The sequence below is a fragment of the Acipenser ruthenus genome, chromosome 6 (genome assembly GCF_902713425.1).
Source record: "Acipenser ruthenus chromosome 6, fAciRut3.2 maternal haplotype, whole genome shotgun sequence".
NCBI classification, from domain to species: domain Eukaryota; kingdom Metazoa; phylum Chordata; class Actinopteri; order Acipenseriformes; family Acipenseridae; genus Acipenser; species Acipenser ruthenus.
The window spans coordinates 43,670,322-43,791,657 of NC_081194.1; the positions used below are offsets into that span (position 1 = coordinate 43,670,322).

General features: G+C 38.6%; 2 protein-coding genes across 3 annotated transcripts; both read left to right on the forward strand.

Annotated features, from left to right (window-relative positions):
* The first annotated feature begins 8,350 nt into the window (after nucleotides 1-8,350).
* LOC117411229 (cation channel sperm-associated auxiliary subunit epsilon-like) lies at nucleotides 8,351-39,418 on the forward strand. The gene is made up of 15 exons (XM_059025954.1): nucleotides 8,351-8,483; nucleotides 11,136-11,584; nucleotides 12,254-12,746; nucleotides 14,419-14,849; nucleotides 15,047-15,105; nucleotides 15,748-15,826; nucleotides 22,512-22,564; nucleotides 22,811-22,864; nucleotides 22,917-22,986; nucleotides 25,889-25,968; nucleotides 27,247-27,346; nucleotides 28,120-28,215; nucleotides 28,577-28,734; nucleotides 35,232-35,285; nucleotides 39,145-39,418. Exons 1-15 carry the CDS (start codon nucleotides 8,351-8,353, stop codon nucleotides 39,293-39,295), a joined length of 2,460 nt encoding a protein of 819 aa, XP_058881937.1. The 3' UTR covers nucleotides 39,296-39,418.
* A 5,286-nt stretch (nucleotides 39,419-44,704) lies between these two features.
* LOC117410609 (deubiquitinase DESI2) lies at nucleotides 44,705-117,439 on the forward strand. 2 transcript variants are annotated; one of them, XM_059025415.1, is made up of 6 exons: nucleotides 44,705-45,212; nucleotides 55,911-55,964; nucleotides 84,571-84,643; nucleotides 89,983-90,076; nucleotides 103,137-103,278; nucleotides 112,793-117,439. In XM_059025415.1, exons 2-6 carry the CDS (start codon nucleotides 55,959-55,961, stop codon nucleotides 113,045-113,047), a joined length of 570 nt encoding a protein of 189 aa, XP_058881398.1. In that variant the 5' UTR covers nucleotides 44,705-45,212; nucleotides 55,911-55,958; the 3' UTR covers nucleotides 113,048-117,439. The 2 variants fall into 2 exon arrangements, with proteins under 2 accessions (XP_058881398.1, XP_033873169.1); XM_034017278.3 differs by lacking the exon at nucleotides 55,911-55,964 and having other exon boundaries at nucleotides 44,715-45,212.
* Nucleotides 117,440-121,336: the final 3,897 nt, after the last annotated feature.

Below are 121,336 nucleotides of genomic sequence, written 5' to 3' on the forward strand. Positions count from 1 at the left end.
ATTCTTCCAGAACAGGTCAGGGATCTTGTCAACGCTCAGAGATCCCAGAGTTGATGTACAGGCTTTCCCCAGTTTGGAAGTTGAACTCTTAGAACCACTGTCAATATACATCATATTATTTAACCTCACCTGATCCAGGATAGCAGTCTTGACTTGGCTGTAGTCTTCTGCATTGGACTGTGCTTTTTTGTACAAATGCTTAATTTTCGCTATTTCAGCAAACACCAACGAAGGGAAAAATGAATCCCCACAAAAAAGGTCACCTGCATAAGTTATCCAGTTCACAGTTAGACAATTATCAACGTAAGGAAGGAATTAGATATCCCTGAAGTTTCCTAGAATAGAGTCTGTTTTCCCTGTTAACCCTCAAACTGCTTGTCTTTATAAATCTGACAAAATAAAGAACACTTATAGTACCTAGAACGTCTGTTTCACCGGGTAAGGTATATACACCCTATCCCAATCTGTAAAAACTATTTATGTTAAGATTGATACAAAGATATGTTGTGCTTCTAGAAACTACAAACTTTATGGTATTTACATTGATTCAAAGACAGAAAACTGTTGTTACTGTATGTTGTAACTACTGCATTAAACCAAACTAACTTTCTGTTTTTGTGATTTATGCAGAGACATATGCTTGAAAACTATGCTGGTTTAGATTACATATACTGTAACTGCTTAAATGAATGGCTTTTATTTTAGAAGTTCTGAAACTAGGTTTTTAATATTTTAGTTCCCATATACCTGTATGCTACATTAATGTTAGTAAAGAGACTAAGGCCTTTTTTGTTATACCTGTAAAGAAAAAAAAAAATCATTTTTATTTTAGTTTTCTCTCCATTGTCTTCTTTCTATTCCTCAAAAGTTCCTACTTTTTATTGTGTGTTTAACACCTTGTGCCACCGTTTGCACTAAGACCTACTCAGATATGGTCTGTGTCTGGCCTTCACCAACCAGAAGTAAAACCCTTTCACAGGGTAAAGTTTTATTTCATCCTTAACACCCAGTTAGCACCCTATACTTAGTTTAATTTAGTTAGTTTCAACCCTGTTTTACTGAATTGCCTGCAATATTTTGAAAAGACAGAAAAATACTTACCAGTATGTTATATATTTTGCCTTATATAAATCCACTTTCATAAAAGGGTGTAAGGATTTCTGTTTTCAGATATATGAACCTGTATCGTAAATCATCAAAACAGTACAATATGAACAAAAAAGCAACATTTCTGAACCCTTCCTCCAAGCTGCAGTTTTGTCAACTCAAGGTCATTCAAATCTGATATTTTTTATTAAGGTTATACGAGTGTGGGCAATGGATCCAGAAAATGCAGACCCCAGAGAGAGGAATAACACTGCATTACATCCTTCCAGGGTAAGCTAAATAGACATTTAGGAAACAGGACATTCTTTCAACAATTTATTTGGATATCAATGGGCCATATGCATAAAATGTACTCTCCTTTATCGTGCCTGAAATAGTGTTTAACATCAGTAATTTACCATCAAAAAACATCTCATCGTGGGGCTCCCGAGTGGCGCAATCAGTAAAGGCGCTCCGCGTGGAGCGCAGGATGGGCCCCATAGCCAGTACTTCACCGGTTCAAATCCAGGCTATTCCACTGCTGACCGTGGACGGGAGCTCCCAGGGGGTGGCTCACAATTAGCCAAGCACCACCCAGGGTGGGGGAGGGCTTAGGTTGGCCAGGGTGTCTTTGGCTCACCGCAAACCAGCGACCCCTGTGGTCTGGCAAACGAGCGACCCCTGTGGCCAGGCACCTGCGGGCTTGCCTGTAAGCTGCCCAGAGCTGCGTTGTCCTCCAACACTGTAGCTCTGAGGTGGCTGCATGGTGGGCCTGCAGCGTCTGCCGTTGACGGTCAGCTGACGGCACACGCTTCAGAGGACAGCATGTGTTCTTCTTTGCCGCTCCCGAGTCAGCACGGGGGTGGTGGCAGTGAGCTGAGCCTAAAAATAATTGGCTATTCCAAATTGGGAGAAAATGATAAAAATAATTGGCAACTACTAAATTTATAAACAAACAAACAAAAAAAAAAAAACTCATTGCAATATTAGAATTAAAGACCAACTTTTGCATTAACATATTATTCATCTGATTCATAAAGCTGTAGTAAACTGAGCACTATAAATGTGTATGTGTGATTTTTTTCTTTATTTTTTTTTTAAACCTGACATCTCGATATTTTGGACAACCTGTCTGTCTCCCGACATGTCCGGTTTAGAGAGGGACTACTGTAGCCATAATGTGATGGTGTAACAGACGGTGTAACAGGCAGTGTGTGCCACCGATGTCTTAAGTAGGGGATACAGCTCATTTGCATACCTCTGACAATTGGTTAGATACAATCTCTCGGTAACAATCCATGACGGCAAATCACATCTAAAACCATTACTTGCAGGTAAAATAACAAAGCTGTACTTTTATAAATCATGAGTTAAATACCGCCCAGTAATTTTTTTTAATGGCTGGAAATCACTGCATACCACTGATTTATGGCGATGCATGTTCGTACATACAAATTTATCTTGTGATCTTGAGTTAAGAATTTAAAATGTTGAGATCCTGGAATAATTTATATTGTGATTTCAACATACAATAATAACACTGTGTAACAATTTTTTTTTTTTTTTTTTTGGTTCCTGGGTAGTAAGTGTTATTTCCTAATTGCTTATGCCTCAAAAGTATAGAAAATGGCTATTATTCCCCACAAACTTTGCTTTTGTGACCAGGACAGTGATATTTTGAAATTTACCTATTTTCCAGAACATTCCAGATAGATTCAGTGCTGAGTAAACTTGGAGTAACTTCTAGAACTTTCTAGAACTTTCCAGTAATATAAATAGTAGTATAAATACAGGGGCCTTAAGCCCACCAGTTCAGTTTAGTTCCAGCTGCCTGAGTGGATACATATCTGCATTTTTCTGAGATGGCATCAAGGTCATAGGAGACTTCAAAATGGTGGCATTCCTGATGGGTCTCCAAGGTGGTTTTACCAAGTTTCCCTGCTATCTTTGCCTTTGGGACAGCAGGGACACCAAGGTGCACTACCACAGGCGGGACTGGCCACAGTGGACCGAGTTCTCTGTGGGGAGGAACAACGTCAAGTGGGAGCCACTGGTGGACCCCCGGAAGGTGCTGATGCCACCACTGCACATCAAATTGGGCCTTATGAAACAATTTGTCAGAGCTCTAGGTAAGGAGTCGGCAGCCTTCAAGTACCTTCAAGACTTCTTCCCTAAGCTGTCTGAGGCAAAGGTCAAAGCCGGTGTCTTCGTCGGACCACAGATAAAGAAGATCCTGGAGTGCAATGAATTCCCCAAGAAGCTCAATAGTAAGGAGAAAGCGGCTTGGAACAGCTTTGTCGCAGTGGTTCGGGGCTTCCTGGGCAATCACAAGGCCGAAAACTATGTGGAGCTGGTTGAGACTCTGGTGAAGAACTACGGCACAATGGGCTGTAGGATGTCCCTCAAAGTCCATATCCTTGATGCTCATCTTGATAAATTCAAGGAGAACATGGGAGCGTACTCGGAGGAGCAAGGCGAGCGCTTCCACCAGGATATACTGGACTTTGAACGCCGCTACCAAGGACAGTATAACGAGAACATGATGGGAGACTACATTTGGGGGCTGATTCGTGAAAGTGATTTACAGTATAATCGTAAATCTCGAAAAACTACTCACTTCTAAATCTTTTGTAGTCATTTTTGTATTACTTTAGTATAAATACATGTTAATTTGGATTCATATGTTGTTTTTTTCTGACTTTATGTGAACGAAAAGACACAAATTCACCCGTTTTCTCATTGGAAATAGGTAAATTTCAAAATATCACTGTCCTGGTCACAAAAGCAAAGTTTGTGGGGAATAATAGCCATTTTCTATACTTTTGAGGCATAAGTAATTAGGAAATAACACTTACTACCCAGGAACAAAAATTGTGTTACATAGTGTAATTTGAAATGCAGGGATAATTTATCTTGTGATTTTGACATAGGAATTTGAAATGTTGTGCTCCTGTGATAATTTAAAACAAATCTCTTTTTATTACATAAAGCAAACAAAACAATTCAAGTAAATTGTACCTGAAATGTATTGCCATCAGTTTAAACATCTGCCAATTTTCTATAAAAAAGACAAACACATTATAGTAAATGTATAGTTTATTATTTTAAAATGATAATTTAATGATCATTCCTTACTAATGTTTCAATGCTGCACTTCTGCTGTGACCACACATTCAATTTCACAAGGTCAGATGAAGAATGCATGAAATGCTAATAAGTGACTCATTGAAAAAGATTTGGCTCTCAATACAATAATTGCAGATTTTCCTGTGACTTTAATGTTTTCAGTGTCACTGCTTTCCTCCATGTAACCTTTTCAATTTGAACAAAGGAACACACAGGTGTAGAATTGTAACATCTGCAAGAATCTATATGCACATTTTTTAAATGTTGTTAAATAGTAAAAAATGCAGTGTGTACCAACTGTATTCTATGATTCTCTCTGAAGTTCCATTCCATGAGGTATCAAGCAGAAATTAACCAATAACCATTAAATTATAAAGATATTTTTCACATATCCATTTAACTTCATTGTTTACAAACCATTCAATCTTACATGACATTCCCTTTGCCTCCGGGTAGTCATTGTTTTTGATAACAAAATCTAATTTTTCTGTTAGCTGTACTGTATGTACTGAGCCACTGTGTGTTACCGATATGTCCATATTCAGTATAAAGGGGTTAATGTTGCTGTGAGATAAATTTCTTCCAGTTTTAAAGTGTGATGTATACTACATACATTGTAAATATGACAGTATCCTACAGTTGCAGGTAGTATAGGTTATTCTAGGTCATTTACTCAGTTTAAAAATAATATTGGCTCCTATTTATACCTGAAGAGTCAACATTGTTTTTATTTATTACAAGCTAAGGTCAAGTTTATTATCAGCACTTAACTTTATATAAAAGGAAATAATTTGAATAAGCCCAAAAAAGTACAGTGCTACCTCGTTATAATTTAATATTGTAGCGTACGATGGGAAATGAATAAAGAAGACACACACAATTTTCAGGTACTCAAATCCATGGTTTATTGGGACGATTATTCCCGACGCCTGCACATTCACACAGCAGCTTGTCTCACGCTTCAGCGCATCACATTTATTTCCTAGAGCAGGCCTCTGGAGTAAGTCTTGTAGTGTTTTAGCCATCCACGCTAAATGTAGATTCTGCAACATGTATATCTTTTGAAACTGCTACTTGAGTGTCACCTTTTCTTACTCTGTCCACAGCATTGAGTTTCATTTTAACAGAGAAATATTTTAGTTTTTTGCTGTCTGCCATGCTTTGTACTGTATATCTGGAACGTTCACCCAATGTTTGCGAGTCAAATTACATTATGGAGGAAATGGGAGTCACAACCTTACTGTATTATAACTGATTCTGCACTATAACAGGTTGCTTTATAGCGGGTTAGCACTGTATATTGTTTACTATTTGTGTACTGCAATAACATTAATATACTGCTACCATCTGATGATAATGTTTATATAAAATAACATTAATATACTGCTACCATCTGATGATAATGTTTATATAAAATAACATTAATATACTGCTACCATCTGATAATAATGTTTATATAAAATAACATTAATATACTGCTACCATCTGATGATAATGTTTATATAAAATGTTTCTTTTCATGCCATATTTTTGTGATGATGGTATAGTTTGTGACGTGTGCTCTTCTGTTGCAGAATTCTATGTTTATTAGCAGGCAGTTCTTCTCAATGGGACAGGACCCTATTGTTGAAATAAACGATACTTGGACAATTCACTTTTCTTTCAATTTTGCTGAAGGGTACGTTACAACGGCTTGTTTGTTTCTGTATCACAGACACTTTACAAATATTTAAAAGTTGGAGTTTAACTTCTCCTGTAGACATAATGTATTTTTCAATGCTGTAAGCTCATTTTGTTGCAATAGATTCTCCGAAATGTAGTCTTAAGAAGACATGGGTTCAATTGCAGTGCACCAAATTTAGTCCACTTACTGCGCCCAACATAGGGATTAAGTGAGTTTGACCCTCTTGTTTGGACTAAAGTTAGTACTGTTGCTAATCCCAATTTCAGCGTTCACATCTGTCACAAACAATCACTGACATCTGCCAACTGCTTCAGGCAGAGAGCACACTGTTTGCCTTTAGCACCAAGGGTACCCGCTGCACTAACATTTTATGCCACTGGCTCGTTCCAACGTACTGTGGGTTACTGTAAAGCCATAAATATTTGCGACCAACATACTGGTCGTAAATCAAACACATAAAACCTATTTTGCTCCAGAAATGTTGGCAATATACGAAGTATATATTGTTAGTGGAATTTGATTTTGTGTCAAAAATGTTTGCATTTTTTTTTTCAAACGAAAAACGCATAACAAAAGGCTCACAAATATTTATGGCTTTACAGTATACTACAGACATGTGCCAGTCGGCTGTGCAGTGTAAGTTGTACCTGCAGCTTTAGTAAAGGGGGCATGTGATAGGGAGCCAGGTTGTTGGTTCCTGCGCAAGTGTGTGTGCCTGTGAGAAATCAGCTGCAATGCGCAGCCGGAGACGTGTTACAAGCAACCAGCTGAGCGGGATGCTGCGCAGAGCTCAAAAAGCGGCTGCGCTACAGCTCGGATCTGCTGCAAGGCCATTGCTGTACAGACGGGCGCTGAGTGAGAGTGTTTGTTTACATCCAGGAGGGAAGCGTCCGCTCTGCAGGAACTACTACCATGGAGCCCTTTAACTGCAAGACGGGGCCTGTAAAGGCGTTTGCCCAGCCAAGACCATCGGAAACGCCTGGAGTCGCTGGGAGGCCAGGACTTGGGTTACTGTAGTAAGTTCCTGGAGTTGACGTCCGCGAGGAGCAGCTACTGTTCCATAAAGGAGGAACTGCCGTCCAGAGGGCTAAAGGAGGAGCTACTGTCTTGATCACCAGTGAGGAGGAGACTGCCTCCACCTCAGCCCCAACCACCACCCCTGGGCAAGAGCCCTTGACCCATGCTCCCAGACATCCGACCTTGGTGTCTGGACCTCCCATCGCTGAGCCTGGTTCCCAGGTCGCAGCATCAGCAGGCACGATTGTTCGCCCAGACTCCTGTTTCGCTCCCCCTGGTGAACCAGATGTCGCTACACTGTCGCCGAGGCTCGCACATCTGTCAGCAGCTGTAGCCGCCCGGTCACCTTCCTGCGCTCCGGTCGCCCTGTCCACGCAAGTCGGTTCTCCTGTTGCTGTGTTTCGGTCCCTTTGGAGGTGGCGCAGGGGACGACAGCAACCCACCCACTGACCCCCCCAAACCGAAGAGGAACCAGTCGGAGATATCGAACGGACCGGTGGTGCCGTTCTGAGGGGTAGGATATGTGACAGGGAGTCGGGTCGCTGGTTTGTGCGCAAGTGTGTGTGCCTGTGAGAAATCAGCTGCGACGCGCAGCTGGAGACGTGTTGCTAAGCAACCAGCTGAGCGGGAGGCTCGCCCTGAGCTAAGATGATCGGGAGGTCCAGATTGGCTTGGGGGCGTGCCTGGGGATGCTGCACAGAGCTCAAAAAGCCACTGCGCTACAGCTCAGGGCTGCTCCAAGGCCATTGCTGTACAGATGGGCGCTGAGTGAGGGAGTGTTTTTTACATCCAGGAGGGAAGCGTCCACTCTGCGGGAACTACTACCACGGAGCCCTTTAACTGCAAGACGGGGCATGTGAAGGCAATTGCCCAGCCAAAACCATCGAAATGGCCCGGAGTCGCCGGGAGGCTAGGACTTGAGAAGCAACAGAACAGAAGTAAGTCAGCTTAGGGGATGTGGATCCCGAAACAGTATAGACAGGGTTACCGTAGAGTAGTAGGTTCCTGGAGGGGGACGTTCCTTTTATGGGACTAGCGCTCGTCATTTTGTGTGGCAAACTTATTTTTAGCTTTTGTTTTTGTTTTTATTTCTTTATTAAATGTGACACTAGATCTACCACTGCTGGTACCCTAGTGTCAGCACTGTGTTTAAATTAAATCTGCGTGCCTGAGCAGCGTATCAACACCAATGCTCTGTGTTTGTCAATATTTTCCAGTGACTACCCACACATGTAACACATCACCCTGTTACAGGGCAGGATAATTCATCCATTTCCCTGTCTCTCACGAGCTGCAACAAAATACAGACAGGGTTTTCTTGGGAGGTTTGGGTTTCCTGGTGTCCTGGGAGGCATCGATTGCACACATGTGCAGCTACGAGCACCAACACAGAATAGGCACCTCTACTTAAATCATAAGGGGACCTATTATGTCAACATGCAAGAAGTGTGTGATGCCAACAACTACATCACAGATGTGTATGCAAACCATCCTGGCTCCCCTCATGACTCGCTTATCCTCGCTAATTCTCAGATGGCAGCTGCGTTTCAGCGGGATGACAGTCTGAGAGGCTAGTTGATAGTGGACAATGGGTATCCACTGAAGTGGTGGCTACTGACACTGCTGCTTAACCCCATGACCCCTGCCGAACACAGGTATAACCGTACCTTTAAATGTGCTCATACTGTAATTGAGCGAACATTTGGAATCCCCAAAATGCGATTCTGATGTTTGGATGTCTCTGGGGGAACACTACAGGCCAATCCTCTGAAGGTTAGCAATATCATGCTGGCTTGTTGTGTTTTACATAGCATAGCTCTCCGTAATGGATGTTGAACTTACAAAGGAAAGATTACAGGGTTTGAGGGAAGCAGATGCTGAACTTGAATCCCCAGCGGTGGAGGTTGCAGATGGTGCAAGTGCCAGGCAGGTCACACACAGCTTTAATAATAATTTTTTTTTATTTCGTAAGTATTCACTCTCCACCTAAAAAATTTGTAGCCTTGCTTGAGGGGCTTGGTCACCCTCTTCATTTGGGCTGCTGGACATTTTTTAATTTTTTTTGCTCTTTTGTCTCCTTTTTTTAGGTTTCAAAATGCCATCCATTCGCTATCGTAGATGCACAGGTGCTCTTAAAGGGAAAGTTAAATCCTTATTGGTTGTAACCTTAACCCCCCCACCACTGTGTTTTGATTGGCTGGGTGCATGATTCGCTATTTGATATGTGTTAGCTCACGCATGAGACCCGACTTCAAAAACACGTTTTTGTGTGCTATTGCGGCAGTTCTCTAATGCTGTCATTTTTGCTCTAGAGAAAGCCGCTGCGCACATATTTGCTAAATAGGGCCTGTGGAAGGGTGTGGGTATTCACTGACATGGGAGACAGAAGAGTGTATTTGACAACGCCGCACAGGTTTATTTATGACTTTTGTTTTTCTTTTGTCAGTGCGTTAGTTTAGCCCGCAGAGGGCGCTGTTGTCCGTGGCCTGAATACCAGCGATGGTAGTCAGGACCACAGAAATACCCACAGGAAAACAGACCCGCTGACGCACTCACAGGCACTCTCAAATAATAATAACAAAAGGCGAAATCAAAAATAGAAAATAAAACACAGTAATCAAAAACTACAAAGGAAAGGTGCTGCACTCGGCAGCGTTACCCCGACCGTCGCTACCCGCATGGCCCGGGTCCCCGTCCTACACTTTACCGCTCCCTCAGCCTGCTTCCTATACACTCTGCCCAAGGTTTCCCTGCTATCAACATATTTATTTTTCTTCTCTTTGGGATTCTTTTAGTTTTCTTTTCCGGCCGTTCTTGGTCCTGGAGCAAAGCTTCCGCTAGCTCATTGTTTCGTCGTACCTGGGCAGAGATTATTTGTTTATTTAGCAGACACCTTTATCCAAGGCGACTTACAGAGACTAGGGCACGTGAACTATGCACCAGCTGCAGAGTCACTTACAACTACGTCTCACCCGAAAGACGGAGCACAAGGAGGTTAAGTGACTTGCTCAGGGTCACACAATGAGTCAGTGGCTGAGGTGAGATTTGAACCGGGAACCTCCTGGTTACAAGCCCTTTTCTTTAACCACTGGACCACACAGCCTCCTGTTATTTTATAGGGCCAGCAATCCCCCCAATGCCCGCCTCTCAGCCACTCAGAGAGAGAGAAAGCCCACACACCCTCTTCCCCACCTCTCTGTGTCACTGCCATGACCGACCGGCGGATATTGCAAGGCTGCTGCCCTCTTCCTGCAGCACTATGAACGCACCAGAAGAGTCAGCACAGATCTCCCGCCTGGGCCCTATGAATATTGTTTCAGCTTTGTACCTTTATAATACAGTTAATCTATAACGATAAACCATGTTGAGTCTATAGATATAAAAAAGTAAGAAATTGTGAATTTTTACTAAAATATATATGTTCTTTTATTCATGAAATTCCTCATGCAAATTATGCATATTATTAATTTCAGTTTGGATGGGATTTTTTGCATATTAAAATGCCACACAAACCTACAATGAATATTGAAAGTACCTATACCAAACTGCCTTCATCAAGCAGGCTATGAATATTACACGAAGCCCACGATGGAGATGTGTAGATTGTACTGCAAATGTATACTGTTTTACAGCATATGGTACAGATTGTGTAGATCGGTGGATTCCACTTATCTTTTATGTGACAGATAATATTAGTTTAAGGCCTGTCAATGTTAAAAAGTAATACAGGGGAAAAAACAATGAGATAATGTAAATCTATATTAAAGAGGGGGGAAATAATTTGGTTGAATTATATTTGCACTGCAGCGCAAATGTTTCTGATCACATCAGCTAAACTAATCAACTGGATCTTCTGATTAGTACGCTGCAATTGGGACTAGTTTATTTAGTTCCTGGGGATTTTCTAGTCCCGAAGTTAGTCTGCTTGAACTAAAGTAAAGTACTGGTATGCTGCAATTGACCCAGGGAGATTTAAAAACAGAATGACAGTAGTCTAACCTAAATGTGTCAGGTATAGGGAACGTGTAGATTACACAAGGAAGATGTTTCCTCAAGGAAAATCCTGTCAAATGTAGCATCCAACATATTTAGCAATCCAAGAAACCTATTATAAATACTAAAATACTATTGAAATCTTATAAAAAACATAATTATATTTTTTGTAGGCATTGGCAATACTTACCCACCAGTTTGGGAATTATTCCCAAATTATGGATTTCAGGAAAGCCGATAAATTTCCAAGACTGCTTCATCATGTCCAGGTCTTGGTCTATCTCTACCTATTATGAAGAAGGTCAGCCTAATGATTCTGAATTTCCACTAATCCTGCCCAGAGGAAGTAGCCTGTTGCTGACGTGGTACACTTGCTTTTTTGACAAAGCGATTCTCTTCACCGACTCTGGCACTTTTATAACACACAATGGATTTTTGAAAATAGAGGAGATAAGAGTTGTTCTTGTTGGCATACCCCCCCCTGCATCAGGCTCCTTCACAGTAACTGATGCAGCATTCTTAGAAACTGGTATTCTTTTCCTGATAGAGGACCGTATCTACAAAAGGGAAAGTACTAGAGAGCTCTGGCAAGTCGGGGAAGCACAAAATATTCCAGCCAGCGGAGTGCAGGGTCTACAGTCCCGAACATCGTGCTCAACAAATAACTACCCAAGTATTGTGAGTCTCTCATACTCTAGACCAGGATATTTTTGTGTTGGGGGTCATTGTTAGTAGTTAATGAGAAAAGTTTCATCATGGTAATTAATTGTATAATTAAGCATTGAGAGGCCTTTAACCCTTTAGGGGTGTGATTATGTCATGTAAATACTTTGATGCGACATTTTAAATGTTTTTTAAATATTATTTTGTTGTTTTGTTTTATTTTCTTAGTGTGAATATGTGCCTCAATGTTGTTGAGAAAGTAGTTACTTTAAAATCATAAGACCTTTCGTTGCCTGTGCTGTGGTGGAGAAACTCGGGCTGCTACCATCAGAAATTTACTTTCAGTCTTTTTTGCACATGTACAGGACTAAAAATAATATCTGTGCATAAAATAGTTGAGACGTTGTTATACTAAAACAATAAATACTGCTGTGAGCAGAGAAATTTCAAAATCTAGTGTAACCAGCTGTACTGTTTTTTCTAGATCCAAATAAATGCTGGTTACTGTCCCACTGTAGCAGTTGTAGATATGTACATGTATTCAATGTAATTAGAATATATTTAGTTGTATGTGCATTTTTAATGATATTTGTAGAAGTCTTATGTATGAGTTATGGATGTATAGTTTTAGACATTTACGTTATAAATATAAAGATGTCCATCTTTTTCTCTCTTTTGTGTTAGAATGTTGAATTCAGCAAAGTGGCCGTGTGGACAGCAAATGAATTGTACCTGGGGAATGATAAAAATAAAACTAAGTTTGTGAAGAAGGCAGACTTGGCCCTGTTTACAAAGATTTTACGCTTACCATCAAACTATTCTGTAACAATAACTGCAGTAGCTTACGGGTCTCGTCCTCCAGAGTTGGGGGTTTTAGTTGAGGCCTGCTACGTTTGTGACTCTACTGACAAGAGACTGTTTCTAATCATTTATAACGAGGAGACAGATACTTGGATCCGGAGTGCCTTTTTAGCCAAGCTCAAACCTCACTCTGTGCCACAGGGCCCCTTTAAGATGAAGTTTATCCTGTCAGCGTGGCCTTCCCTATTGCTCTGGAACGATGAGCTCATGTTCTACAGCTACAAAAACAACAGTGAATATGGCAACCTACATATGTCGGGCTCCTCAAACCTCAGACTGTTATCTGGAGGCAGCAGGATCCACCAAGTCATTTTAGGTTGAGTATCTATTGTCTTGCAATTCTAGTTAATTTCAGCTTGTTGCATGAGACAAGTGAGACACAGTCCTCTGGTAATCCCCCCTGAAACAGTGAGATTTTCTGCTACAAATCTTTTTTTTTATTTTGAACAATTTGAATTTTCTTAATGTGTACATGTCACAAAGACGGCCGGAGTGGGTGGTGTCAGACCAGAAGCAGGGAATAAACAGACAGAGAGGTGTGGTTTGGTGGAGCTGAGCGAATGGTTTCGCTCAGCATTTAATAAACAGCACAGAAAATAAAAGGTTTTAACACAAAACACAGGACACGGCACTTACGCCAAAATAAAGAGACAAACAAAACGTACTAAACAGTGAACAGACAAACGAACAAACACGGTGAGTGAAAACAACTATCAATTTAATTTACTTTACTTTACTTTCTCCTTCTCTCTCTCCCGTTCTCCACTCACCGAACACCCAACCCCGAGTGAAAGAAATGTGCATCTATATATACTGTTGTGCTGGGATTCAATTACTAATTAATTATTCACTTGAATCCCAGCACGTGAATTAATTCTGTGCAACCCCATGCTCACATACTATACTTTAAATGCACGTGAAGTGATTTGTGCCCTCCTCGTGCCTAAATACAAATCTACATTTTTAAATACACGTGAAACACAGACCCGTTTATATCCCGTGTACCAATGACTATACACCAACATTAACACACGCACCATACATACAACACATAACAAACAAAATACACACAGGGGCGGGGCACATTGCCACAGTACAACATAAATAAATACAGTTATATTAACTATTTACAAAAAAGCAAAAGGGAATATTTATGTCAGAATAAAGTCCTAGTAGCAGTGGCAGTGGCTGACCAAGTGTAAGCACTGGTATTGCGCAACCTGGCTGTTGTTCGGTCCAGAAGAACATTGATTCAGAAGGAATGCAATCTAATGCAGCTCTGAGCTTGCTCAGGATTATCCCGACCTGAGATCTGAGAGAATAGAAACTATATATTTTAAGAATCTGCTTATCATAAGACAACTGTTGCAAACCTTTACTCAAACACACAGTATTGGGGGTAATGAAATTACCAGTGGGCACATACTGTAGGTTTATATTTTATTCATTGCAGAAATTCTACAATGCTCAGAGGCTTACCACATTTTAAGGTGGAAAAAACTAAAAACAATGATTTGCTAAATTGTGATAAAGTGTTTTAAACCAAAAAAAAGTTCTACTACAGTCAACAAAGTCCCACAAAAATGAATTTACACATAATGTATGATAATGTGTTTAAAAATATATGTAGACAATATTGAAATTAATCTCACTTTTTAGAATAAAACCCATTGTTTTCACACATACGTTAAAAACATTATAGGGTTGATGTCTGCTTAATTAGAGTCTGGGTTTTTAAACTCAAAAGGATGTCTCATGAATAAATATAGTTAATGGAGTACAGTAATAATAATATATCACGTTTTAGTGCATGCTCATTCGGGCCAGGAATGTCCTCTTAGTGCCGATTAGCACTACAATGCCCTCCAAAAGTGATGTTATTGCTTTAGTCTGAGAATTACTTTCCTTAGACCGTTTTCATATATATATACATATATATATATATATATCCCATATCTAGTAATGAATGTTTTTTTCCCTTATTGCAGACGATTCTTGGAATGTAGTGGTGAAGATGGCGAACAATGTTTTTTTTTACTGCAAGGCTGGCATGGATGAGCTCATCAGACTTCACAGTTGGGAAGAGAAAAGCACAAACATGATCTTTTACTTAAATAACAATGGACATCTGTTAGTCCTTAAGTTTAATGGGTCTAAACTTGAGCCACACAGATATCCTCTCGACATGGAGGTTAAGAGTTCCATATCCACAGTCTGCACCTACTTGACCTTCCAGCACAGCATGAACAAGCCCTGGTATTTCATTGATAAGGGAGAACAACTGGAATTTTGGGCTTTGATCATTTACCCAGAAAATATGGGTATGAATCTGCAGACATTCGGCTACAGACTAGACTTGCTTCAAATGAAAACCAGGACACAGTTTGAAAATGCTTACCAAATTTGTTCTAAAAACATGGTAAATATTATTGAAATTAAAAACACAATGTCCACTGACTTTAATTAAAATTGATTCTTAATTGGGCTTCAAAGGTTTACATAAATTAAGAATTGTGATATGGAGATTTGTGACGCATTGAGCATTTTGCCTAGGACTCAAATTCCTGTTTTTGGTTTTAACTACAAACACAGCTTAATTTATTTTTTCTTTCTCAGACAATAGCATTCCACCATGATCGTGACTACATCAACGCAGAGAAGTACACAGAACTCATGTAAGCCCAGGCTGCTTGTTTTACCCCACTCAAGCTGCTTTTTTACAAAATACCAATATATTGGTATCCCTGAATAAGACACCTTTAGATTTGCAAAATATCAGATGATGAGCATTGTTTTGCAGTGTGAAAATATTGCTGAAAGTAGAAGTGTGTTCTTAATATTTTCATTGTGACTGGCAAGACTGGTAAAATATGCTATATTCTACCTGTCATAAGCGTAATGGTTGCAGGAAAACATGTTGTCAAATTGTCAGTTGTAAATCAACTATAAACAATCAATCTGAATTGAAGTATGAAGGGGTTCTCTTTAATATCCTAGTGCATAAAACTGCTCTGACAAGACTACCCCTACACATCACAAATGTACAATTAAACAGTAATTACATTTAACTCTGAATGATTCTCCTACAGAGAGACTGCACTTCCCTTATATGTTTTACTTTAAGCAATGGAAATGTATATAAAGTAATTTATTTGTTAATTCAGAATGTGTTTTAATCATATATTTCCCTGCTTCTTCTGTTTTATCTCTTAATGCTTATGGAAATAATTCTACCTTTTGAGTTTTTGATAATGTTTAAAGCATTATGTCTAAAACTAATACAGTACTGCTAACTGTTCATGTTGTTTAACATTTAGCAGCCAAACAAGTGGCATTGCCACTTTTGAGATGGTGCCCAATGTACCTGGGAATACTTGCGACCTGCCAGCCGACAGGGTAAGTGCTATAGATAGAGAATGCATTTAACCCACTCCCTGCTAAGTCAATAGAATAAAATAGCAGACGGCTTTCATCCGCCTGCATACATTTAAACAAAATAATAATAATAATAATAATAATAATAATAATAATAATAATAATAATAATAATAATACAAAACATACATAAATAAATAATAAACAAAGGGGCAGGGCACTCCGCCACACATGCCCCCCCTTGTGCGCAGCACACATGGCCTTAAAAAGCCACCTCCCCCCTTAGTCCCCAAAATCCCGGTTCACAGTCCTGGCCCAGGAACAGGGGCAGCAACAGGCCAAAGGTGGCGGCCACGGTGGGAGGTCCTCCTCCCACCCCAACAGCTGTAGTAACCAGGCTGACCGTACACAGGCCGGCTCCTCCGGCCAAAGCAATCTTGCGGTCACCCGGCGGCCTGTGGGGGTGGTCTCCTGACCTTCCCCCCCCCACTCTCTGTAGCCGGCAGCTCCCTCTTCTGGGGCTCCGGCCACCGAATTTCCTGCAGCGAAAGTGCTGCGGGGGAAGGTGGTCTCCTGACCTCTCCCCCCATCTTCATAGCCGGCAGCTCTCTCTTCTGGGGATCCGGCCACCCAATTCCCTGCAACGAAACTGCTGCAGGGGGAGCTGGTCTCCTGACCTCCCCCCTCTTCTTCATGGCCGGCAGCTTCCCAGGCGAAGCGGAGCCGGTGACGACCCCAGGCGAAGCAGAGCCGGCAGCGACCCCAAGCAAAGCAGAGCCAACAGCGACCCCAGGCAAAGCAGAGCGGGCAGCGACCCCAGGCGAAGCAGAGCCGGCAGCGACCCCAGGTGAAGCAGAGCCGACAGCGACCCCAGGCGATGACACCAGCGGACCCTCGGGAGGTGACGGCACCAGCGGACCCTCGGGAGGCGACGGCAGCAGCGGACCCTCGGGAGGCGACGGCAGCAGCGGACCCTCGGGAGGCGACGGCAGCAGCGGACCCTCGGGAGGTGACGGCACCAGCGGACCCTCGGGAGGCGACGGCAGCAGCGGACCCTCGGGAGGCGACGGCACCAGCGGACCCTCGGGAGGCGACGGCAGCAGCGGACCCTCGGGAGGCGACGGCAGCAGCGGACCCTCGGGAGGCGACGGCAGCAGCGGACCCTCGGGAGGCGACGGCACCAGCGGACCCTCGGGAGGTGACGGCACCAGCGGACCCTCGGGAGGCGACGGCAGCAGCGGACCATCGGGAGGCGACGGCAGCAGCGGACCCTCGGGAGGCGACGGCAGCAGCGGACCCTCGGGAGGCGACGGCAGCAACGGACCCTCGGGAGGCAAACTCGGGAGGGGAGCCCCTGGCCATAGAGGCGGCAGCGGGAGCTCCACTTCTCCCTCGTACCCTGCAACCGGTGGCTCCACAGCGGAGCAGCAGGCAACCCCAGGCGATGCGGAGCAGCAGGCAACCTCAGGCGATGCATGGCAGGCATCCTTGGGCGGTGCGAGGCAGGCATCCTTGGGCGGAGCGAGGCAGGCATCCTTGGGCGGAGCGAGGCAGGGCAGGAGCAGTCCTTCCCATGGCTGGTGGAGGTGGGAGTGGTAAGCCGTCCTCCCATGTTGGTGGAGGCGGAACAAGGAGGTGTTCACCCTCTGCTGGTGGAGGAGGAAGAGGCAGAGGCAGCTCCTGCTGCTCTGCTCCTAGCGGTGGAAGTGGCGGAGGCAGAGGCAGCTCCTGCTGCTCTGCTCCTGGCGGTGGCAGAGGCAGAGGCAGCTCCTGCTACTCTGCTCCTAGCGGTGGTGGTGGCGGAGGCAGAGGCAGCTCCTGCTGCTCTGCTCCTGGCAGTGGCAGAGGCAGAGGCAGCTCCTGCTGCTCTGCTGGTGGAAGTGGTCGAGGTGGGGACAGCAGGCATTCTTCCTCCGCTGCTGGAGACCTGGGTTTTGGACCTGTTGGCCTCCGCCTCTTGGGCTGTGGCCGCACGAGCTCCCCCCTTCTGGGCGCTGGATGCACGGGCTCCCCCCTTCTGGGCGCTGGATGCACGGGCTCCCCCCTTCTGGGCGCTGGATGCACGGGCTCCCCCCTTCTGGGCGCTGGATGCATGGGCTCCCCCCTTCTGGACGCTGGATGCACGGGCTCCCCCCTTTCTGGGCGCTAGTTCCCTCTCTTCATACTGTGTGGGGCATAGGGCCACCGTGTGCCCACCGCCGGGGCACAACTCCATCGTGAGGTTCTTTAAGAAAACCTCCCAACCGCCATCCCCGACCTGCTCCTGCTGTTGCTGCGGTTGCTGTTGCTGCTGCAGCTTCTTATGCCCCTTTCTTCCCATTTCTTTGTTCTTTTTTTTTTCAAACACAAAAACACTTTTTTTTCGAAAAAAACAAACAAAAAAAACACCCTTTGCTTTCCTGGTCCAGCTCCTGGAGGCGTTGTTTATCTCACGCAGGACACCATATGTGACCGAGTTGTTGAGTGGTGTGTGGGTGGTGACGTCACGGACCAGGAACAGAAACCAAAACAAGGAATGGCGGTGCCAAACTGAAGCTCAACGGCGCTCAGTGTTTTTATTAAATAATAAAACAAACAAAAGATTTAAACAAACACAAAATGAAAATGCACGCAGGCCCAACAAAACCAAGAGTTAACCCACTCCCTGCTAAGTCAATACAATAAAATAGCAGACGGCTTTCATCCGCCTGCATACATTTAAACAACAATAATAATAATAATAATAATAATAATACAAAACATACATAAATAAATAATAAACAAAGGGGCTCCGCCACACCAATTCATGACATTTTTTGTGTTTTCCTGTATTTTCTCTATATTTTTATGACACCACCTGCTTTAAAAAATCATACCTGAGACATCACAATCGCTCCCCTACATCAGTTATTTAACAGTATTCTCTGCATCAACCTTTTTCTTCTTTTTAATGATAAAGGTTGCTGATAAAGGGACATCATGAATGGAAACAAATATTGTTGGATTTTATAAATGTGTATATTAACAATAAAGCAATACCGGTATGTATAGAGATATCCTTCTAAGATGAATAAAAAATGTATACAACGAACAATCATTCAATATTATGTTTATTGCACAAGAATTTTTTTTAAAATAAATAACTGTGAACAGGTGGCTGTAGGGGTGACATCAGGCCAGGAAATGGAAACCAAAACACACAGCAACTGCGGGCGATACTGAGATGCTGCTGCGCTCAGTGTTTTATTAACACACAGAAAATAAAAGGTTGAACTAAACAGCACACAGCACTTCAGGCCAAAATAGACAAACAAAACAGACTAACACTAAACAAACAGTGGACTAACAGACAAACACAGTGAGTCAGAACAAACAAATATCGTGCTGGTCCTTCCAGCACAAAATAGCAATTGTATTAATTATCTTATTTATCCTTTTAATTAATTCTCCTCTCCAAGCCCGTTCTCCACTCACCGAACACACAACCCTGAGTGAGTAAAACGTGCATCTATATATACTGTTGTGCCGGGATTCAATTACTAATTAATTATTCACTTGAATCCCAGGACGTGAACTAATTTGTGCAGTCCCGTGCACACATACTATTGCATACTTTAAATGCACGTGAAGTGTTTGTGCAATCCCCGTACCTAAATACAACATATATTTTAAATCACTCATGCTACACAGACCCATTTATATCCCGTGCACCAATACCTATACACCAACATTAACACACCACACGCAACACAGCACATAACACACACATGAGCACTGCCACAATAGCAAAAACATTTTTTTTTCTATTTTAAATCAATTAATTCAGGGATTATTTTACATAAACCCTGCCGGGGCTCGTGGTTTACTAGGACATCCTCCAGTCAGAAATAAAAACTGTATACCATGAACAATCATTCCATATTCTGTTTATACCACAAGTATATTTTCAAAATAAATAGCAAATCTTTTTTTTTTTTTTTTTTTTTTTTTTTTTTTTTAAATAAAATCAATAAATACAGGGATTATTTTACCTGGCAGATCTTTAATTTTCAACAGACTATGCTTCCATACAGATTCATTTCGAACCCTGTTTATGGCCTTGTGACTTGAGTGGTGTGGTAATGAAGAGAATGTCCAGACAGTACTTGAGTGAAAAACGTTTGTGTTAATTAACAAGACTGTAGCAGGGCGGTAGAGTCCTGTACATTGATTTGTTTATTTATTTTTAGAACAGGGTTTCCCCCTCCGCCCCTTGTGTTATTTTGTATTTGTTTATTATGATTTATTTATTGTATTTGTGACGGCATACCAACGTGTTATTGTGTTTTATATTTGTCGGCGAAGTGCCGTATGTTTTGTTATTGTTTTGTTTATAAATATGACGGCGTAGCCGATTTGTTTTGTTTAGTAGCATGGATGGGTAGCCCCATCCACAGCAGTTTAAAAACCTCGTGCAGAAGGTGGCCATCTCCCGAATTAATTAAGTGATTAATTTGTTGCTAAATCGGGAGATGGTCACCTGCATAAAAGCCTGCAGCTCGCTGCACTCAAGGTTGGTTTATGAGGAGTGAGAGTGGAGAGAGCGAGGAGAGAGAAAACAAACTTTAAAATATACAGGAACAGTGACAGCGACTGCCCAGCCTGACCTGTATTTATATTTTGTGTTCGTGATTTGTGTTATTTAAAATATTTATTTTGCTCCGCGAGCACAGTGTGTTTTTGTTTAAACCTTTTATTTATTTTTGTTATTTAAAAATAAAACGGCAAACGCCGCCTTTAACTGCAGTACTTGGTGTCAGTGTTTTTAGTTCCTGCTTCTGACCTGACGTCACTGCCCAGCCATCCTGTCACAAAGACAAACAATCAAAACAAACAGTGCTTCACCTTGTTATTGTCATTCAGTGTAAGGGGCTGTACTCACGTAGCTGCGTCCCCTTTGTACTACCAAACTCCTCCCTGTGATCAGCCCAGCTCCACGGTCTATCCAATCACTGCATGCCCCATGGCTGACCACAATGGAGTTGTTTAGTAAACTTGCAACTACGCGCTACCTCCAAAAATGTCCGACTTCAGGTTTCCACCTACCATCGAGTCGCCCCGTCTATGGGAAAGCATACCACCAACCTTGCACAGCGCTCTTTCTGGTCGGGAGGAAGATTTGCAGCTCAGATTCCTTCTCTCTCTGTCACAGGCCTCTTCACAACCATCTTTTGAACCAAGCTTGAGCATTTGAAACTAGTCCCTGTAAGCATGTGGAATAACAAAAATGTATCCCACATTAGATATACCCACACTTGTGGTATAAAATAGAGTCATAGGACTACGAGTGAATACTTGCAGCATGTCACCAGACCTAGGCTTTCAGCCTTGATCCGTTCACTTCTACATTTGCCGATATTTACCTCATACACCTCATGAAATCCCCTGTGAGGGGGATATAGTGGAGTCCTGTGCTTTACCATGCTCTCAGTATCCCTTACCATTCTGCACTACACTTTGCTATGCTTTTAGTGTAATACACCACAGCAAACTTTTCTAAATGTAACAGGTAGCCCACAGGGGGAGGGGACGTGCACTCCTAAAATAGCATTTTTGATTAATACCATTAATGGCAGGTGATAGTTGTAATACAGACTAAGCCACTCCTCTTTAGTGATAAATAGAGGTGACAGATTCTGAAACATTGGAATAATACCAAACACTGTACAAGTTAAACCGAAATAAAGTAGTTCAACACACAGATACTTGTGCTTGGAAGATCAGATTGACAATCACCACACGTGCAGGAAGTCTGTCACACCAAAAGTTTGTTTCAAATCGAAGTACTGTGCGTTTTATTGAAAATACAGCTGTAAGAGAACATTTGAAAAGTTGCAACATTTGCAACTTGAAATCTGCATGTCCCATTCTGATCACAAGCATTTGTAAACCACAAAAGAAAGGCGTCAACATCAGGGTATTGTGCAAATCGGAAACATTGGTGATTTGCATCCAGTTCACTTTTTTTAAGCATGTATTATTGAATCCCGTTTTTTTACAATGGTTGACAAAATGTTTGTGGGAATGTTGAAGTCTGTAGCAACATCTGTGTGGAGTAGTGGTTAGGGCTCTGGACTCTTGACCGGAGGGTCATGGGTTCAATCCCAGGTGGGGGACACTGCTGCTGTACCCTTGAGCAAGGTACTTTACCTAGATTGCTCCAGTAAAAACCCAACTGTATAAATGGGTAATTGTATGTAAAAATAATGTGATATCTTGTAACAATTGTAAGTCGCCCTCGATAAGGGCGTCTGCTAATAAATAAATAATAATAATAACATCTTTCTTTTTCTTGTACAGTGATGCATTATCCACCACAACTCTCGTCTGCAACAATAGTGCACGTTTTTGCGTCGAAATGCAGGATTAGTAGTCCACAAATAGCACTAAGATACAGTACAGTAGAAAGTTAATACATTTCCCAATATCCTTTACACAGCTGTTCGAATTAGGGCATTTAGTTTGATTCACATTTTTCTTCCCTAGGTCTCCAAAATAATTTGCACTAACAGGAAATTTGTGTTAAGTGAATTTGTATTATAAGAAGTAATTAGAGTGTTATTGATCAGAAAATATTTTTAAATGGTTTGCAATTCTGGTGTGCCACTTCAGAATTGCAAACCACTACTAAATGTAATGCAATTAATGAATATTAATTAAGCGAATACCTTTTTTGGTTTGATTAACAGGTAGTACATATACATGTTGGTTGTAATCCAAAAAGAAACATCCGTGTTCATAGGTAAGTAGTTTAAGTATTGAGTATTATATCACTGGTATGCATATTTTCTACCTGGGCGTGGCATTGTAAAATGTTTAACAACTTGGACTGGACCCCACTTGTTTAGTTCAATTTGTCTATAATTTGTTTACAAAAACTTAACATATGTACGTGTCAGTCTTCCTCTCTGATTGGCTGAAAAATCCTCAGTAGTCTATTATAATATTATTATAGCATTTTTAGCAGCACTGTGATTCTTTTTTTTAGACCTTGGGGATTGCCTTGCAAAATTATGAATTTTACAAATTATACTATTCCGGGGTAAGTAAGAATTGGAAAATTTTATTCACAATACAAATTATTTCTTAAAAGTATGGAAGCAGAGGAATATTATTCTTATTTCTTTCAGGTCTGTACTCCAGATTCCTACAGAACAAGATTTAGTAAGTCAGTAAAAGTTGTTTTTTTCACTGCAGTTCCTCTAAAAGTTATTATATTTAGTTTATTTTTAAGTATTTACACTATTTTCTCGTTTGCTGTCAGATCTTTAACTCTCCATAAGTGTAATAATTGTGCTGACACGGAAGGCAGAAAGGGGTGCAAATGCATCCCACATACATAAACGCGGTTACCATAATTTTAACCAAAAGGACACAAAACTATTTTATATTATTTAAACAGTTTTGTATTGAATAGACGCTGTTTTAAAGTGCTAGGCATTTTTTAAATATATTTTTTATTTATTAAAAAAAAACATGCTGTTAACAGTAAATGTCTTTTAAAATTGCACAAACATATACTACAAAAATATCTATTATATTGTACTTGGAAACTCAACCTGTACAAAATTTGGTGAAAATGTTTTTTGTCATACTTGTTCTCAATATGTCGCATAAAAAACAACAAAAAACACTGCACAAAGAGTATTTGCATAGGTAACAAAAAAAAAGATTTTAATCCCCTGAAAAAAACCTATCCCCTGAAGAATGCCTATCCAAATAGCACCGATATTGAAGTTTCAAAGTCCTGTAGATAGCCTGTCATGGCAAATTTCACTTAGTTTGTTAATGTATTTTTATAGAGGGGGGATGAAATTAGGCAGGGGGGTGAAATTTGCCTTGACAAGGGCACATTTACTCAGAATTGCCTCTCTCAGGCATTGTTAACAGGGGCCACGTAATAAAATAATATGTTTTCAATAATGCATCAATCAAATACAGTGGTGTACATTAATGTATTGTACACATATAGATGTACATTTTCTTAAAAACGATTAAACAACTAAATATTTAGGGGTAAATCAATCGTTTTAAAACCAATACAGTAGTCTCAACGTATAGGAACACTTCGGCTTATGGAACACCCTTGTGGTGAAACTGAATTTTCCCATTCTAAATGCTCTGCCTAAAGGAACAGGAACTTCGCTTAAAATAATACATTTTTGGCACCATTAGCAATTCGTTGCTAACCGATTTAAAAACTGATACAGTACTGTTTTGTGACCTGTTAACTCATCATCCTCAAACTCAATTTCAAATGGTTTATTCAATCTTTTCAAAACTGACTTGTAATCACAAGAGTAATCTAGAGCTGCTGCTGCTGCATTTTGCGGTGCTGTGTTAATAACCATTGTGCTCAAATTCATTCTCATATTGATAATGACTGTGCGATTTTGTTTATTAACATTAGTTATTCTAGTTTATTAACAAACACTTGCCTATTGCATTTCTCTTAATTATTCTGTTAATAACATATGTTGTTGCATGTGCATCATGACATAAGTAATAAATACATTTGTATTTATACAGTAGATTCATATCGTGATTGGCCTTGGCATATTGTGTCCGTGGTCAACTCTGTCTTAGAGAACACTTAGCCAGAGACTACTGTACACAATTTTTACATCTCCCCCATCTCTCTCAACAATCTATTCTGCCAGTTAGGACGATCTGTGATCAATGCTGCCCAGATAAATTTTCGGGCCCGACACCGGCATAAATATTTCCTCTCATGTGTAAAATAAAAATTACCCCCCCCCCACCCCTTGGAAGGTAAGAGGTGTAAATGCACCCCAAAAATGTACTACATACACCTTGAAGAACGAACTCCCATTTTGTGAATCAGACAAGGACGTGCTTGGTATCAAAATAAAGGTAAGCGATTAGTATTTTAATCACAGTAAGGATATCCTTTGATCTTCAAAGAGTTACAAGATATGTTCATTTGTACATGCTGGGGTGCATTTGTGCCCCTTGTCACAGACGAAGGGTTAAAACTCTTATACAATACTGCACCAATAATATGTACACTGTAATGGTAGTAACCTTAACTGAAGAAATAGGAGCACACTGAAAAAAGCATGTGCAGCAATAGTCACAGGGTGCTAAAGGCTCAAATAAATGTTCAAAATTAAATAATCAAACGCCAAGCACTCACCAAATGTCAGCTATCAAGCTTGTATCTTTATTATTAAAAAATCATTTTTATAGAAACTGTAGAAGAAGAGAATTCAGGCTCATGCAGATGCATTGCAACCACTGGCCTTCGTCAGTGCAATACAAACATTTAAAAAAACACACACACCGGACAGACATTTAAAGTGTCTTAGACACGAATTGTTCAATTAACTTTCAATTATACAATAACATCCATAAATTAAGTATAACAAGCAATTTCAGTCTATGTTGTGCTGTAGGTCCAAAACAGTTACAATATCTATTCAAGCATATTAAAAAACAAACAAAAAAAATAAAACAATATTGTAAAATGTTGAATGACTACAAACTAGCCAATAGATCCATAACAGAAAGCAAGATGTTACTCTCATGGATAAAGAAATTACTTTAAAAATTACAAAAACGGTGAGAACCACAGTTCCTCATTCATACCACCATTCCGTTTGTAAAGTATGTATCCAAGAGGCTTCCCTTTGCAATAAAAGTTTATTACGATCTCCACCCAGACGTGGGGTATTAACAAATTCAGTCCCCATGAATCTGAGTGCAAACACTATGTTGTTGTTCATTAAAATGTCTAGCTACAGGTGATCGTAAGTCCTTATTTCTAATAGCGCTTTTGTGTTCACTTATACGTGTTTTCAATTCCTTAATGGTCTTGCCCACATAGCAAAGACCACAAGGGCATTTCAACAAATAGACTACAAAAAAAATAATAGTCTATTTGTTGAAATAACCTTAACTACCATTACAGCATTTGACTCATCCTGGTCAAAGCCTGGAGCCACTAGATCTGCAATTAGAATGCATCCCTTTAATATACAAAGCTTTATTAATAAAAATGTGGCGTAATCCAGTTTATAAATTATATATGTTTTTACTTTTCTAGGTGGTTGACTATGATTGGGAAAAATATGGCTGTCTGTTTAATATATATTACACTCAGCCTTTTCTGCCTTCCTTAGACTTGTAAGTAAAAACAAACCCATTTTTATGCTAATAATAATAATAATAATAATAATAATAATAATAATAATAATGCAAGTGAACACTGAAGACAACAATTTTGACTTTTGTTTTACCAAAACTTAGTTTATTCTAGTATTACTGAGATATAGGGCCCGATTTTGATGACGGGGCAAACCTCTAAGGCTAGGGCAAAACATGTTTGCCCCTGATTTTGATGAAAAAACTGGAGCAAGCTGCATTTGCTCTGTAATGCGATTTTGGTTACATGCTTTGCCCCATCTTTTTCTGTCTCTGTTAGTGCTGGTGGACCATCTATATTGGTTAATATAGACATGACTGTGCAGTATGATATAGGCTAACTATTGTCCCTATGTGTTCATATAGTGTCAGCATTTGGCTTCGGGTAATATAATCCCTTGTCAGACACTATATTTTTGGTATATCTATATATATATATAGAGATATAGATATAGATATATAGATATATAGATATATGTACAGTATAGCGACCCAAACCGCAATAAACAATCACACAATATGGATAGATTCTGATTCTAATGTCTTTTAAGGTTCAATACAACACACACCAAGTTTGAAATTAGAGACGTTATATGTGACACTGGCTATATCATTCTTAATTACATTTAACATATCATAAAAAATCTAGTTGTGATGTAATGCCCCCTTCTGTGCAGGCGCAGTACGTCAGTTTCAGGATCAATTACGATGCTGGTAAATAATGGAGTAAGAAGTCTCTATTGTAGAGCTAAAACATTAGTGGTGCACTTTTATTTGAGATCACAGTGTTAGGACACTGGCCTTTTTTAGAAAATAAAGAAAACAACAACACTACCTAATAAGCAGGTCCTGCAAAACAAACTCAACCAATATTTGCCCTTTTCAGTATTTAACAGTTTTTAGAAAACCATTTGTATGCCAAAAAAAACCAAGTCCCCTCACCACCTCTTTGTTGAGGCTAATCAACAGGTTTATATACAACGTTGAGGACAGAAAGGCTATGAGTGTTTAACAAACCTGTTAAAGGAATATTCCACATCAATCTAGCCCTCTACTCTCAAAAACTATGGCTTTGATGCCAAAAGCCCCATCTTAATTGTGGGCAGCAGGCCATCTCAAGTCTATTAAGGTCCTAATGCCTGTCTGTATAGTTCTGTATGAAAGTCCATTACATTTGTACAACACAACTTTGACAGGAAGTAATGTTTCTTTACTCTTCCTAAAAAAATCCAATAATTAATTTCTGTGCTGTACATTTAGATATGACGGTGATGTCTTTCTGAAAAGTGTGGATGCAAATTTCATAATTTGGGAACAACATGGTCGGACAGACTTCTCATATAATGCTTCGATGGAGGAGGTATCATTATTTGTTTTGGTCTGTCATTTTTTGTTGAAATATTTCTGCACTTATTATTTGACTGATTCCTTGTTTTATTCATTATTTAAATAGTTGGAATGTTGAATCTGAAGTTTAATTCTATTTATTTGCCTCAATCACCACTCCAGCTTTTCCAATCTCTGGAGAACTAGTTGCTGCCATTCATGAAACAACATCTTAATTCATATTGTAAGGCATCTATTCATTATATTTGACTCACAGTGTTTCATTAAAGAATACACATGACAAGTCGAATCCTTGTCTTGCTGAATTTGCCATTTTAGCTAGAGGCCCACAGGGCAAAGGAGGAAATTTAGCTTGGGGTAGTTCACAGCACTGTTTCAGCAACACCTACTGGCTAGGGGAGACTTTTGATCATGTTCAAGACAGACTAGGACATAAAAATAGAATAACACATAAGAAAAGATCATTCATAACTACCTCTACTGCCTTAAAATATTGATCAATGAAAAAAGTAACACCATCTTAAGATTTTTTATGAATAGGTTGTCAGCTCAGTCATCTCAAAACCTTTTTAATGAGTGAATGGCAGGATGTTTTGGAACTGGGTCCTGTCATATACTGTATCCCACATGACAACATCACAATGACCTTTAGAAAACAGTTACATTGCAAGGATGCACTTCCTATGGTCATTCATAAAGTATATTTTCACAATTACAAATAACAAATTGACTTGCTTTGCTGCTTTATTAATTGTTCAGACCTACTATGTGCTGATTTTTCCACAGGCTTACTGTTTGCGTGAAGCACAAACCTGGAAGTCCATGATTGCAATGAGCAGCAATTTGTCAAAGAAATCGATAGGCGAAGCTTGGGGACCAAATGTAAGGATAAATACTGTTACAAAGCCAGTGCTATATGTAAAACAAGGGGTTTGAGGTGAATTAAGGATTATCCTATTCTGACATCTGAAATGTAGGCTTAAGGTTTGAACTACTATATAAACAACTTGTTCATAACTAATTGGCGTTCCTACCCATCCTAGAATATTTGTAAGTAACTGGGGAAAAAAACAATCAATGTTAACTTGAGTTATGTATCTCACACATGGGTTGCCACCACCTTAATCCAACACCCAAGCCAAACCACTAAAGGTGATGCAAAAACAAACAAAAAATGTATCTGGCTCAATATAAGATCTTTCTGCAAGATCAGCAGGAGATGATTATTGTTTGTGTTTTTCAGAATTACAGAACCTGTTTTGAGGTGACACCTGGAATTTTTGGGGACCTGGGACAGCCCTATGAAATCCTGAACAGAAGCGGCAACAATTTCATTACCTGGTCACAGGAGCAGAGTGGCATTTATGTCTTCAATGTGAAGATTCTGGATCCTAACTTCAGGTTATTTCCCCTTGTATACATAGCCAAAAAGACAGATTTGATAGTTTTGTGAATATCCATTTTATTCATTTAAAAAAGTAAGTAGTTTCAAATAATATTTTAAACAGGTTTTAGAAAGTTGCTGCTATGTGAACCTTGATTTCCATTACACGAGAGTAGATGTTAAAACTTCATGCTGATTTGAACTCGGCTCTCGCCAAGATAAGCACCAAAATTATGTTTCCTAGTACAGTAATTTGTGAGTAAAACTGCGAGTAGAAATGCCTCGGATGAGCTGCTTCCAAAAAGCAAAATGTGTTGTATTTTATTGGGATTCATTAGTTTGGTTCTCAGTCAGATAAGAGAATTACCACTATACTATGAGTTATTAAGGCTTACTGTTATTGTACATGACAAGTGAGTTTTTATACCTTTCGGACAAGTACAAACAAAATTGCCACATGAATGTTTCTAAATAAATGTTTGTCAGCATTGATTAAATTTAAAGCAAGCACTGCTATTGGAATCTGTTGGGTCTGGCAGTACTTTTGTGTTGGATTAAACAACTCATTTCTAGTCATTGCAGTAACACCAGGGGCCCTTTAGATGGTGGACTTTAGCTTAAGTTGAAGTACAGTAGTGTTCTGGTAAACTCAAAATAGAAACCGTGGTCTGGTGGAAAAATGTTGTGGAACCTTATGTATGTTGCTTTTTTAGTTGTTTAGGTAGGTTATCATATGTGCAACGTCTGACTTACGGTTTCACTGCAACACAGAGTTCGGCCATCTCAGAGACGGCGCAATACTAACTTTCTTGGTTGGGAGGCAGATGTACAGCTCGGATTCCTTCTTGCATTTTGGTGATCTTTCCCTGCACAAGTCTTCCGTCTGTCTGCACCTGAACATCGGATATCGTGAGCCAACCGCTTGATCTTGTTTTGAAAATGCTTTGGAACAAGTAATTGCATTACAAGCTGTCCTGTGCCTGAGGCTTGGGCTACCCTATACAGTAGATGCCCGGTTATCACATAATACGGAGGAGGTACTATCAGCCGACTGTCATCACCTTCCCCTCGATAGACCAAACCTGCTCCCAGAGGTTGACGAGGGTGGGGTCATTTTTCTGCTGCCACTTCAAGTCAATCTCCCGGTCCCAGAATTTCGGGATATCGAGCAAGGCTATAGTAGCCTCATCACTGGGAGCCTCTGTAACCTGGCCCGCCAGTCACACTGAATACCAACCGCTTTTCCCTTGCATTTAACAGACAGAGAGGACTGTCCCACCAGAACCCAGCCTTGTCTCATTGAGAGTCCCTCCCATTTATCCGCCCTTTGCTCCTTCTTTGTTTTTCTTGGGTGGAAACGAGTGGGGAATAGATTGGCCTGCAGCAAGAAAATATGACCAATTGCTTTCCCTGCTGCCCCACCTCTTTAGTGACAATATTATTAAAGTGCGGCCAGTCTCAACCCAATACAACTGGATGTGGTAACTTTTTTGCTACCGCTACTGTAGGAACAATTCAATAATTGATAATTTAATGTTTATCTGGGTTGATTAGTTCTCTTACTAACAATATTTCATTGACGTGTTTCAAAGATTGAGGATTTACTATGAACACACATTCACGCGCAGACACAAGGAATGTTCAATTAATAGTAGTATTTTATAAAGCACACAATTAATAAACAGAAATCAGAAAAGTCAGAAAGTACATCTCTTAGTCTAAGCACAAAACACAATTAAAAAATCTCACTGCACCCATGCTGGCTAGCAGGCAATTGAAATATGACACCACCTGTCTCCTCACACACAAACTGCAGCTCTTGAGCAAGCTGTGACATAGTAGCTTGCTCACACACACAAGCCCACATACAATCACAGCTTCAGACTGAAACAATGTAGACAATCTTAGACTATATCACATTAACCTTTTACAGTCCATTTATTAAGTGCGTGTCAGGCGTGTCAGGTCCAGTTTATTTTCACACGGCGCAGTTAATTTTAGACGCGCTGTTTAAAAGTATTTTTTTTCCACAGTCAAACGGGTTTAAAAGGCCCTGCATATCAACAAAGCACTCACTAGGCATCTCCAGCCCCGCCCCACCCTTTCATTCGCTATAGCTTTCACATATGCTAAGAAATAAATAATAATAATAATAATAATAATAATAATAGTCGTACATACCGATCAATCATCTCCTGATCACTCGTTTTATCACCAAACGCCTCAATAATGTGATCCAAGTCATTATTTTATTACTATAACATCTCAAAAAACCTCTGCAAATGTCCGTGATGTTCTCTGAGCGCTGATGCAATATCAGCCAGCCTGTTTCCTTATGACCGCCCATATGGGATGCCAGGGGCAAGTATGATGATTCATGAGATACGCCTTTTTTTCCGGCTTGTCTCGGTTCCTGTCACTCCCACTCGGCCATTGAATGGTTTTCTCGTCTTTTTCCGGAGAAAAAACGACTATAAAAAATGTTTTTGCTTCTTTTTGATGATGTTGGACCAGGTCCGACAGGACCGCAAAGGGTTAAGCTTATTAATGGTGTCTAGATTAAGTATATGGCAAGTTTACTTTTAAAGAAATTCTTCATACAAGAATATGAGGTAGATTACTTATAGTTACTTCATCAAGTTTCACTAAAAGTTATTTCACACACAAAGTGTGCAAACAAAATAATTAACAGCTCAATTCTATGTGAATGTGTTCCTTGGAACGGTTCTTTGAAGTTTAGATTTTTGGTCTGCTGGTTTGGAAACTCAATCTGTTGAAGAGTCCAGTACAAAAACGCTCCTCTCCGCAAAAAAGTCTTCAATCCGACATTGGATCAAACTCAGCAACAATACTTTCAATTCTCGATAGAATCAACAAACAGCTGCCTCGGTATAGGATCCACAACAGCGCCCGTCCGCTCTGTCCTCTTCGCTGAATCTTTTAGCTACACAGGTAGCAGGGCAGTTTCTTTTGGATACTGTGGTTTTAGGTGTACAACAGACCCAGACTGGTTTGTCTGATAACAGTCGCTGTATGTTTTACGGCAGTCCTCCAGCCAGGCCTCAGTCTTGTTGCTTGTGGTCGTTGACTCACTTGCAGCTTGCTTCCTCGTCTTGGGTCTGTTTTCAGGCAGAGTCCCGTCTTGATTCAGTTTTTAGGCAGAGTCCCGGAGTTACAGCTTTGCTTAGCAGAGTGACAGCACCTTGTTTAACATTTGATGTGGAGCGCAAAATGTTTAGTTTTGCTTGGATATGTATAGTCTTTTTCAGTCTGCTAAATAGCAACTTTCATGAAATAATTTGTGTATCTTGCCTTTTTTTTAAAACTCACAGTCCTTTGATGTTTTAATGTCCTTTTCCACTGGGACATCACTAATTTATGTCTTCCTTGGGTCAAAACGATTGTTGTTGCACGTGTGAATTATCTGTACATAATTCAACTGTCCGCTCAGCCTAATCCAGTTCAGGCGTGGTCCTCTAATCAGTAGGTCACATAGTTCAGTATGTCTGCCAGGAACCAAGGGGCCCTTTTTCTTAAGACACAGCAGTTCGCTCTTTTTCCTAAGACACAACAGTTTGCTTTTTTTCTAAAACACAGCAGTTTAATTAATTAGTCCAGTTATATAATTAATACACGTTCATGTATTATCATATTCAGGGAATATGTCCCACACTACGGTTACAGGATACATGGATACAGGAGATGGTTGCAGTTCCCTGGGCCTTCCAAGACATACCTTCCAAGAGAGCAGCTTCAATCAAAGTGAGACCACATCCTGAGTCCACTAATGCTTGGGACTTACCTTGCTCCGGCGGCCAATAGAGGGAGGCCAGGTCCCATTCCATAGCCGCAGGACAGTTGCATTGTGACCAACCTCGTGGCACTGGTAACAGGTTGGGGGGAAGGACGCTCACGGAGCCTGCTTGTCCCGTTGCCTGCTGGGCTGCAGGGAGGGGACCTCTGTTCTGCCCCAGCCGGGGGCCAGCTTCGACCTCCATGAGTGGGAGGAAGGCTACCCATTGGGTCTCTGGGTGGTCGAGGTGCTCTGTACAGTGGGGAGGCGGGTGAGTGTAGCCCGGAAGGCCGGCAGGAAAGAGGCCCTCGGTGGTGGGGCGGCTGGCTTGGTGGCCAGGACGATTGATGGACGCTTGGCAGACGGGATAAGTAGTTGCGCTGGCTGTGAATTCTCAAACGCCTCTGACAGTTTTATAGCCTCCTCCAGCATGGTGGGCCACCTGGTCCCTCAAATATTGCGGCACCACGCGGGGCCTGGTTCTTTGGGGTCGCTGGTAATTACGGAACCAGCGATGGTAGGCGTCCTCCGTTATGTCAAGATGCTGGAGGATGGCCTGCTTGATCAGATGTAGTCCAGGGCGGCCTCATGTGCCATCACCCAGTAGGCTGCTTGGACCTCCCCGATCAAGTTGGGGCCCAGCTAGATGGCCCACAGCTCCCGGGGCCAGCGGGACGCTGCCGCTAGCCGCTCAAAAGCGATCAGGTAGGCCTCGGGTTCGTCCTCCAGCATCATCTTGGTCACCCGCAGTTTGGGAAGGACTACTGCGGGATCTGCCAGTGGTTCCCTCCCAGGTACAGCCAGGAGCAGGGCGCCCAGCCGATCCACCAGGCCTGGGCGTATGTCTCTCGCTGCTCTGCCTGCCATCAGGCCTCCCATTCCGTCTCCCTGGCTTCTCTCCCCCTCTCCTCTTCATCTCGGCGCTGGTCCTGCACTGCCAGGAGCGCCGCTATCATGTTGGGGTACACCATGTGTAAGGAAGTGAGTGGTGACGTGCAGGAAGTGAATGTACACACAATGTTCAAAATAATACAGTCACCCCTGCTACTAACGATGGTATCGGAGGGAAGAAAAAGACAACAGCCTTGAAACAAAACAACCCAATAATGAATCCAGCACATCGGTGCCACCCTGATCCCTCGGTGCACGCAACTCTGCTTTCAATACCGGGGTTGTAGTGCGGAGCTGTGCAGTGCTGTGCTCTTGGTCCTCTTGCAGTCAGTGTAGCTGCAGCTCCCGTTTCAATCCTCTGCAACGAAACAAAAACAAAACCAAAACACAGAGCGTGCCAAACTCCAGCCTGTAATCAGCCTGGCGCCACGCCTTATCTAATCGCTACGTGGTCCCCAGCTGATCACAATGGATTTGTTTAGCAGCACTGCAGCCACGTACCCACCCCAAGATGTCCGACTTCCGGTTTCACCGCAACACAGAGTTCGGCCATCTCGGAGACGGCGCAACACTAACCTTACCAAAGGTCCTTCCTGGTTGGGAAGCAGACTTACAGCTCGGATTCCTTCTCTCTCCATCACAGTCCTGTTTACAATAGAAGTCTAAACATTGAAATATGTACTAAAACTGTAATATACAATGGAACAGTCCATTATTGAACTGGAATGGTCAGTTTATAATGCTATTATAAACTGAAAATTATATTTTTTGTTTATAATTTGTATTATTTGTTTGTATCTGAAGAGATTTTAATGTGATTTGTGCTCAATCACATAAGGGTGATTGAAACTTCGGTGTCTGCATCACATACACGTACATGTATGTGTTGTGCATATATCAATTCACATAAAAAAAATTGTCCAGAGTTTTATGTGAAATAAATCAAATTCAAAATTAAACAATTTAGTATTTGGTACATTTTTGGAAGGTATTATGTCTGTTATTTCAAGACCTATGTTTGAGTATTTCCATTGCGATTAACCTGATGTAGTGATTAGTGTATCTGCGTGATAACTACCGAGCTTATGTGCTACGTTAGGACATATTTCCTAAAGTTTTTTTTTCCCATAGGTTAAGTGTACGAGGTGGATGTAGTTGCTGCTTCAGTAGGTCTCAGCTGAGCTTAGATAGAAACACATAGAAAGAAAAGAATATCACTGCAGCCACTACCTGCCACATGTTTGTCTCTGCAGAAAGACCCCATTTTGGAAAAAATAAAAATAAATAAAATGCCTATAAAAATCCCTGAGGCTACACATTGCACTATATACAATTACAAATGTTGAATTGCAAACACACAAACAGATGCAGGGCTAATACGTTTGAACTTGTATAATTGCAAGAGATGAAACCTGACATTAAAGTTAAATAGTGTTAATAGACTGATACTTAATTTAGAACTGATTGAGCCTATTAAAATACCAGTGACCAGGACCCTTAATAAAAGAGCAAATCAGCTTTGTGGTCAGTGATATTTCACACTAATGACGATGTCAACTTGTGATGTTAATGGTCAAATCCATTACACGGATGGCTGGTAAAAACAAAAGTGAAATGATCCTTTTCTTTATTTGTGGAAATGTAATTCCTACAGACAGAAAGGCAAGCTCCTAAATACCCCCAGATCAAAATGTTGAACAAATAAGAGCTGTGTTTTTTTTTGTTTTTTGTGTTTTGGTTTTTTTTAACAGCAAAATTATAAGTATTGATTACAGTTTATTTATTTTAATAGTTTTTTTTGCATTTCTAACATTGGATTTCTCTTTGTAGTTTCTGTGACCTGAGGACAGTGTTTACTGTACAGACATATGGAGTTCTGACAAGGTAATTTTACTAAAATGGCCATACCACAAAGATTGCAAGAAAAACTTATCGCAGCCTGTGGCAAAGTGGTTCGCAGTGTACAGGTGTAAGAGTGATGCAGTGCGCAAGGAAGAGACAGACAGTGATAATCCAATTAGAAAGGGTGATTTAATTTTATAATCCAGATCTGGTGACCTCCAAACAATAATCCCAGGCAATACACTGCAATGTGTATTGCACTGTTGTAAATAAAGGGTTTGCAGTCCCAAATAATAAACACAGTCTAAGTACAAACACACTATACAAGCAGGGTCACCAGTCCTGGGTGAGTGCTGTAGTGCTTGTGGTGTAAACACAGTTTATCGTGATACAGGTGCAGTGATGTCCGTGTTAGTGCTGGCCCTTGTGACAGCTCCAGAACGTGTTAGCCGTCTACTAATAAAAACAAACAAACAAAACACTCACGGTACGATAAACACAATACAGGTCCTTCCGAGTCGTTTCTTAACCATAATGAAGGAACAGATTGCTAAGCCACATCCCCTTTATACCACCAGTCACGCCCCTTTGGTAGCGAGTGCAATCGCTTTTCCTCCAATCCGCAATTGACACATCGGCGACCATTTTGGGGCATTGACTTGCAGTATTGTGGCTCCACCCCCTTTCTAAGATGTCCGACCTTTAACCCTGGAATAAATTGTCTGGTCATCTGAGTCCAGGGCACCTTTACACAGCGCCCTCACAGGTCGGGAGGGAGATTTACCACCAAGAATCACTGTATTTCTGTCACACAGCCAAATAACTAGCTTTTTAGGAACATTCAAAACGAGAGCAAAGGTAGTGTGTCTCCATTTATTCAAATATGAAGTGAGTTCATTCAGAGCACCTTGATCCTTCCCCCTTTCTTACGAAAACGCTCAAAAGAATTTGGCAGCTCTTATATTCCTAAGCTAAACTTAACCAAAAACAAAGGGAAAGTAAAATAAAAAAAAACATAACATTTGTGTATCAGAAAGATATTTGTTTATGACAAAATTATTATTGAGCACTTCTTTTTTTTCGTAGCCTACTTAGTACACAATTAATACAGTAACTTACATATACTGCACACACTTTACTGAAATACATTATTTTAAAATTTACATAGAAAACTTTACAGTGTACAGGGTGCTGCAAGTAAAACACATAGCTTACCTGCTACTTTTGTTTTGAGTCAAACCCTTTCACAACCGTTCGATCACAGTAAGTTTAGACTCTGTATAGTTTGAGTTATATGCCCTTTTTTAATCATGTTTTTAATTTTAGCGATTTAGTAGGCTACTTGTATCTGCTCTTTGGTTTATTTTCATCCAGTCTCGGTGGTGTCACTGTAACCATTGATTTTTTTTTCAGTGTGTCTCTTTGGATCATACTGTAGCATCACACTAAATTGGTTATTATTGGGGGACATACGTTGTGTCTGGCATATAAGAATGTACAGCATAACAGTGTCTGTATTAGCAAGGGACTAGTATTATACTCAAAAAGTGCTGGACACGAGTTAAGAAGTTCACTCCCCAGGAACTCACTATATTAAAGGAAGAAGTAATTGCCAATGCAGATCAGCTGTTCGGCAATACAATGGGTTTTGTGGCTGTCTGTAAAAAAAAGTATGGCCGAAGATAGTTGATCGGATTAATGTGGTTGATAGCCTACTGTAAAAAGGGAGATCATAGACTGCCAGAAGCACTGGCAAGATGAACGTCAGATTGTAAAATAAAAGAAATCTGTGGGTTCTTCTCACTCTTCTAGGAGAATCCTTTTCCAACAAGATATCTCCCTCCTCACACAAGCACACAAACCCTGCTATTTTCTCCACTTGTTAACCACTATTACTGGCACAATAGTTACATGATCTAGCAAAATTATAAACTGATAATTAATTGGTTGTGAGTTACAATTTACTATATAACGGTCCTTCAATAATTCACTGTCTATATCTACACTCGCAACATGTCAACAAACCTCTTTGATTTGGTTCCTCGATATACGGACCGGCCCCCTAAAAACATGCGACAGAAGATGCAAATGTCCAGTGAAAACCAGAGAACAGGGTACAGAGATATTTAGAAGCACTATAAATTATTATATTAGGTACTGACAAAAATATGTGAACTATCACCTCCTCTTTGCCATTTCTGTATGAAAAATGTAATCCACCCTATTATTACAAATATTCTTAATTGTCTTAACTGGTATACAGCATTTTAGGTTAATGCAAAATAATGTAGGATTGCAACAGCACTGAAAAATGCACCCTGTAGATTTTTGGTATGCTTACATTGTGGTTGCATGACTAGAAAAGGACAACGCATTATTCTGTGGGTCTTCCAACTGTGTCTTTACTACATTTTAAGAGGGTCTGTAATGTCGGATACACATGTCATAGAGTATCTTTCAGTTCCTGCAGAAAGTTAAGCTGTGTGTCACGAAGATCATATGCAACTTTTATGGGATTTATGTCTGGTTTCTCAGGCAGTCCGTCTATTCTGTATGCTTTCATGTATGGCTTTGACAGTTTGCACCATTATCATGCAGAAGGTTTTCAACTATATTCCGGTAAAACAATGTAAGGTCTAATCTTATTTTGATGAATACAAGCTTGGATCTGCCACTATTCTGATTAGTCAATGCATTGAATGCACAGAACGGAACTGGCACATCTATTCTTCCCTGCAAGCCCAATATATTAGTGTTTGTTTCATGCAAAAAAAAAATCTAATTAGTGACTGATCAGTAAAGCAATTGATATTACAGTAAACTTGAGTCTACTAGCACACGTGTGAGACAATACTCAAAAGGGTACCTTCCTTATTTTAAATCTCATTGCATGAAGAAAGGGTTTTTGACTGATTCACCCTGAAATCACTTGGAGATTTTAATGATTAGTCGATCATTAGTTGATGAAAATGTAAGTTAAAAAATAATTTTGCATGAAACAAACATGCTTTAGGGATATTCTCCTGGGGCCAAAGTACAAAAGCATCCTAAATTACATTCTTATCTTATCTTCAAAGATAGACGGTCCAAACTGAAGTTTAGGAGACTTGATATTACAGAAAATGTTCGCCTAACTTATTTTCTTATCTTAATTTAATTTAAATCAAGTTTGGACTTATTAATGTACAAATTATATTACACACTTTCTTTCACACTGGAGACACGAACATCACAGTACTTTATAATGGTGTTTATGACTGAAAATTAATAAGTATTGGTTCATTTCTTTTTAAATAACACTATTTATTTATTGTTGTTAACTAGATGCCTTCTGCTTTGCTTCTAAAGAAATGCTTGTGGAAAAAGTTCCAAATATAATTTTTTGATTTTTCTTCACACCAGCAATCGAAACCTCTTTCTTTTCCTGAGTAAAATGTAGAGCCCTGCGTTTCTTTGCCCCATCTGAATCAAGTTTAACATAACATAACATAAAAACAGGTATATTCTGGTGACAGTTACCTGAAGCTGGAGCTGTAACCTGCTCTATTCAGACTCAATCAATCGTTTACGGATAAGATTGGGGTTAGATAGGATAGGATGAGACACTTAGGAAATTGTAGACACTGCTGACTTAGGAAATGCTTTTGTCATACCAAATTTCGGAAAAATCCTTTCCTAGCCATGAAAGATAAGATAGGAAAGCAAGTTAGGAAATTGTTCTGTAATGCGGCCCCTGGTCATTGCACAAAAAGTGTGGTTCCATACCCAGGTGTCTTCAGGCACTAGACGGAGGTGGTGGACGACCAACCCAAAATTAAGCATATATGTACACTGGTGTTCAAAATAATGTCAGGAATCTGTAAAAAGTTGTTTTTGTAAAATCTGTTTTATGTCATTACAGCGACCATTCCATGCTAATTGCAACTATTGAGACCATCTTTACATTTGTTGTTTTCGGCATACTTATCTACAGCTACTTCCGATATGTGAAGATTTTCAATACAATGTCTGTGATTAACCCAAACCCGGATGAAAAAGACAAGCAGCAGTAAACTTTTAGGACAACACTGAGGGCAATTATTACACTGTTCTGTTCATGGTTATTAGTTGAATTGTTTTAGGTGAACTCTTGTTGTTATATTATGAACTAGAGTAAATCATTCTGTTGTTACCTTCATACTGTTTGTGATTATTTACTAGTTTTAAGAATACAGTAATGAATCATTCACAACAGAAGAAAAACAAGCAATAAGTGGCTTAGAGGAATACTTTATTGCTCAGTGACAGCATCTAACAAGACAATCATTGTTGGCAGGCAATATTTTAGATGTGTTTTTTTGCAATCTAAAAAGCAAACATTTTATTAGATGATTTGAGCAATTGTAAACATGGGTCATTATTCAGAAGGTGGAGGCCAGGGACACAGGCACTACTGCTCCAAACAAGACAAACGAAGCAATCTTGTTTCAAACATTGCCTATCACAAGGCATTCTTAGCAACAGTATTTTGAACCTGCTTTGATTAAACTTGGTTGGCTAGGATACCAGTTCAACTTCCCAACAAGTTTGCAATGGGACGCCATGTGGCCATAGAGGCAAATGCACACTGTTCTAGCATGTATGTTTAATAATACAGTATTTATGATATGACAAGACCTCACTGACACATTAGGAGAGACAGTAAAATGACAGGACAGGCACTAAAAAGGTGTGCCAAGTTAAAGGTTGCTCATATTGAGAAAGCATCCTAGCTCAAACACTCAAGGTTTGTTTCTGAATGTGGCTGTACATTCATTTAAGACCCTGTAGTATGTGAAAGCCCCAAACGGAATACAATTTTCTTACTGAATTCAGTTTTACCCCAGAAGGGTCTAATGAGGTCTTTAAAGAGTAAGTAGTGGGGTTCTGACAAATATAGTGTTACACGTCCCCAGTGTTGCTACAACTGTTTAAATAACATACCTGTAATTGTTCTTTTCATTGTTAACATCCTGACAACTTTTTACACTTATAACTTCTAAAGTGTGTTTCAAAGCTATTTTCAAAATGGCACTAATAGTGCACGGGTTATTGCCCACATTGTCAAACACTGCGGGTCTCAAGCACAAATTTGTATTTATAGTAAGTTGTGTATTTTACATTGATTTAGAAGGACAGATCTCAAACCCCAGTGTTCTAGAGTGGACATTTTGAAAAGAGCTTTGAAACAGGCTTTAAAGTTCTAAGTGTAAAAAGTTGTCAGGATGTTAACAATGAAAATAAAAATTACACGTACGTTATTTAAATAGTTGTAGCAACACATGGTGACATATAACTATATTTCTCTGAACCCCTCTACTTACTCTTTGAGGCTTATATATTTTCAACTTCTTATCTTGGTCCAATAAAAGTCTTTATTTCTTTGTGCAGTAAAACTCAACAAATCCCTGATTGGTTGAACTGATGGTTTGTATTGTTTCGTTGTTGCCAACATAGCCCTTACATCGTAAATGATGGCTTAATTGTGACATCAAAGCACAATTGGTTATATAACTAATGGTGACATTTACCACATACCATTTAATAATTAAAAAAAAAAAAAAAACATGTTAGTGCTTTCTTTCTTTTATTGTTTGTTTTAGGTTTTTTTCAGCTTCACAGAAGACAAGTTGTCAAATTTAGTAATAAATAACTAATTTAAAAAAGAAGTTTGACCAACAAGACCAGGCAAGTCTTTTAATGGTTGTATTGTAATTATTTTTAGTCAGTAAACCAACTGACTTAATAAAAGTAGATCAGACTTACGTTTTGTCTATCATGACTGAAACTGGCTGCATCTTTTATATATTACAAAAAACATGTATTGTACATATATCACAGGTTGTTTTTTTCCAAACCTAGTACAATTTAAATAATATACATCGTTTTATGCTAATCTGCACAATAATAGCTGTTTTTAATTTACTGGTTTTATTCTTAAGCATCATTTCTTTGTAGTGTACAAGGTGATAAACATGAATTTGGAATGTTTATTTACCATTACAAAATAGACTAATATAAAACAAGATTACTCCAACAAGTTATTGCTAAATAAAGGTATCAGCCTACTCTAGTTTACTTGGTAAAAATTATACCAAGCAGAAGTGCAATCCTGGTTACCCAAAGTCACTGACCTGAATAGATCCCTATAATGAACTTCAAGCAGACTGACAACCTAGAGACTCAGAATCTATACCCCTTTAGAAATTCCTTTCTTTCATACAAATAGTATATAGCCTTAGTTTTCACATATATTGATTGGTTTTCATCTGTACAAAAACATGTTAGCTTTAATTGAGAGATAACAGCACCTCAAATGTATTCTGTTCATATACAGAAAAGGACTGGATAACATGTCATTTGTTGTACTTCTGAAAGAACAAGCCTTGATATATCTTTTCTATGGAAACAACTTCTGGCCTGCTTGTAAGGAAAATTAAAACCATTTTTTTAATTCCTGATGTACGACTAACACTTTTTGATTTCATTATTGTCTTGAATAATGCAAATGAGATCAGCTTTCATATGTATCCATGGGTAAAAGTCTATAGACAATTAACACACAATAGGTCATGGTCCTAGATGCTCAGAATGAGCTGGAGGGGCTAGTGGCACATGTGTGCAGTCTATTGCTCCCATGGCGCTGGGAAAACCAGAAATGTCATAGAAATTTGTTTTCAAGGCATATAAATACACCCTGACTTTAGTGAAAATTAGGTACTTGGGTGTTTATCCCAAAAATACATTGAGCACAACTGGCAACACACGAGAAAAAGCGGACTGGGAAATGCCAGCAACAATTGCAACTGTTCATTTCAGGCTAAGTAAAGCGCAAATAAGAACTGCGGCTGCAAAGCATCCGTTAAAATGATGCCAGCAGTGTTGTGTTTGTTTTGTACTTTTCACGCTACACTTCCGACTGGTTTGCATGTGGTTTGCAACGATTGAGACAGACGCAACATTTTAGTACATCTACCCATTAGTGTTTATGTAGCGTACTTTTATTTCAAACGTGTCATTGTTCTTAATTGAAATTAAAACTTGTTTGCTTATATACTTGCCACGTCATCCTGCGATATAAAATAATGTACCCAATCCGAAGCAAGTGCAAAACTTGCCCCAATATTTAAATTAAAACATATACATAAATGTTAAGCTGAAACGCCTGCCCAATTTTGTCAGCTTGCAATTACTAAAACGGAACTTCACAACAGCAAGGTTTGCTTAGTTTCTTAAAGTTTCTTAAATTATTAATTTGCCTCTACGCTGTGCATTTGGTCCTTCAGTCTGCAGTACTGTTCTTGTTATTTTACACATGTATGAACATATCAGAAATTGGGAAAAAGTCTTGTTTGAGCTTTAGTAATTTGAAATAAATATATAGTTGTCTGTTCCAAAATGTGTACTGCTAGTATGGGTTCCGGTTGTAGGCTCATTTATATGACATCCCTAAAGTGCAAAACAGAAACCATTAAAACATTACATGGAACTAGTAACCCCCTCCCAACAAAAAACAGTGATAGTGACAGGGGTCTAAATGACAAGCTAACAACAACAAGAAAAATATATATATATATATTTATTTTTATGGAAGTTCTACATTCAAAACAGATTAATGACAATGAAAAACTACACATAATGAACACATACTTGCCAAAATTGGGAAACTGTTCAGTGGGACGCTCGTCTCATGTGGGGGTCAATACATCATACACATGGGAGGAGTCATACCCTACGCAAAAAAACACTCTTAGACGTACCCCTCCCCCTCCCCTCGCCCAACTCACCACGACACGACCATCATGACACTAGAAATAGACATCATGAAGCGTTCTTACCTTTGTATAAGTTAGTGATCAGCAGATGTGTCAGGCGCAAGAAGAGCACAGCGTGTGGTTTTCACTAACTCTACTGTACAGAATTTTTTTTTTTCTATGTGTAAATATCGGGACTTTCTTCCTATGCATCGGGACGTGGGACATTTGCTAGGAAATCGGGACTGTCCCGTCAATATAGGGACTGTGGCATGTATGTGAACACACAAACCGTCATTTCAACACATAACTGAGACCGTTACCTTCAGGCTTCCATAAACTTACGTACTGGCTTCAAAATATGTACTTTTGTATTCTACTGTATGTTTCTCAAAATTAAAACTTTTGACCAGCAGTACCACCCTTTCAGAACTTAATATCGCAACCGCCTTTGAAATACAGACTTCATATTTACACAGCTATATGATTTAGGACTCCCCCCCATTATAATATGGGCACATTATTATCATCATGTGACCATGTCAAAACAACAAATGTTCCCACCAAAGTTGGTTAATTGACAGTTATTAATTTAATGCTTAATTTAATTGAGAATATTTTCTCTTTAATGTTAATTTAATTAACTAAGTTACCTAGTTAATAGTGAATACATTATTAATAGGACTCAAGTTAATTGATGACGTAATGCTTTAACATTATCTCCAGTATTCTGCATTCAGTTGTTGTCCGTGTTAAAAGTATTTGGCTCACTGAATACAACATGCTTGATGAGACATTTGAATGCCTAATGTTTGTTAAATGCAACAAAGCAACCTGTGTTAATTACTTAAGTCATAATTTTGCATTATTTTGACTATGCACGTTAATTTGCCCAACCCTGGTCCTCACATGACCTTGTCTGATTTCAACCAATTTTTTTTTTACAGTGATAGTGAAATATATTATGTAGCCTCAATTTAACTTATCTTTTAAAAGTTTAGCATGGTAAATTTGCTTGGTAATTTTGCAGTTTTCCAATGCATTTTTCATGGTTTATCATGGTTTTTGTATTCGCTTTACCATACCTCTCTGGACTTTATTTACTATGCTCATCAAGGCTTTACCTTGTTTTCACTATACTTAATTACATGCTTTTACAATGCGAAACGATGCATTCGCTCATACTAGTGTAATCTTCAAATGTATCACTGTGATTGAATGAATGTATCGCAATCCAAAACAAAACCAATCGAGCGTGTTGGTATTTATTATTTGAATACAAAAGAGGTTTCATTATTTGACTTGATACGTGTTCAATAAAAAGCGTGTCGCAACAAGAATGAGACCACATCATCAAGCCCCGTCTGTACCGAACAGGGTTTAAGACCCAGGGGATCCCAGTGACAAGCATGCATTCAGTGTGCGAGGCAAGTTCACATACTTAGCCACGCTCCTGCACACCCATCCGCCGCCGCCGCTCTACAGGGGAAACAGTGAAAAAAGGTATCACGCATTGCACCACCAACACCACCCTCCAGATTTTGTATTTTCAAAAGTTGACATGTTTGGCATCATCACTTTTTTGGCTGTCAATACAGTCAATGTTTGATTTCTCCCTGCTCGCCTCTCATGCCTGAAAGATCTCTGCAGGGGTTAAAATGTCAGGCCTGAGCAGACGATTATCAATAATAAGTGTCGATACAAAGCAGCAGCCAGCAGGCAAAACAAAACGATTACCGATCTTTTTAGTTCTGTGATTCTAAAAAAGCCGCTTCACCACAGAGAGGATCTGTTATCTTTGGTGGAGAGTGCAGTGGGCTAGGTCAGGTACAGCACCGTCCCTTTTCATTTTGGGATTTTCCGGGTCCTGAAGCACTTTACCTCATTCCTGATTCGATGCTGGATGGCAGTGCCGAACGGAAAACCCCTCTTTTTATCCGGAAATCTCAATCTATTTCGCGTGTGTGTTTTTCTACATTGGTTTCTTTTTTTCTTTTTATTTAGTTTAGTTGGTGATTTTATTCTTTCGACCTGAATGTTGGTCCAGCGAACAACTGTTAACTGGGACGGAAAGGACAGAGTAAATAGTAAGGTGGAAATAAAAAAAAAAGACTGATTAATTTTAGAATCTTGAATTCCAAAAGTCAGCGTCCATATGATGGCAAACGAGACGGTTATTCTGAACGTATATGATATGGTAAGTACAACATACAACAACACATTTGTTTGTGGCCAATAAATAACTTTACTGGAATATGCAGATTATAACAAATTTACGAATGTTGTATTATACTGGGATTAACTAATCATAAATTAGGTACATAATTACTGATTTTAGTTACATCTGTTTTTGTTTTTTTGGGGGAAGGGGGGGAGTTCTGTGTGGAACATCTGTTGAATGTATTTCTCGAAGGGAGAAAAGTTTTCACACAATTAATGTGGACCTTTTTTTAATTATTTGAGATTATGGTGGGGATTCGTAAAGCCTTTTCCCTCACAGGACAAGCAAAAAAAACAAACAAATAAAATAAAAATCATTAACGCAGTAAACAGACAACCTGACTGGCTTGTAACATACAGAACTGTGGTGGGACAACTTGCACTAAGTTTGATGCCGAAATAATAAATTAATAATGCAGTCAACCGTATGTTATACTTGGGGCTTCTGGTTTTCGTTTTTTATCGGTTAAAAGCGAAAATCACAAGCCACTGGTATAATATACAGTTGGCTGCAGTTTTCATTTTGTATTTATTTTTTCGGCAAAAGAAACCCGATACTAATATATATATATATATATATATATATATATATATATATATATCTATATCTATATATATCTATATCTATATCTATATATATATATATATCTATATATCTATATATATATATATATATATATCTCTATATCTATATATATATATCCAATAAAACCGAAAAACACCGGAAATGGTTACTCCAATTAACACTGAAAAAAACCAATAAAACTTTGTGCTGTGCAATTGGGCAATGACCCTCCTTCCTGATTTGTAGTACTATCTGGCATTGATTCGTTCTGAATATTTAAACCCACCCCAACTACTGAGTTGCAGCAAATTCATACATTTCTATTGAAGGATTGTAACATGCTCGGAAGGTTTAAAATGAGATTACAAGAAACGGAGGATTGTTCTTGCTCGCGAGATTTAAAATTATATTCTAATTCTAGGGATTGAATTATTTACACACTCGTGGAATTTAAAAAAAGAATTGCAAATTGTGGCGAAATATATAAAACCACCTAAAGGAATATGCCCGTGGCTATAAGGACTTCGTTGTGGAAGACAGCAAAAGAAGGTGCAATTGAAAATGTGTGCAAGTACTGTCGAGTTACTACTATACATTAAAACCGAAAACAATATTTTCATGCAGTATATAAAAAGCGAAAGAAATGGTTTACTTTTAACTCGAAAATAGTTAAATAAGCACCGAAAAAATAAATTCTTACTGTCTGTAATTTCATTTCTGCACAAGTATAGTTATTACATTACTCTGTAGCTATTCGATAATATCAATTTCCGAGACTCTGTTTTACTGCTGATTGCTGCTGCAAATCTAGTCACTTTTCTACCTAAGATAAGAAACGGCATCTTCTCTTTGATACGTTCTACTGTCAAACTGTTACTATTAAAGGTGGTGAAATGTGTTAAATATCTTATCTTTTCCTCTGTGCAGTAAATGAAGCCCACTAATCAGCTTTTTCTGAGTTTTGTTTAGAAGCTTTGCTGATTGCAGAAACAGGAATTTCCTTCTGAAGTAGTTTTTAAGTATGGTAAATAGTAATCGACGTAGGAGTTTATGTTTTTGAGTCAACAGTATAGGCTGAGACATGGATCAATGTGTAATAAGACTACATCGTATTCCTTTTGTGATCAAATGAAATGTTGTCACTTCTTTACTTATGAAAGGAATACTATTTAATCTTCCTTATTATAAGCATTAGCCTATGTGAAACGCGCGAAGTTTTCAGATTGTGAGGAGAAGTTTTCTCTTTTATCATTGATTGGCACTGAAGAACTGCATAGACAGGGCAGGAAATGTGACCATAGAATTAACACGTTTTTAACAGGTTACATTCTGTTTTAAGTGATACCTGTTGGCTTAAAACATGTTAAAGGAAATGTGGAAATAAAACTATTTGGAGAAACTTAAAGGGATTGACCCCAGCCCCCCAGTAATTCGAGCGCTGCCATTTGCCTCTTTTGCTGAAGGAAAAACATGTTTTTATCAATATTGTTTTTCTTCTATAAATGTATAGATGTGATAAAGTAAAATATTTACGTTATATAGGCTAGCTATCAACAGATAACCTTAATCTTAAATATGACTACCGGTACTCCATTGTCTATTTTTTTTTTATAATTAAACTTTGCAGGATAAAAAATACTTCTATGTAATATATTTAACACAGAAATAAAAATAAGGCGTCACCAAATTTTAAAATAATTATCCTGCCTCTAAGTCAGCTTCTTTAGATATTTTCTTTTAAAAAGAAAGGTAAAATGAAACAAGGACGTGATTCATTATTTTTGTAATTGTTTGTTTTAAACTACACCCACCACTCGTTATATCGCCCCTCGCTATACTGCGGATTTGGATATATCGCGGTCCTGGAGTTGGCTCCCCATTTTTACAGTTAACTGCGCATGCCTTAGCTACACTATAGATAGACAATTTCACTAAGAATTACTGTTCGTTTTATTTTGTACTGCACATCACAAACTTACAGAACAATTAAAAACAAAGCATTAATATTGTACTGTTATCATATACACACGCATTGCACAATAACACAAAGCAAATTAAATATCTACTTGCTGAAGCTGTTTTTTAAGCAATGCACTAGCAAAAGTCACAGGACAGTGACGTCGGCTCCCTAGCAACAAGCCTCCTGTGTTGGGAATGGATTCTTTCAATGCAGCGGTTTGGGCATTTGAGGAAGATTCATGAAATTACTTGGAGACAAGTTGATAAGAAGTAATTACCCTCCATGGTACGAATTAAAATGGTGTTGATATGAAAAATGAGAAAAATCGGGTTGCATAGAGGATTTATATTGGACCCTGATGCCCATGATAAAATGAGGGAGTGGTTGTACAGTATTTGTTATTAGCCTATTTGTTTTTCTATGGGTCTCTCGCTATATCGTGGCCCACGATAGCGGATTTGTATCGGTATCATAAGTACTCAACTATCAATGTAAATGTTAAAAAAAATAGGCACCTATTGTATTTCATTATTGCTAAAAAAAACCCCAAAAACTTAATGTATACGTAAAGAAATAAAAAACATTCTGAAACTTTAAAAATAACTAGTTCATATATTTAGTATTATTCAGTAACATAGGTTTCTTAGAGAGTACCTGTGGTAACAAAGTTTATTTCAATAGAAAATGTGTTTCCAAATACTTTTGTCCTGTTTTACAGCTACTCCTGTTGTTGTAATGGGCTATTTTGGTGCACAAAGTGTTCAAACTACGACAAGCTTCAGTGCAGTGCATTGTAAACAACGTTGATTTCCGCAATTGTCGCCTATAGCTACACACGAAACAACGTCGTTTGCACGCAGATATAAAAAAATCTTGGATGAAGAGAATAATCCCAACACAATACAATAGTACCTGTATGAGCCATTAGTGTTAGACTACAGTAGTCTAACCTCTTCTGGCAGCGAGAGTGATGATTCAGATGAGGATAGCCGCCAGTTGGTTTTAGCAACAGATATGGTAGTAACACAGCAGCCTGCATGAAAATACAATATTCTGTTACCAGTGCGACGATGCTCTGGGGAAAATACAGGACGAAATGAGCGCCCCAAGAGAGGTTCTGGGGACACTGGGACCAGTGTTCCAGAAGTGGGACTGCCCCATCCAAAACGGGATGTCTGGTCACCTTAGCCCTAATTACACTCTAGAGATGCCAAGGTTGTACTTGTACTTTTTTGCCTGATGACAACAGTGAGGGTACTGACATGAGCTCCTTATGTTACAATAGGGACAGGTGGTACAACAGCAGTTAATGTACGGTTGAATCCCCAGTATCCGAACCCCCGTTATCCGGGTCTCTATATTAACCGAACCACCCCTTTCCACCTTGATGCCAGCAGCACGCACGCAGAAATGCAGTAAATCTTCCTGTGTACTTCCTTGTAATGGTTTAATTTTGCATTTGAATAACGTTGCGCCTTTTCAGTGCTGCAAAATGCTTCAACTACCTCGGGAAGCAAACGAAAACATGTTGTACTAACTTTACCAAGTAGAGATTTTAGATAAAATAAAAAAGGAGTCACTCCGTAAAATTGCATATGACTATTATGGTCTGGGAAAGAGCACGGTATCTGACGTTAAACGCAATGCTGAGCTGATTATGAAATGTAGTATGACTAACTCAGCGGATTCTGCTAGTGGTCCATCATCACGGAAGACCAGGAAACAAGCCAAGGGTGCTACTCTTGATGAAGCTGTCTATCAGTGGTTTATACAGGCGAGATGGGAAGGTAAACCAATCAGCGACCCTCTTCTCTGTGAGAAGGCTAAGAACTTAAATCAAGCTTTGGGAGGGGACACAGTATCAGTACATAGTTATACTTGCTGGGCTTCCAGTAATAGGCCAGTAAAAGTTTGTTGACCAGCAATTGCTAGAATTTCAAACTTATTCATTTTAAATTTCAAATGTATATTACCATGTTGTGTTTTACAGGTATTGGAAACTTGTACCTTGGTGGGTCCCAAATATAACACGCAGGCTACATACAGTGCCTATAGTAAGTATTCAGCCCCCTTGGACGTTTTCACAGTTTGTTGTATTACAACCTGAAATCTTGATGCATTTAAATGTTTTTTTTTCCTTTGATTTACACAACCTACTCAACACTTTCAATATGTGAAAAATGGGGGTTAAAAAAACAAATCAATTAAAAAGAAAAACCTGAAAAGTCTTCATTAGATAAGTATTCACCCCCTTTGCTATGACACTCCTAAATAAGCTCAGGTGCAACCAATTGCCTTCAGAATTCACACAATAAGTTAAATGGAGTCCATCTGTGTGCAATAAAAGTGGTTCACATGATTTCAGATTAAATACACCTGTCTCTGTAAGGTCCCACAGTTGGGTAGTGCATTCAAAGCAAAGATACTACCATGAAGACCAAGGAGCTTTCAAAACAACTCTGGGATAAAGCTGTGGAAAGGCACAGATCAGGGGAGGGGTATAAAAAGATTTCAAAAGCGTTGAATATCCCTTGGAGCACAGTCAAGTCGATCATTAAGAAGTGGAAGATATACGGCACCACCCAGAATCTGCTTAGAGCAGGCCGTCCTCCCAAACTGAGCAGCCGGGTAAGAAGGGCATTGGTCAGAGAAGCCAGCAAGAGGCCAATGACAACTCTGAAAGACCTACAGCGTTCCATGGCTGAGATGGAAGAAACTGTCCATGTGTCAACAGTAGCTCAGGTACTCCACAAATCTGCCTTTGTAAAATCCCACTTGGAATTTACAAAAAGGCATGTGGGAGTCTGAAAAGATGTGGCAAAAGATTCTGTGGTCTGATGAAACAAAAATTGAACTATTTGGCCTAAATGCAAAGCGTTATATCTGGCGCAAACCCAACACATCATATCACCCAGGTAACAGCATCCCTACTGTGAAGCATGGTGGTGGCAGCATCATGCTATGGAGATGCTTTTCATTGGTAGGGACTGGGAAGCTTGTCAGGGTAGAGGGCAAAATGGATGGAGCTAAATACAGGGAAATCCTTGAGGAAAACCTGCTTCAGTCTGCAAAAGACCTAAGACTGGGACGGAGATTCATCTTTCAGCAGGACAATGACTCCAAGCACACAGCCAAAGCGACACTGGAGTGGCTTAAAAACAAGAAAGTGAATGTCCTAGAGTGGCCCAGTCAAAGCCCGGACTTGAATCCGATTTCGAATCTGTGGCAAGAGTTGAAGATTGCTGTCCACCAACAATCCCAATCCAACTTGACAGAGCTTGAACAATTTTGCCAAGAATGGGCGAATATTGCACGATCCAGATGTGGAAACCTAATAGAGACTTATCCCAAAAGACTCACAGCTGTAATTGCTGCCAAATGTGGTTCTACTAAGTATTTACTCAGGGGTGAATACATATCTAACCAAGACATTTCAGTTTTTTTATTTTTCATTAACTGTTTCACAATAAAAATTCTTGCCTCTTCAAAGTGTTTGAGTAGGTTGTGTAAATCAAAGGGAAAAAATCCCATTTAAATGCATCAAGATTTAAGGTTGTAACACAACAAACTGTGAAAACGTCCAAGGGGGATGAATACTTACTATAGGCACTGTATGCTGATATTGAAACAATATTTAAGAACATAAGTTTTCATATATTTACAGAGTCTTGGTTTGAAAGATCACACAAACTGTTAACACTTTTTTGTGGCAAGATCAGTGGGCCCCAGTTTTTATTTAAAGTGACTATTAGGGAGAGTATAAAGGATGGAATAAAGGGCTAAGTGATGTACCCCTATCCCTCATGGATACTGTTTTTGAGAAAAAGACTGGCACTAGGTACACTTAAATTAAAAAAATGTAGATAGATAGATAGATATAGATATCCTGGCTTTTCTTCAATTCAAATACATAATAATGCAGCTGCCTCACAGGTCTGGAACAATAAATAATGATGATGGATCACTATAAATAATAAACCACGCAGCCTCAAACACGGCAGTAGAACCATTCGCATTACTTGTGAACTATAGTTATTATAGGGAACGGTATAAAATGCTTTGCTGGAGAGAACCTCTATTATGTCATTGGCGCCCCTCTTGCTTGTATTTTTATATAACTTCTGGGATTCACACCACTGAGACTACAAGATAAAATGCACTGAGGACCCAATTACTACACATTTAAATCTATGTTTTTTGTTCATCATTTCTACATTGTAAATACGTTATTTTCAGACATGGGACGAAGGTACTATACATAGTTTTAAAAAGTTAAAGTGCTTATGACACCCTCCAAACCATTTTTAAGAAACATAATGTATGACGAACAAATTTTCTTAAATGAGCTTTAAAATTGTTGGCAGTGATACAGTTTTAATAAAGTGCGAATTTTAATATGATGGGTACGACTTCCTGTCTCTGTTTTGCAGCAACCTCAAGGTACCGGTAGTGACATCACAGAGGGAGAAGGTGGCAGCACGCAGGAATATGAAAGTGTCCTGAGGGCATCAGATGATTGTTAATGGTTAGTTATTGGGTTTGAGGTTAGGTTTTAGGGCAAGGGCTTTTTAAGGTTAGGGTTGGGGTTGGGTTAGTGTCAGGGTGGTTTGATTTTGTAGAGTTGCCGAGCTCTGGAAGTGAAAGGTGGGTGTGCTTAGCACATGCCCTAGAATCATCTGATGCCCTCGCGACACTTGCTAGGGGATATTCCTTCACGCTGCGAGAAGGGGAGCAAAAGACAGATTGATGTTCACAGAAAGGCCTATTTTTAATAATAAAATGCCTCGTATTTGTGTTGTAGCTGGTTGCTCCAATGAGGCAAACGAACAAAAGAATATTGGTATTCACCGTTTTCAGAAAGACACAAAAATGCAGCGCATATGGGGAAACAAAAGTTCAAACAACCCAAGCGAAGTGGTGTGTGTCAAACTGGAAGTCCACCTACATATGTAGTGAGTGTGCATTTTACGCCAGACAGTTTTGAAGAAAGACCGATGATGATGGCAGAGATATGGATGTAAAAAGAAGGCATATTTTAAAACCAACGTGGTTCCAACCATTCTGAAGCAACGGCAAGCTGCTGGCATTGATGTGGTTCCCCAAGCGAAACGACCAAGAAAGGCGTTTGAGAAACGGGAGAAGTCTCTGGTACGTTTTGCATTAAAGGCTACCGGTATACAAGTAATTTGTTTTTAGTTTAAATTTTTTATGAAATATTTTAAGTATCAATCTATGTTAAACGTAAGGGTTTTTTTTTTGTTTTTAATTTAGTAATCACCAATTATTTTATTATTTTTCCCAATTTGGCATATCCAATTATTTTTAGGCTCAGCTCACCGCTACCACCCCCACGCTAAAGGGGCGTTCACACCAGACGCGGCGCGCATGCCGCCTGCTTGCACGCCGCGCTACAGTACTGTTCACACCAAACGTGGCAGGGTAAAGTCAGTGGGCGGTCCGTTGTTACGTCACGGCTGCAGGTACAGTGGCTTTTGGTTACCGAGCAACAAACAGTAAATGCCAGCGGGAAAATAGAACACTGTTGACAGAACTGAAGACACTGACAAAAGACAAAACTGAAGAGCGAAACATTATAAATATTTTTTTATAAAACCTAATTGTAACCCCCACACCACCACAATCACCCCCCCCTCATTTTGTATTAATTTTGTTAAAAACTGTTAAAATTTAATATATGTACACCAAATGAAACATTTTGCTTTATCTTTTAAAAGTCTGCAGTTAATTTATACAAAAAAAAAAGCTTACGTTATGTAGCACCACAATCACCCCGAGCGACGTGACGCGATCCGACCCCCCCCCCCCCCCCCCCCCCCAAGTTGCTTTTAATATATATAGACAGATACACACAATACTTCGAAGAATGCACAGCAAAACAAAGAAGAAAAATTGCGATCGCTCTGCTCTACCGGAGAAAGAAAAAAACTTTCTTTGTAAGATCGTTACCAGTATGATATAAAAAAAATAAAATTATCTGCAGTGGGGCTGCCTGTGTCAGACTGACAGATGTGCATCCCGGGGACGCAGACAACTTTAAACCTGAGAGCCCCGACCAAAGGATGTGGGTACCTGCGTCCCCGAGAGCCTTGGGTTACGTGTTATCCTGGGTCAGCAGGTTTTAAACGTAGAGGGTAACAACAATAACGAGCCAAAGTTGTTTTTGTGTGTGTGGATACAGGCTTAAGGTATAATATGTAAAATTGGATGCGTCGACAGTTTGAAGACCTCTAATGCCTTATGTGGAACTTTGTAGATACTCCAGCTGGCTAGATATTGACTCATTCTTCTGCCAGACTAGGTACTTTGGCAGATACAGGAAACCTTATTCCTCAGTGACAAGGAGTGATGCTGGCTTAAACATATAAGACAAGAAAAATAACACTGTTGTGTGTTGCTGCACAACATGCTTCGTGTTCTAATCCCAGCTTCTGTTTGGTACTGCAGTTGTAACTTATGAATTTGCCAACTGTTTGGTATTTGTCACATGTGGAGAGCCTTAATGAAAATGATAACACACAGTCCCTATTTTGGGTGTTGCTACCCCGGTGCTGGATGGCAGTCTCTTTATTTAGTTGTTGATCTGCTGTATGTTTCGAACAGATAAACGACAACGCCCACTGACCCTGTAGTGCATCGCCTACTAGAAATGAAGGAACAAAACAAACTTAAGGGTGCTATACTGGTTCAGTGGGGCTTGTATAAGGTGTGGTCACATCAAACGCTAATTAAGCATATAAGTTCCTTCTATATTTAATAAATTATCATCCCTATTACTATGCTTTAATATATATATTTTTTAAATGTTTTTTCAGTCTGAATCGAAATACTGAACATCTGTAATACACACTTTTGGGTAAATGGGTATGACCTGATTTTTATAATGCATTTCCCACAAATATATTATGTAATATAAAATGTGCACCCTCCTGTAAATCGTATTTAGACACGATTGGCAAGGCCACACATCTACTGTAACAGACTTGATGGAGGGTTGAAAGGAGGTGCTTGTTTGGCAGTGATGTTTCCCAAGGAAATGTCTCAAAAGTGATTTGTCAATGGGTGATACAGATTTCCAACCCCCCCACTTCCTAAAGTAACTGGAGACATCTTGCAGACTTGTCATGTCGAATCAGGCCCAGATCATTTTTGACAGTTCTATACCCCGTTTACACTAGCTACTTTTTTGGGGGTAGTGTAAATGTCCCTGTGTAGCAGACAAAGTTATATTTTATATGTTTTGCGATTGATAACTGGGATAATCTTACATCGATTTCGTGCTGGGTGGGTATTTACAATTGTTTTTTTAATGTCTCTGAGACAGCTCAGTAGCAGCATTTGTGTGTGAAAGGGGTTATGGATTGTTAAGCCAGCTGATCGAATTACAAAATAGCTTACAGCACCTTCAATGGTCTTTCAAAAGTAGTAACATGGTGATGGTTTAGTCCAATGTGTTCCACTATTTTGGAATTATTTCTGTCCAAACAATAAGACTGCTTCTCAACCAAAACCATTGGTATAGTTTCCTTTTTTAGCACATTGGTAAAGCAAAAAAAAATTAACAGATCACCTGAATTCACAGTACATGCACTGTATACAAGTTTTAAGTAAGAAGAATTAATTTGGTACCTGAAATAAATGTGTGAAAAGGTGACACTCCCTGTGCCGATGAGCTTTTTTTGTAGTTTATACAAAGACCTGTGAAAATGATCTTCTACCGGTAATGACACTAGAAGTGACTGTTTAAAAGTAAAAGAAAAAAATAGTAGCACATAATCATACAAATTATATTATGCATTTTATTTTTTATTGTGTCTTAACTAAAAACAATCCTGAATCTCAAAATGTACACACATTTTGCACCATTTCAATAAAATGTAACTTTACCAACTTTTTGTGCAAATGTCATATAAAAGTAAGTTCCCAGTGTCATTAACCTATACATAAAGTAATGTAAGAAAGTCTGAGAGTAGGATATTTTCAGTAGGATTCTGTGCCCTAAAGTGGATTACAATTATAAAATTGCAAGGGCGAAATGGACCAGGCCAGATATTGTTCTTATATTTTATTATGAAAATCTTAGATGGGCCTTAATGTAAAACTTAAGCCTAAATCCGTTTTTCCCCCTTTAGCTGCTGTCTGGAGAGCCTGTAACTGAGATGTCTCATCACTTACCGTAAATGACAGTAATTATGATTTATTTTAAAAGTAATTATACAATATTGTATTATCCAATACTTGAGTCAACTTTAACCTCAAAATGAAAGATTGATATTACCATTGATAAATGTTTGGTTAAACTGTTATTGTTTTATTATTATTTTATTTAAGTCTAGCTGCATGATTCTATAAACGCCTGACGGTTTTGATAATATTTCAATTTGATAATTTATATCATGGGTCTATTGAACCTTTTGAGAATTAAAGATGAAACCCTCTGGTGGGCTTTATTTACAGGAGTAGGAATGGGTCATTGTCTCAGTCCTAATACTTGCAGCAGCAAGAGGTTCTAAATTACATTATTAAGCTACAGTATCTTAAATATAGCTCTATGTTTTTGTCTTAATTGCGACTAATTTTCTTCCGACTACAGTATTTTTATATAAAAGAATATATATGGTCATTACAATGGGAACTGTTTCATATTACAGTAATCAACACCATTTATTTTGGACTTAAGCGTGAGACTAGGGCAACATTTGAAGAGTAAGTAGCAGGGTTCCGAAAAATACAGCACTACTGTATACATCCCCGCGTGTTGCTACAAAAGAATATTGTATAATATCGAAATCTTCAATAAAATACATATCTTAGATCTATCTATTAGACTATTATAAAATAAATAATAAAATGTCACTATAACAATCCAACATATTAGATTCTGAGGTAAAAACGAACTAGTATTTATGTAATTTATATATTCTCCCTGTTGGATGTTCTGTTTACTCTCTTACCTTCTCCCTCCATGCTTCAAAACTCCGCGCCCAGTCACTGCAGGCTCACAACCTCTGTTTGTATCAAATCACAGCAGTCTCTCGGTTGAAACCACACCCTCGTCACTCCCCCAGCTTCTTTGGGCCATGTCTTTTCAGGAATATGGAATACCCCTGACCAAATTTGGCATGACACCAGCAGTAATGAGAGAGCAGACACACTTCTGATCTCAAACCCAAGTGCCCTAGAGCAGTGGTTTCCAACCATTTCATCTCAAGTACTAGTGTTTCCAGCAGGGACTACCAGATGTACCAGTAACTGTGTCCAAAAATGTCTGTTATAAAGCTGAGACCTACCCCATTACAACCAGGTTTGCTGTGTCTGTACTCGCTTGTTTGTTGCTTCGTTCTGCTGAAATGGTTAATCCTATGCAGCTCATGACTGCAGTTAACTCAGCATTTTTATATTTTAAATACTTTGCAAGTGTTGTATATTGAATTGGTGACCACACCTTTAATTGTGTCCAGTTGTAATGTGGAAATAGCATGCTGCAGCTCCCATGCTCAGTGTTAGTGAAGTCCTGGTCTGACAGCATGTAACACATTATGATTACATGTTACCGTTTTATTTTTCAGTAAAAACCAGTTTAAATTGCAGTGGGTTCATTCTGCTATATTTACGGTATTAAATGCACCACATCAAGCACATTGTGCAAATGAAAATATCTAGAATATTTGACAATTTGAGAGCTGCATTTAGTGAATGGTGTTTTTTGGTTTTTACTGCAATCAAGTAAGCTGCAGTACATTTCATTTAATTCCCTACATGTTTTTTTTTTTTCTCAGCAGTACACTTCCTAATTACAGTCTCAAGTATTTCTGTGCGTTCTGCTTTCACCTTTCTTAAAGTGATCAGTTTGGGAAATACACTTTGTTTTCCCTGCAACAGTTGACCCTGCTTTAGTACAAAACACGCACTACATTGCTGTTTTTCATTATGGTAACGGTACTTAAATTACCATGCCTGCTTCTTTGGCTGAAGAGATACTGTCAGCTCATTATCTAACTGCGCAATTTAAATCATCCTTAAACTCCTGATGGCAAACAATGTAACTAAATCTATTATATCTGGGATGAAAGATGCAACAGACAAAAAATCAGTTTGTGTTGACTTAACTATTTAGCCACTCTATGATTTGACTCACAAAAGATAATATTGGAGTTTGCAAACATAACAGCTTGGTACGGTAACTGTTTGTTTTAATTTTTGAGCTTTTTGCTCCATTACTGCCCTTCATTAATATTCTTTTATTTTAAGTTTCCAGGGCATTCTGTTAATGTTTTTTGGTTTTCGTTGATCTTGTTCTACATTTCTTAAATGCAGCTGTTCATTTTAAGCTACATTTTTACACAACAGTACTCTCACATGTTTGGTCACGATCAGAACTTTTGCAAGAAACCGGGCCTCTCGTGTTCTGCTACTGTTAACGGTACCTCTCTGCACTTACAAGCATTTGTATTCGATCAAATTGTTACTGTCCTTCAGTTTATTAAAACGTGTGATGAGGTTTTTTTTATTATAATACAGACAGACGTCATGTCACATTCATAAATACTGACGCATGCTTTTAAAGGGAAGCCAGAATTTTTGTGCCTAACTCCAAAAAAAACAGTTGTCAAAACCTTTGTTATTGTAGCATTTTATCCCTGAATTATAACTTGATACATTACGATGGTGCGATGGCGGGAGTATTGTGGTTGAGGAATCAGGTAGTCATAAACCAGTCGCAAGGCTGTCATGTACCACAGGTTGAAAACCACTGCACTAGAGCAACCATCTTGAAAAGAGCGTTGGAACAGACTTTTAAATTACAAGTGTAAAAAGTTGTAAGGATGTTAAATTAAAATGACAGGTACTTTATGGAAACAGTTGTAGCAATACATGGGGATGCATAATGTTATATTTTTCCGGACCCTGCTACTTGCTCTTTAAGACCCATGAACGCCACTAAAACAGAGTGTGTGTGTGTGTAAAATATATATATATATATATATATATATATATATATATATATATTATATAACAAATGTGACTGCATATAATAAAACTCAGTGTATACAAATTACAGAATCCAGATAGGAAGAGTAGCTAGATATCTGCATTTATTTTATAATGTTTATAACCCTAGGTTTAAGAAACAATAAGTGTAGGAGGTTGTGTAATTAGTTTTGCTTACGATTCATATATAAAGCTAGTTAAAATACATTCTAACAGCAGCAAGGTTGAAGGCGGATTTACAAAGAACAAGATATCAGCATAATAATCAAGTTTTTTATTTGTTCCCATCTGATAAAAAACACAAGGATCAAGCAAGACTTGACAGCTAGAGAATTCAAGAATGAGTAATAAAAAGTGTTTTGTTTTAACCAGTAATTTTGCAAAAAGGTAAAATGTAAAAAAGGGGTATGTCAATTTGCTTACTCTACTTATTGCACACTGAAAGTGCTGAAAGATACCATATTTGGTCAATGTATGATAATAACCAGTTCCTCCGCCCCTGCTCCTGTGTAGCAGCTGCTACACTGTGCCTCTGCACGATGACAGTTTCACTCTTCGGAGGAACACAGCTGTCATGAGTGAGGCCGCACAGAGCAATTGGCAGACTGGGGTAAACCGTGTATTGAGAGGCGGTGAGATCCCTGACCAGGAAAATAAACCTGGCAATGCAGCCAAATGCATTGCTGCTGAGCGGCCCTCCAACCCAGCAACCAGCAGCCTAGATTCAAGCCTGCGTGGACGTAGCTCCCTGCGCTGAAGGCATTGGCTTTTACCTCTACGCCATGTTCAATTTTGATAGTATATATTCTGCACCGTTTAACACAAGATAAGACTCATGGATGAACTGAAATATTAACGTACCTTTATCATAAGATGGACAAAGATAATAAACACTAATACATTGTAGAAAAGTGTTTCCTGCCATTTTGGTTTCATTGTGGTAAAAATAAGGACATTAAAATAAGGGGATAATCTTAATTTTTTTTAAAACCTGAAAGAAAACCAACTAAGTATCTTTCGCAAATGTTTTTGCAGATTGAGCAAGGCCACCTAATTTGGTGTGTACATGCATCTCTAGTTGCTGTAGCGGAAAAGGCACTGCGGCCATAATTGCTGTGAATAGACATATTTTGATGGGCATTCCAGCAATTGAGAAGGCTACCCATGGCCGCATGGCTGGCTTTAATTTCAAGCCCTGCCAATGCAAGTGAAAGGCAGAAACCTTCCACATGTCATACAGTACCTTGCTTCCCTTAAACTCATAACTGAGTATGGAGTTGTACAATTCTTTCACATGAAGACTCTAAAACGTATCAATGTGTTATGCTCATAGAGTACTGTTTACAAGGTATGCCCCTGGCAGGATTTGTTCATATAGATTGAAAAGGCCAGGATGGAGGGGAGGGTAATCTAGTCTGCAGATTCCCCTGGCTTGTACAAACCCTACTTCATTCTAGGAAGTGGAACTAAAAGAAACCATTTTGCTAATCTTGAATTCATTCAGAAATGCTTCTTCCAGAAAGACCTACAGGATCTCAAAATGTCTGTGTAAGTAATAGGTTACGATACACAAATGATATATTGTCAATTTAGAAGATAATGTTTGTGATTTCTTTCTCAATATTGGATACAGTAGCTTCCCAGTTTCTCATGTATTCAATTTTGAAATTCACTATGCATTTACATACCTATTTGAAACAGTCTTACCAATATACATTGCTTTCAAGTAGAGATACAGTTGTCTTTGTCAGGTTAAGCAGTCGGTACAGTCCTCGACAATTCAGTGTCCATGTGCAGAACTTTGAAGATGTGGTGCAGTAGCAGGGTGGGGGTTTTAGGAATCTATGCAATGTTTGGCACAAACGAGATGAAACTACATAGTTGATGCACATCCTGAACTGCAGTTTTACAGCCTGTGTTGCACTTTTTAGGGGAGAGCTAAAAGAAAAGTGTGTGGGGAGGGGGATACCATGAAGTACGGTTCTGTATTACAGTAAGTTTGCATCTGGCCTTGGTCATTTACATTGGTGAGCAGTAATAATGCCATAAATAATATCCTGGTTACTGCGGTATACTGTTCACAAGGTACTGCACTCTTTTACCATTCAATGTGGTTTATTAAGTTCAATAGATTTCGTATTTCAGTGGTCTCCACAGTTCCTGCATGTTTTGTTTTGTAAATCCATTAACTGTGTTGTATTGTCTGTACAAAAATGCTAATTTTAATATTGACAACAGCAAAATACTGGGAAATGTGATCCAGGTTCAGTGGCAAATGAAACGTAAAAGGTACACGGTCACCGACTTTTTGTGAGAGAATGCTTGGTGACGTCGCTGACAGTACAGTAAGAAACCTGATTTTGTTTTTTTAGATCCCAGCATGGTAGCCAATGGGTTATTGTGGCATTCTTTGCTCAGATTTGCAAAGATAGCATTCCTAATGCTACATAAGAATGTGTTTGTCCTGTTAATGCTACATTTAAGATAAATAACACAAATATAAAATATATAAAATATCTCCCAGTGGGTTGATAGATTTTTTTTTTTCCAGCCACAGTGAAACACCCTGCAAGTGAAGCACACCGTCACAAAGACCTATTTAGAAAATGTGTTTTTAATTTTTTTTTAAAAAACCAATAAACCTGGGTTTTGGCAATATATTTTAAATAATGTAAATCATTATACATATAGAAAACAGCTTTCAGAAGGCAGGCAATGTGCAAAGACATTGCTACTGACATTTCATCAAATTTGGACCTACATAATAGAATATACTCGTGGGCTGAAAAAAACAACTCGATAGTGTTGTACAATTGTTTTTGTTATTGTATAATGACCAATACATTTAGGACCAGTAGTTATTTCAAAGTTAGGTTAATATTTATATTTACAAAATTAAAAATGTATGTAAAATATTCAATTACTAAACATCAGTATTACAATTAATAATTATAATGAAATATTTACTGTTAAACTGCTAATAAGTTAATTGGTTAAACTTTCCTGTTTGCATTCAGCTTGCTTTGCAGTAGTGTATCAGTATTTGCCTTGTATAAAGTTATTTAAGTATCTTGTATTCAGTAAACATTATTGAGAAGTTGGAAAGCAAAGTGAGCTGCAGTAATACAGCTGTAACATTGGAACCTGTGCATCCAGCTGAATTATTCATATGAGCTATTTCACATCTGAACACCAACATTATAGTGCACGTTACAATACACAGGCAGTAATGGGGAGTAAAATGAAATCTGCTACTTAATAATTCTTGGATTCAACTAATTTTGCCAAATAATAATAAAAACAGAAAAAACTCCCCCAAACTAAACATAAAAATAAAAACAGGAAAAATTCAAGCCCCAAGCATACACAGATGTGGCATGGATTGTCATCTTCACAATAAGGATTGATGTCTAGTAAATGTTTTATTCTGCACCATATAGAATGTAAAAGTAGTTAAAAAAATTAACTTATTTTGAAAGTCTTTGAGTCGTCTCATTACAGTGGGAAGATATTTTTTTACGTTACCTGAAAATGTAAACTAGGGAATTTAATATATTTTCACCTGTCAAAGTGAAAATACAGTCTGTAGAAACAAGTTGATCAACAGCAAAACCAATATCTTTTTTTAAACTTTAACCCCCTGTCTGAGTGTATAACTAAAATTTTCAGCAAATAAATGGCAATGGTGGCACTTGTCTTAGGTGAGGGGAATAAGGCCATCTGTTGCCATGGTATACATTCACCTCCATGAATATCAATGCCTCTAGTACATAGAAGTGGATAATCTGACTCATCATGACCGTTGTACTGTACTAATATATATTCAGTTATGCAAAAACCTCTAACTAAACAATATTCAAATATTGTAAAGGGAAGACAATGGGATTATTATGTGATTTATATAAAAGTGAAAGTGTAACCTTCTAAATTAGACTTGGCTTCCTGTCCATTTCTCCAAATATTGTTGTTATCGCTGATGTTTAATGCTGTTCAATCAGAAATGCATGCTAAACAATTAAGGATGATATTTTGAAAAAGAAGTAGCCAGACTTCTGTAAAAACAATCTGGAAATGAGAGAGGTGTACTGCATTAATAGGAGTCCTACTGTGAAGGAGCTTCCACATTCATTCCCGTGCTGATAACAAAAGGACACAATACAGTACCACAGTTGCATTTTCTTACACAAGAAACAAAAACATTACGTCACAATCTCTTGATTTTGGAAACCCTTGTGACAACTGCTGCTTTTCATGAACAGTGGTTACAGGTTTAATTCCCATTGGGAAATCTAAGAATATCTGTTATGCACCAGTACAGTCTGCACTGCTTTATTGGGACGCCTTGGGAGAGTTAAAAATATCTAAAATAAGTGGCTGTTCTAATTAAACTAGAGGCATTTAAGAGGACCTTAGTCACACATATTAATCTACGACATGCACAAGAGAGAAGTTTTGTTGCAGATTTTTTTATTTCTAATTGAAAAAAAAATGGAATTCCATCACTTTATGAATACATGTTAAATGCATCAGGCTGTTTTTTTTTTTTATTTCTAAATGAAATGAAAAATAGTGAAATCCCATCTTATCACAAGGTGATATGCCTGAAATGTTAACATGCCAACTTTCTTTGCCAAAGCAGCCTGAGAAACCACAGGAGACTCAAGTTCCTAAGAGTTCAACCTGGTTTACGCAAGTCACAGCATAATGACGTAATCATTGTGCTATGCACACCTGTCTTGCTCTAAAAAGCCATCTCTATTCATCATTTGGAAATACTGTATCCCAATTAAAGAAGGGACGTTCCAATTAAACAACATAAATAGCATTGGGAAGAACCGTATCCCAGTTCTGTCACAGTGAAGCGGAAATCCTGATTTATCAGTGTCCTGATTTCAGTGGTGCCGACTGTACTATATATCCCCCCCCCCTTTCCCCCATCCATTTTATTACATGTGTTTTTCACTGCATATGCTATAGTGTCCCCCCAATGTTATTGACATCCTATAAATCATGACAAAAAAAATCCTGTGTATGCACATAATGTGTAAACGTATAAATACCATTTTAAAAGCATGTCAGTGAGATTTAGTAAAAAATGCAAGTTTGACGCACCATTATTCTCAAATAGTATCTAAATATTATTAAAAACATAAGACAGGTGTCTCCATAATGTGCACCACCAGATTCTGATACTCGTGTCTAAAGAAGGTACTCCACAAGATTCATTAGAATAAACAGGCATGTAAAAATGTGACATACAGACAGCCGAAGTGTGTCCTTAACAGTTCTCTACAAATTTGGGAAAAATTAAGCAAGACATACAGGCTGATGGGTGGTCAGTTTATTCTTTTTATTTGAAAATGTATTTCATTAAAAAAAAATAATAATAATAATAATAATAATAATTTTGAATGGGGCTAATTTGCCTCATTGCTGTTACCACTGCTTGTTAAGCGCCTAACATGTCCAGATGGAGACTTCCAGTTCAGAACCTTGGTAACATACCTTTGCTTACTGTAGGTTCTGTTGGTGAACAGAAGATTGGTTTGACAGTAGGGGTGGGAATTTAAAATAGTAAGATATTTGAATATACCAAGAATAAAAGTTTCGAATAACCGAATACTCAACCTCTAATTACTCATAACAGTGACAGGTCCTTAGAACGTATTAGCAGCATAGATACAGTAACACAGAAGAAACATCTAAGGCATCTAATGTATTCAAAGTCAAAAACTGATTTAAACTAGAAGTAGGGTGTCTGATTTTTAGCGTTTTACTCTATTTAACCAGATTGTTATATATTTTTGATTTTTCAAAATTACAGCAATATAGCTTTAAGGTTTTTGCTTTTTTCCCCGTTATTTGTTTTATGAGTGTGCGTTTAAGCCAAGAGTATTTAGATGTAACAGTCGATCATTTCTCTTTGTAAAACAGCATGGAGTAAAGTTGTTTAGTTTTCCTGTATGCTCTGTGTGCAATTATACTTGCAACTCCACTATAAAATAAAACTCGATTGGAACAGAGAAATGCCTCCATATACAGTATGTGTGTGTAAGAGAGAGAGAGGGGAGAGAGATAGATGTCGTCAAAAGTTTGCATACCCCAATGTGTGGAAATGTACATAAGTTTGGGATTTAAACTGTTGACGACAACTTTGTTGTCAACACTGTGCTTAAGCATTTGTTTATTTCTTTCTAAATAAAACCTGATTTCTACCTGTATTTATTCTTTCTTGATTTTATATATAAAACCATTTTTTTCATTTAAATAATTCTACCCGATTTTTAAAAAAGCATTCACCCGAATTTGGAAAAAAAATCTCACCTGAAAATCAGACGCAATAACTATATGTAAGAAATAAAAATACACAGCAGAGGGGTTTTAACTATAAAATGCAACTTGTATAAAGCACACAACACAACTGCTTACTAACAAAGCACAACAAAATATGTTTGCTCAGTAACATCTATGCTATAATATAGGCAATAAAAACGAGATGTACTATACCCGTACTTGCTGATTCCATAATATAATAATCATTAAAAAAAATGTCTGATTCCGGAATCGATCCGAGATCAATAGGAGACCATTAACAGCAGAAAAACAACAAAGGCTTAACATCGCCTGGGTAGTTTGCAGTCAAAATCCAAATTAAAGTTAACTTTTAACAAAACAGAACACTTTAATTTTTTTTTTCCCAGCCTGAGATGCAGCACACCGCTGACCACTGCGCACAGTAACAGATGCAATGCTTGTTTGTTTTTTGCCACATTCTGTGTATTCTTCCAAAGTAGCAGATGGGTGCTTGCATTTTAGGTTGAGCATTTAACTGCATCAAGGTGCCTAATTAATAGTATCACTTGATTAACTTTAAAACAATGTTGGTCTTAAAGGGGTTACACTTTCTGCTTCCCCTAATGACTAACGTGCTTTACAGCCAATGATATACTTTGACCCCGAAGTCACTGCTGAGGTGAAATAACCTTGTAAGTGTAACAGAGTCTGAAATCAAGGCATGCAAACTGAGTTTTCTTTAACCTAATATGGTATATGTGTGGTGTTGTTTTTTTTTTTTTTTTTTTTTTTTTTTTTTAATTAAAATATATGTTTGCAATAGTATGTGCTGCTTTCAAAACTGTACACGTGTGACCTGCAAAGCAAATAAAAGTGCACAACAGGTAAGATCCATTAAATTATTTCAAAAGCTAGAAGCCCTTTAATAATACAGAATACAAAGTCTCTTCATCTACTCCTCCACCCCCCCATCTTCACTTAAGTCTGACTTCCTCCTCCCCAGAGTCACAGATCTTTTTCTGAAACACTGAAGGCTGGTCTGATTTTTGATAATTCTTCTTCTGGCAATGCTTTAATGTCACCTTGTGTTTCTTGTTACTTTGGACCGGGTGCCGTGGAATCAATGTCTGTAGATTTTGAAGTAACATTTTCCAACCATTTTTCTACAGACAATGTTATTATTGTGTCCCATTCACTTACATTTAGCCCATTCTTTGTAATCTGCAACAATGAATTAAGCATATCAATTTCAGGCCAAGCATCAGTAATTGTTGCAGAGAGAACGTTGGGTTATTATCATAACCCTGGTTCACTGAAATAGAAATGTAACCATTAACCTTCAAGGTCGCTGCTCTGCGAATGAAAAAATGACGCGGTGATCTGTGAGCGCAGTCCTTTTGTGCCCTCAGGGGCGAGGACTTGAGCACCGGGTCAATACAGGTACGGTACCAGGTCGGTTCGGTGGTTTTAGCACCGGTTCAGTAATGGGTCAGGAGCTGGTCGGTGACCTCAGTACCGGTACGGTACTAGTCCCCCGGTTCGCAGTCACTGCGGGTGGCAACGTACAGGGATGGCAACCTCGCATAGTATCTGTAAAAAACAGTAAAAACACAAACAAAAGTAATTGAACAATTGCAGAAATACCTGTAATATAAAACGTCTCATTTGGTGCTGGATCCCTTGGAAAGAGCGACTCGAGCTGCTAGCGGTACATAACAAACGGGCTGTAGTGCACACAAATATACGTAACTAGTTAAAAACTATTACAGCGATTTTAGTTTAAATATCACATATATAATTTGTGTAAAACACAAAAAATGCGAAATGTATACAGGTATAAGCAACAATGTACTTATCTGAACAAGGCTGTCCGATCAGGTCAGTCTTGAAAGGAAAACTTGTGCTGAGATCTGTGAGTGCAGTCCTTTTGTGCCCTCTGGGACGGGGCAACAACTGCATCACAGGATAAAAGAGCAGCTTTGGTATACAGTTTTCAGGATTTGGTCTTTAGGAGGTAAATACCCATTCAGTAATGGTTACATTTTGTACTTGAATAGGAACTATTTCTGCCACTTCTACTATCTTGGGGTAAAAATACCCAAGTTCACATTTGAGCTTCAAAAGATTAAGTTAAAATTTGAAATCTCTTGATGGTATCTTTTTCCTTGTCGCTCCACCTCTAAGACTCTCAGCCTTCCACCTGGACCAAGATCTGTTAACCTTTGTACTAGATTCTCAATGTCTCCCAGACTTGGTGACTGAATTGCAAGTCTATCTTTGAAACATTTGGGGTACCGGTTTCAATGTTTTGTTCATGGTATAATAGAACAGAGTAGAGAATGTAGATAACACCCAGGAATGTCACTGTCTTAACTTGCATATATAACCCCAGGGCGAAGGATCTTTATCAAGTGACTTCAGTGTATGGACTAAGGCTAAGTGTGTTTCATTCACACTTCTGACACTCATCTAATGAAGGCTGTCAAGTCCTGCAGGGTTTCATGGTCTTTTTAACAAGGTCTTTCCTTTATTTGAAAGCATTCAAGTTCGCTAACTCACGCTGTACCTGCAAAAGCAGTAGTTTGTTTTGGAGATTTTGGGGGGTGGGGTGGGGGGCTAATCGTTCAGACTGGTGCACCAACTTGGCAGAATCGTTTGTGTGTTTGTGTTTGTATGAATGAATGATAACATCTGTGGGCTTAGTGGTTAGGTGATCACCATGCTGATGCTTCTCGGGAACTGGAACGTCTGCTTCGTCATTTCTCCCGAGCCATCCAGAATTACTAAGGTTTCTGAGTGGATAAAAATGAGGATATTAAATGTCAAGTACTGTCATTTTTAGCTTTTTCCGGTTTTGACATGCTGACATCTTTCTCATAACGGTCGCTGAAGACACTTCTTCTGAGGTGAAATGACCCAGGAAGTATAGGAATAACAGATTTCCTGAGAAAAGGGTGAGGAAACTGAGGAATAACTTCAATGTAATGAAGTAACAGATATCTTGTATTAAAATGAAAATACATGTTTACTATAACAGATTTTTTTTTCATTTCAGATGTATACATTTGATTTGAACTTATGAAAGTGCAAATCAATTATTTAGTTAGCTACAATTTAGAATATTTACATTGACATTTGGAAATAGGTTGTAATGATCCTCTTTGATAGTAATTTTGTATAATTTAGATTTTTGTTTTGGGGATCACTTAAAAATCTAAAAAATCATAAACCTAAACTAAAATTTGCATAGTATGATTAAATGCAGGCTGTGTTTTGTACAAAATACAATTTGGATATAACTTGTATAGCCAAAACATCTAAGAAATCAATAAACATTTGTATGACTTTAAGAATAGGTTGTTTTCTTAGTGTAACAATTTATGATGATTTTAATTTCCTCTAGGTGTTGCTGCGGTATCTTAATCCGCTGGTAGTTGCTATGGGTTTCTTCAAAAGGAAGGGTAAATATTCGTGGCAGGTCTAAAAGACTAAACTCTCGACCTGAAGGCGACAATGTCCATTTTCTTAATTATCATCTCGTCTGACCCAAAGGAAAAACTGTACTTCAAAGCTGCAGTGCTAGCATTGCTTAATATAGTACTTAACGCTCGAAGGTTACCAAGGCTACTGTATCTTGTCCTTTTTCCAATCATGTAAGTGCTTACATCCTCATTGGTTTGGATAAACCTTTGTCAGCCATATGGCCTAATTGGTTTTATTTTATCAGGGTTTTTGTAGACTCCCAAGTCATGGTAATTCTTGTGGTTAGATTTTTCAACGCCCTGTAAATATTGTACAGTAACTGTTGTTCTGAAGACCTTTAATACTTGGGACATCCTTGTGAACGTTGCTGGAATTTAAATTTTTCATTAATTGTATTTTCTTCCTGAAGTAAAAGATGTACAGTTTTTCCATAAGTTCCTGTTATAACTTGCTCTACTGTGTTGATTTAAGAAGCGTGCACATCCTATTATTACTGAAGAATGCAAAATCTTTTTTTTTTTCTTTATCCAAATTTGAAGGGTTCAACCGACTAAAAAAAAAAAAAAAAATTGAGAGAGTAAATTGAAAGAATTTAAAAGAAAGTAATTTGCTTGCCTTACCTGAAAGTGTTCAGGATAAATTCAGCAGGCATCTTCTGATCCCACCGGCCAGTCACTCACCTTTTTGCAACCTTGACAACAGATGTTGAAATCAATCTTGTTTCCCCTTCCTGTTTGACTTCCCCTGCACACCCCAGGGTCATGCCACTCTGGACCCCCTGATGAAGGCTGCTCTGCAGTTTTGTTTTTTGTAGAAATTACTGAAATTAATCTATGCAAAAAGCAATATAACCTAAAATGTTGTATATGGGTTCTGTTTGAGAGCAAAATTGAACTTTTGAGTCATAACAGACAACATGCCTTGGGTCAAATCTACCTTTTGTCTTGACCTAATTTAAGTCTTGTTTGAGTATTCACATACCAAATCCAGCATTTTGCAAACATTGATCAACTGTGGCAGGCTGTTCCTCTTCTAAAAACACTGAGATTAATTATTTGTGACATGAACAGTAATGTGTAGTGCTTTGTCCACCTAATACTAATATTTCTCTTTTAACTTCAAATTAGTATTTAACAAAGCCCAACACTGAATAGATGAGTCTGACAGTGTTTTTAATAAACCTTTAGAAAATGTAAATTGATACATAATAAATTAGTTTCCTTAGTGTCACAATTTCACCTTCCAGTGTAGTCCAACTGCTTGTCAAATTGCACTGTAGCAAAACACTGTTTAGGTTTCAGCGTAGAGGAAAAATATGCTTTTTATGTGATCGCAAGGTAAAAGGAATATATACTTTTCATGACAGTCCACCTGCCTTAAAGTTAGAAGTAAATACTGTACAGAAACCAAATAACTTCTAGTTTTACATGTAACCTAAATTGTTGCAATACAGTAAGCCTATATTTACTTTCAGAAACATATCTGGTACAGAAACTCAAAATTAGGCCCATTTAGAAATGTACGTTGGGATTTTAAATGTATGTAATATGTTAACCAGGACAGTAAATTGCAAGTGTAACAATTTAAAAAGCCAGATTATTCAGACCTAAATACGTCTACGGACTCAGTATGGCAGTAAAAATGTCAGCGCCTTGGATGAGAAATATGGTGCGATCGGCCTTTAAAACACTGTTTTTTTATTTTGAACTCAACACTTTAATGATTGGATTTGTTGAATACCTGCTTCTATATCTATCTATCTGTCTGTCTGTGTATGTATTTTTTAATTTGTTTTAATTAAATACTTCTTAAAGGCAATTACTCTACAAGTATCAGCACACCCCTACTTGGCCACCCCTGTGGAGTGTAATAAGGCTGCTGATGTGTTCGAAGTAGCCTGAGGACCTAAGCTCAACCCCTCCTCATTTCCCTGATTTCATCAGTGTTTGCTCCAGGACTTCGACTGAGGGTCAATGTGGCCCCCTTTCAAATTTGTTAGCGGGACATTTTCTTCAGTGGGGAGGTCAGTATGTTTAATAATTCAGAACCAACCACCATTTATTTTTGTTTGTTTTAAATATGCCAACAGAGTTTACTGACCTTTTTGTTTCTTAGCAGGCACCCTTATCCAGGGCGACTTACAATTGTTACAAGATATCACATTATTTTTACATACAATTACCCATTTATACAGTTGGGTTTTAACTGGAGCAATCTAGGTAAAGTACCTTGCTCAAGGGTACAGCAACAGTGTCCCCCCACCTGGGATTGAACCCACGACCCTCTGGTCAAGAGTCCAGAGCCCTAACCAGTACTCCACACTGCTGCCCCAGAACAAAAAATAAAACTGTACAGCTGTAGACACAACCAAGGTGTCTCTACAATACTAACTGTCACTTTTGGGGAAAATATTGGGAAATGTGTCTGTGATGCTGGTGTATAAGTAGAGGATATTCATTGTACCAAATCACATTAGAACAGGGGCTTTCAATCTTTTTAAGCTGCATGCCCCTTTCCAAAAAATGTAGTCCAACACGTACCCTCATCTGATACTAATAAAATGAAAACTGAAAAAAATGGTCTGTACAATAACATGTTACAACAAAACACACAAGCCTTGGAGTGTGTGATGGATACAATTATAAAAGTTACAGTATTATAACAGAAATATATATTATATTTACTTTTGGATAAAAATAGTCCCTCAAACAGGTTTCTAGTTGTTGGGAACATCAACATAATTTTATTATAATAACTAATTAATTAAAATCAGCAAAGTCTCCGTGCTAGCCTCAGTTACTCAGAAATGACATAGGACTACTTATTCTGTGATAGCAAAAGGTAGTCATGTATTTTTATTGATAATAAAATTACAGAAAAGAAAGCAAAGAAAAGTTCACTATCCACGCATCTCTACATCTGACCTTATTACGAAAACATATTATTGGCATTTTTAAATTCTTGGTGACTAAAACGTACAGTACTGATGCTAATTAAAAATAATAATAATAACGCTTACCTAGTATCAGTGTGGTGGATGTTCCTCCCTGCTTGTTGCCACAGAAATCGCTGATGATGGCAGGGAAATTGGAGAAAGCTTTATGTTTTTAATCTCTATGATGGTATTTTGTCTTGATCGCCCTTTGTAGTAATGTACTAGTACTGAGCCAACAATCCATATTTCTTCACTGGATTGAAAGCTAAAAACTCTTACTCTCACACCAGATGTAATGGCTTGTCAAATTAGACCGCATGGCAATACTTTGGTTTCTGATTGGCCATACATTTTGTATTTTGAAATGAAACAATAGTACTTAAGTTAGAATAAACTTTAATCGGGTCATTGAAAAAAAAATATATCGACTTGCAGGCATGAACGCACACAGGAAATAAAATGAGTTAAAGACTAGGCTTTTAGTTTTTTAAAATATGTAATTAAAAAAAAAAATTATCCCAAAGACAGACTGCAGTAACCACCCAACTGTTTATATGACATTTAAACAACAGGGCTTATTTAAAACACACATATGTAATATGTAAATTAGTCATGTGTGCATTAAACTCTGTTACAGCACAGCAGTCTGGTGTTAGAGATTAAACGTTGATTACATGACAAAAGTTTGCAATAGATTGGCAAGTGGTACTAAATAAAATGCATTGTCCGCCATTTCATAATTTCTCATGTACCCCAGTTCGAGAACCACTGCAGAAGAAACCACATTACCAACAGATAAAGTTTAATAGTATTTAAATGCCATTGACTGGTACATTCTTACCTTCCAGCTGCCCCTTTATTTTGACAATTTTAATATCAAAAATGGCATTTTTTTCTTTACATTTCATTCTTAGCCCCCAAGTAAGTCTTTTGGACAGTAACAATTTTTGCTTTATTTTTACAACACACATTGATGTTGTTGATATGATAAACATGTAGATCTGTTTCAGGTACTCTGTATTTAATTTTTTTTTCAAGGTTAAACGATGGCCCGTACACAGAACACTAAAAATAAAATGTCAAATATACCATATGCATTTAGTTGGTTTTGTGGATTTGCTATATTTTAACATATTTTAATACTGCACATAATGATATTTCTGGTTCCAGTGGTGGCTCAATGCAAGCCTCGGCTAAGGTCAGTGTTCATGACTCAAAAAAATGCAGAAAATCAGATGGGGCAAATACTTTTTCACGGCACTGTATATATAATTATTATTTATTTATTTTTTATCATGCCATTATAGGCCTACTGGCGAAATGGCCAAGAGACAGTTTGTGCTTAACACATACTGAATTATTTTGGCCCTGAATTTTAGCATTTTTTGTCATAGAAAAGACAAAATTCACATATGTTATAATGTTACCGTAGGCTACTTTTTTTTGTTGTTTTTGTTTTAATCAATGATGCGGTTTTCATTTCACAAATCTACTGCACTTTGTATATAAACTGTACTGCAGTACGCAGAAGTTCAAATTTCTTCCATTCACTTGCTAGGTCACTCCATATCTCCAAATATCAGTCTAGCAAATAGATACGTTTACAGCGGATGAATTTCACAGCATTTTTAATCACAAATATAATGGCCTACATTTCAGCAGTCACTGCCGAAGTTGATGACTTATTCTTCCAGAAGTAATGGTCGGGTGTAACAGGGATACAAGGTTATATTTGCGCCGGGCCATGTTTTTAACAAGCCTGATGTTGTCGTCCAGGCTTTACTGTGAAACTGACTGTAACCAGGGAGGGTGTGAGCGCATTCTACTGGACTGGAGAATAAAAGCATGGGAGTTTAATTATGAAAATGCAAGTGTAAACAAACAAGTAAAAAAGATTAGCCTGTCGTCAGACATGTCATGTTAAAACAAAATGCATTAATTTACTGCATATTGGTATTGTGTCTGGTCTAGAAAGGGGGACACACGGGCGCGTTAAGAGAAATTCAGCGGGACATTTATTTCAGGGGGCAATGGCGCGAACACTGATTTCATGGGAAGAGAATCTCCTGTGGCAGCTATAGAGCTCTCTCGGGGATGTATCTGAGAGCTGTTTTAGCATTCTGTACATGCTTCATGTTGGAAGTGGAGATAGTTAGAGTAGAAATTGGGAGTTTAGCAGAACAACCACTGACTTTGAACTTCTGCTTCACCTTAACAGATTGGAATAGTCGTTTGTATGTATCCAAGGACACGCATTCCATTGTGGTTGGTCTGATGACTGTGTGGGCTCGGCATGTACAGTTGCAGTACTGTACAGTACTTTTGCTGTGTAGAGGTACCCTACAATGTAGAGTCATAACCACAATTCTGTTTTTATTTGTATTAGTTTTTTACCCTCGCTATTCACTACCAGGTACTGCATGCATGTTTTTTTTTTTTTCTTTGTTGTAACGCGATAAGCGGTGGCTTTGCCTCTACTTTGGTCTTATCAGTTTGTCAACAAAGCTTCATTACCTGTAGTTGTCTTATGGTGCAGAAATGGTCACAGGGATATAGTGTAGGTTTTCATACTGGAGTTGCCATTCCTCTTTTTTTTTTTTTTTTGTCATAGTGAACACAGACACACATTATAGTGTTTGTAACCCTGGCTTGAATGTTGCATTTCACCAGGGCAAGCATTTGCAAGTATTCCCGACTGTTTTTGAATCAGTTGAATATATATGCGGTTGTATTAAATGGTCCTGAAACTGGCTTTCCATTAACTTGGAGGTATCCAAGGAAGATTTTCATTTCATTCAAGGAGCATTAACCTTTGATTAATATGGATGAGCTAACCCTGAATTTTAATTCCTAACTCCTTTTGTTTTAAAAGTGCAAATGAGATGAGGAACAGACTGCAGCACTGAATCAAGTGGACTATAGTTAAAAAGACCATGGCTAAACAGTTTGCTGCAGAGCACAATGTACTTCTATTGTTCTAAAAGCAACTATACATCAGTAATACACAGTACTACTTTGGTTAAAACTGAAAGTTTCTGACATCAGTAACATACAGTAGTTTTCACCCAGGGAATAAACTGCTTACCATTAAAAAATGTAAATTGAAACAAAATACTAGTCATTTTCTACTTCTGGGGGAAAATAACACTATGTAACACAATTTTTGTTCCTGGGTAGTAAGTGTTATTTCCTAATAGCTTATGCCTCAAAAGTATAGAAAATGGCTATTATTCCCCACAACCTTTGCTTTTGTGACCAGGACAGTGATATTTTGAAATGTACCTATTTCCAATGAGAAAACGGGCGAATTTGTGTCTTTTCGTTCACATAAAGTCAGAAAAAAACAACATATGAATCCAAATTAACATGTATTTATACTAAAGTAATACAAAAATGACTACAAAAGATTTAGAAGTGAGTAGTTTTTCGAGATTTACGATTATACTGTAGATCACTTTCACGAATCAGCCCCCAAATGTAGTCTCCCATCATGTTCTCGTTATACTGTCCTTGGTAGAGGCGTTCAAAGTCCAGTATATCCTGGTGGAAGCGCTCGCCTTGCTCCTCCGAGTAAGCATCAAGGATATGGACTTTGAGGGACATCTTACAGCCCATTGCGCCGTAGTTCTTCACCAGAGTCTCAACCAGCTCCACATAGTTTTCGGCCTTGTGATTGCCCAGGAAGCCCCGAACCACTGCGACAAAGCTGTTCCAAGCCGCTTTCTCCTTACTAGTGAGCTTCTTGGGGAATTCATTGCACTCCAGGATCATCTTCATCTGTGGTCCGACGAAGACACCGGCTTTGACCTTTGCCTCAAACAGCTTAGGGAAGAAGTCTTGAAGGTACTTGAAGACTGCCGACTCCTTATCTAGAGCTCTGACAAATTGTTTCATAAGGCCCAATTTGATGTGCAGTGGTGGCATCAGCACCTTCCGGGGGTCCACCAGTGGCTCCCACTTGACGTTGTTCCTCCCCATAGAGAACTCGGTCCGCTGTGGCCAGTCCCGCCTGTGGTAGTGTGCCTTGGTGTCCCTGCTGTCCCAAAGGCAAAGATAGCAGGGAAACTTGGTAAAACCGCCTTGGAGACCCATCAGGAATGCCACCATTTTGAAGTCTCCTATGACCTTGATGCCAAAAATGCAGATATGTATCCACTTAGGCAGCTGGAACTAAACTGAACTGGTGGGCTTAAGACCCCTGTATTTATACTACTATTTATATTACTGGAAAGTTCTAGAAGTTACTCCAAGTTTACTCAGCACTGAATCTATCTGGAATGTTCTGGAAAATAGGTAAATTTCAAAATATCACTGTCCTGGTCACAAAAGAAAAGTTTGTGGGGAATGATTGCCATTTTCTATACTTTTGAGGCATAAGCAATTAGGAAATAACACTTACTACCCAGGAACCAAAAAAAATAAATTTGTTACACTGTGTTATAATGCTGAGAGTCCTTGGCATTGGCAGTGAAGGGTGGCTTTAATAAGATTTAAAGTAATTGAAAGCCAGGTTGTAGGAGCCTTATATCAGAGCCAGTGTTATAATACAGAGCTGGTGAGAATTATTTTAACCCGGTGATGCCCACCACTTCAGCTGTGTGAAATTGCTTTGTAACACTTTTGTAGTGTTTTGATACTGCCTCAAATCTAATAGCTGTTGATATGGTAAATTAGTATAAATACGGTATGCTGTCTGTGGGATTAAATGTGGTCAGTACTATCCCCCCCCCTTACAGGGATATATTGTATATCCCCAGAGAAGGGGACAACGAGAGTGCGCCTATTCTACTAATTAAGTTAACATTGGCTACAAAATTTAAATATATTCTTACTATTCATTTTTAGAAGCATTTTTACGCGAAATATTTTTCCAAGATATTTTGCAGAAAAAAATTATAAAAACTGTAAGTGCTCCAGAGCATGTGGCAGACTGAACTCAATCTGCTTTTTCTTGTGCCGAGGCAGAGTTAGTAGCCTATTGTATACTGCATGTTGCTATGTGACATATGCAGAGGAATGTAGTGTTAAGAACCGATATCGGGGTCCCTAAAACAGTCTGTGTGTTATCCACAGGAGGGCACTGGCATATCTGGATTAGTACCAGCATATTAAGCAATTGTACAGCGGTTTTGTAGTGTGGACTAAAGACCGGGGGGGTACTTTAAGATGACACTAGCTCATTCCAGATTTCAGCTTCTGGCAGAGGTGGTTTAATGTATTCTCCATGAACATGACGTAGTTGAAAAAAAGAGAGGTGTTGCAGTGCGTGTAGTTGTCTCCAGTTGGTAATGGATGCCATGGAGATGTCCTTATCTCACTATTTCCATAGAAAAATAAAATGTAACAAAGAGCAAATCTGTACTGATATCGGACAGAGATCCTTTTATACCGTCTACATTTGCATAAGATTATTCATTTTAATGTGTTCTTACTCCTCATTTTATTACTGCTTCTGCACTTAGTTACTTGTGCAGTCTGTTTCATAGACATTTTTCCATTGCTCATTTCTCAGGCTAATTAAATATTTATTTAAATGTGGGGAAACAGAGTTAGCAAAAGATCTGCTGAGCATGTCGTCAGGCTAACTGATAACCACCAAGTATTATTCAAAACATCACCAAAAAGCTGTTCCAATGCAAATAATTGGGGGCTCACTTGACAAGCGCAATGTAAGTTAATGCTGGTTTCTTCTTGTCACAGTACAGTGAAAACGCAGTAGTGGGTTGATTTCAGTTTTATCTTAATCAGGGCTTGACACTAACGGTTGCCCAGTTGCCCGGGGCAACCAAAATTCAGCCTCGGGCTTTTTCAATTCAATTTGGAAAAAACAAAGGAAAGCGGCAATCAACAAGAGTATCCCCTCGACATCATCAGTCTCTGCTGTGTCACAGGCTGCCAGTAAAGGGGATGCGGCGATTTCGTATGAGGAGAAACGGCAACGCAAATTCCAGGTTAAGCCCTGCATAAAGGCAGGAGAGACCCTGCTGTTGAGGCTGCTGCTGAGGGAGAGCCAGCCATAGGCAGCCTGGCCGATGTACAAGCCAGCTGCTGAAGAGACAGATTTAAAACAATGATATACTGTGTTAGTGTGATACTTGTTTTGTTTTACTGGTAAATGGCTTGGCCATCTAATTGTAGTTAGTGACAGAGGAAAAGTTTTAGTTAGCGCTCCAAAGTGGAGTTGGGTTTTGTTTTGTTTTTTTTATTGTAAATAATATAAGAGCATGTAAGTGCTTAAACCGCAAGTTCTGTGTCTGTGTCAGTGTGTGTAAGGGTGAAAAGTGAGCCTCAGTCATAACGTTATGTTACAATGGACGGATGGACTGGAGAAGAGGGCTATAGTGGGAAATTATTGACCTGAGGGAAGACTGTTGATACCGACAGGGCTATAATGCCTGAAGCTGCAGGTTAAGTGACTATTGTAAATGACTCTGCAGCAGCAGTTGTTGATGCATACTTCAGCTAGTCTCTGTAAGTCGCTTTGGATAAAAGTGTCTGCAAAATGATTAAACCTCATGTTATAAAGGCACAAACACAGGGGCCACACCCCCTACCCCTGCTGCTATGCTGTCTCTTTTAATATGAATATTTAAACCGAGAGAGAATATTTGCCCCTCAGGGCAATACCTCCCTCAGTGCTATTGTCAATGTAGGTGAAGGAGGCAGATAGACACCAGGGTTCTTTTGAGAAATTGCTGGTTTTATTTTTGCAGCACCAAAAAGAAACAAAATACTTTTCACACAGAATCTTTTCAAACAAAACCCTTGCTATGAAAGGCTCTAAACACAGAACTTACCTACCTACCTAATGAGGAGGGCTAGTCCCTTTACCTCCAAACAAAAAAGGTGAACACTTTGTTCAAACAAAAGACAAAAGAAAACAAGGTAACAGTGGACCGAAAACACAGAAAAACACTCAGACCTTTTTTAATGGTTTTTAGTTTTACAGTCACCTCTCCAAACACTCAGTTTATTATTATTATTATTAGGCTTCCAAGCTGGCTTGGGAATCCTATTGTAAAGATTTTATTTTTTTATTGTTGTTTTTCCTCCCAAAACTTAAACTGCTCCTGTTCGCACACGGTGTAACCAATCAACATGAAACTTGACAGGTGTCATCCCGTGTAGATTACAGTTCAGATGCAAAGAAAATTGCAAATCCAAGATGTCAGCCTGACAAATTTTTTGGAAAAACCTTTCAAAATCTTCTTGAACCAGTGAACTAATTTGATCTGAAACTTTGCATACGTCATCCGCAACCAAACCCGCTTCAAGTTAGTGAAGCAGAAGTTGCTGCGATAAATTTTACTATTAAAATGGCTGCCACCAAATTCGCCAAAACACGCCCAAACATCAAACTGCTTCTGTTTGCAAACCGTTTAACCAGCTAACTCTTGATTTGGTAGGCGTTGTCCTGGGGACAATGGAATTCAAATATGGCAAAATGGTGTTCTTTTGTAACTATGTTTCGTTCTTAAATTTAACACCGCTTCAGTTTATTTGATTCACTCCAAAGTTGACAAGCATCAGCCCTGTGTCAATACAATTGACTTTTTTCAAAAATGGTGTTTGTGCGTAAACCAATATGACCGCCTGACACATTTCTTATGAAACCTTTCAAAATCTTCGGTCAAATGTAAAACTAGCTTATAACTCCTTACAAAGTGCAGATAGGTTTATGGTTACTATGGAACACAGATAGGAACCCATATATGCTGTATCCAAAAATCACTTTGCCTGTGACCTTTGACCTCCTAAGGTCAAATGTAAAATTAGCTTACAACTCCTTACAATGCACATAAGGGTTATGGTTACTATACAACACATTTAGGAACCCATATATGCTGTATTAAATAAATTCTTAATCGTGACCTTTGACCTCTCCTTACGGTTAAATGTAAAATTAGCTTATAACTCCTAACAGTGTGTAGATGGGGTCATGGTTACTATGGTGTATTAAAGTTTTATAAAGCATTATGAAATAATGAACTACTGCACTAATTTTGAATTGAAACTGCTCCATAAAACTGATCTGGTGCTGCTTGCCAAAATGTCCAGCTGGTACTGAGCTTGGAAGCCGTAAAACTGCCTGGCAGTTTTATTATTATTATTATTATTATTATTATTATTATTATTATTATTATTAGGGGGCCAAGCCCATGGCTGGGAAGCCTATTGTTTAAGATTATTATTTTTCTTTCCGCCAACAAAACCTTAAGTTGCATAAAATGAAAACCGTTGCATGAAAACTCAGAGTTGTAGACACCAATGGGAACTAATGTTCACAGCTGAATGAACGCGATTGGTCACATGGTTTGGCAGCCATATTGGATTTTACAACAATTTTTACAAACATCTTCTTGTCAGAAACCACTTATCGCAGAGTTCTGAAACTTGGTATACATGGTTAGGGATTGTCCAAGATGCACTGTGCTCAAAATGAAGCCGAAATGAAGTTGCTACAGTAAAAAACATGGCTGCCGTGGGCCAATCAAGTTTCAGCATTGCTCTAGTTGCATAAAATGGAGCCCGTTGAACAAAAACTCTTAACTTTACAGAGTAATGGAGGCCTATGGGAATTAATGTATGCTTGTGAACAAGTGGGTTGCAGTGCTCAGGTGTACAGGTGATGCAGGTGCTTTAGCAATGACAAACACAAAGTTCAAGGTTCAAAACAGTTTTTATTTATTTTTTGCTCTGTTTAGACCGTTAAATAATAAATGCTGGCTCTACACACCATGTTTATTAACAGCTTTAAACCACGGGGTTCAGTCCCGAAATAAGAATTACAAACAACACACACGGGCCCTTCTCCTGACAGTGAGTGCTCTGCGTGCAGGTGCTGGTGCGAGGTATTTGGTGCAAGTGTAGTCCAGGCTTGATGCTGGCCTGTACCAACAGCTTCCCGACTCGAGTTAGCCATCTAGTAGTAACAAACAATGCTCCTATTTAAAAAAAAAAAACCCTTGATATTGACCTTGACCTTTGACCTCTCAAGATGACATGTAAAACTAGCTTATAACTGTAGAGTGTAGATAGGGTCATGGTTACTATGGAACAGATAGGAACCCATATATGCTGTACTTTAAAAAATGGCCTTGATTGTGACCTTTGACCTCTCCTTAAGGTCAAATGTAAAACTAGCTTATAACTCCTTACAGAGTGCAAATAGGGTCATGGTTACTATGGAACACATATAGGAAACCATATGGGCTCTATCCAAAAATTACCTTAACATTTACCTTAGACCTATGAAGTTTTTTTAAAAGTAAAGTTGCTCCGTCAAAAACATGGAGGCCATGAGCAAGTTAAATTTCAGCTTTGTACTATTAATCTATGGTAGAATACAGTACAATCTTCAAAGTTCAAAGACTAGTAGAGGCCAATGGGATGCTATGCCACATGTGAAATACGGTCATAGGTCTGGCACTTGGCCCCCGGTCATTGCTGCTTGCAGCTATATATTTATTTATTTATTTATTTTATTTATTTTTCTGACTGCAAATGGTTACAAAGGCGGCAAAATAAAATTGTAAAAAGTTTTTTGGGGGTTAGGCGAATTGGTACCTGTAACTAAAATGCTGCCTCTTTCTTTTAAAAGCATATGTCAATATTTATGTATACGCTGTGACATCTGTCTGTTAGGGGAGAAAAATGCATGTCGCATGTTTTAATAAACTGAAGTGCGAGAAGGACGGTAATAAATAAACTAATAATAATAATAATAACAATTTAATTTAATACAAATGCTTATAAGCGCAGAACGGTGCTGTATTAACACCAGCAGAATACAGTAACCCCAGTTTTATGCAAAAGTTGTGACGGTGACCAGACGTGAGCGAGTGATGTTTAAAAATGTAGTGCAATTTTAAACTTTTACTGAAAAATAAACAGTAAAATGTAACCATAAAAGCTGTTTGTGTTGCATGCTGTCGATCAGGACTTCACTAACACTGAGCATTGGAGCTGCAGCATGCCATTTCCCATGTTACATCTGTACACAATTAGAGGCGCCGTCACCAATTCCAGACACAACACTTGCAAAATATATAAAATATAAACATACTGAGTTCATTGCGGTCATCAGCTGCATGTATTAACCATTCAGCAGAATGTGGCAACAAACGAGTACAGACATTGTTACTATAGAAAGTTGTCGTATTTTAAGTTCTTGAATATGATAACCAACTTGCTCCTGAAGTGGCACCCAGCAATTGGATTTGGCAACAATTTTATTTATTTTTTTGGCCTATGAGCCATTGGCTCCTAAGGCAAAAAAAAAAAAAAAACAGGAAACAAAAGCAAAATGGGCCGTGAAGCTTATTTGACAAATAAGACTACCGATAACCAGCCCTAGTTAGTAGCTTGTGTCGCTTGCGGTGTGCATTAGTTTATTTAAATCAATAGTGTTGTGTGTGTGTGTGTGTGTGTGTGTGGTTGTTTTTTTTTTTAAATCTCCCTACTAGTCAGCTATGCATTTTCATGGTGACCCCTTAATTTCCCGTTTTGTTTTTTTTTGTTTTGTTTTTTTTTTGTTTTTTTTTCATGAAATCGTGAATTGGGTAGATCCCTAATTATTGTATTAAAGTATAGTACAGTATAGTGTCATTGTCGGAACAGGATACTATACTGTACACAACAAAGAATGATTCTGATGGCTTTGTAGCCGTTGTTTAATAACAGGCCTTTGGGTTGCCATAGTTAAAACTGGAGGATTTGTTTAGAGAGATGGGTTACAAGCTACACTGAAACCCAGGAGTCCATCAGAGGTATTGCTGTAACTACTTTAGTGGAATGAGACCCAAGCCCAGCAACAGTGATCCCTGTAATTTTCTTAAGTGCTGCTTTTGGAAATGGTTAAATCTGGACTGTAGAAATTACACAGACCACATCATTTGATACTGTAGCCTTACTAACCAATTGCTATGAGGCAAAAATAATTCACCAGTTGTCTGATCTCCTTTTTTATTTTAGTTGTTCCATATTGAAATACATCTAAATTCAAGCTCAAGAGGACCAAAGTCTCAGGTGTTTCATCCTCTTTGGTTGATAAATAAATCACATGTGATGGAATAAAAAAAGAACAGCTGTCACCTTTGACCTAATTTTGGGGGGGGTATTTGGACAAATAACATTGGTATCATTTTAAAGCTTGTTTCAAATGCTTTTCAAGTAATATAATTACAGTAAGGGATATACAGTGTCACAGATTCAAGCAACCCCCCTGGTCCACTTGAGGTGGAAGAGCCCATTTAGGAAGCAACAACATATTGTTACTGCAGAAAAAAGGACCTGGGAGCAGTTAATCTTCAAGAGGGGTGAACCCTTAAAACAGGCTGAAGAGGCATCTCAGTCACCATGGCAATGCAATCTTTGACCCTGCCATTGTGGGGTAGAGGTGAAACACAAGCATTGCACTTTTTGTTTGTTTGTTTGTTTGTTTTAAATTTCCATCCATTTTTATAATACATTTACTCCTTATTTCTTCTGAGTGTCTCTCTTGTATTTGTATTCTTCTTTTTTATAAAACCATGTGTGGCAGAGAAGGAGCACTACATGGTGTTGTTGTTGTTGTTGTTTTTTTTTTTTTTTTTTTTTTTTTTCTTGTATGCATATATTGTAACTAGTGTTGTGTGTAATGATTGTAAATTAGTTAATGGAGAACCTCACACTCCTGGGAGAGCAGTGGAGTCCTAATCAGCAGGTAGGTGTGTGCCAGCGGGGCATCGGGTATAAAAGGTCCCCATTATACACATCAGGGCTGTTGCAAGGCCATAACAAGCGACAGGATCACAACTGTGCGCGCTACCAAACCATCTGGCTGAAATCCTCTTGTCAGTGTGAGAGTGAACTTGGATCGGAGCTTGAAAAAGAACCCGAAACCGCCGACACTGTGTGTGTACTATGCTGTTTTGTATACTATAGGAATTTGTTCTGGGATTGTAGATCCCACACCAGTCTAGTGAAGTGTTTGAGTGGGATCTCCCGTGTAGGGGAGCAGTGCACTCCATCTTCAAGCCACCTTTTTATGTGTGTTTTTGTATTGTGTTTAACTGTTCAGTGAAGGTGAATACCCAGCCTGAACAGTAGTGTTTTGTATCCAGATTTGTTTTGTTTGATCCTTTTATTTTGGCCCCTGTGCCTTTTTGTTTAATAAATGTGCATTTTACGCTTAACTGCAGCTTTCTGTCTCCTGGGTTTGCTTTCCTGCTGCTGACCAGCCTTGACCGCAACGCTACCCTGCTACAACATGTTTCTGGATTTTTATATAAAAGTGCAATAGCAATAGTCGTTGCATAGGGGTTTGTGGTGGCTGTTCCAGGACTACCTAGATTTTGCATGCATATGGAATGGTGGAGCAAGGTTCTTTTTTAATGTCCTGCAGGTAAACAAATGTGCTGTATATGCTCTGGGCTGAATCAAATCATTGTGGAGTAAAACAAATTAATACATTTTTACATGAAAAATTACATGAATGAAACATTTTAAAATACTGTATTTTACATTCCAGCCATTTTGGTTCCCATGCAGATCATATTTCATAAATTCTTTATTTTCTGGGAATTTGTGTCAATTGTCACTTTTTTTTTTTTTTTTTTTTCTTTGATTCTTCAGGTGCTGAAGTTAAATACCTTTTTCGGCACCGACATTATCCAGTAATGAAAGTATCTTTTTATTCCTGCTCACGACCATCGTTTTCAGACTGCAGAATCACAGCTTTTTGCAAAATAGCACCCAGTTTATAAATGAAATATTAAGTTGTTACTAAGTACACGCCAATGACGTATCAAAAGATGTTGACATTTTTTTTAATAGAATGTCTAAATATGATAAGTGTAAGCTGTATGTAGTGTCCCTCCAATTGACGTTCTGTTGCTTTTACTTGGTTCCCACATCACAAGCTTTATATATTTATAGACAGGATTTGAAAATAGTTACAAGCATTGAAATAAAACTTCTACACAAAACAAATATCGATACAATTACAAGATTATTGAAACCAGGTGAAACAGAATTTACATTATCTGATAGGCCAGCTTTGAAAGGTTTGATAAGCAATATTTTTCTTGTTTGTTTTTCTATTTTAGTATTGGATAAATGAATTCACCACCTCACTTGGAATTGGCGTTTTTCACTCAGGAATAGAAGTATATGGCAGAGGTAAGATTGCTATAATTGCTTGTCAAACATCATTTTAGTTGTGTGTTTGATCCACAAGCTGGGGACCACCATTTTGTTTTGAGATGCTATGTGGAGGATGCTAACAGGGATCCAACAAAACAGGAAATGAATCTGCATTGGGGGAGGGGGGTTGGGTAGCAGAGCAGGTTTGACACTCCTGATCTGTTGGGTTTGTTGTAGGGTCCTTCTGGGCAGAGCTCTGAAATATTTATAATGTGCATTTTGTGTTTTGTTTGGCTCTTTCCGGGTATAGCTTGACAGTCACTGATAGTGCTCTTTATATCCGGAGTTTGGATGCAGCTCCCTAGATTACCTGTACAGGGTTTTCAGTGGCTTACCTAGTAAAAGGCCCTGTAGCACATTGTGATGGTGACCTTACACTGCAGCTGGGGACCTATAGGGACCACTCACTACATTGGCCTTTGCACTCCTGCAGACAAAAGCGACCCCTTTTGCCATATGCCAAACAAAGCCTGATGGAAAACATTTAAACTTGACACTTACCCCAACTGTAAAACTACATTTTGTGGTTTTAATACAGTAGCAGGAGTAGGCAATTGATTGCCTTTTATATGTAAGGACAGGAAACAGGGAGTGCTGAATATGTCTACCCCTATTAACAGCACTGTATATTATTGAAATTGTGTGTGATATAAAAGGTTAGTCTTTTCTAATAAACAGGATCTCAAATTCTTAAGGCCAAGTAATTGTTGCCAGCCTCTTAACCTAATGTAATTGCTGTGAACCTTTAATGGACCACAAGCTGGGTATAAAGTAACCTGTAAATGTGTATTCCAATTCCCAACTCTTGCTGTGGATATATGGAGCAAACTGCCCGTCTTCACATAATTATACACTTGCATTTTACATACAGTACAGGATGTGTAGGTGCAGCATGAATATCATGTTCTGATTTGTGAATTGGGATGACGAGAGCTAAAAATAGTTAACTGTTGACTGATCTGGGATAATTGGCTCATTACAAAGGAACATTAAATACAGAGGATTTCTCCTGAGGCTTTTTTTCTGAAGAAGCTAACCTGGATTAAAGAATACCTATTTACAGTGGAGAATAGAATGAAATATTTTGTCTGTAGAATATTGCATTTTCCCTTTTATAAATCCACTTTATAAATTAATTTACCTGTCTATAAATCTAACCATTTAGATGGCCTCTTGAGCGGTCAATTAAAATACATTTTGGTCGAACATTAGTGATACAGAACCATCTTCTGCAGATTTACTAGAAACACATTTTTTTTTTTTTCCTTTGGTGTATCCCATGTTATCTGTAATACAGCATTTTTTTTCTCTAAACCCAATTATTTTTTTTTTTTTTTTTTATTCTACATCATGGGTAAATAGACGAGAATTCCTTTTTTTTATTATTTTTTTATTTTTTTACTTTTACTCATTTGCCAGAGATTTTTCCAAAATTCCCAGTGTATCCAGTTCATGCTCCCTCCTGCAACAATGTTGGTATCTGAATTGAAGTCCGTGGCATATTGCGGGAAAACCAGCAGTCTTTAGAAGACATGCTGTCCTGTTAACAAAATATAAGAAATGGATACTAAGGTACAGGTCTGTTATTTTTTTGTAAATAAGTTTTGTTGTTGTTGCTGAAGATGAACCATCAGTTATTTGGATTTACTTGTTCAATGGATTACACTATGTAACACAATTTTTGTTCCTGGGTAGTAAATGTTATTTCCTAATTGCTTATGCCTCAAAAGTATAGAAAATGGCTATTATTCCCCACAAACTTTGCTTTTGTGACCAGGACAGTGATATTTTGAAATTTACCTATTTCCAATGAGAAAACGGGTGAATTTGTGTCTTTTCGTTCACATAAAGTCAGAAAAAAACAACATATGAATCCAAATTAACATGTATTTATACTAAAGTAATACAAAAATGACTACAAAAGATTTAGAAGTGAGTAGTTTTTCGAGATTTACGATTATACTGTAGATCACTTTCACGAATCAGCCCCCAAATGTAGTCTCCCATCATGTTCTCGTTATACTGTCCTTGGTAGAGGCGTTCAAAGTCCAGTATATCCTGGTGGAAGCGCTCGCCTTGCTCCTCCGAGTACGCTCCCATGTTCTCCTTGAATTTATCAAGATGAGCATCAAGGATATGGACTTTGAGGGACATCCTACAGCCCATTGTGCCGTAGTTCTTCACCAGAGTCTCAACCAGCTCCACATAGTTTTCGGCCTTGTGATTGCCCAGGAAGCCCCGAACCACTGCGACAAAGCTGTTCCAAGCTGCTTTCTCCTTACTAGTGAGCTTCTTGGGGAATTCATTGCACTCCAGGATCTTCTTTATCTGTGGTCCGACGAAGACACCGGCTTTGACCTTTGCCTCAGACAGCTTAGGGGAGAAGTCTTGAAGGTACTTGAAGGCTGCCGACTCCTTATCTAGAGCTCTGACAAATTGTTTCATAAGGCCCAATTTGATGTGCAGTGGTGGCATCAGCACCTTCCGGGGGTCCACCAGTGGCTCCCACTTGACGTTGTTCCTCCCCACAGAGAACTCGGTCCGCTGTGGCCAGTCCCGCCTGTGGTAGTGCACCTTGGTGTCCCTGCTGTCCCAAAGGCAAAGATAGCAGGGAAACTTGGTAAAACCGCCTTGGAGACCCATCAGGAATGCCACCATTTTGAAGTCTTCTATGACCTTGATGCCATCTCAGAAAAATGCAGATATGTATCCACTTAGGCAGCTGGAACTAAACTGAACTGGTGTGCTTAAGGCCCCTGTATTTATACTACTATTTATATTACTGGAAAGTTCTAGAAAGTTCTAGAAGTTACTCCAAGTTTACTCAGCACTGAATCTATCTGGAATGTTCTGGAAAACAGGTAAATTTCTAAATATCACTGTCCTGGTCACAAAAGCAAAGTTTGTGGGGAATAATAGCCATTTTCTATACTTTTGAGGCATAAGCAATTAGGAAATAACACTTACTACCCAGGAACCAAAAAAAATAAAAAATTTGTTACACCGTGTTATTTTTGTGCTTTTAACACCACTTGGCACCAGAAGGTGAAAATAAGGTAAGACATTTATATAGGAATTATGCATAATCTACTGTCATTTAATTGATGTAATAGTTTAATAATTCCCGAGCTCCCGAGTGGCACATCCAGTAAAACGCACTTGCGTAGAGTGCCGGATGCGCCCTATAGTCTGGACGTCACGAGTTCGAGTCCAAGCTATTCCTTTGCCGACCGAGGACGGGAGCTCCCAGGGGGTGGCGCTCAATTGGCCGAGCGTCGCCCGAGGGGAGGGAGGGCTAGGTTGGCCAAGGGGTCCTCGGCTCACTACGCACCAGTGACCCCTGTAGTCTGGCCGGGCGCCTGCGGGCTTGCCTATAAGCTGCCCGAGAGCTGCGTTGTCCTCCGACGCTGTAGCTCTTGGGTGGCTGGATGGTGAGTCTGCAGTGTGAAAAAAAGCGGTCGGCTGACTGCACACGCTTCGGAGGACAGTGTGTGTTCGTCTTCGCCCTCCCGAGTCAGCGCAGGGGTGGTAGCGTTGAGCTGAGCATAATAAAATATTTGGCCATTCCAAATTGGGAGAAAATAATAAAAATAATTGGCAACGACTAAATGTAAAAAAAAAAAATAACAAAATAATAATTTAGAAGCCCTTCAGTATGTTACATATTCAGTATATTATCAGTAGCTGTAAATATATTGCTCCAGTTAGTTTTGATTTAAAAAAATATATAATAATAATAATAATAATAATAATAATAATAATAATTATATATATTTTTTTACCATTGATACAGGTTTCCCAAAGCACCCTATTATTATTTTTATTATTATTATTATTATTATTATTATCATTATTATTATTATTATTATCATTATCATCGGGTGCTTTGGGTAACCTGTATCAATGGTAAAAAAAAAAAAAATTTCATCCCCGCTTTTAATTTAAAACAAGCATAATACTGTAGGCCCATCATGAAAAGACAACTTTGGTAGTGACAATTTGTGGAACCAGAGAATAGCAACCGCCCTCCTTACAGTTACTACTCCAGAGCACACACTGTAACTAAGGCAGCTTGACATTCTGTTTGTTTCAACCTAGAGGGGTTATTGTAGAGTGTGCTGCCTTTTTAATAAAATGCTTTCTCATTGCCGGGAAAACCTTGAGTAAACTCCCTTGGAAAATATCAAATCACGTGAGCACTGACTTGCCTTCCCTTCTACTCCATTGTTACACTGTATATTGAATGACGGGACAGCCTATTTGGTTAAATCAGTTAATTGTCACTGTAATCTCTCAAGATTACTGTGTAATGTGTGGGCATAAGAAGCCAAGTACTGAATAGTTAGACAATTATCTAGATTAGTGTAATAGAGCAGTGCTCAGGGTCACACAATGAGTCAGTGGCTGAGGTGGGATTTGAACCGGGGACCTCCTGGTTACAAGCCCTTTTCTTTAACCACTGGACCACACAGCCCCTGTGGCAAAGTGGTTAGCAGTGTGCAGGTGTGATGCGGTGATCAATAAGACAGACGATGATAATCCAGGTGCAAGGGTATTTTATTTATAATCCAAAGTCTGATGATAAACGGTAAATAATGAATGGTGGTTACAAGGCTGTGTACTACTCAGTTTAACCCTGGGGTTCAGTCCTGAAACAATAAACACAGTCTTAAATATACCCACAATATACAAACAGTCACCAGTCCAAAGCGAGTGCTGTAGTGCTCATGGTGCAAATATGATTTATCGTGAAACAAAGTGCAGTGTTGTCCAGGTTTTGTGCAGGCCTGTAGCGACAGCTCTGGATCGTGTTAGCCATCTAAATAACAAACAAGTACAATTAGACACGAGAAAAACAACAAAACACTCACGATTCACAATACGGTACTCCTTCCGGTTAACGTTAACCATAACAAAAGGAACTGATCACTTCACTACGTCCCCTTTTATACAGTCAATCATGACCCCTTGGTTAACAATTGCAACCACTCCTCCAATCCACGGCTAACACGTTTCCCTTCCGGGTCGATGATTTAATGTACCGTAGCTCCACCCCCTTTCTAGATGGCCAACTTCCCCCTAACCCTGGTAATGAATTGTCTGGCCATCCAGTCCTGGGCACTCTGTTTCCTTTTACACAGCACCCTCACAGGTCGGGAGGGAGGTTTATCATTAAGAATCGTTCTGTCTCTATCCCAGCCCCTTGATGGTTTTCAGTCATTGAGTGGTTTTTACTGCAATTATTCCTATATTTGTATTGAAATGAATGATGTAATGAAAACTGTCCAAAGTTTGTATTTGTATTCTCTCTCCAGAATTTGCCTATGGTGGCCACCCCTATCCTTTTTCAGGGATTTTTGAAATCACGCCTGGAGATGCAACAGAGCTAGGAGACACATTCAAATTCAAGTGAGTATTACAAGTATGAGCTACTATAGTGACTTTAACATGTTGTGGTTTGGTTTGTCATCTGCCATATTATTTTTTATTATACTGTAATACCTAACTTTTTGTACTTGCAGGCAATTTTCTAGTACACATACATCAATCCACACTTACTGATATATTTGTGGTGAAACAAGCTGCATTCCAGAGTTTGATGATGCTTCTCTGTATTCTACAACAAACTTTTACATTCCAAGGCTTAAATTAAAAAAAAAAAGTCTTGCTTTAAAAAGAACATGCACGTATATACAGTAACTGGCCATGAATAAATGTTGGAACGTAATTGTAAAATAACTGGCATTCCTTTGCAGTACAGTTCTTCTCAATTCGCAAAAAGATTGGAAGAAAAAGTGCTTATCCATAACCACTGATATGATAAGAATTAGAGAGCACAGTCCCACTATACCATTACCATTCAGATCTGTGTTGTCCTCCGGCACTATAGGTCTGGTGGCTTCGCTGTGGATCCACAGTGTGAAAAATTACAGCTTGGCAGAAACATGTTTCGGAGGACGTGTGTTTCAGCCTCCGTTTCCTGAATCGCTGGGGGGTTGCAGTGGTGAACCGAGATTAATAATAACACAACTGGCGATTCCAAATTGGGGAGAAAACAACCGGTGGGGGGGGGAAGGTTTATTTCGGGGTCCCTGAGTGACTCGCCCGGTAAAGGCATGCCGTGGTGTGCAGGGTGAATCATACTGTTGTGCTCCCGTGGGTTAGGGAAGCAAAATCATCAGGGGCTGTGAACTCTAATGGCCAAGGGTCTGGTGAGCTCAAGCGGACACCTGTAGGGCTGCCCCCTTTGTCCTCCAGAAGTTGGTTGCTCTCAGGCTTGTGTGTGTAAATAGGCAGTTGGCTTGGTCTTAGACAGAGGATGCCTACTGACTTTCAGTTCTCTCGAGCTGCTGTTGGGAATTGCGTTGGTGCGGCAGTGTAATCGGACATTTTTGAATATCGGTGGCATAAATAAAAGAAAAGGTTTAAGTAACAGCTTATTCATTTAAAGTCACTGTTGTCCAATTTTAATGTACATCTTTTTGCATAGAGTGGAATTTCATAGCACTTCCAATCAGGAAGTGTTGCTGTAATACATTGCACTACTATGCTGTATGTAAATAAAAGCATTGTGGTAAAAATTATATTTCCATTTGTTTGACAGAAGTCACATGAAAACCACAAGCCCAATATATTAATTTGAAGTATGAGAAGAAGAATTGATTTCCCTGATGGCTGAAACTTGTCAATGAAATTGCCCTCTTGAGCACAGTTGTCTTGGCAGTCTTGTAAATTCAATCATGCCACATGAATAGATTCAGCAAATGCTCCACAAGGGGACTGTAGCCCTTTTCCTGCAGTGTTAAGACAGAATGAGTTCAAACAGGCGTGTTGTGAGGGGGAATTGCAACATAGGCTTGAGGCCTTACTGTATGATTAATACTAATTAAACACTTTTATTGTTTTTGAAGTAAGAAGTAGTTTTGAGCATGTCAAGTCAAGGCAAGGCATTGATAAACTAGCCTTTCTTAGGGCAGCTGTCACTGGCATGGCAGTTGTCAACTTCAATGCTTGCCAATATTGCTTGTCACCTCTTTTGAAAAGCTGCTAAAAGCTGGTCAAGGCTCCTCTATAGTGGGAGACTCCACATTGTAGCTCATTATAGCTCACAATTATGGTTTTTGGATTAGTCTGAAATTAGCTATCTTTAGCCCAGTCAAGCAAATGCAAGTTTATAAACTGTTTTTATTTGATTGCCAGAACCAATTTCATTGTCTGGAACAATTGCCCTAAATAAATGTGTTTTATTAAGGCTTTCAAAATCAGAAGCAGAATGTTGTGCTCAGTTTGGTGTTAATAGTTTGCCATTCTACAACGTCAAAAGATGTACTGAAATATTGAATTCAAAGAACATTTAAGCAGTTAGCTATTGAATACTTTACTATTATTTATTAGCCACTTATATTGTGCTATTCACACTACCTAAATAGCTGTGCAATCAATGCGTGTTGAAACCACATGATTTAATTCACAATAACATTTTCAAAATGAGTTGATTGTGCATAATATATAGTAGGCTATGTGAATAGGATATGTGATGCAAGCTTCCACAATAGTTTATAGGTGGAAGTTTAAGAAATTGTGTCAAATATTAAAGCATTAACGTACAGTATTGAATCTGGGATAATAATGGTATTATGAATGTAAGAATGTCAGTCTCCAGTCTTCATTATATATTTCACACAGGTATTTGCATAGGTGCATTTATAAAACTGTTAAGAAAAGTTTCTACATTTAAACTGGTCTGAAATTTCAACTTTGGATACAGCCCTGGCACCAATATTGTGCACTGATCAAATCAGGTTGCAGAGTTTGAAATATATGCTGTGCCTCAGTAAGAACTCCATCATGATGAAAAAAGCAAACCTCAACTAAAGCAGTGGAAGCTTTGAGAGTGCAGTGTCTCTTCAGTTTCATTGCTAAACCTCCAAAAGGGAAATGATGCAGTACATTCTGGCATGTGGCTTGTCTAGCACTAATATGAGATTTACCCTTCCAGATTTGCCAAGATGTGTTTTGCACATTGACAGAGCATCCAGGTTTTCATCTTCAATAATGAATAACTGACTAATGTAACAAATGAAGAATCAGACTTGTATGCAAAATTTAATACCATAACAAACGACCTACAAGACAAGAAGGATATCCACACCAGTGACTCATTTCTTCATTTTCACTTCAACAATGTTCTGCAACTGTGTGAACACAGAATGTAAAATATTTCAACACCAGCATAGCTACAGAAATCTACAGTAAGTCTTAAACCAACTATACACCACCAACTAAAGTAATTCTTAAGAGTTTTGTTTTGGTTTTTGCCTAAATGATGGAAGGCCACAAGTTAAATTATCTCCAGGAGATTACATAGATATGCTTTACAATGATACGTTCCTTCCTGACCAATTCTCTCCTCTTATCTCATCGTAAGTGTTTTGTGATGCTTGGGAGGATAGGAACGTCTGCTCTACAAAACCGTACAAGAGCTGGTCTAAAAACATTTCAAAGTGTACTGAACTGCCATTGTTCCTGTGTATGAAAAGAATGGAAGGCAGACAATGAGAAAACCTTGCCCCAGTGTGACCTAGGAAATATCATTTAATAAAAAATCATTTTAAACTATTTGATTTCTATCAGTTAACCGTTTAACCGTCGTTACACCGTCACGCTGGATACCCTTTAGATAAATACCCTTTCCACATATATTTAGTGTTTGTCATGCGTTGCCATTTGTTTACCAAACCTAAAAAGAGGCAGCTTAGAGCACAAATCCTCTTTATTGCATCACGATTGTATCGCATTGCTGATAGTATCTCCGTCATAGTTAATCTCGATCCACTACAGGGGACACGTGTTTCACGTAAAGTAAAACACCATTTTAAAAAAATAAATAAATACACGTTACCATCCCATAAACTTAGCGTAGCAATCAACAATTCATTTTTCAACATTCTTATGAATTAATGCTATGAATCAATTTGAAAAGCAAGTACGTAAAAGATTATTTTTTCGTTGCTTGAAATGACCACAGATAAACTGCAACTTTAACAAACTGTGCCCACAACTACTGAACTAAAACATCTTAGTTTAAAAATAAATAAATAAATAAACCACTGTACTCGCCAAAGATGAATGGAAATGTCATCTGTTATCATAGAACGGTGGTTCTCAAAGTTCGCTGCAAAAATATCTGCCAGGAGCGGGGCTCCCGAGTGGAGCATCCAGTAAAGGCGCTCCGCATGGAGTGCAGGATGCGCTCTATAGCCTGGACATCGCCAGTTAGTCCAGGCTATTCCTTTGTCAACCTTGGATGGGAGCTCCCAGGGGGTGGCGCTCAATTGGACAAGCACCGCCTGGGGGGAGGGAGGGTTAGGTCGGCCAGGGTGTTCTCTGCCCACCGCGCACCAGCGACCCCTGTAGTCTGGCCAGTCGCCAGCAGGCTTGCCTGTAAGCTGCCCAGGGCTGCGTTGTCCTCCGACGCTGTAGCTCCGGGTGGCTGCATGTTGAGTCTGCAGTGTGTAAGGAAGCTGGCGGCTGACGTCACATGCTTCGGGGGACAGCGTGTGCTCGTGTTCGCCCCTCCCGAGTCAGCGCATGGGTGGTAGCGGTAGAATGAGCCTAAAAAATAGTTGGACATTGCTAAATTGGGGAGAAAACAATAAAAATAATTGGCGACCACTAAATTAAAAAATATATATATATAATATAATTAAAAAAAAAAAAAAAAGGAAAAAAAAATCTGCCGGTAAGCATGCAAAGCAAGCTATTTAGCACAAGCTTTTTTTGGATATACTGCTGATCGGGTCATTGTTGTCGGCACTTCTTTTGCTGCAGTGCCACTCGATTCCCCTTCATTACTTCCTTTTCCAACACTTCTTCAGAAAACTGTCAATTGTTTGATATTTATAAAGCAACTTTTTTAACTCCCTTCACAACAAAAATCACAGACTACAGAAGTGCCGTCCCGCTGACATGGCAAGTTGGTTGCTAGGTAACCAGTTCAGAACTTTCAGGCAAAGGCAGGTAGGTAACGTAGGTATTCGACACCATAATTTTGTTTTGACCACTCCATTTTTACGCTCCTCCCTTTTCTATTTTGACGCCAGCTGCTGTGCTCCGCATACAAACACCTGAAATCGACAGCTTGAGACTAGTTTTGATAGATGTTTTCAGTCGACTAATCATGCCTAATCCGACCTCATGTGTTGCCAAATAAAAAAAAAAAAAAGTTCCAGACAGAGGAGTTGCAAAGTTCAGAGGCTGTGCGTAAAGAGCACATGTTTTGTTGGGTAATTACCTTTAAAACACAACATGCCAGACACATTTTATCAATTTGTATTATACGTTAACTTATGTAAAAACGGTATGCATTTATTTATCGGTTAACCGTTTAACCTATTTCATCCATAGTGTAACCTATTTTTACATTTTTTATTAAGTTCTGAAGCCCTGATCAAAATGGTCGAGTCACTGATAGTCTCTTGTCCTGCCTGTGTACTCCTGAACAGACTGATAACAACTAGCTTCATAAAAAAAGCCTTTTGTTTTTAGTAAAAGGTTGTCTTTCATTTCAAATGATGCACTTGAAACCTAATTTCTATTTACTTTCATGTCAAGCTGTCCTTTTGTATAGATAAAGACCATAACTTCAAATGCTTCATCAATTTCAAGGTTAAACTATAAGAAGTCACGCAGCTTAATGTTTTTGCTAATGTTATGGCACTATGCATTTCTAGCTGTTCATAAGAACAGTTGAGTGTACATTATTTCTGTTCATGCTGTGTGTTTCTCCTTTTGTTTTGAGATTCGAGTTAGTTTTCTGTTGATTTAGTATGCTTTCGACACCATATCAGGATTTGATTTTAAGGCTTGTCCATTTGCCCAGGACAGTCAAAAACGAGGACGGACAAGTGTTTCCACTTGGTGGTCTGTGGGACAAGTGCTTAATAAATATATTTCAAAAACACCACTTCTGAAATATATACAAAGCAACATACAGACGTGCTCAAATTTGTTGGTACCCCTCCACAAAAAACGAAGAATGCACAATTTTCTCTGAAATAACTTGAAACTGACAAAAGTAATTGGCATCCACCATTGTTTATTCCATATTTAATAGAAATCAGACTTTTGCTTTTGATTTTTTATTCAACATAATATTGTAAATAATAAAACAAATGAAAATGGCATGGACAAAAATGATGGGACCGCTAACCTAATATTTTGTTGCACAACCTTTAGAGGCAATCACTGCAATCAAACGTTTTCTGTAGCTCTCAATGAGACTTCTGCAACTGTTAACAGGTAGTTTGGCCCACTCTTCCTGAGCAAACTGCTCCAGCTGTCTCAGGTTTGATGGGTGCCTTCTCCAGACTGCAAGTTTCAGCTCTTTCCATAGATGTTCGATAGGATTCAGATCAGGACTCATAGAAGGCCACTTCAGAATAGTCCAATGTTTTGTTCTTATCCATTCTTGGGTGCTTTTAGCTGTGTGTTTTGGGTCATTATCCTGCTGGAGGTCCCATGACCTGCGACTGAGACAGAGCTTTCTGACACTGGGCAGTACGTTTCGCTCCAGAATGCCTTGATAGTCTTGAGATTTCATTGTGCCCTGCACAGATTCAAGGCACCCTGTGCCAGGCGCAGCAAAGCAGCCCCAAAACATAACCGAGCCTCCTCCATGTTTCACTGTAGGTATGGTGTTCTTTTCTTTGAAAGCTTCATTTTTTCGTCTGTGAACATACAGCTGATGTGACTTGCCAAAAAGCTCCAGTTTTGACTCATCTGTCCAAAGGACATTCTCCCAGAAGGATTGTGGCTTGTCAATATGCATTTTAGCAAATTCCAGTCTGGCTTTTTTATGTTTTTCTTTCAAAAGTGGAGTCCTCCTGGGTCTTCTTCCATGGAGCCCACTTTCGCTCAAAAAGCGACAGATGGTGCGATCAGAAACTGACGTACCTTCACCTTGGAGTTCAGCTTGTATCTCTTTGGCAGTTATCCTTGGTTTTTTTCTACCATTCGCACTATCCTTCTGTTCAATCTGGGGTAGATTTTCCTCTTGCGGCCGCGCCCAGTGAGGTTGGCTACAGTTCCATGGACCTTAAACTTCTTAATAATATTTGCAACTGTTGTCACAGGAACATCAAGCTGCTTGGAGATGGTCTTGTAGCCTTTACCTTTACCATGCTTGTCTATTATTTTCTTTCTGATCTCCTCAGACAACTCTCTCCTTTGCTTTCTCTGGTCCATGTTCAGTGTGGTGCACACAATGATACCAAACAGCACAGTGACTACTTTTCTCCATTTAAATAGGCTGAATGACTGATTACAAGATTGGAGACATGTGTGATACTAATTAAGAAACTAATTAGTTTGAAATATCACTATAATCCAATTATTTATTATCTTTTCTAAGGGGTACCAACAAATGTGTCCAGGCCATTTTAGAATATCTTTGTAGAATAAGCAATAATTCATCTCTTTTCACAGCTGCTTTGCTTTATTCTATGACATACCAAAGGCATGCAAGTATACATGATAAAATAGCTTTTAATTTCATCACTTTTCAGGAGGAATGAAGCATTATTTCAATGAGCTGTAAGGGTACCAACAAATTTGAGCACGTCTGTACCTCTTGTGTTTTACCAATCAAATCGTAGTTTCAATCAGTCACACACAGTAATATTGTGCGATGCAGCACTGGCATGCTCTACCCGGTTCGCAACCCGGTGTCATGTGGGTTGGCTGTGATTTCGCACTGCTTTTTTAAAGAAGCAAGTACACAATGTGTGTACGCAATGCCTGGGGAGCAGCAAAGTTCACATGACCACCCTTTCATCTGTCCAGCTTCTCTGGATTGAATTGTTGGACCAAATATTGATTAGAGCAAATGTTTCTTCATCCCTGCTGTAATCTGGCTCATGGTGTGTTTCAATCAACAGACATATGGCTAAACAGAAATGTTCCATGCGGAAATGAAACCTTCACGCAGGTGTAGCTGTTTGTTACTTCGTCTGCTTATGAACACCCATCATGCATTTTGTTTAGCTCGACCCGGATCAAAGCGTGAGGTGGGCTGCTGATGACCCGGGTGGTTTCACACTACGCAGGATTGTGACCTGGGTAGGCAGAACCTGGGTCGGGACCCGGGTAGAGGTGCCAGTGTGAAAGGGGCTCATGCAGGAATTTTATTTCGTCGTTGTGGTCTGAATTGCAGTAGCTGAGCATGTTTTGACATTTGTTTGGCTTTCTTAATTCAAGTCAAGTGACAGATATTTACTGTACAATGGTCGACCCGATCCTGATTTGGGTTATATTTCGGCATGGGATCCTAACATGTACACGCTAAATATTCCTCGAGCCCCGTGTTTTTCGCAAATACGAAATAACACCAAATGTAAAATATAAAACGAAATGCAAATATAAAAATAACACAAAAAATCTTTATAAAACAAACGTAGTGACATTTTTAAATTGTGAGGTTTATACAGAAAATACTTTAAATAAATCTGTGCAATCGTAGTTATCAAGGCTCATCCGTTACCATAGACACGGTCTGAAGGGAAACGGAAGCTCTGACTAACTTGCGCAGATGTATAATTTGAAGCGAGTCGTTTGGGAATTAATTGTACGGAAGCGTCTAGTGCCAATTTAAAAAAAAAAAAAGTATCTTCACTAATGAGAAATGATGGTAACTAAATTATTTTTCTGTGCAAAGTATTTGTCAGTGTAAAAAAAAAAGTTTAATAAAAAATATGTACATAGTTAAAACATGATGTATATTATACTATTATTGATATATATATATATATATATATATATATATATATATCTATTTGAGTTGTTTTATTAACGTGTACTGTAATAACATGATATTTGTGAAAAATAAAATGAAAAATTATAAAAACTAAAGAATTTCACAGTGCTCTAAATATTCCGAAAAGTATTTTCAACATTTTTAAATGGAGCATTTTTGTCTTTTCTTTTCACCTCTTTTCCCATTCTGCTAATAAATAAATAAATAATAATAATGTGAGATATCTGTCTTGCTAATATCCGTTGTTCCTACGGCCTTTCCACTAACAACAGGTATCACAGAAAATAGCATAAATTCTTCTGGGAACATGTTTAATGTTCCTTATTAAGATACATTCATATTTAGACATGCATATGTTATTTTTACATGTTTGTGTCAGTATATGAAAGACATCTACAAAACTTTAATGTTATTTTAATATAACGTTGGCATTAGTCATGACTCATGTATTGGAAAACTGACTCTTACTATTGAATTAAAATATTTGTTTTAACTGGGTCTGTTAGTTGATTTGCTCGGGTATTCAAAGTGTTTTACAAGACTTGTAGCAATTATCTTTTGCTGCTTCAGCTCTTAAAACATAAATAAATCACTAACAATTTATGCTATTTTAATATTTTGAATGGTATATTTTCAAAATGCTTTGTTATTGTAGGGGGTGCGTATTTCCATGTACATGTTGTAACGTCAATAAGTGAACTCGCGTAATAGTATGGGATGCATTTTCTGACGGGGATGCAAAATTTGATATACAACAATGTCTGAAAATGCTACCGAGAAGCATTTTCTGACTGGGTTGAAACTCAAAACTTCAAGCCCTAAATATTTATGTACTAAAATATTTCAAAATAAAAAATGTTTTTCAATGCTTGTCTTTATTATTTCTAGTAGTACACTAGTTTTTCATGGTAACTAAGCTGTATTTCATGTTTGAAATGTAATATGAATAATGCAATACAATCTGTAAAATATTAAGCGTGACAGTCTGGTTGGGACCTGGTAAAATAGGCCTGCTTTTTTTTAAATTTATTTATTTATTTCTTTATTTATTATAAAACATGTTTTATACTACCATATTTTTATGCAGTTTTTTGTCCGCTGCAAATCCGCTTTTATTGTATCAGAATTTTGTTTAGTCAATTCTTTTGCACTTCTGTGTGAGCTAATGTTTTTGCAGCTGATGAGGGATTAATGTGTATTTTACAACATAAAAAGCGATTTTCATTTGGTCCTAATCTGGTTTGTTGCCTCATGTTAACACTGATTTGTTACTGATCTGTAACTGTATTGCTTGAAAAGTGCCACTTGTTTTAGTAGAGTTAATAGAATGTGGCATCCATTTAACACAACAGTAGTATATGTGATTTCAAAAGTACAGCAGATGCAAACCACAGAGACAAAGAATCTATCTGTATAGACAGTTTCATTATGTATAGTAGGCATCTTCTACATAATGAAACTTTCATTTTAAGTTGCACAGAAACCTGCATACTAAAGTGAAGAATAATGGCATTGTGTTCTGAATGAGTTTTCAAGTAGGACAGTTACACTTTAATTTGGCTCAGATGTTATTTGAAGTGTGATATGTTTCTGAATATTGGTTTGGAAACACATTTACAGTAGAGCTCTTCAAACTGAAAGTTATAAATAGATCCATTACTGTGTCTTAGCAACAAATGACATTACCCAAGCTTTTGTAATGAAAACCAGAAGCATCCATCTCTAACCAAGCATTTTCATTATTTTTTTGTTTTGTTATGACAGCTGACCAAAAGAGCCTTCAAATAATTTATAACATAGTGGTCTGTTGAGCACCAATTCTCGACTTGCTCAGACAGCCCCAATGATTAGACCCCAGAGCCACCACCGTCATCGGTCAAATTTAGTAAATGCCAAATTATATATATAGTGTTTGCTTCTCTGTGGGTAGGACAAAGACGACAAGGCTACAGGTACAAGATACATGGTTAATAGTCTTAAGCTAGTCGATTAGACTCCGGATCTTCAGTGTTCAGCTTGGATAGGCCTCCTGGGAGTCCAGCAAGGAAAGAGCAGCCATCCAACATGCGTGCAGCATCCTCCAAAGCACCAATTTCTCTCCCATTCAGTCTGCCATAGTAAGCTGCTGATGATCTGAGCAGGATGGAAAAAGTGCAGGATAGTCCAGGTAGCACGTCACTACAATGAAAACAGCATGTTCATATTTTAGGTATTTTGCAAGCACATTGTCATTTATTTTAGATATTTCGAAACCATTCTTTTTCATTAGCAGTGAATGGCAGATTTGGTACTGCAATCAAGTAAGCGGCATTATATTTAATTAATTCCCTAAATGTTGTTTTTTATTTTATTTTACTCTGTTCTTTCAGTAGCATGTTGCTGTAGCTACTGGTGTCAGGGTAGGTGTACACTTCCTACTTACAGTCCCAAGGATTTTTATGCTTTCTGCTTTCACCATTCTTCAAATGGTCAGTTTGAGAAATACGTACTCTGTTCTACCAGCAACAGCTGACCCTGCTGTAGTACAAAACTCGTGATACATGAACTGTTTTTCATTGTGGTAACGTCTTGAATTGCCATGCCTGCTTTTTTGGCTGAAGAGATAACAGCTTATCATCTAACTAGGGATGCTGCTGTGCAATTTAACAGAGTAAAAATAAAATATTATGTTGACTCAAAACTTTGTTCAGGCACCATACAATTTGACTAGCGAAAGACAACAATTGGTTTATTGGAGTTCATAAAGAGCACTCTATCAGCTTGGTAAGGTAAGTAACCTTGCTGTGTTTTTTTTTTTTTTTTTCAGCCCTTTGTTATAATAATTTTCTTTTATTTAAAGTTTCTGTGGTCAATGACATGTGTGCAACACACAGCCCTTAGTGGTTTTTTAATTGCTCTACATTCCTTGAAAGCAACTGTTAATTTTAAGGTGCATTTCTACACAACAGTACTCACACACATTTGGTCACCATCACAACTGCTGAATGAAACTGGGGTTACCGTATTTCATGTTAATACAACACCTCTGCACTCAGACATCTGTATTCGATCAGATTGCACTTCAGTTTGAAAGGTGTTTTTATTTATTTACAGGCCGACATCACAGAGCCCTCATAAATATTGACACATGTTTTTAAACGGCATTTGCAACCATTTTAGTGGCAGTCTGAAGCCCTGTGCACAAAATGGTATTATCTCAGTGGTGATATTTAGATCTGCCACTGTTTGGTCAGTGCAGCTTTGTTCTTAAAGAAAATAATTTGTATCCAGGTCGTTTGCTTATTCGGTCTGCTCTGATTTGACAAAGTTATGATTAACATTTTACATGTAAAGTAGGAAAACAATGACGTGCATGTATTTACATGTAACAATATCTCCTCCAACAATCAAAATCCAATGCTAAATAACTTTTTCACTACAACCAGAATGTTGTGGAGGCATTGATGCATGTAAAAGTATTTTCGTGTGTAACGTACTTTTCTGAGAATTGTAATGAAATACTTGTACTAACAGAATTCTACAAAAAAAAAAACCTTGGGCAATTGTTATGTGGTGGTGGTGGTGGTGGTGGTGCTGTTGTTGTAGATTTAAGGTCAGGATAACGCACCATTTCATGCTACTGATAACTGTAATGTGGTGTTTAGCAGGGGGATATGTAGGTTAAACATAACTTGATCTAATTTGTAAGGCGGCAAGAATTTGAATGAAAGGAAGGGTACAAGTTCAATTTTACAGTGCAGGGAAAGAATTTGATTTTATTTATATTTTTTTGCAAATTAAATACAAATATGTAGGTATACTGTAGATAAACACTTTATTTGTAACCAATACAAAGGTGGCTAAAATTATAACTTCAGGCATTCAATATTGTCAAAATCTGAAAATTGTGATACACGCACACACACATACATTGCATAACTAACCACTAACAAGCAAGTTTACCAGGGAAGTATTTAATTAAAATCCTGCGAAGAGGCAATTAAGAGACACGTGTCATAGAAAAAAAAACATGTTTTAGAAGGCTGTTGTAAACCATTCTACACCTACATTTTTTTGTTTTTTTTTTGATAGATTTGTAGTCTGTGCCTCATGCTCAAACATGTGAATGCGCTAATTTTAGAAATGGCATCTGCTAGATGCTAGTATGAAGACTAATTTAAAAATTATAATTTGTGCACAACATTGCACTCCTTAATAGAGTTGTAAATGTAGCTGCTACTTACAGGTTCTAATGGGAACATATTTAACTATCAGAAGTTTTTCTGGATGTATAAGCATATCTGATGTCCAGATTTCTAAACAAAACAAAATCTTAAAACAACATTGTTTTTCTTAACATTTGAACACAAACAACACTATGTGGGTATCCAAGAATGCTTGGTTATGAATGTGTTATTTCAGAATGTGTATGAATGATTAATGCCCATGGTGAGGCTATTGAAGAAATGTTTCCAAACCTTATTGTGGTTACTTCTTGCATGATGATTCTTAACAACGTGCTTACCAAATACCTTGGGACCGAGAAGAACCTGGCACGACTGAATCTCCGTTAGTGGGTTTCGATGAACCGGCCTTCAGACAGATTATGTAAATTATCCAAGCGACTGCAGATAGGAACCTAGTATCTGTATCTGACTATCGCCTTTCTATCCACAGAGAAGCCATAGTTCTGGGAAGCACGGACTTCACAGAAGAGGATGTTGAACGAATTGTAGAAGAACTTGGGAAAGAATACAAGGGAAATGCCTACCACCTCATGCACAAAAACTGCAATCACTTCTCATCAACACTGTCCGAGGTAAGAATGTTTCATTCTTGGATTTCAACACTGTTTGTACCTTTACAGGGTTGACAAGACATGATATAACCGCTTACTTAAGGTGTTACAAGGCCCGACACCAAGCAGGTTATAAAATTATTATATTGATTTACTTTTTAAATTGATACAACAAATAAAAAATAAAATATTTCCAATAACAGTAAATATCACTACACACAAAATAGTTCCAGTGAAAAGTAAACAACATTTGTTTAAAAGTGTTTTATTTTAATAAATTAACATCAGTTTATTCATAAATGTAAATGAAGTTTCTAAGCTTCACCCTGGATTCCCAATCTTTTTCAGCCTCACTTGCCTGGAAATTAAATAAATAAATCGTATTGTATCTATTATTTCCACTTTTCTGTCTGGTCCCCCTCCTACCAAACGCAATCTTCTGTCCCTCCTAGGCCATTTAAACACTTTTCACTAAGGATAATTCCTCAAGGAAGAGCTTTCATCTCCTATTTTCTTCTGTTGATTTCCTCCACGATTTCATACTCATGGATCATTTTTGCTGCAAGGAACTCCACCTGTGGGAGCTCCTACTAAAAGAATGGAACGGCATTGCTTTCTTTTACGACGGCTGTCTCCTGCTGCCCAAAGACATTCAGCTATTCACAGATGCAGCTCCCTCTCTCTGCTTTGGAGGATACTACAAGGGAACATGGTTTTCTGCTCCATGGCCCGAAGAATTCAGCACCATTCCTATACCCGATCACTACTCGTCATTGTACGAAATGTATCCATTCTTCTCAAATCAGGTAATTCAGCTACAGTCCAAATCATTAACAAAGGTCGTTCATCCTCCCACCATATAATGAGAATATTCAGAAGGGTTACCTGTTACTCATCATTTCATTCTCAGAGCTCAACACATTTTAGGCCACCTGAATGTAATCGCCGATTCTCTTTCTCGTTTCCAAATGCAGAAATTCAGATCATTCGCTCCCGAAGCAGACCTCCTGCCAACTCAGATTCCTCCCTTTTCAGACCTGACATTCATGTGAGCCACCCGCTGCATTACCTAATTCTGCAGGCTCAAGAAACAACTCTTTTCAGCATCACTCCCCGCTCACTGCAAACATACTGGTCATCCTGGGATTGATTTAAAAATGTTCCTTTTGCATTCAACATTCCTTTCCCTTCATTTTCAGTGCACGTAGTATCATCCTATATTATGTCCCTTAAGAATAGAGCTATAAGAGTTTCCTCCATCAAAATGTCAATTTCTGGCATCCAGTTTTTCCACAAAACTCAGCAACTCACAAATTTCACTAATCCTGAAAGGGCTTCAACGATCAGAATCTTTTTCTCCCCCTGCTTGCTTACCTATCACCACCAACGTACTCTCTCAGTGCATCTCATTCCTTTGCTCCGGCTACTCCTCCCAGTTTTTAGATAAAACCTTAGAAGCCCCTTTCTCAACTTTTTTGGGTTCCTTAGGTGCTCAGCGTCTACATCGCACTCAAATAAATCCAACCCCCAGATTCATCCCTGTATCTCCTCATCTGATACCTTTTCCTTCCTGCTCTAAAGAAGTAAAACTGACCAGGAAGATTAGGGGAACCCTTTCCTATTTGTTTTTAAATTAAACTCCCATATGACCCCTTTCTCTCTTATCCATCGCCATCTTTCTCAGGGCGCATCACCCTCAGTACCGCTGTAAATTAACACAAACTGAACAATCCTCACCTGACATTTGGTTCTTCTTTCCAGGTCCGGATTCACAGTTCTCCGGTCATTCCTTCAGAATCGTAGCAGCAACTTCAGCTTCTCGCCACAGAGTTCTAGACTCCCTTATCAAACGGTTAGATTGTTGGTGCTCCAGTGTTTACCAAGTTTACATTAGAACAAATATTACAGATCCTAGAAATGCTTTTACAAAAATGTGCTCTTAGGTGTTAGTAGCCTGCCCGGAGGAAGGGCAATCAGATCAGCCATGGATTCCCAGAGGTTTATTTCCCAAAAATGGGTTTTATTTTCATCTCCTGCCCGCTGATGATCATTTGTTAAAGGTTGGCTAAACCTTCAAGTTCTATATTCAATACTAGTCGCGGCATTGACACCGGCTTGATCTTTTTGGGGGTCTTTGCCTTGTCCAGGCCTTGCCTCGGCCAAGCAGCGAGCCCTCAAACCAAGTTAGGTTTGATGCCAAATTAATGTGCATATATACAACATACTTCTCTGTAAAATCGCATACTCCGCATTCTCCACAATAAATATTTGTACTAAAACATTTTGTGCTTGGTGTTTGCCCCGAACTACTGAATAAATATTGATTAAAATGTGTATTAAGTAAATAATTTGTGTGTCAATTATATTAACGTATTCCATGCTAATTGTATGTTTTTTTTGTTGTGTTGTGTGTTTGTTTGTTTTTTTCTTTTTTGTGACCAATTATTTTTATTTACTTTTCCCCCAATTTGGAATGTCCATTTTTTTTTTCTCTTCACTGCAGAGTCCCCACACAGCACAGGCGTTCTGAGGGCGTGCAAGCGTCCTCCAATCTTGCGTACCTAAAGCCAGAATCGCTTTTACGCCGAGCAATCCAGAGCAGAGGTGGGCGGGCTGCTGATCCTGGAGAACAGAGACCAGCCCTGCTTTTTATCCACTCTGAATGTGCTCGGTGTCTGGCCAGTAGGGTTCGCTGTTGCGCAATGAGGAGACGTTGTCCCTGCCGGTTTCCCATCCCCCACCCCGGGAGCGTCTGAGTCAAGTGACGCCCCCTTCGGAGTCCCCAGCAAAGTTTCTCTTTGCACAGCCTGGACACGAAGCGGCGCCGTCCAAGCTGTATGACTCATCCTGCTCTCCCAGCGGCAGCACTTTAACTGGATAACCACTCGGGGACCCCTGCATCAATTTAAACTTAGTAAATTACATAAATACATCTGATAAAACTTGAATTCACTTTAATTATAGATCAGTGATTTTTGGAATATATGTTCACTTGAACATTGCCAGATATTGTGCAGTTTGAAAAACTCTGAATGAATTGTATTGACTGCTGTACTGCCAGAAGGGGCCCTGCTACATGCGAAAGCAGCGGTGTCTGTGTGAGGAGGCTCGCTTTGTGCCTTCAGGTTTGTTTTGTTTCTCCGGGTCTGCTGGTGTTATTGAGGGGATAGCTTGTTGTCTATTCCACTTCATTTTAGTTTTTTTATTTACTGGTAGGAATATGTTAGCATTGTTAAATGCTGCGTCTTTTGCTGAATTCACTTTTCAGTTGTACGGTGGGCGTTAAAGGTTGATATGCTGTACTGCTTTCCATCTCTATTCCTTACGGAATCTGCATAAAATTGCCTGAGGAGACTGTTCAACTCGCCCTTAGAAAGTAAATTAAATGCAAGCGGTCTGCCTGTTTCTTGGAGCCAGTTTTGTCAGATATTCACAGCCCATTTAGAAGCCTTTATTTTTTTTTCGCTTTGGTCAAGTTCTAGTTGATTCAGTTCTGGTTCTGTTATTTCACTGCAGTTTTTCTTTTAAAGAAATTTGAAATACTGGTACTTTTTGTCTGGTTCAGGACATTCATCTTCAAGCCATTCTTCAACAGCTATTCCATTAAAAAGAACATTTGATTCTGGGTCTGAATTTAGTTTGTGGTTACTAACAGATATTAAATGTTACAGAATTAGGACAGGTAATTGGCGGGGGAATTTGAATCAAAGGTTGTGTGGGATTAATGTATGGCTGACCAGAACGCAGCTAACCAATTGGAGAGCAGGATTTTTCCAAGCATGAAGTATTATTATTATTATCATCATTATTATTATTATTTGAACAAAAAAATGCATATTACAATTAAAACTTTGATATTAAGAATTTTATTTGGGAGGGAGGGAGACAAAAAAACCTTCCATATTGTGCTGTATTTATTTTCAAAACTACCCTGCAGTTGAAGTGCTGGGCTGGGGCTCCTCCAGATCATTCTTCGCCTCATCCTCCTGCAGCAGCTCTTCATCAAGGAGGTCCTCCTCGGGGGCTCCCGAGTGGCGCATCCAGTAAAGGCGCTCCACGCGGAGTGCAGGATGTGCCCTATAGCCTGGAGATCGCAAGTTCAAATCCAGGCTATGTCACAGCCGACTGTGACCGGGAGTTCCTAGGGGGCGGCGCACAATTGGCCGAGCGCTGCCTGGGTAGGGAGGGCTTAGGTCGGCAGGGGAATCCACGGCTCACCGCGCATTAGCGACCCCCATGGCCGATAGGGCGCCTGTGGTTCTGCAGTGGAGCTGCCAGATCTGTGTTGTCCTCCGAAAAAACAGGGGTAAAAAAATTGGCGACAACTAAATTAAAAAAAAAAAAAAAAGAGGTCCTCCCTGGCATCCATGCCCTCGATCTCCTCCTCAGTCAGGGCTCCCCCTCTTCAGTGACTGAACCTGATGCTAGAACTGATTGTCTTCATCCATTTTCTGGCTTACACACACGCACATAAAACATTAAAATAAATATAGAAGAAGAAGAAGAAGAAGAAGAGAATTCTTCATCCTTTTTCACAAACAGAAAAAAGTAAACTAATAATAATAGACACACACACAGAGTAAACTAATAATAAAATACATGGCTAAATAATAATAATGACTACGGCTAAATAATGTCTTTGTTTTTTACATAGGCTACATAAACAAAGTAAAAACAAAAAATAAACCAATAATAAAAAAATAAAAAAATAATAATTATTCCTCATTCTTTTACACATTGAATAAAAAAAGAAGATAAAAAAATAAAAAATGCATAGCTAAATAATAATGACTACAGATAAATAATGAATCGACTAGAAAAAGTAAACAAACATTAGCTAATACACAGACGTACACAAACACCTAACTTTTGGCATCACGTGATTTTTAAACATGCGCATTGTTTAAATATGCACATTTTTTAAATGTGATGTTGGTACAGTAGTCTACAGTCATAAAAGTTAGCCCAGCAAGCAAGCAAGCACGCACGCACACAGACATGACACAGAGAGAAAAAAAACCACTGCAGATGTACTCAACACAAAAAAAATGAATATGAAGTTGAAAAATAAAACCAACAACAATATGGCTAATTAGCCCAAGTATTTACCATTTAGATATGTAGATTAGCACTCTTGGAATTGTAAAACCAGAGATACAGAACCTCGAACATCCTGTGCACTCAGTCGTAATGGCGCCGGCAGAGACTCGTCCTTGTAATCAAAATATTATTGAGAAAAAAATTATATATTAGAAATACAAAACTGAAAGATAATAATTCGATAAATCTCCACTCCCCTGAGTTAATACTTGGTAGAAGCACCTTTGGCAGCAATTACAGCTGTGAGGCTGTTGGGATAGGTCTCTACCAACTTTGCACACCTAGATTTGGCAATATTTCTTTACAAAACTGTTCAAGCTCTGTCAAGTTTCTTGGGGAGCGTTGATGGACAGCAATCTTCAAGTCATGCCACAAGTTTTCGATTGGATTTAGGTTGGGGCTTTGACTGGGCCACTCAAGGACATTTACCTTTTGGTTCCTTAGACACTCCAGTGTAGCTTTGGCTATGTGCTTTGGGTCATTGTCATGCTGAAAGGTGAACTTCCGTCCCAGTTTCAGCTTTCTTGCAGAGGGCAGCAGGTTTCCCTCAAGGACTTCCCTGTACTTTGCTCCATTCATTTTCCCTTCTATCCTGACAAGTTCCCCAGGCCCTGCCGATGAGAAACATCCACATAACATGATGCTGCAACCAACATGCCAAAAAGTTCCATTTTAGTTTCGTCAGACCACAAAACATTTTGCCACATGGCTACAGAATCTCCTGAGTTTTTTTTTTTTGCATACTTCAAATGGGATTCAAGGTGGGCTTTCTTGAGTAATGGCTTCCTTCTTGCCATCCTACCATACAGGCCAGATTTGTGGAGTGCTTGGGATATTGTTGTCATATGCACACTTTGACCAGTCTTGGCCATAAAAGCCTGTAGCTCTTGCAAAGTTACCATTGGCCTCTTGGTAGCCTTTCTGATCAGTCTCCTTCTTGCTGGGTCATCCAGTTTGGAGGGAGGGCCTGATCTAGGCAGGGTCTTGGTGGTGCCATACACCTTCCACTTCTTAATAATCGTTTTGAGCGTGCTCCAAGGGATATTCAAGGTCTTTTGATATATTTTTTTGTACCCATCCCCTGATCTGTGCCTTTCAGCTGTCCCGGAGTTCTTTTGAAAGTCGCCTCGATTTAATTAAAATTATATTAAGAAGGTTATGTGTTTTGTTTTGGGTTTTTTTAAACAAGGACGTTCGTAGGTTCATGTTGCTGCAGGGCCATGAATGGGTTTAAGTTCAACAACAACTCTAAATAAAATGTTACTGCTATTAAGCACTGGTAATAATCTGAAGCCGTGGTATTGCAAAATAACAGAATCACGTTTTTACTTTAGAAATGTGTTTTTTTTTTTTTTTTTTCATTAAAAACTTGTTCTTTATTGAAATACATTTTCAGCTTTCATATTCTCATTCACTCATTCAAGCAAACCAAGTAGGAATTTGCTTTAGACATTTTTCAAGTCAAGTAAGCTTATTTGTTTATAAATAATTACAGTAGTTTAATCTTACTTTAAAGGCACGTACCTGAATCGTAATGTAATTAAACAGTTTGCTTGTACTCTCCCTGCCGTTCTGCGCACTGTCAGCCCTGGTTAAAGATAAATGTACCTGACCCGAAGCAAGTGTAAAACTTGCCTGAATATTAAAGTAAAAAATAGAAATAGTTTAAAACCTAGCAATAAATGACTTGTTGCAGTAGTTACATTATTGTTTTACATTATTGTTTTGCCCTCCAACTCAATGGGCCATATTTAGAAGCAAGCACAAAGGCAAAGACACAATTTCTTAGAGCAATAAGACCATTTTAGAGAGAAACCATATCACTGAAGTGTTTTGTGGGAAGGGTTTCAGTCAGCTAGGAAACCTTGAAAGACACCAGCGAACTCACACAGGAGTGAAATCGTATCGCTGCTCTGACTGTGGGAAGCATTACAGTGATTCAAGAGCCCTTGTAAAACACCAGCGAATTCACACATGACAAAAAATGCATTGATGCTCTGACTGTGGGAAGAGTTTTGCTAAGTCAGTACACCTTGTACACCAGCAAATTCATGCAAGAGAGAAACAAAAAAACAAACCCTGAAATTTCAGGGATGTTCCGCATGAAATAACTTTCATCCATTTTACTCAGAAGAGCCAGCTTCTGTTTCATTGTAGCAGAGCTGATTAGTGTGGGTGCCTGAACTGAGGGGACACACTGCCAGAAATCTTTAATTAAATTTGTTAGCAGTTTGAATATGAACACCCATTTATTAACATTTTTAATTTTTACTAATATGAATAAATAATGGGGTAGAATTATTTAGTTAAAAATAGTGTAATTGGTTAGATTTATTTATAATTGAGAAATAATAAATATTCAGGTATAAATGAATTACAAATTTTATTATCAACGGTGGTGCCAGTTCTTTCTGTATACAGGCATTGCATTCCAATCACAGACACATATGCAGCAGTGGTTAGGGCTCTGGACTCGACCGGAGGGTCGTGGGTTCAATTCCAGGAGGGGGTCACTGCTGCTGTATCCTTGAGCAAGGTACTTTACCTAGATTGCTCCAGTAAAAACCCAAGTGTATAAATGGGTGATTGTATGTAAAAATAATGTGTAAAAAATAATGTGATATCTTGTAAATTGTAAGTTGCCCTGGATAAGGGCGTCTGCTAAGAAATAATAATAATTTTAATGGTATAAAACAAGAAACAACTCTTTGACTGGTCCTTCCTGCAACTAAATTTTTATACTGTTGAAATTTGTTTTATTTGGCAAAAAAAAAAAAAGTCTTTGCATTTGCTTCAGAGTGAAGTCTTTTTTTATATAGTAAAACCGTGCTTTTGACATGGCAAGTATTTTGAACTTGTCGCGTTCGAGTCTTATGAAGGGAACAGTACTCCTAGTGGTTAATTTTCATGCACTGGGCCCGAGTGAAATTAATCCACTGATAATCCACTAAACGTTAGAGACAGACACAATACTTGTATTTAGGTTTACAGTCTCCTTTCGAGAGACTAATTTAATGAAGCACAACAATGATACTATTACAATGTTTTTAACAATGTTTTATCCTAAACTATTCCTAATTGGGAGTATTACCGCTTTCCAGCAGTTACTGCTTTCAGTCAGGCATACTAATCTATCTAAACCACCTTACATAATGCATGTATTAATTCTACTCATATTTAAGACATCTATAGTTCAGGCAATGAATATATGCTTACCCTCATCTTTGAGGTGCAATTGATTCAGAGCGGCTTGGTAATGTCAATCAGTCGGTAAAGGCTTTTCAGTCTCAAATCAGGATTCAGCTACAGAGGCTGGGTTCAAATTCTCAAGCTCAGTTGAGGATCGGATGTCGGAAAAAGAACGCTTTTGTATCGTTTGATTAAAGTTTTTATGTCCAATTTTTCAGCTGCCTACCCACCTTTCATGACATCCCCACAACCCCCCTGCTCATGCAGTATGTGGTTACAATGTGTCTGCTAGCTATCAAGCTTACCTAAATGTTTAGATTCATACTACAAAATATTTAGCACGTTCTAGCAAAAATGCACATACTACTCTATGTAAATATAATTGTAATGCATTAGTTTAAGTAAATTATAAATCATAATCTTATCACATTTAATTTAATAAGTTCTGCAACTCCCTCAGTAAGCTCCCTACACTGCAGTCATACCATGTTTCCCAGGGCTCTCCAGTCTGATGGCTGTTTACACTTAAGGCAGGTTGCTCTTATTTCAAACTGGTTTTATCTCAGTCAACCTGGCATAAGGGCCATGCTTCCATCCGGGCCAGAATGTATCACATGCAGACACATTGTCTTGAACATTGAGGCTGAGTGGTCCAGTGGTTAAAGAAAAGGGCTTGTAACCAGGAGGTCCCCGGTTCAAATCCCACCTCAGCCACTGACTCATTGTGTGACCCTGAGCAAGTCACTTAACCTCCTTGTGCTCCGTCTTTCGGGTGAGACGTAATTGTAAGTGACTCTGCAGCTGATGCATAGTTCACACACCCTAGTCTCTGTAAGTCGCCTTGGATAAAGGCGTCTGCGAAATAAACAAATAATAATAACATTGAGAAGATGAAGGCACTAGCTAAAATATTTGTCTACCTGACTAAGTCGGTAATTTTCAAAACATTTGAGGATTTTTATTCATTTCGTCACTTTTATATAATTAACCTCCGAGGGGGAAGTGGGGGGGCGTGGAATAAATACAAAATCTCTAACTTCGTATTTGTACACACCAAATATTTTGAGAGTGGAGCGGCAGACAAACATTGCAAGTGGTTGATCTAGTGGTGATTCATAGAAAAACGCAATGAGAAATCCTTGAACAATATGAGAGGTGTGCAGTGTGTTGTTAATGTTACTGGTCTAAAGTATTTAACATTCATATACGCTACTAACATAACCAGTTTAATGCTGTGTGTTTTCAGATTCTGTGTGGGAGGGAGACCCCACGCTGGGTGAACCGGCTGGCCTACTTCAGTTCCTGCATTCCTTTCCTTCAGAGCTGCCTTCCTAAGGAGTGGCTCACACCGGCCGCGCTGCAGTCCAGCGTCAGCCAGGAGCTACAGGGCGAGCTGGAGGAAGCAGGAGATGCTGCCGCCACTGCCTCCGCACCTTTGCCTTCCTCCTCTTCCACCACCACTAATGCGATACCCAGGCCGGGCCACCATGCGAAGCGATAATCCCAGAAAACCGCAGCAATGACTGAGATGTATAATATAACAACTGACTCTTACTCAAAACTAAATTGGCTGATCTTGATGACCTTTTGTAGGAAAAGAAACAACAAAAACAACATAGTTTTAGTTCCTTGGCCTTTCAGTTACATGCTCAGGATTGTAAATTTGTAGTCTGTGTTTTGTTTTTCAATGGGGGGGGGGGCAGAGTTTCATCACCTCTTAGAGATATAGTAGTATATATATATAGTAGGTTTTACAGTGCTATTTTGTTCTGGTTAGTTACAGTATTTTTTGGACATGTTTACATTGTGTATAAAACAAAAGCTGCCACTGCAAATGAGCATTAGCAAACCCTGTGAAGAGAAATAATTTATTGTGCTCCCATTAAGTTGAATGTTATACTTTTTTTGAGTTGATCTTTCTTTTGGTGACACCCCCCTCCCCTTGTTGCTCAAATTGCTCATGCCTCCTCCTCCAATTTGTTAGTTTTCAATGTGATATCAAACATATTGTGAAAGCAGAGATGGATATAGTTTTAAATGAAGACTAATGTCCAGACCATCAAGCTAATTTCACTGGGTCTTCCCAAAATGAAAAGCAAGTGAATAATACAGCAGTGTCCCTAAGTCTCCTTTTTTTGGTCTATCATTTTAAAACTTTTAAAGGTTTAATCGCAATAATTCTCGGAAGTTTCAGTCTTTTTTTCCCAAACATACATTTTTTTTCTGTTACACCAGTCTAATGGACAATACTCATGTAATGCTCTAAACATTTTGACTACTCATGTCATGTTTTATCTGACATACTTGCCTGTTCTAGAATTCATACAATATTCTCCACATTTTGAATGTCATCTAATGCAAATGCAGGAAAATCCCTGATAGTATGATGTGGGACTGATTTCCAGTATTCATCTTTTAAGGTTAAGTGAAAGGTCCCATTTCCAATTTATCACTTCCTTTTTTTATGCCAAGCTATGGCTCAATATGCAGTCAGTGATGAGAAAGAAAACCAAGGCTTTTGCAGATACGTTCTTAAAAGAGAGACTTTAGGTGCTTGGCTGCCTTTGGGAAATATCTTCATATTCTTTTCACCACATAATTGAAAAAGTTTCTTAGCACCGTACAGCCTCTATTTACCATCTCTGCTTTCAGATTACATAAGTAGAGCCCCTGTAGCAGACAAGTTTGGCCATAAACAGCCACCAGCAGCTTTTCCCACCTAATTAGGCCAGTTGATTCAACAATAAAATCCCAGCAAGCTTTGTGCTTCAGGTATGTCGAACAGTCACACAAAAAGGGTGCGGCGGTGCACCCAGAATTTGGCCTGACAGCTGGGGTGCCCTGGTACTCTGTTAAGTTATTGTACAAAAGTTTTTTTTGGTTTTGTTTGTTTTTGTATTGCTCTTATTTTTTAGGTATTTTTAGGTTAGATGCACAGTTCTAGTTGGTGTTAAATACTGGATGTGACACGACTCCTATTAATGACGTTCCAAATTTCTAAATTCATCCCCAGTAAGAGAGTGTTGCCTGCAAAGCCACATTTCCCACAGAACTACTGACGAGAATTCGGAAATCACACAAATGAAAGATGTTATGTTAACTACAAACGTAGTTGTTCCAGGACAGAATGCCAGATAAAAATAGTTTCTGTGGAAACTGTGTTGCATGTTCAGTGTCTAGGAACCGTAGATAAAAGAAGGTTTTTGTTACAGCCTGACATTTTCAAATGTGGGTTTCACAGTTCTGAGATTTGCTAATATTTTAATCCAGATTTTTGTTAGAAAATGCATACCTCTCAGTTCTTCTGGTTACCAGATACCTCTTTCACTTTAGTGGGTAGTGTCATGCTTAGATATTTACATTTACAGACTGTGTACATAGGTCATGGTTTATTTTTTTTATTTTTTATGTTTTAATGATTCTGACAATTTTGTATTTACCGACCTGTGGGGAGGAAATGTATATGTTACTGACTTTTATTTGAAGACACCCTGATTTAGTTGAACAGGAAGACAATTTGTGTAGTTAAGTGCAACTTTGTTATTTAATATGGTGGTACTTGGCATGACATCACATTTCCCGTGAACTTGCCTGTAGAACTTCTACGAGTGGGCAAGACTGTATTCAGAGTTTCAACAAAAAGCGATTTTGATATGGCAGCTAATTTTCATAGGGAATTGCTGTTGTGCTCAAATAACTGGGAGAACCCACAAATGTCAGGAGTCATGAGCAGGCAGTGGTTGTGGGACTGCAGCTTCTCAAAACCTGTTTCTCCCAGCAGATATCTCTTCAAATAAAAAAGTACCTCAATGACAAAAGACACAATACCAGTAAGGAGACTTGACTGGACATGGTCTAGTACCACCATTGCTAACCTACGTCTATCTCAACTGTGGGAGTGGTGCTTATTTCAAACTGAGCAGAGGTCTGCTTTTTTTTTTTTTTTAAAACCTTGTATTTCAGCAAGAGACAGAAGCCATCCGGGGCTAACTTGCTTAGCAATATAAGAAATGGCCTTCACCAGCAAACTTGTCAAGGTGGAACTCACATGGTGGGAACTTAAAATAACTGCTGCTGTGGGTGCCTGTCACTTAATGTGGCTAACCAACTGTATTTGTTTTGATACGTTTTTGACTGCCACTACCCTGCTTTTTAATAATATATAGTCTTCACAGATATGTTAGTACTGTGTGTGTTAATGTGTGCATGGTTGCTGGTCACATGATTATATTTACTAAGTGTTATGGTGTAATGGTTGATGCAAAGGATCACAGAAACTATTTTATTGCAGCAGTAAGAGAACATTGCTTTGAAAATGCTACTTTCATTAGTAGCCTGAATGCTAGGACATGGTCAATATTCATAACATAAATTGTGGGTCTTGTGATGGTGGAATATTCTCTGGCTGCATGTTGCAGTCAAAGTTGCAGCTTACATCATTGCAATATTGGTACAACATAATACTATCTTAGTTGACTGGTTATATTGCATAAGCATTGGATCCTCTAATTTATAACAAAATGTGCTTGTCAGTCATAAGGACCAAACCAGTTAAGTGATGAAACCCTGCTTTTTCATTGGCCCAACTTTTCACTGTATCATGCCTGCTTTAAAATAATTTAAATTAGCTGGTTTTAACATTTATGTAGCAATATGTTGCCTAATGGTCAGGGGTGCATCGCTGTGACTCGGCCCATCTAATCTATTGCATTGCCCACAAATGCATGGTTCACTTCCTTTAAAATTAGATGTACCTTCTCAGTTTACCAATTCCACAGGAAGTTAGATTAAAATGCAGGCTAAATAGCTCTTGATATCCCTAAAATCTTATTGCAAATGATAGGCTTTACCACTATATTTCCATACTGAATACCGAATAACAAATATTTTATCAAATTTGTATAAATAAAGTAAATTTAGAGGAAAACATACAAGGAGAAAACACCTACAATGGTTTGAGGGAAGTGTTCTGGGAATCAACAAGTCTTTGAGTTCAGCATTTTATGCAGAGTTTTATACACAGGATTTATAATACAGCAGCAGCTGAATTTGTGGAGGTGTTATGCAACTGAAAACCTGCATACCATATTTGTTCTTAGAAACGTCGCTAGGTAACATTTGTAAGAAAATATATTTTGTATTACAGTGGTATTATTTTGAACTAAACAAAGTAACTGACCATTTCTAATCTTTTTCGAATTTATAAAGGTTTGAGAATGAATGTGTTTCATATGTTTTTTGTATCTGAACATAATGGTAGTAAAATGTGCTGGGATTCTTGTCATATCTGTTCATTTCTCTGTCTTGTACGATTGCTATTCACTGATACAAAGTACTTTTCCAATGCCTGCTCAATCGCTGGGACACCATAGCTGCTGGTCCTGGTATAAAGTGGGTTCCAAACCAGATGCAACAGTATAGTTGGGTACTTTTTTATTTTTTTTAAAAACATGTCGAATTTTGCAAAGTAATCTAGGAAGATTCAACATCCCATTTAAAGCTATTCTCCTCAAGGTCTAAAATATTTCTGCCCTCTCTTTCCTCAATGGTAACATCTCCATCAACTTTGTGTGGTGAGCTGTTAAAATAACAGCAATGCAATAAGTAATATAGGAGTGCTCAGTAAAACCCCATATGTATTGTGTATTAACAAACAGGTCCAAAAGAAGTCAGTCCATTCTCTTTTTAATCCTTTGTTTCAACAGCTACACATGCAGGCCGTGATCCACTCAGACTGACTTTCTCTTTTATCATGTGCCTTAGAGTGATAGTTTCAATACTCTGCTGCAGTAGCCGACATGTTACTACATTTAAACATATATATTTTTAGTTTTAAGTGTCACTGTATTCAAGACATTGTAAAATGTATACATAAAACCTATGTTTATGAAAATGTTTCTTTGGTCAAACCTTTCTTTCCTACCAAATTTTTTTTTAATCGCATGCATTAAATAAAATATTGCCTTGGTGCATTACTGCACACTGCCTGGCCACTTAACTGGGACCTGTACCTTGTGTTGGGACCTATTTGCCCTGATCACGACGTGCCGTAGACTCCCCAAGGTGGTGGAAGTCGGGATATTAATCCTTTCCGTCATTTACATTTCAGACTTGAAAAGCCTCCAACTGTCTCTTCCCTTTGTCCGTCACGGCTGTCTCTCTTGGCGACCGGTTTTCCTTCATTTTATTATATTGCGGATACACTTAGATAACCATGTCTCAGAGCAGCCTATCAACATGTGTTTTGAATGCTGGTATATCTTTGTCCTTCCCCATTTCTAAGAGACTGTGATTGTGCTGCTCCCACAGCTTTATGTTGCTAAAGGGATCACGTCACATCACATGGTCAACCAAATTTGCATCTAATTCAATCAGGTTCAGAGTATGTAACGTTTTGTAATTACTAGTGTACAGTATTAGTTTTGGATTTTATAGTAATTTCTCAGTGACAAAGTTTTAAGTTGCTGCTTATAATTACTGAGATTAAAAAAAAAAAAAGTGTAAGCATTTCTCTGTTCCTCACTGACTGACATTGCTTGCAGGCCTGTGATGTTTGCCATGTTCTACCTGTTTCATAGTAAACAACACAGGCCGTCAAGCAAGAAAAAGACTGATTTAGCATTAAGAAAATGATTGCAAAACATCATAAAAAGGTATGAGATGGGTAAATTACCTTTGTAACTATATGTCTTTTTAAATGTGTGCTTTTAAATTTCTATAGACTTCAATGGAGACCAGAAGGATATTTATTTGCAATGAAACACAAGCAAGGCATGATTCTGGTACCCACAATAATCACAAATTAAAACACATGTATGTTAAAACCTAACATGGTAAAAATGTTACAACTGTAAAAGACCAATGACATTTCCCAAAGAAATACTTTTCAATGCACTACTGTATTTCTATTTAAATATTTTATTACTATTTTTTAAATATGCCACTAATTGCTTTGGTATCTTGATCAATGTACTGTATTACTGAATGGAGGAATGTGGACGTACCTCAGGCTTACGATTGTAAGTCGTATTTGCTTACGATTGTAAGTCGCCCTGGATAAGGGCGTCTGCTAAGAAATAAATAATAATAATAATAATAATAATAATACTAACGTGAAATGTAAACATAATATATTAGGACAACATGAAACAGTGAGAAGATTGTGACCAAACAAATGGTCCTACTCCTGGCTTGATTATTAGTACATAAACAAAGAAAATGTCTTCATCTAACAAAATCCCAGAATTCTTGTGGTCTGGTGTTGCAAAAAATGTTAGGTGCGTATGGAGTCAGAAGGAGGGGCTTGTTAGATTTGACTGGTTCTCAGATTTCTAAAACAAGCTGTGTCCAGTGTTTCACAGGCCATTGAGGTTTCCATGGCAACTTTGGTCTTTCAGAACATATTTTACATATTCCATGGCTTCAATTAAAATACACTTCTACGTATATTTAGAATTTACTGAGGTTTCTTGTGTTCATAAAATGTGAAGAGCTTCAGATGACAGAAGAGGGTTAAAATGTATGTTCATATATAATTTTCCATGGTAAATACCATAGGTTTCCATGGTAAATTCAGTATTTTAAAGATGGTTGCTTTAACATCTTGCCAGACTTAGTAGCTTATTAAAAAACAGCACCTCGCAGACAGATAATGGACTAGTGAATTATCCACCTGCACAACATACCGTTGCCACACACAGGGCCAGCCTTTATGCAGGTATTGGGATGCTTCTTGTTGACACAGAATGGGTTTCAGTTACATTTTGTTATTCATGTCAACTGTTTTCAAATTCAGGATTTGTACAGGGTTCATAGCTATTTCCTTATATTTAAATCCATCAATAGTGTATTGGTTTAAACTAAGTATGTATAGTTTGTACCTTTCCCTGTAGAAATAAAACTTTTTTTTTATAGATTATGTTTTCTGTTTTATTTATCTTGATAAATGTGATACATGTAACAGCTGTTGCCTGACCGAGATTGCTTTTTTCTTTGTTACATGTGATTTTCATGGACAGTTTATCCAAAAATACTAGGAGGATAAATTAGGGAAATCTTCTCCAGATGCACTAAAATACAGACGTGCTCAAATTTGTTGGTACCCTTACAGCTCATTGAAATAATGCTTCATTCCTCCTGAAAAGTGATGAAATTAAAAGCTATTTTATCATGTATACTTGCATGCCTTAGGTATGTCATAGAATAAAGCAAAGAAGCTGTGAAAAGAGATGAATTATTGCTTATTCTACAAAGATATTCTAAAATGGCCTGGACACATTTGTTGGTACCCCTTAGAAAAGATAATAAATAATTGGATTATAGTGATATTTCAAACAAATTAGTTTCTTTAATTAGTATCACACATGTCTCCAATCTTGTAATCAGTCATTCAGCCTATTTAAATGGAGAAAAGTAGTCACTGTGCTGTTTGGTATCATTGTGTGCACCACACTGAACATGGACCAGAGAAAGCAAAGGAGAGAGTTGTCTGAGGAGATCAGAAAGAAAATAATAGACAAGCATTGTAAAGGTAAAGGCTACAAGACCATCTCCAAGCAGCTTGATGTTCCTGTGACAACAGTTGCAAATATTATTAAGAAGTTTAAGGTCCATGGAACTGTAGCCAACCTCCCTGGGCGCGGCCACAAAAGGAAAATCGACCCCAGATTGAACAGAAGGATAGTGCGAATGGTAGAAAAAGAACCAAGGATAACTACCAAAGAGATATAAGCTGAACTCCAAGGTGAAGGTACGTCGGTTTCTGATCGCACCCTCCGTCGCTTTCTGAGCGAAAGTGGGCTCCATGGAAGAAGACCCAGGAGGACTCCACTTTTGACAGAAAAACATAAAAAAGCCAGACTGGAATTTGCTAAAATGCATATTGACAAGCCACAATCCTTCTGGGAGAATGTCCTTTGGACAGATGAGTCAAAACTGGAGCTTTTTGGCAAGTCACATCAGCTCTATGTTCACAGACGAAAAAATGAAGCTTTCAAAGAAAAGAACACCATACCTACAGTGAAACATGGAGGAGGCTCGGTTATGTTTTGGGGCTGCTTTGGTGCGCCTGGCACAGGGTGCCTTGAATCTGTGCAGGGCACAATGAAATCTCAAGACTATCAAGGCATTCTGGAGCGAAACGTACTGCCCAGTGTCAGAAAGCTCTGTCTCAGTCGCAGGTCATGGGTCTTAAAAAAGGATAATGACCCAAAACACACAGCTAAAAACACCCAAGAATGGATAAGAACAAAACATTGGACTATTCTGAAGTGGCCTTCTATGAGTCCTGATCTGAATCCTATCGAACATCTATGGAAAGAGCTGAAACTTGCAGTCTGGAGAAGGCACCCATCAAACCTGAGACAGCTGGAGCAGTTTTGCTCAGGAAGAGTGGGCCAAACTACCTGTTAACAGGTGCAGAAGTCTCAGTGATTGCCTCTAAAGGTTGTGCAACAAAATATTAGGTTAGCAGTCCCATCATTTTTGTCCATGCCATTTTCATTTGTTTTCTTATTTACAATATTATGTTGAATAAAAAATCAAAAGCAAAGTCTGATTTCTATTAAATATGGAATAAACAATGGAGGATGCCAATTACTTTTGTCAGTTTCAAGTTATTTCAGAGAAAATTGTGCATTCTTCGTTTTTTGTGGAGGGGTACCAACAAATTTGAGCACGTCTGTATATATAATATATATTTATTTTATTTTAATTTATTTATTTATTTATTTATTTATACACAGTACCTTGCAAAAGTATTCAGACCCCTGACCAATTCTCTCATATTACT

Excerpts from the sequence above, each read along its gene's own strand:
- LOC117411229 (XM_059025954.1), top strand. The coding sequence starts at position 8,351 with ATGCAAGAAGTGTGTGATGCCAACAACTACATCACAGATGTGTATGCA. Across the intron at positions 22,565-22,810 it reads AGAAACATCCGTGTTCATAG|ACCTTGGGGATTGCCTTGCA; the intron begins GTAAGTAGTTTA and ends TCTTTTTTTTAG. Across the intron at positions 25,969-27,246 it reads TTTCTGCCTTCCTTAGACTT|ATATGACGGTGATGTCTTTC; the intron begins GTAAGTAAAAAC and ends CTGTACATTTAG.
- LOC117410609 (XM_034017278.3), top strand. The coding sequence starts at position 45,171 with ATGATGGCAAACGAGACGGTTATTCTGAACGTATATGATATG. Across the intron at positions 45,213-84,570 it reads TTCTGAACGTATATGATATG|TATTGGATAAATGAATTCAC; the intron begins GTAAGTACAACA and ends TTTCTATTTTAG. Across the intron at positions 103,279-112,792 it reads TCTCATCAACACTGTCCGAG|ATTCTGTGTGGGAGGGAGAC; the intron begins GTAAGAATGTTT and ends GTGTGTTTTCAG.